The 144,179-nt window shown below is 42.0% G+C and overlaps 3 protein-coding genes across 4 annotated transcripts; all 3 read left to right on the top strand.

Moving 5' to 3' along the window:
- Positions 1-14,428: 14,428 nt before the first annotated feature.
- LPCAT2 (lysophosphatidylcholine acyltransferase 2) lies at positions 14,429-44,514 on the top strand. 2 transcript variants are annotated; one of them, XM_084294510.1, is made up of 15 exons: positions 14,487-14,625; positions 16,310-16,494; positions 19,456-19,595; positions 20,133-20,350; positions 21,590-21,702; positions 24,021-24,081; positions 25,059-25,117; positions 26,441-26,475; positions 28,615-28,669; positions 31,750-31,832; positions 32,375-32,500; positions 33,201-33,354; positions 40,543-40,641; positions 42,461-42,602; positions 42,861-44,514. In XM_084294510.1, the coding sequence occupies exons 4-15, from the start codon at positions 20,137-20,139 to the stop codon at positions 43,103-43,105; spliced, it is 1,386 nt and encodes a 461-aa protein (XP_084150636.1). In that variant the 5' UTR covers positions 14,487-14,625; positions 16,310-16,494; positions 19,456-19,595; positions 20,133-20,136; the 3' UTR covers positions 43,106-44,514. The 2 variants fall into 2 exon arrangements, with proteins under 2 accessions (XP_084150635.1, XP_084150636.1); XM_084294509.1 differs by lacking the exon at positions 16,310-16,494 and having other exon boundaries at positions 14,429-14,625.
- Positions 33,371-40,535, top strand: CAPNS2 (calpain small subunit 2). The gene is made up of 2 exons (XM_084294511.1): positions 33,371-35,814; positions 36,320-40,535. Exon 1 carries the CDS (start codon positions 34,759-34,761, stop codon positions 35,626-35,628), a length of 870 nt encoding a protein of 289 aa, XP_084150637.1. The 5' UTR covers positions 33,371-34,758; the 3' UTR covers positions 35,629-35,814; positions 36,320-40,535.
- Positions 44,515-66,734: 22,220 nt separating the features above from the next.
- On the top strand, positions 66,735-132,231 carry SLC6A2 (solute carrier family 6 member 2). The gene is made up of 14 exons (XM_084294792.1): positions 66,735-67,030; positions 87,043-87,174; positions 90,953-91,190; positions 103,260-103,398; positions 104,239-104,373; positions 108,494-108,597; positions 110,340-110,464; positions 111,189-111,301; positions 114,607-114,735; positions 116,884-116,983; positions 123,458-123,558; positions 126,944-127,111; positions 129,661-129,732; positions 131,375-132,231. The coding sequence occupies exons 1-14, from the start codon at positions 66,754-66,756 to the stop codon at positions 131,396-131,398; spliced, it is 1,857 nt and encodes a 618-aa protein (XP_084150918.1). The 5' UTR covers positions 66,735-66,753; the 3' UTR covers positions 131,399-132,231.
- The last annotated feature ends 11,948 nt before the right edge of the window (positions 132,232-144,179 follow it).

The raw sequence follows: 144,179 nt of genomic DNA, 5'->3' as shown, positions 1-144,179 counted from the left end.
TTTTTTCTTATTACTTGGGGAGTCAGTAGCATTTTATTTCCAGAGTCTCAACACCAGATTTACTCAAATAAATGAATAAAGGCTGTTTTCATTAAATGCATTATGGTTAAGCAACAGAGACAAACAATTTCCTGAAGAGCTGAGCACAAATACAAATACAGTCTACAGGCATGGGTTTCGTCAGTCTAAATATTTTCAGTCAAAGCAGCTCTGTATGCAATTAAAAATAAAAAAAATAAAATCCGAATAAATCCCAGCATTTTACCATCAAGTAATGTCCAGTCTAAAAAAAAAAAAAAAAAAAAAAAAGAGCACATGTACTTAAGAGTCAACTGGATGGCAACAGGAAGCAGAAGAAAAGCTCACAGGAATTCATGTAATTCAGTAATACTCATACATTTCTCAGCGTAAGTATTTTTTATAACTAAAACCTGTTTGTCTTGCATCTCTATACCAAGGAGTCATTCAAGAGCTCTAGGTAATAACAACACAACCTTCTTCAAGGCACATTATAAACATGAACTAATCAGTCTGCTGAGCATGTCTGGGGGTTTGCTGGGGAGATGAGTCTGAGAAATCCGTTAATCCCCCCCTTGTACAGCAAGTCATGGATAGGGCACGGTGGAAAGGGCCACAACCCTCATAAAAACGGAGCTTCTACATTTTGGTGCAATTAGGGGTGGCTGGTGCTAGACTACTAGTGCTAGCCCAGAAGCCAGCAGCTTTCTGATCCAGCAGCACCAACAAACTAGCTGGCATCATGACTCTGCCTTTGGAGAACATATAGGAGAAAGAAAACTGTCTCCTTTTCAGAAAGACACAGTCAGGGTACCCGGCACTGAGAGTTATTAACAGAAATTGGACTATTTTTTATTGGACTTCTCTCCAGAAAACATGATAGGAACTTCTGCACCTGTGGCAGCACGTTCTAGTTTATTAAACAACACGCTCCCATATGGATGACAATCAATTCAGCATGCAGGAGCACAGCCCAGAATAGCAGTTAGCTTCTTCGTTATGTCAGAGTTCCACCTGTGCTGCACCATGGATATGCTCAGTGGCATTCAATAGGACCACTGTGTCACAGGACATCAGCAATTCTTCACATTGCTTTTTTTAAAAAAATTAAATAAAAGAAGAAGCACAAGCTAGAATGCTGTTGTATGACTGCATGCCAAAATCCCTGATTCTTCATCTGAAAGTTCCTTAAATGTGATTATTCTTCCCACAACAGCATTTAAACTTGGCCAGAAGCTCTGTGCTCAGCCATGCTGTGGCAAAGGGACCTCCTTATGCTCAGGAGAACCTCTTCGTTCCAGGCTATGCAACCATTTTTAGAGGTCTTGACAGACAATCCCCTGTATATACACAAGGACAGAATGTTTCAGATAGAGAACAGAAAGCCAGAAATCAAGAATAATCTAAGATTTGTCCAGTGTTTCCTGTCCTCCTTCATCGAGCTACTTTCTTCTATGATTATCTCCAAGGGAGATGCCTTATGTCTGTGTAAAACAGTTTAAAATTCTATTTAAAACACGTGTGTAAAAAAAAAAAAAAGTGACTTGGCTTTCACAGATAAGTAGTGCCACTGTCAGTTTTAGCCCCAATAGATTTCCTAAACCAGCTTGGGAACTGATCCAACCTCACAGAAAAAAACACACCAGCAGATTTAACAACATGACAACTCCAGGTTTTTTTCTTTTTTTTTTTTTAGTCTCTGCATAACTACACAATCCACACAGCACTGAATATAGTACAGGTAGCAATACTAACATCATTATCCTACTCCCTTACAGCGTTCTCTCTGGAAAGAATAAGGAGGGAAAAAGAGAGCTCTGCATGATAGGTAACGGTTTCCTTACCTGAAAAACTCTACCAAGGCTCTCAGAAGCTATGCAGAGGAGGGTAGTACAAAAGCATAAACAGCATATAAAACCGAAGTGGAGGTTATGCCCTTCATTCCAAAAACATTATTCGAGTGATATTTCTTGTGATGGAGTTACAAATTGGCTCTGTTATACTGTTCTTTTTACTTGACCTGGCTACTAAACTGACCTTAAGAGATCTAAGTGAGGCATGTTGAAATGGCTACCAAGGAAAACCAGGCGTATTTGCAACATTTGTCAAACAGTTGCAGATATATTTTCAGAAGTTCCAAGGCTGTAAGCCTGATTTCTGGGGAAACTAAAAGCAGTGACTGCAAAAGTTCAGTTACCAAGGGAGATTTCAGACAAGGACAATGCTGGCCTTGCATTTAAGAAAGGAAGTCCTTTGACACCAGAGATAGCTAGCACTGAAACACAGCTGGCAGCAAAGCATTAACACCTCCAGCACCCAGCTTGGCTGCACTAATGGTTACACTTACCCTCGCCAACCTCTGAGCAGCGTTCTAAGTGATACTTCGCGTCCAGTAAGTGGATAAAAATGCTATCAAGGAGAAGGTGAACAGAAAGCATTCTGATGGAAAAACTTAAATGCCTTCTACTAAGGCGTGATAAGCACTCAGAAATAAATCTTGTGCCGTACCAGATCTGCTAAGAGTGAAGTAATAAAATCTGGAGTAAGACATAAAACAAGGAGGAGGCAAAATGAGCTTATTAGTGCCCTTTTGAAGGTTTTGGCTTCCTCCCTTCTCTCATTTTCAAAGCTTGAAGGTATGTAAAAACATCGCAAAGATCAATTCTCTATGGCATTTTTGCTCTACAGCTATGAATGACAATCCTACAAGCACAGAGAGGTTTTGGAGATTTTATTCCATATCTCACGGCCTCAACTGTGTTTTAGTCTGCTTGTAGGATTTACCACTGTGGTGAGAATACATTTTTTAAAGAAAAGGCAAACACTGCTATTTACATAGAAAACACATTTCCCTGCCTACTGAAACATAAGCTCTTAAGAAAAGTGTTTACTGAAATTTCAATATAATAAGGCAGCGGTTCAGTAGATTTCAGATATTCATGGCAGCACATTTTCCTTGAGAGGTTCTTTGTTTTGCTTTATCATTCTTGACATTTCATATAGCACGTTATGAGCTTTTGCAGAGGAACACCACTTCTACCAGAGCAGCACAAATTGCAGGGGTGGGGGAGGTCCATGCTAAACATTATTAAAAGATCTTCCTTTTCCAAAATCAGAAACGAATGCAAAGGCATAAAGCTGTCTGGAAGCACAAATCCTTTTAAAAACATCAGAAATGAGGGATACTCTCATTTTTATTAAGAAAGTCACCTGCACACCTGTCCTAGTTCTACTTATTATACAGGTCTTCAATGGTCAGATGGGCACTGCACCCTGATTTATAGAGGAAGTACACAGAGTTTAGTAAAACTTTCTAGATTTCTGTCATTTATATGTCAAAAGAATCCAGATGACATGGTTAGAGCACAGCTTTGCAAGGCCAATTCCAAGGAGTTCAGCCCCACACTGAAATCAAAATCAGATTTTATTTTTAAAATATACATTAATATTCACTTTTGTAGCAACACTGAGATTAACATTACTTTTAAATCATGATAATGGCAGCTTCTGGAAGTGATTTGTTGCTCTGCCTCTCCAGCCCATTTGGTGACTGCTTTGATATATAAATTGTTAGCAGATCTACATACTCTGAAATTCTTCAGAGCAAAAGCCATGCTTCTTGTTTAACTTAATAACTGTCAGAAACATCTCCCAAATATCAATACATATTAAACTACACTCATGTTGGGATAAATCTCCACAAGTTGTTTCCCCCCCACACTCCCCCTTTCTTTCTGTTGGGTTTCTCCCCACCTACCATCATTTTTCAATCAGTGGTGCACAATATTTGTAACTTCTTTCATGGATCATATGATACATTTTAATGGCACATCCTTTGTTCCATTAACTTACTTTATGTTCACTTACTGCCAAAATCCCTGGGCTGTTCAAGTGTTCTTCACTTTTTTTTTTTCCTCCTGTAGATAGCGCTAAGCTAGCGGTTTCCTTAAAATTTTGAGTTAATAAATCCCTAAGTAATTAACTGACGTATCAAGCTGTACTACACCATTGGACTACTGGAGTGAGGACTGGCACTGCGTAATTTAGCCTTACAGAAGTCCCAGATCGCTCGTTTTGGAAACTCTTTTATTTCCCTAAAGCTTCCTGACAAAATGGCATGATCCTCTTCAAAGCAAAAGCAGTGACAGAATTGCCACTGACCTCACTGAGGACAAGGTTCCACCACCAACCCAGGGCTTTATGATTTCAGATTGTTTCTGTACAAGTCACGGGCATTAAGAAATGTGTCTCCATCTCAGAACTAAATTACAGAATCACAGAATGCTTTGGTTTGGAAAGGACATTAAAAATCACCCAGTTCCAGCCCCCTTCCATGGGGGGGATACCTCCCACCACACCAGATTGCCCAAAGCCCCAACCAGTCTGGCCCTGAGCACTGCCAGGGATGAGGCAGCCACAGCTTCTCTGGGCAGCCTGTGCCAGTGCCTTGCCACCCTCAGAGTAAGCATTTCTTCCCACTATCTGATCTAAATCTACCCTATTTGAGTTTAAAACCACTACTCCTTGTCCTATCACCACACCCCTATCAAAGAGCTCCTCCTCAGCTTCCCCTTTCGGTAGTGACAGCCTTTGGGTGTGCAGCAGTAGATAAAACCACTTGGTACTGAGCTAGCACTTTTTATTTCAGTGCATTTTACAATTGATTATGCCTTTCAAGCCCTTCTGCAAGACAGCCACACCATACTACAGACTAGAAAACCAGCCCAGAGTTGCAGTCATTTACCCAGGGAAGCACTGGTGAAACTCCAGCACCCAGCCCCTGTGGGCCCATGCTCCTCCACTGCTGGGAAGAAGCTCAGAGGTCTCCGTAACTAATCACCGTTTCTCTTTATGACAACTGAGCTACAGCTCCATCATCCTTTGTTAACATCCACATTTGTCATCTGATTCTACTGGAGAAAAAGAGGTTGTTATACTGTTCAAGACACAATCCCAGTCTGTTGAACCTGCCTCAGTGCCCCCAGATCTCTTCCAAGCCATCTGGAGAGAGTTTAGGCAGTATTTCTAGTCCTAAAGCACATTTCCAGGCTGAAATCCTTGAGATGAGAAGCTCCAATACAAGGCACCTGCAGCCAGTAGCAGAAATTTCCCTGTCACATTCATGCTCTTCCTCAGAGCTTCCTCTGCCACCAACTTTGGCTACAAGAAACAACAACAAAAAAAGCCCAAGGTTTATTCTTAATGCCTGACTAGCAACAGGCCCCTACAAAATACCAAGTTTTCTACCAAGCCTTTTCCTTGCTCTTCACTCCTACTTTCTTGTAAGAATGTCATTATTTCCAACCTTCATGCTGTTTTCCTCAGAAAAAAAATAATAATAATAATTAAACCCAAAAACTTTTAACCTGTACCCAAATGTTAACAGTACCTCTCTGATATGTACCTGATAGCAAAATTCCATCCTGATCCCTACGTCATATCAGCCTTATCTGTGAGTACCTGTGTAGAAAAGATACTGCCATAGTCCTCAGAGCTCCTGGGATCCCAACTGCCAAACAGCACCTGCACCCGACCTTGCTTTAAATTACCCAGCTTTATCACCATCAGCACCACATTTGCAGCACTTGAGAAGTCAGGGTGTGCTTCAGGGCAGGTTACGTTACCGTTATTTGAGCTCACCCACCTGAATCTTGCTGCTGCCCTTGTAATCTTGCAGCCACACCTGTCTTACTGATGGCATTGTGATAGCCTCAGTGTTAGCACTTTAAAAGGTATCCAGCAAAAGTTCTCAATATTTTTTTCATCTGGCCCATTGTAAGAAGCCCCCAGACTTCAACAAAACTGCCTGAAGCTGGAGGACATCTTCCTAGAGTTGCTAGATAAAAAATACGTATTGCATATCTTCCTTTCCCCCTTAATCATAGTTTTAACATCTTACTTGCCTAGATGCCTCAAGCTGAGTTGCAGATAGTGAGTTGGTTGGAAATGCTTCTTCTTGATTTTTCCCTCTCAGCTGCTCTTGATGTATAAAAAGAGCTGACCCATCTGCATACTTGATCTCCTACTAGTGTGCTGTCCTTAGATCTTTAAATATGACACAAATAGAATTTAGGTATCTTTCTGATATACAGATGAAGTTCTAGAGGGCGTGCAGTCATGGTAAGAATCACAGTTTAAAAATAAAAATAAAAAATAAAAAATAAAAATAAAAATAATAATAAAAAAAAAAAACACGATCATATGGTTCTGGTATCTAATTTTGGTCTTAACTGAAATAGCCAAAATGCCTGACTGTACTGAGAGAACCTCTGTGAAGGAGATCATGTTTGGAGTTCCGAACCTGGGAACTCCTGACTGTGACCAGATAGCCAGCAAAACCCCTTTGGCTTTGGAGCTGAGAAAACGCAGTGAGTGAAGAGGTCATAGACCTTGTCTGATGATTAAAAAAGGAATGGAGGAGGCTAATTTAATTTAAGCAGACCGAGTGAGATAGGGGTTTCCACCCTAAAATTCCTCTCTGCTTCTCTTCCAAGCTCTGCTCGCTGCCCAGCCACATTGGTGCTTGCATTTTGGTAGCCAGCAGTGCAGACTTGGTGCTATGCTCAAGGACAGCTCTGCCTTTACCCTGCAGAAACCAGCGGTGAGGATGGGTGATGGTCAGCTGGGGAAGTTGCTCTGGGCAGGACAATACAAAAGAAATGAGCTGGGGATAGCCCTGCCTGCTAACAGCTGCTTCCTACCACAGGCCTGAGGTAGTGAGATGCTGGGCAAGGGGCCAGACAAGCCTCTAGATTCCTGCAACCCAAGGCTGCTTAAAGTTGGTGAAAGACAATATAAAGGTGGCTTTGTTTCAGCCATTTGAGACAGCCCCAGAACTCCATTCAGATCGTAGAAAGAGCCCCAAGAGCCTTGGATTTGTCTCCTTATTTAAAAGATATATTGGAAGTCACGTCATTTGAGACACTGAAACTCAGATGGACACTGTACTAACACCTCAAGCAAATGCCTCAGTGTGTTGCTAGAGACTTCAGAGATTTATTTATTTTTCATATTAAGACACAGACTGAGAATATTCTTCAGAGGCCATACTATAGCATAAATAATTAAGAATTTGTTCTAATACCGACAGCTTAAAAATTGCATGGGCTGGGTCATTGGAACTTGAGAGCTGGAAGGAATCCAGCCCCTCCAAATAAAGGAGCTGGAAGGAACTCAGGTAACATCAACAGAGACACAGTAATTTAGTATATTAAACCAGTTCTTTTTTCTTTCCTTTTTGTCTCTATTCTACATAAAACTCCTGAAACTATTCTACCATACAACATAAAACAGAAATTACTGCAGAGAGGCAATGGATGTGAAGGTGAATAAATATACATACTTAAAAGGATAATAAAGTGCTCATAAAATTGTTTACACAAATAGAGAAACCACAGTGCTAATGGCAGCTCCCCATACTGATATTATCAACACATACAGACTTCAAGTTGTGGTCTTTGCATTTAGATGAGATAACATTGCATTTGGTGGGGAGTTTTAACAGAAGAGATACTTTCATTGAGGCAAAATATTAAAGTTAAGAAATAGAAAATTCTGATTACCAAAGACACAGTTTCACCATGAGGAAGAAATATGCATACACAACAACATTTAGGCTATAGAAGACTCTCCTGAAGAATACACTGAAAATCACATTATTTGAGGCACTTGACATTAATCTGAATGTAATACGTGTAAGTATACCATGACAAAAACATTTACAGTAGGGGAATCCTTTCAATAACCTTTCCACATCCAGTTTCTACCGACAACAGGATCTATGGTGCCACGAAAGGAAGAGAGCCTAACCTAAACTTCCCATAAAATGAAAGAAAAGGAATCACAATATTTTATACAAGTCTCTCTATGTATCAGTTATCTAACACCAAGCTGCTTTTTGTGACATTTTACACTAGCCTACTGCTCACTTGATCGCTTTATAGAGGCTGAATAAAGATGACTAGGGATTTATCGCCCTCTTGTGAGTGGAAAAAGGTTGCAATCTCTCAGAAAAATGAACATGCACAGTTGTTACCACTAATGAATCCTGTGGTAAAAATATATCTGTATAAGTAATAAACATAAATTTGGATTGCTAAATGTAGACTCACTGGACTGCTATCTTTAGCAGTGCAAATTTCTGTTTATTAGCTCTACAGATATAACGGTAAACCAGGGGGTCAACCTTTAGTAACCAAAAGAATTTTATCAGAAAAGGATAGATTACAAAATTAAAAAACAAACTGAAATCAGACCAAACCAGGTATTTTTTCAATTAAGTAGGGAGATAGCAATCTAAATTCCCCAAAATCACTGCCTACAACACTGATCTCAAAAGGCATGGCTTGCTCAAAGGTGAGTTAACCTCTCCCGACTACAGATGCAAAATATCCTTCAATGTCAAAGCAAACAGGATGATGAAAAAAAAAACATCTATTTTGCCATGCCGGAGAAGAGGTGGCCTTTCAGTGACAATAAATGATCATGGGTCTGAGTCCACCTTTGTTGCAGTCCCTACCGAAGTCCCCAGAGAGAGGTGTAGGTACCTCTTGGCAGGCATAGGCCCTTGCTGGGTGCACACACAACACATCGACTGTATTAATACAAATTAATTCTACTTTTCTATCAGCACACCAACTAGCCAAATAGCTTTCTTCTGTAGTTATTCAACAAAGAAATCTTACCAAAACTCTCTCCTGAGATTATTAGCAGGCTGTAATATCAATAAGCCAAGTGCCATTTGATCATGAATAACAGAGGACTCTCATTATGAGAAGCAAAAATAACACTGTCTTACAGTAATCCGAGAGCATGTGTCTTGGTTCTACTGCCTTCCCTAATTTATAATAAACAAAGCATAAATCCTATCCAAATGAAGGCATCCACAAGTCCTACTAGCACAACATAATAACCATTTCCACAAAAAGCTATGTATTAATACCACTTAGCATAATAAATATTTAAAGTGTTACTGCAGTAAGGAATACAAATTCACCTATGTCTTTCCTGTTCTTAGTTGTGACACTTAAAAAACACAGCTTTATAGCTACTATATTTAAATGCAATTAGTTCTATATATTTCCAGCCTAATAAGAAATAATACATATTCATTTCTGCTCATTAACAGTCAGTATATAACTCTTAGCTAATGAACATTCAATTACGCTCCCTGAATATGTTGTGGGATAAATTCTCTTTTTGTTGCTCATATCAGTTCACTTCAATTCAGTTGCTTCTAATTAAAATTCTTTTGCTTCATGTAGACAAAACTAGTTTTTTCTGAGTCCCTTGAGACTTCTTTAAGAGTTGTTTTATCTTTATGTACAGTCAGCTCCCTAATTAATGCTTTAAATAGGGTAAACTTTACTGAGGCTCCTGGGTTCAGTTCAAAGGGAAAAAAAAAACACGTTAATTTTATATCTCATTCTCACGCAATTCACTGGAGTCTCTCTTTTTCTTGTAAATCTACTTTTTTCTTTTGTTTTCAAGTGAATTCAATAATCAGGGAAGGTACCAGCTTGAGAGCACTGGGAGTTGGAGATCCCCCTTCATCAGTCTAGAGTTTTCCCTACCCAGAGAAACAGAAGAGAAATTCTTGTCAAGTTGTCCAGTTTTGCAGCCACCGCAGGTGAGGAATATTTACAGGAGGATTCTCCAAGGGGACAGCCCCAGTAGATTCCCTGAGATAAATACTACCTTTATTTTCAGCCAGCATCAGCAAGGCCCGATGCTAATGTATGTTTTCCTAACTTGTTAACTGAGCTAGCTCAGCAATCTATCTGCCTGTCTAGGACCTAAAATCTAACGCAAGCCCTACTTACTCCACCAGAACCAACAACATGCACGTTAAGCATCTGCCTTTGCAGAGGTCATTATCAGGTATGACTTGCAATCTGAAGTGGCTAGGTTCTTGCCTCTGATTTTATCTGCCTTCTGTCAGTTAGCAATACAAAGAGAAAGGAATTCAGTAGAAGCAGATTCAGGGCACTCTTAGAGGTTCCTCTCTCTAGTGCAGCATGCCAGGACACATTCTTGACTATTTTACCTATACCAGAGAATGGGCTGGACTCCCATACTTAACAGACTGGGGATGGCAACTCCCCTCTGACAAAAACATCTAGAAATAACTCTCAAATGCAATGACTCATTTACAAAAACTTACCAGGCAAACATTGTGTGAACTCTATGTGCACCAACATAAGAAAGAGAATACTAGGACAGAAAGCCCAATGTTTACTGAACAAGGGAAAGTGGCAGAGAAAGGAATTCCTGTTAAAAGAAACATCTAGTAATAACCAGGAGAATCCCTAGCTTTAGAGCTGGTTCAGTTTTATTTAACATTTAATTAAAACTCCAAGATACGTGCACCTGTGCAACTGACTTGAAAACAGAAAAACTAAATGGGGTCAAGGAGGTGTTATGTATACATGCATGCATATGAATGCACACGTGTGTGTCTGCTTGGATGGACTATGTATGCCTGTCAGCACATCCTCTGGTCCACAACTACATGAGCACTGTGAAAGGAACAGGCCAAATCTGCTTCCCTTGTTTGAAGTAGGAATGAAACAAAAAATTCTATTGAAGGATGTGCAGATCTAGATCCTCAGCAGACTGAAACTGGTTGATGGAGCCCTAACAAATTACACCGTACATTATCCAGCCCATTGAATGTTCCCATGGACAGCATTTTTTATTGAGTAGGTATTAGGAATAGCAACTGTTCAGTAATGTTGGTTTCACTTACCTTCTATAATCAGATATATTTTTTTCCCCAAGGTCTGCAACTTAATTTGTCCTTTATGAGTATAGAACTTGAAACAGTAGAGGATGTTTCTGATCCTCTCTCACGTTAAGTATGCTGTCTACTATTGCAGCAGATACGGACTGCACAACAGGCCATGTTTACTGCTGTGGACATCATCAGGGAGATAAGTATGTCCAGAGTGCTTAACAGTAAGCCTGAGTCTGCTTGGAGCCTCATGCAATGCCCTTCTGACTCTGAGATACAATTATCAAAAATGTTTGTGTTGTGTGTTTGTTTTTTGGTTTTTGTTTGTTTTTTTTTTTTTTTTGTGGCAGCCTGCCACAGTACTATTAACATAGCATGTTACTGAGGTTGTGTGTTGCATGACTAAGGCATGAAGACTTTTAAGGATATATGGCTTACCAGGATAACACTGGAAGACTGTGCCAGGTGGAGAAAAACAAAGCTGATGTGACTCTCATTACACTATGTGGCTTCACTGGTCCCTGAAGAAAACATCCCATCAGCTGCACCCAGATTTTCTCTTGGAAGGAATTAGTCAGCATTCCTCCAGGAGGGAAGCGGAGACTGAACTTGCATTAGGGGACCATGGCCTGGAAAGAAAGAAAGGAGAAGTTAAACCAACAATGAAAACACACTAGGAATCTATTTCTGTTCTCATACCCATTTTGCACACGAAGTTCACATTTTATATCACAGAAAGCAAGCCAATAATCAGGATGCTACTTTGCACGAAGAAATTTTGTCACTTGTTCTTGAGGAAGGGTCGTGGTTTTTTCCTCACGAGCAGTTTACAGATACTGGGCTAAATTTTCTGTGCAGAAATATTACACGACCGTGGCCACAAGAGGGGGCATTTTGGTCAAAAGCAAAGGGAACAATTCAAACACGAAGGAGGTTTTCAGTTTCTGTATCAAAGAACGCCTTTGTGTGTTTTATAAAGTTAAGACAACAGGCCTAACTGAAGAATTGAAGATAGAAATGCTAAAAAGGGCAACTTCATTTAGCTTCTGGTTCAGTTGGAACTGCTAGTGGAAGATTTAGTTCACAAGAATTCCTTATTCTGCAATGGATGATTTAGTCTACCACACTTTACAGAACTGATAAATACTGAATATACTTATAAATTACTGTAGCTTTATTAAGATCATTACGATAAGAAGATATGTTGGAGTATATTTTTACAAATGCAGGGGAGAATAAGCTGTTCCAAAGGCAGTTCTGATGAGAGAAAGATCACAGTCCAATTTAAGCTGTATATATAATTTATACTAAAAACAATAAAGTTCCATAAACTTTTTTAAAAATGTGACAGTTTATATGAAAGAAGAATCTCTGCCTACGCTGTGGAAGTGTTTACTGGGTTGTCCTCTGTCACTGATATGATTCACTTGGATTGCATACAGAAGCTACACCTGCTCTGGAGCCACTATTTTTACAGTTTCTGAGTAGAATCAAGACAGTACTGGGTAAAGCTCTTTAGGTAAATCATATGCTTTCCTACTGACCTGCAAAACTAAAGGTGTGTGCTCAACCTACAAAAATAATTAGTAATAAGCTAATGTTATTGTTCCCACGTTGCCAGATACACATTCTGGTAAAATAAAGATATTGAAACAATTCCAAACATCAGTATCATAATAGCTTGGTGGTATTTTGTGTTAGTGGAACAAGGATCAAAGTTCATTCCACCACAGACTCGCAGACCAAAATGGATTTATTATTCAAAAGAGAAACTGATGTCAGTTTAGGCAAAGGATCACACCTTCTCACATTCTGAACGTTAACACATTTTTCTTGCACTGTTTGTATCTTGGTGCTTGCTTAAGCCTTTTTCATGATGTTACGGCTGACCAGCCTTAGATGATTAAATATTTATAATCAATATCACTGTTTCTTAACAAATGTACAAGTTACCAGAAACAGATTATTTTACATAATAAAAGCATCATGTCTTTAAAGCTAGATGCTTTATTATTTCATGGTTCTAGAGGTAAGATCATTACAACCATTTAATAAGGACAAATGCAGTGTTTTATTCTTAGAACTTTGTGTTGTAAATGACAAGTAATTACTCAGAAATGGATCTAAGAGTTATCATGACTTACAGTGTGAGTCACAAGGCCAGGCTACTGCAATAAAAGCAGGGATATATAAATGTGTTAGACAGAAATCAACCCTTCCTGCCCAATCAGTAGCACTGGTCAGTCCTCCTAGTGAGTAGCATTTCCAGTTTGGGTACTTCAAGACAGGTGTGGACCTATTGGAGAAATGCCAGAGAAAGGCATTAAGTATAATCAGATACCTAGAAACTATGACCTGGGAGAGAAAACCTGAAAGCACTGAACTGTTGAGTCTAGTGAAGGCTTGAGTAAATCACAAAAGCACTATACAAGAGTGCAAGAAGTAGCTGCAAAGAGGAAAGAAAACAGTTTTCATACCCACCAAGTGAATATAAATTGCAAAGAGACTCTGCTCAGATATAGAAAAAATGTTTCATAACATAACCAGAGAAGTGCTGGAACAAATCCGCGAATCATCTGTCAAGAATGACGGAGGCAGAACTGATCTTTCTGCTCTGGGGTTTCCCTCTAGCCTCACTTCCCATGATGATCGTGCCGCCCTGGTTCATGCTCTAGTTTTTCAGAGGCCGATTCCAAGGTCAGGCAGTCACAGGGTGACCCTGGAAGCCCGCCAAGGGAAATCCTACATTTGTCAAGCTTCCACTATACGCAGGCTTCAGTTAACCCAAATATATTATTTTGATTATTCCTTAAGCACCTGCACATCAAGCCACAACTGAAAAATAATTTTATAATAATTAATAATTACCATATTTGAGGAAGTAGTCGTGCCAAACTGGGAACTGAACTGTGAGGTTTCTATAACAATTTTTTAAAGGAAATGCAAGCAGTCCAGTGACAGACTAATGTTGTGTGAGGAAGTGTCCATGTTTTTGTGTGAAGAACAGGTGTGAGACAGGAGGGAGTGCCACAGTGAAGTGCCTGAACCAAGGTCATGGCCTGGAGGCCAGGAGCCACCCGTCCCTGAGCGCAGCGCTCTGGGGGCTCATCCTCACAGTCACAGCAGATCCAGTGCAAGAACCCACAGGCTCACCTCCTCAACACCATCAGGCTGAAGCTTCCTTCAGTGCTGAAAAAAGAAGCAGCCACATGAGCGTGGAGTAACGTGAGCGGCGGGCAGCACCTCCGCCTCAGCCACCCTGCCTCAGGAGCACAGCCTCCCACCCGCGGCCGTGCCCATGGATGCAGCTCACGGTGTGTCTCCACACCTCACCTCCTCCTGACCTCAGCGCGGAAACGCACCCTCCACGCGAAGAAAAAAAATAAAAATAAAAATAAAAAGCCTCCTGTTGTACACCCTGAGCGCATTTGCCTCCCTTATCTCTCAGATAACAGCCGTGGTGCTTGCCAGTGAGGCACACCAGCCGCCACTCAGCAGCCAGAGCTGGGCAGGGGAAGGAGGACACGGGGCTGGGGGCGGCAGGGGGGAGCCCGGCGCCTTCTTGCTGCCACCTAAGGAGACGGGCGGCAGGGGCGGGCGCGGCGGCTCCATCTTGCGGCCCCTGAGGGCTCCTTCCCCGCGGCGGGGCCGGGCCGGGCGGGGCCGGGCCGAGGGCTGGGACCGGGGCAGGGACAGTGCCGGGGACCTCGCGGCCCCCCCGGCGGCAGCTCCTGCGCAATCAGCCGCCCGGTGCTGGCGGCCGGAGCATGGCGCCGCGGGTGTTGCCGCTGCCCAGGCAGCACTCCTTCTGCTCGCCCGTCGTCCTCAACCCCTTCGTCCACCCGGGCCGCCTGAGCGCCGGGGACAAGCTGCGGGTAAGGCCGGCGGTGCGGCGTGCCGGGAGGGGAGAGCTGCCCTGCCCTGCCTGGCCGGGCTGGGGAAGGGCTCCCGGCGGGGGGCGGCTGCCCCTGCCCCAAGGCTGCGCCCCGCGGCCGCCATTTCGCGGCGGGGCTGCGCGGCCCTGAGGAGGCTCCCGGAGCCGGGGGGAGAAAGCCAGCGGCCGCCTGAGGGAAAGAGGGAAAAATGGAAGGGCTCCCGGCCGGCCCGGGCTCCCCCAGGGCTGTAGGGCAGCCGCTGTTGTCCCCTGTAGGGGGGGAAAGCCTCCGGGTTAGCAGGGCCTGGTGTGCTCAGCGCCAGGTTTGAGCTCCTGAGGCGAGGTGTGCAGCGAGCTCTTGGCAAGGGTGGTGCTGTCCCGACAGTAACACCTCGCTGCTGGAGGAAACGGGAATCCCCGCGTCCCCACTCGCAAAAGTGGGATGCTGTCCGTGGTGCCAGGCGCCTCTGGCGCTAGTGGGAGGATGCTGACAGCCGCTCTCTGAAGTGATGCACTAAAATAGAAAATAACGTGCTCTTTTTACAATAATCCCCTTCAGACACATAACTTGCTGTAAGCTGATTTTAAGCCTGCTTTGGGGGAGGAAGGAGGCCCCCCTTCTGAGTTCCATATCCCCCCAAAATGGGTATCCCCCCCTCCCTGCCCTACTGCTGCTGTCGCTGGGTGAATTGAACCAGGCTCCTGCAGTCCCGCTGCAGTGCCGGGCTGTGCTGAGGGTACTCGCACAACTCAGAAAGCAAACAGCGTTTCTGGGCGTTGATTTCCAAACATCTCCACTTTAAAAACTGAGGAGATGAACCAGCCATGGAGTGGCATCTCGGTGAGGACGGGGCGCATAGCAGTGTGTAGGCAAACTTTCAGCGCTTTCTGCTGATTGTTACACATACCTAAAGCTGATGTGCAGCTAAATATTTTATGTTCCATGTAGCTCTCCCTCAAGTAATAAATGGTGTTTACCCTGAAGGTAGCTAGTTAGAGGAAATTTGAGAGATGTGGAAAACAGTTTCAAATCTTCTTAACCTCTGTGTTTACCAGCAGCCTGCAGCACAGCTCAAGTGCACCTGAGTCAGAAGCTGTAGGCACGAACCCCGAGGTACCGGCAGCAGTTCCTTAATGAGGTTCCAGAAATGGACAGTTCTCTCTGCTGCCTGCTCTTTGTAAAGGATGCACAAACTACTTTTAAAAGCTTGCAATTTTAAGCTTCAATTACCATTTGATCTGTAATAAATATACCCTTTTTCCTTCAGGAGGAAGGGATGAAAAACATGGTATGTTTTAAAGCAAGATACCCTCTATGCATAACTCCACAATGTACCTGGAAGGAGAAGCAACCTAGCTGGGACAGGACCCAGCAGTAGTGAGCTTTGAAGCAAAATTGCAGTCATCGCTACTGACTGCAGTAGTGAAAGGTCACACAGTTGTTGTACACAACTTGAACAGAAAGTACCCAGGTGATTCCTAATTTGGGGAAAAGTTCTTCGGAAGACTCAGGATGGCTATATCTTTGTAATTACTGCATATTGAAATGAGTAGATCTGATCCGACTTAATAGTTACTGAACTTTAAGCCTGTCTTTTCTTCTGTACGTTTTTCTCCAGAACTTTTTATTTTCTAACCTACCTTGACCTTTCTCTTTTCTGTCCTTTTCTTACCCTACCCTGCAGCTGATGGAGCAGGAATCAACTCTGCCTCATTACACAGTGACCTAGAAAGCCAATAGCTTGCATCAGCACATCAGTACCACCTGTGCATCTGCCTAAAATAGATTAATGAATTTATTAAAGTTTTGAGGGAGGAATTGTTTTGCTTTTGCTACGGCATCCCTGCATCCTTTATTTTTTCATTGTAGGTCAGTGCATACATTTACTTTTTTTTTTTTTCTTTTTTTCTTTTTTTTTTTAAATAAAGTAAAAAGGTATTTTAAGTGAAAACATGCTGATTTATGCTTATGCTGCCCCTTCCACATTATTGAATGCAGCTGAAAGGTTGAACTGGGACTCAAGATCATGTTACAAGAGGACATGCATGGTGGAAAAAATAGGGATCTGATTTTGGGAGGCAAGCAGGGAGTCTTGGTTGGTTTAACTTGCTACCTGAATTTTTCAGATTCACTGTGACCTGTGCCAAAAGAGCAATAAATCCCCAGGGCCAAATTTCTTACAGCCAGCTACTGAATCCATTTCTGTGTATCCAGAGTACTGACCTTGAAGTTACTATTAAATTTCCATAACTACTTCTATATACAACTTCTAGGTAAAAAACATTGTATACTTCAAGAAGGATCAAATGATACCTGAATGTCCATCTGCCCTGGAAACGTTATGTGGCAATGCTTAAAGAACATAAGCTGCTGCACCTGCTGCCTCTACTTATCCTAATTTACACTGCATATCCACTGTCAAGTTTGGTATGTTGTTACCGTACCTTTTGTAACACAGAAGAGAGTCCCGAAGGCCCAAAATTCCTGTTAATCCCTGTCACTATCACAGGTTTAGAGCCTAAAGCCAGAGCCTCTCCTGAATATCGGCAAGAGGGCAGTAGGAGGATATGACAAAGGAAGAATGAAGAAGTTGGGCAGCCTGCAGGAGGATTGTGTCAATGAAAGAAAAATTAAAACCAAGCTACTGTATCTAGGAATTGGATTAATAATACTTGGATTAATTGGATTAATGTAAAGATGCTTATATTTCAAATGTCCTATAATCATTTGTTCCTTTGGAAAGGAGAGAGGTAATTTAAAATCCTCTGTATTGCTTAATAATCATCGTTCAAGTATTTAAGTACAAACAAATTTGGAAAACTCATTTATTATTCAAAGCCTTGCGATTCCTGTACAGTAAGTAGTCATTACTGAAAAGATGTCTAGAAAGGCTGAGTTTGCGAGAGGAGTGCTGCTGTGCAGCTGTAGGCTTCCTTTTAAAATAATAAAGCTCACAACTCGGCTAGTCCAAACTCATTATCGGATCTGGCATGACACAGAGAAACTTGTGTGTGCCTTCACATCAAAATCCACTTGACTTGCTGGCAGTTTGTGACTACAGACCATTCAGATTTAAATTCCAAAATGGGAACTTCGCAGCTCTCTCCTCTTGCAACTATTTATTTGATTAGAACTGGTATTAAACTTAGTGAATCAAATTATTTTTGTAGATTTATATAGGCTGATACCTCCCCAAAAGATGAGATGAATATCATGCAGGCTCTTTACCTAAATTCAAAGGTGTGTTATATATTATTAGAAGCTGCGCAGAACAACAGATGTTACTACAGAATTACAAGCTAAACGCTTATCAAAATGTGTATGCTAAAACTACCACACTTCTTGACTAACTTCTGCCGTGCTTCTGAACTGGGGCAGCTGTCAGTCTGTGAGCACCGCTGCAGCCATATACCAAGTTCTGAGGGACTTTTACAAACACAGCTCAAATAAAAACAATTATTCACGACAATAACTCTGCTTGGGCATGCGCTGCTGTGTGCGTACACGCGCAAAGCTGATACTCAGCATGCCCCGAGCCGGCCAGGTGCCAGAAGGCGTCGAGCTGCTCGCAGCCTGCCGGGAATGCTGCGCCAGGACTTCCGCAAGGTATCGCAGCGCATCTGCCTCCCAGCCTGGGCTTGCTCAATCCACGTAGGGCTGTTGTTGCGCCACAAAGGCCAACCTTCAGGATATAGTTTCTAAATTAATGTGCTGGGGTAAGACAGCTGAGAATTTCTTCCTGCCCTGCACCGCAGGCTGCTACCAACCTTGTGCCAATGCACGTCCTTCCCGGAGCTGTGCGCGGAAAAATGCAAGCTGAATATTCATTAGTAAGGGCTGAGGGTAATAATTGAGGATTATTTGCAAGCAGTGTTATGTTAGGTTTCTCCTTCCCCCCCACTTCCCTTACAAGTGTCTGTGAAGAACTGAGGAAGCGGTGAGGAGCAATGTCAGCTTGGGGCAGTTTCAGACCGGCTTTGCTACCCAGTGTGGTTGTCTGGCCGTAGCAGAACTCTCCCAAGAATTTCTTTGCTTTGAGTTAAAGCGAGTTAATAACAGCTTCCAGAATGTGGGGAGAAAAGGGAACTAAGATTTTTCAATTCATTCTGAAGTATTCAAGGAGATCGCGGCACAGAGTTAATAGCCAGGATGCTTCACACAGACAGGAGGCAAGAAATTAGTCCCCATCATCTGAAGGGCCCTGCTGGATGTGTACTGCAGGCGGTGAGCAGACGACTTCCAAAGGCTGTCAGCCTTGAGCTGCTACAACAGCACTGTAAAGTCCGAACCCATGCCTTAAACCACACGTATAATTTTACCAAAAAAAAAAAAAAAATTGCCGAAGTCCTAACTAGGGGCAATGAAGTTATGTGGCCTCTGCACTACTCCAGGCAGTGGTACTGAGGATCACTTGCAGCAGTCGTGTGACTCAGCACAAGGTCTGTCATTTTTAAAGGAGCAAAAGTACATTGTGATCATCTTAGCAATCCCGCTTGGCTTGTAGACAGGTGGCAGCTGGTGACAGAAGGCTCTGGAGTGGAGATGCACTTCAGCTGGTCAGATGAGTCTGACCTTGTTGTATGCTGCAGAACAAGCCGAAGTATAAACCAAGGCAGGCAAACTCTGTTTACCCTCTCTGTCTAACAGCATCCGGGCTAAAAACCCAAACAGTCAGATGTTGTAGTTCCAACTGAAATGGGAACCAAAAAATATTTTCTGAAACACTAAAAATGAGTAATGTAAATATTTCACAGTCCATACAATGTAATTGCATAGATATCAGTAACTCCTGTTGATGCTATTTCTTGAGATTTTCCCCTCTTTTTTCAGACCGTTCTTCTGGGGATTATTTTGCTACCTCTCCGTGTCATATTTATTACATTCATTTTATTGCTGTCATGGCTGGTTGCATCAATTGCAACTTACCGTCACCAGGGAGGAGGAGCCGTGCCATTAAAAGGATGGAGAAGGTAAAGCGTGACCAAGATTTATAAAAAGTCTCTACTTTTTTTTTTTATTTTATTTTTTTTAAATAACACAAGGCCAAAAGATTATGGGAAGTCCCACTGAGGGAACATGTGCCAGGAATGGGAAGATTGTCATTTAATTGTTTAAAACTGATTTCAAAACAAAACAACAGTATCAGAGTGATAAAAGTTCATAAAAAAAAAGACACTGCAACTGCTAAGTACTCTCCCTGCCCTCCCAGTAGCATCATGCTAAAATGCTATAAAATATGGCCAGAGAAATAGCAGAACTTGTTGGGGAGGGATGTTGTTAGGAGGTGCTGTACATTGCCTTATCTTTAAAATTGTATCTGTGAAATTGTAAGCTCTAACACAGAAGGTGATGGACCTTCCCTCACCCTGCTTCCTCCCCTTTAGCCCACGCTCTCCTTGTGAGTAGTGTTCCTACCCTGTGCCTGGCCACAATGCTGGTGAGATCTATGCATTTGTTTAGAAAATGAGCTGTAATTTGGATGATATTTTTGTGTTTCTGTTTACCAGGAGGATGATCCAGACAAGCCTTTCATGCCTAACTCGTACCTTGTTCTTCATAATGGGGTTCCAAGTTGAAGTAAAAGGGAAAGTGGCAAGTCTGCTGGAAGCCCCCATCATTGTTGCAGCTCCTCATTCAAGTTTTTTTGATGCCATTGTTTCTGCCTTAACTGGAATGCCATCGATAGTATCTAGAGCAGAGAACCTTTCAACTCCAGTATTTGGCAGTAAGTATTCATGAAAAAATAAAATGTTAAAAGTCTTATCTGTGAACCTGATTAAGGGACAGACTGTTTTAAATCCTTGAGTTCCAAAGATACTGTCAGATTTTCAGTAAAATCACTTGGGGCAGCTTATCTTTCAGAATTGGTCAAAACATTTGAGAGTATGCTGTTTCCTTTCAGGCGTGGAAGATAATACCACTTTAAATGTGCTTTACATCGAAAGCATGTTTCCTAGCTGCTCAGAGCACAAAATTTATCTGAAAATTCACTCAGTAGGTAGCTTGAACAATCTGTTCAACTGCTGTCTTTTAACAGTATGGCCCACAAACACAGAACGTGTTTTGATAAAGGTTATTTCAAAACAGCCCTGAACTACAGCAGTCTGGAAAATACCATATTCATAAACTTAAACTTGCAGGCACTGTTATGGATATTTTTTAATGGGAGTCAAACCAGGAAGGAATAAAAGAGAAGTTACTCAAAAAGGAAATGCAGAGAATGGGAAAGATAGATGAGTCATGCTTCTATTATTTTCTCCTCCTTTTGGCACAGAAAGAATCCCAGTTTGCATTATTCTTGGAATCAGCAGCAGCCTTTCTGCTGGCTGTATCTCTCTTCTGTCCATAGGACTCGTAAAAGAACAAGCCAACAGACAGAACTCAGTAGGCAACACAGACAAGTAGCTTGGTAGGAAATAAACTAACTGGTGATATAGCGATCTTGTCTTAAACACAGGAGTGGGATGCCAAAAATAGTTATTTCCCCAGTTTCTCATCACATTTCAGCATGTCCACACATTCTGATGTAGAGTTCTGATAAAATCAGTTTTGTTTTGTTTTTTAATTACTCACAAGCTGTGTCTGCTCCATAACTGAAAAGCACTCGCTTCTTCAGCCTGGGCTCAAGGTACTTCTTCAGCGCAGTCTGGATGCGTTGGGCCCCAGTGTAGCCTGTGAGCAGATACCTGAGCAGGTCTCTTTCTTAGAACTGTGTGGAAACGCTCGGTGAAGGATAACAGTAATATTAGTAGAATGGGTGCACGTGAATTTGATAAGTTCATATCTACTGTCAAGCTTCTCAGCTTGAGCACAATAATGATACTCTTATCTATTTAGTCTGAAAGCTGTTTGTGCAGTCTGTTTCCTAGTATGAGCATAACAAGTTTTTGTTACAGGAGAGCCCTGAACACGTGTTTTCTAGGCACTAGTGTAAAACAAATGAACATCTGGATCTCTTTCACAGCAATTTTAAGTTCCCTTCAGCCTGTAGCAGTTTCTCGTCAAGACCCTGATTCACGAAAGAATACAGTCGCTGAGATAACAAATCGGGCATTATCAGGAGGCAAGTGGCCACAGGTAATAAAGATACCACTACTCTTCTGTAATATATCCCAGATACACTGTGCATCATAATGTCAGGTAGTGCCCAGATGAATAGGATTCTGTTGGCATATAAGGTCAGCTCTCAGATCTGTAACAGGTTTGGGAAAGGAAGAAAAGAGGCTGGTGCCCAGAATGAGTTTTGTCAGGACAAACGAATCAGTTAAATCCAGACAATACCAATTGCTGTTCTAAAATGCAGATGCTCTTGGATTTCATGCCCTATTTTAATACTTAACTTGCTGTCCTCAGGGTAGCAGTTGACTTGTATTGTTATATGTGAATCACTTTTCTCAGCCAAGCTCATGTGTGAAAAGCTGTGGTGCAGAGCTGCACTCACAGTGGTTAATGAGTAACCCAAACTGTGTGAGCTCCATCATAAACAGTACGTAAGCTTAAAACATTCATTTCACAGGTGGAAAATAGCTGAGCTGAAGGTCAGTTCACTCCTCAGGGTAACAGTGCAGTAAGAACAAAGCTTTTAGATTGGTCTGGACACAATAGTTGGTGATTCTGCACATTGCTTCCCACGGTCATTCCTCAGCAGCAAGCTGCTGTTGTGCTTCTAGGCCTTGGGTGGCTTTCCATCCTGAAAACCTAATGGGGCAGGGGCTGCTCTGAAGGAGAAAACAGTTGAGGCAGCAACTCTGCTGCCTTTGGACAGGCAGAAAGCTGGGATAGAAATCTGCATCTACTGGCATCATACTTGGCATTGCCTCTCCACTCTCTTCTGATGTATTGGTTGTGGTTTCCTGTCACCTCTATCTTTATGCATTTATCAACTGTAGGGAAGATTTTAAATATGCACTTGTGAAAGCTAGCAAGGCTTTTCTTTTTTTTTTAATACTATGCTTAGACTCTGCATTGATGCTTATGACTTGTTAAACTGTTGTGGATAAAGTGATCCCAGCAAGGTCCAAATACCTAACCTCTGCTGAAAACAGCAAGGGGAGAAAAAGGAGAATTGGCTTTACACCAATTCTACAGCTATGTTATGGCACAAAGAGCCTATGAGTCAAGTAATCTGGGAATCTCCGAGACTGAATCAGCTACAGCTGGGGGTATCAGAGGGTGATTCCTAGTCCTGTGCAGCGGCCACACCTTCCTCCTTGACCACAAGATGATGTCTCTGATACCCTCAGCAGAGTGCCTGGACTGCATTCTTTTAGCACAACACAGAGGAGTAGCTGGATTCCCAATTCCTTCCTCCTGAAACCGAAACACGACAGGCTGCTCAACACTCGCACTTATTAATAGCATAAGCTCCTGATTATTGCTTCTCCCAACCCTGTACCAAAAGAAAAGGGGAAGAAGGGTATGATAGCTTACTGCTTGGGCAGTCACTAATATGTTTTCTGGGGCTTATGATGTATGCCGAGCAGAAACATGCCCATTTTTGTGCCCATAGCACCGGCATATCATATCTTAGAACGGCCTGTGTCTCCTGAGCAACAATCCCTCCTTCATCTAGCCTTGACCTGTTAATTCGGACTGAAGTGGGAGCACACCTTGAGCCCTCTCAATCCAGACCAGTTCTTGTACTGAGATTCTGTGGAATGCTGCTTATAATCCTATAGTGATAGGAGAAATACAAAGCTTCTTTGTATTCCATAGGGGGCTGAATTCAGTGTGTCACATTGCGGCTCGCTACACGTCTAATCTGGTATTTTTCAGAAGCTAACTCAGAGTCCTTCTGGGTATTTGCTGTGTCTGAATCATTCAGAGGCTGTGTAGTGGTGTGTAGTGCCATCAGAGCTCTGCATCAGAGATACACCTACACTCTCTGCCTTTTGCTGCTACCCCTTAAGCTGTGATCTTCTCATCATAGCTGGCATCTTGACTCATGTTGATAGCATCTGTGCCTGTAAATGCTCAAGTGCCTCACGCACTTCATGTCAGTCCAGACTCTTGGTGATAATACGCTCAGCAGTTCAGTAAGAAACTGCTGGCAGAGAAACAAAGAGAAGCAATTCTCCTATCATTACCAAAACTAAACATCTCAAGTCAAACACTGGAAACATTTTGTACTGTATTTCTGAACTGATAAAGGCCTGTCCCCAAAATTCCTCTCACACAAAGCATTTGTTTCCAAATCAAGATGAATCAGGTTGTTATTACTGTGGGCATCCTTTACTAATTCATTCTATTCTTGTTGAAATAGTAATGGTATTCTTGTGATGCAGTGTAACACGTTACAGACCTGGCATAAAAATTCAGCCTTCATATAAACTGATGCTGAATTATAATCCTTTTATGACACGTATATATTTGCTTTCTTTCTCTTTAAATCCAAGATACTGATTTTCCCAGAAGGCACCTGCACAAACCGATCTTGTCTGATCACATTTAAACAAGGTGAGAAATTTTGTCACATCTTTGTTGGAAAACAATGTATGAAATACTAGTCTGGTAGCTCTGGTATGGCTTTCTGCAGGTACATACCCACAGCAGCATTGTGGTGATGTGTTCTGTTGTTAAAGTTTCAGTGCTGCCTTACATCACTGATGTTTCCATCGCTCTAAACCCGCTAATGTATTCTATCGTTTGACTTTTCTCATTTTTGGTATTTTGTAGGTTGCAAAATATCTGTGCTGCATACTTGTTTGTAGTTTTTTGTTGTTGTTTCTTTAGTTACCCAGAAAAATGACTGACTACTATGACATAAACTACCAAAACGCATCCTACTTACGATGTTCCTTTAACTCAACCTACAGTTGTGTGAACTTAGTTTCCTGTAAATTTTGTCGTGCAAGACTTAGCAACTAAACTATGAAATCTGTTTGTGTGTGGCTTAGCAAGATAGGCCAATAGATTATTCTTAACACGGAAAGGGGCTTGATAGCATCACTGACCATTAGCCTGTTGTGCTGCACTTCAGTTAAAGCCACAGTGCTCTCCTTTCTTACTGTTGTACAGTGTCTTTGGTAGCAAAGTTGCAAAACCAGTACTAAATGCTCAGATTCCTATCACTTACCAAGATGATCAAAACAGAGGAGACTTCAGGAAACACTCAACAGCCTTGTGAGAATCTAATCCTTTGAAATAAATGGCAATCAAGTGGAGGAAATACACAGAAAATCAGTTTGAACAGTCCAGGGATCTGAGACAGCTTTCTCCTTGCTTTTTGTCTGTTCTGACATCTTACTAGTTGCACTGATGATTTTATGGGAAAGAAAAAAAAAAAAAAGAAAAAAAAAGAAAAAACCTTTTCCATTCCTCTGGCCTTGAAAAAAATCTTCTTCCAAATATCCTATCTTACTTGAATCTCTTAGAACTTCCAACTGCTGTATGAAGCTCAGTCTTAACAACCCATACAACTTTTTTGGTTGCAGGTGCATTCATTCCACGAGTTCCTGTGCAGCCTGTGCTGCTCCGATACCCCAACAAGCTGGTGAGCAGAACATTCTTGTATCACTAACTGGTAATCTGGAAGTCAAAATACTGACTTAGAGTGTACGTAGGCTAAATATTTTGCTTTGTAACTGAAGAATCTATTGCCCTGAGCTTATCATTGGAGAATTCCAGGCTTCCCAAGAATCAGCATGATGTAATTGCTATTCTGATTGCGAAAAACTTACTTCTGGGCATCTTAGCTGTACTTCAAGGAAGAGGAAATGTAAGAAAATATTGCAGCGGAAGTTAGAAACTTCCTGCAAAGTCACAGAGTCTGTGCTTGGAAGTCTAAAATGCACACAACTTCCCTACTAGTTATCCTTTTTTGGTCAAGTCCTCTTACTGCAGGCAGGCTTTCTGAACAAAAGCAAAGCTGAACCATGCACTACTTCCAACACCCCTTTCTTTCACGCAGCTCAAGAGGGCAGCTTTGCAGATGGTTCTTTTTGTGTAACTTTCATTTGTTTTGCTGGGTAACTGTTTACACTCCCTGCCAAGTATAGGGGTAGAGCCATATGGCTCCATTTCACTGACAGATGTAATACTGGGACACACGTCTAGCGACTGTTAACGTGTTTTTTTAATTCCCTGCTCAACACACAAATCCAGAAAAGACCAAACTTTTAATTTATTATTTACAATGATTCCTATGTAAAATCCTTTTGCAGATCAATTTGAAAACAGTGAACCACTTAACAGGGACTGGAACTGCATTTCACTGATAGGATGTAAGGATCTGCAGCACACGCTGTAAAAATTATATATAGGAAGTAATAAACATAGAATAAGAAAAAAATGCAAAGCCAAAAAAAAAAACAAAAAAAAAAACAAACAAACAAAAAACAAACAAACAAAAAAAAAACACAAAGAAAAAGCATGATAGATTACCTATGCAGAGATGTCCTTGAAAACACATTTAGGGACAATATAACATATATATTTATGTCTTTGTCTAGCGTATTTAGGAGGCTGCCTTTCTAAGTGGACTGGTGAAGTCCACTTCAGAAGACTTATCAGATACTTTTTTTCTACTTCTGTTGTTTAGATTAGAATGAATGAGAATGAATGATTTAAAACATCTAAATAACCACTGAAGTTTTATTCCTAATTGTTGATAGAACACAAGTCTGCCATGCTTATTTCCAATTTTTTACAGCAAGAAATCCTAGACATATGGTCACCTTTATTTATTTTCACTACAGCACTATAACACCATCATCTGCTTTTACTAAACTTGTGCCTGTTTTATGTTGTAACCTATCTGCTCTCTAACTTTGATCTCATTTTGTCATACATTTCTGTGTTTTATTTTTATCCTTAGGATACTGTGACCTGGACATGGCAAGGCTATTCACTGTAAGTTTCTTAATCCTACTAAAAATTACACACATTTTTTTCCCCATTCCTAAACAGTCTGCCAGACAGATTGGGCAAAGTTAAGACTCATGATCCTCTACGTGGCTTTTTTTATGAGGGGGAAGTTCTTGGAGATAATGCTGTCATGCAGTAGATTTCATATCTGAACGGGTAGAGGAGGAGTTTCCAAACAGGAAAACATTATTTCCATCTCTGCCACTGCTTTGTTTAATTTTCTCCTATGTTTTGCATATTACATTAGACCAAGGGAAAACTGGAAATTCTTTTTCTTTTGGGAACAATCAGTGGCCATCAAAGACCATTGATATTAACAGTTTCCTACATGGTATAGAAACAAGAGAAAATAAATGTTATTTTATCCCCTCCATCTATTTTTTCCACACCTTCCTTGAAGAATAACATGACAATAGGTGAAGAAGACAGGCAAAACAATTATGTTTCCCTGTCTTTCTATTCTGACATGTAGGATTATTTTTGCTTTTACCTGACTCGACAAAAGCAATTGCTTGAGATGCCAGTGATGAGGCTAAATATAGTTTCTGACAATTAAACAATGAAAAATGTTTTAACAGACCATTTTGGCTATGGGTCTTGTTTTTTTGTTGCTTTTTTTTTTGTTGTTGTTGTTTTGTTTTGTGGTTTTTGTTTTTTTTTTTTTTGGCAGTACAGGTGGTCTTCTGATATGATAAAATATTTTATTAAAAAACTTCCATAAACTGTACTGAAAATACCAAAACTACTGTCTGGGAAGCACTTTTCAGCTCATAAACACTCACTAGAACATTATGTGGATTTGCAGAATTCATAGACCATACTTTCATGTGGAATATGTAATGCATCTAAGTGCAGCACTACTGATTTACGATGTGACTAAAATTTTCAGACAACTGATTTGAGACATATCTGAACTAGTGAAGTGGAGCATTTTAAATGCTCTACTTAAAAGTGTCTTTTAAGCTATCGTTAGTTAATCCTACCACTCACAAACTTATAGAATGGACATTTTGAAAGCTGACTTAGATGAAAATACCCATCTTCTTTAGTTTAGATTTTTCTTGTTATTGCTGTCAGTTATCAGCACGCTGATAGTAATATATAGTACAGATTCAGTAGCATACTATAGATTACTCCAACGAAGCATTTATACTCAAAGATTTAAAATAATTGTCTTTAGTTGTGAGGGAAAATGCAGAACTTGCAGTCTTCATAAAACATCTTGGGTATTGCAGCCAGAATGGACAGTACCAGTCTCCTTCTCAGAAACCTCCTGACCCAGTTTCTGCTTTCACTTGTTACTTTTCTATTTTTGTGTTTTACTGAGTGTCATGCCTAAAATTACATATTAGGAAATCAAGCATTAAGGGTGGATTCCTGCAGAGAGCAAAAAGGATCACTTAGTTCTGCATTTTTTCTCGTTTTTATTTTTTCAAATTCAGGAACAGAAGAAAGATTGCTTTAAAGTTTCCTACTCTAATTTACATGATTTAAAGTGGAGAGCAAATGTACATTTCTGCTTAAAAATCTCAGTGAACAAGTTATAAATAGAAGTGGATATGCTTATTCTTTTTCCCAGCTTCTTCCTCTCCCTACCTGTTAAAACTTGTCCATTTCTTAAAGCACTGAAGGTCCTGGACACACTAATTAACATATTTGTGTAAACATGACTATAATTTGCAAAGTGGGTAGCAAATAGTTACAGATCCTTGCTTCAGTTCTGCAGAAGGAAGTTACTGGCTGTTTTGCAGATAAGAGAATAAAAGATAGGGAAGTAAAGCTGCTTCTCAGAATCAAAGCTCTTAAAGCTTCAAAATCCGTTATGTGTTCACCTCTTTAAAGATAAAATAACACATACACATTTTGCTAGCCAAAGAATTGTATAGTATTGTTAATAAGTATGACAACTGATAACAGGTTGCCTGCCCAGTGAGCAGGCAGCCAGTGTATGCAGAATCCCTATAGAAAAACATCAAACAACATTTCAGGAAACTTTACTGCAAGGTACTTAAAAACCTCGCCCAATATTGGCTGTGTTTTCATCAATGCTTCAGAATGTTTCATCTGCAAATACTTTTTTTTAAAATAACTGTCTTTTTTTTTCTCTCTCTTCTCCACCTGCAGAAAAGAGCTATTTGTAATGACGATGTGTCAGCTCTTCACAAGAGTAGAGGTTGAGGTAAGAATTAAAAATAATCTTATACTAAGATTCAGTAACTCCTACTGAGTTCGTACGTCAGCATAAATTCACGTTCTTAGTCACTGCTAGTGATCTATAAACAAATGTCTCAGCAACAAGAACAGTACCACGGTGAAAATATATTCAGATCTGTTGTCCGCATCTCTGTATCACTTAACCTGATGCGTTCCTAAATGAAAGCTGGCAGAAAAGCCTTTATTTTTAAAGCACTGTGAAATCATTGCTAACTTGCTATGTCCATTTAACAATTATAATACATACTAGTAAAGGTAACTTGTCTTTTTTTTCCCACCTTCTCATTTCCCTGCTGCCTTGAAAACCTCTTTGTCTTCCTCACCACCTTCCCAGGCTGAACTCTAAAAGGCTTCTGCAACTAAGAGCTCAAGGACTCCGGTGTTTGTACTGTGGAGAAAGCTGAGCCTTGATCAGTAAAATCAGTAGCAGAGCACACAGACAGACGAATGACAACTGACATAAAGTACACACTTCATAACAGCAGCACACTTACTCTAACAGCTTGCTTCCTGTCAGAGTCAACGTTCAGAATGCAGTCGTGAGGAGCCAGATAACAGCTGTGATCACTTTAAGGGTTGTACTTCACATTCCATGACAGACCCCAAAGATTGTCAGTATCAAGCAATTTGGTTTAGGGACCTGAGTAATGGGAGAAATTCAGACAGCTTTTGCTGCTTATTTGAAAAATACAGAACTCACAAAGTTGTGCAGAGCTCTCTGAACACAAGCAGTGTTGCTGCTACTAAAATCTAGCAATACAGTCTTCGTTGTCAGTTAAATTCATTTTAAGGGAGCATCTTGTATACTATAATACATGCAGTAAACAGTTATATTTATGGAATGTGTACTAAAGATAGAATTCTCCCCATGATTTTGCACAGAAGGACATACCTGTGTAATTCATATACGTGGGAACAAGAAGTAATTAATGTAGCCCTTCCAGTAGGAGGTTTATTTCCTCCTACTTCAGAATGGAACTCAAACTTGCCTGTTAAAAAATAAATTCTGTTCCCAAAGGTGAAACGAAAACATGAAGAAATACACAGCTTTCACAGCAGCACGTGTCCCCAGGGTGAAAATAATTGCAAATCATTGATGCAAAAGTCCTACCAAAAGACCAAAGAGAAGGGGCAGATTGACCTGCAGAGGGAGGAAATCAGACTACTCCTTTTAGCAGTGGACTGCCACATGCTGTGAACAAGCAGCCTCTCCATTCCCATCCGTACTGCTCTGCCTCTTCCTACAGTGCATCAACCATGATGCAGAATTGCAGTCCGAGGAAGTATCTAGCCAAATTGTGTATATTGACAATTAAACAGTGAACGTGGCCGTGAGTTTTATGGCTGCAAAAATTGCAGCATTTGGAAAATTCTGAAAGAAGATAGACCAGGTCAAAAGCAAATCAGAGAAGAATTTTTGATACTGAAAGTGCTGTGAAGAATTTTTCTTATAGGATTGCAATTTGACAGCAAAGGTATACTTAGTAGTCATCACCCGATAAGCAGCTGGGTATGTGTGAGATCATGCATGCCTCCTTGAGAGGCCAAGAAACCAAATTCTTTACCTCCTGTTCTGGTTTCTGGCAAACTGGTTTTATGAATAATTAGTGGTAGGCAGGTTTTTTGAAAAAGAGGTGGTGTTTCACCTACCAAAAATCTAAATTGCTGCCTGAGCAAGACCTCAGCCTCAAATGATATAATGACCACCTACAAGACCATAAACCATGTTTACACAGATAAACTTCTCAGATTTGTTTTCTCATCTTACCCAGTGATAACACCGTTCTCCATGTGTGTACAAAGTATCTGTGTTTCCTCAACCTAAGGGTTACATGACTTCTGCAGGGGAGTTGTAATAAGCAGGGACATGTGTCAGCCTTGAACAGAGCTGGAAGCTCCTTGTAGAAGGAATGAAATCTCAAAACTTCGTGTGAACTGCTGGGCCCCTGCTGTCCTTCCGGGAGAGAAAACTCCTGGCTATAAACAGAGAATTGTTATGGCTATTTGACAGATAACTTGTTCCATGAACTTACTGGTTTTGGTCATAAAGAGGCAGCGTACTTTAAAATCAAAGACAAAAAGGCTGGTCAGGATGGACTGTATCTATAGTTACCAGTTGGATGTAGTTACCATTATGGTAGTGTATCACCAACAACTAGATAAAAAACTGAAGAAACATGTTGACAGATATTTAGCAACTGTGTCTGCTAATGAAGTGTGCAACATCTTACACTTCTAGCATTGCTGTAGTCTAGGATTGAAGGGCAGGACTGCGGGATGAGAGGCAGCGTGAGTGAGATAACTGATAATCACAAATGAGAATTGGTACAGGAATCTGAGCTGCAGCTGACCACTCTGTAGACTGAAGGAGGAAGAACAGAATACATATCAGCACACACACCTGCTGTAATAGACATCTGCTTAGATATCTGCTCTGTTTTCCGAGCTTGGGAAAAGAGTGGGTTGTTTTGTTGGGCTTTTTTATTCTCTGCTTGGGGTTGCACAATTTTATAGCATCAGTATCCATTTAGCGCTCTGTTGGTAATTCAGAGCTAAGATCCCATTTTTACCACAGAGGAGAAACTTACAGGAAACTTATCGATCACATCCTGACAGATACAATTAACAGGTACTGGGTGCTACTGTGGCATGTATGGAAAAAAAACTTACAAATCCTACACATACTTTTCCACTAATAACATCATTTATAAGGAATCTTTAAAAATGATTGTACAGGATTTCAGATGTGCATTCTTATAGACACAGCATTTAATTTTCTAACTACATATGTATTTAATTCTCTTCTTTGGAGTTTTAATTTTTCTTTTTTAAAACTGCTTCTACCAACCTTTAAGCAGTTTGGACTAATCTTGTTTGTGAGCCCGAGTTGTTTCTAAAGCAGTTGAGACCTCTAGTGTCCAGTTCTTTCATTGCATGGCTGACCTTTTCTCCTGTTTTTCCCCTATTCCAGACAATAATAAGAAACTGTCCGTGTTGTTAATAAAGTGGTGACTCTAAATTGATCAGATAACTCCTTTCTTTCAGTTTTTGCCTGTTCATGTGCCTACTGAGGAAGAAAAGAAAGATCCCATTCTTTTTGCCAACAGAGTCCGACAAACCATGGCAACGTATGTAACGTCATAAATAAAATCTTAGAGAACTTTTCTTTCATATCTATCCATATATCCTTTGATATATGCTCATACACATCCTAGCCACGTACTCCAGGTACACTGTCACACAGTTAAGTCCTATGTGCTATACATAGGTGTCAAATTCCTATACCAAAACACCCTTGGATTGCTTTTATGTAGAGCATAAAGCAGATTATGTTGGAACATAATATGTTCAGAACATGTAAAGCTGAAGTAAAATCCTGCCTTACTTGCTTGATAAGAATATGTAAATGGTTCTCTAAGGTTACTGGAATGCATTTACAAGACTGTAAATCTTAAACCATCATGACACTGCCATAACATTTCAAAGTATGGCTTCACAAAATGTATTGCTCTATCCTACCTTCAGCAAAGCAAGAATGAATTATCGTTTTGTGTTTTGTGTATTAGCAAAGCCAAGCTGAGGTGGTGGGAACAGGAACAGTCAACTCAAGGTCATTTTTATATAATAAGTTGATTTTCTTTTTCCTTAATTTTCTTAATTTGTTTTTCAGTGCTTTGAACGTGCCAGTCACTGATCATACTTTTGAAGATTGCAGACTGATGATTTCAGCAGGACAGCTAACTTTGCCCATGGAAGCAGGGCTGGTGGAGTTCACCAAAATTAGCAAGAAACTCAAGTAAGGGAAGTTAAGCTGTTGGTGATAATAATTACTTCCACGTTGCAGTTCATTTGTCATCTATAAAAAGAAAAGTGACCTGACAACTGACCTGGCATGGCTGTGGTCAAATATAAAGTCTGTGCACTGTGAATCTAGACTTGTTACATATGTGCCACACACTTATTTATACAACTCCGTCTGGAAAAATCTTCAGTAGTTACATGGCAATCGTAATTATTCTTACCAAAGTGCAGAGCTGTAATTTTATAGAGAGATCAGATGCTTCCCAGGCTGCAGCAATATTAGTGTTTGGGTAGAGAGTTAGCTAACAGAGTTGCGATATATACCCTTCTGTTAAAGAAATATTCACAGTAACACCTAACGTAGCAAAATAATGTTATACCTGAATTTATGGCAATGAAAACAAAACATCTCCACTGGACTAGCCTGTTGATAATAGGTTTGGGAAGGTAATCTAAGGAATTCTGAAATACCCAAGGATAGAACTGGCTGCTTTTAATACTAGTGGCCATGGGGGGGCAGTCCTTAATTGCTGATTTCATACAAAATATCAGCCTGGAAGTACAGCATTTCCAGTGCTGTACACTCACACTCTTGGCTATTTTTTGTCTTTGAACACTATAATAACTCCTACTGAAATTCCATCTGTTCAAGATCTGCTGTATAGAAAAACCTCCTCTCCCTCTTGTTTGCATAGCCTAAAATGGAATCACGTCAGAGAGCAGTTGGATACCTTTGCTGCTATTGCAAGTGCTTCCAAAGGGGGAAGAATTGGAATTGAGGAGTTTTCAGAGTACTTGAAGCTGCCTATTTCAGATGTCCTCAGAGAGCTGTTTCACCTCTTCGATAGGGTGAGTAGTCTGTTACCTGGCTGGAGATTTGTTGGCAATGTTTTGTTAAGAACTACATCCCAAAGGATATTTAATTCATTACATCCAGCTTAGTAAATGCTTCTTGGTTAGCAATTCCACAAGCTAGACGGGTGACTCATACAGTTACCATTTTTTGTTTTGATGGAAAGAAATTGGTCAGTTTGGAGTTGTGAGTTAACAGCCATGTCTTGGAACAAGTTGCTGCACCACCATCACCAGATGATAATCTCCACGCTGGTAGTGGCTGAATATTTGCTTTTGCCTACTGAGATTTTGCTCTCATTTACATTCTGACAGCTTAATTAAGTGCTGTAGTTATAAGTAGATAATTTAAGGCAGATTGAAGCTAACTAGAGTGTGTTCCTGCTGTGTTTGTGAAAGGTGCTATTAGACACTGTAAAAACTCCTTTTGCCTGTCTCCAACCATAAAGAAGGCATGTGCCAGTGCTAATCTGATCATCTAGGCTTTTCTTCAGATTTTATACTTGTCCCTGAAGATAGGGAAAATTGCTGTGTGGATGTGCCCCTCTGACTGCACCAGAAACCTAAGTAACTTGAGGACAGTGTAGAATTCATCTTACTGTATGTGTCCCATATGTGCTACACTGGAAGCAGCGTGTTTTCCTGGAAGTGCTTATGAACCAGTTTGTTTCTCATCTTGGGAGCTTTCCTAATGCAGCATCACTCTTCCTAGTCAAGTTAGATCTAGCAGTACACCTGTCCTTGGGAGGGCAAGTTGTGTTGATTTGAACTTCTAGGATTTTCCCAAATACAAAGGATTTACAGACTTTAAAATAGATATGTCAAATGTATTTCTGTAGTTGCTGAATGCACAGAAGCTCTAGCAGATAAAGCACTCATCCTTTTTCCATTCCTGCCTCCTCGCCTTGGACTGTTGGCTCCTATGAGCACATAGCTGAGTTCTGAAGCACAGCACAAATGTAAGAGAAGTACAGTGTGGCAACCAAAATAATTAAAGGCAATCAAGACTCTTTTCACCTCCCCTTTCTGGCACAACTGCTTCAGTGACTGGAATTTGCAACATAATGCACAATTCACCAAAAAGTTGAAGGCATAAAATATTGCAAGAACAGTTGAGACTCTAGTAAGCTTTCCCTGTATTCATCTTTAGGAGAGAAGCTTTACAGAGAAATGGTCACACTAAGGTGGAGGGCTCTTTTCAAACTGCTTCAGTTATGAGCATATGTTTCTTGAGACTTGTCCTTTCTGGCTTTCAGTCTCTTCAGGTTTTTTGCTAAAAAGATTTATCAAATCTCATAAAGCTAAATATGCAGACAAGAAGAAAGAAGCAGAGGCATATCAACGACTGGCAGAAACTGCTGAGATCTGCGATAACTCTGGCAGCTGAAGACATGCACAGACATGGTAAAGTCTAAGCACGCAGATAAGCTGTGTTCTGCCCACACCCAGCTCAGACACAATACGGCTTCGGAGAGTTACAGAAGCACTGGATCTCTGAGTAACTCCCTTCAGAAAATCTTCGCAATGTTCCTGGCTAAAGCTTTGCTGAGTGGAGGAAGCAGTAGTGGCCGTGGAGGAAGCCTTGCACGTGGCCTTGGAGGTCTCCTCACAGGAGGCGGACATGGAGGGAATCTTGGAGGACTTGTTGGAGGTCTTGTCAATCTCATAAGTGAAGCAGCAGCTCAGTATAATCCAGAGCCACCTCCACCTCCTTACAACCATTTTACGAATGTTGAAGCTCATGAGAGCGAGGAGATTAGACGGTTCCGTCGCCTTTTTGTCCAGCTGGCTGGAGATGATATGGAAGTATCTGCTACCGAGCTAAGGGACATCCTGAACAAAGTGCTTTCCAGACATCAAGACCTGAAGACAGATGGCTTCAGCTTAGACACATGCCGTAGCATGGTAGCAGTCATGGACAACGATACAAATGGCAAACTGGGCTTTGAAGAGTTCAAATATCTGTGGAACAACATCAAGAAATGGCAGTGCGTATACAAGCAGTATGATACCAACCAGTCAGGCACTGTTGGGAGAGCTCAGCTGCCGGAGGCCTTGCGGGCTGCTGGGTTCCACCTGAACGAAGAGCTCTGCCAGGTAATCGTGCGCAGATATGCCAGCGAGGACGGTAGCATGGATTTTAACAACTTCATTAGCTGCTTGGTGCGCCTGGACAGCATGTTCCGGACCTTCAAGTCCCTGGACCAAAATGGAAGTGGGCAGATCAAAGTAACCATTGACGACTGGCTGCAGCTGACCATGTATTCGTGAAAGCATAGCAAAGAAGAATAAGCTTTGTCTGAAAGATCCACATGGAAGACTGCAATCCTGTATTATCAAGCTGTAGTCTTTTCCTTATTCTAGGGTAGATGTAGGTAGAGGTACTTAGCTTAGATTGAAGTGCTGTGATTCCTCTTGTGCATGTGTTAGTCTGCTATTCTGGAGGGTTTGTGCAAGGTTTTCCCCTCGCTACAAGAAGGACATCGAGGTGCTTGAGCGGGTGCAGAGAAGGGCGACGAAGCTGGTGAGGGGCCTGGAGAACAAGTCCTACGAGGAGCGGCTGAGGGAGCTGGGCTTGTTCAGCCTGGAGAAGAGGAGGCTCAGGGGTGACCTTATCGCTCTTTTTAGGTACCTCAAGGGAGGCTGTAGCGAGGTGGGGGTTGGCCTGTTCTCCCATGTGCCTGGTGACAGGACGAGGGGGAATGGGCTTAAGTTGAGCCAGGGGAGTTTTAGGTTAGATGTTAGGAAGAACTTCTTCACTGAAAGGGTTGTGAGGCACTGGAACAGGCTGCCCAGGGAAGTGGTGGAGTCACCATCCCTAGAAGTCTTCAAAAGACGTTTAGATGTAGAGCTTAGGGATATGGTTTAGTGGAGGGCTGTTAGCGTTAGGTTGGAGGTTGGACTCGATGACCTTGAGGTCTCTTCCAACCTAGAAATTCTGTGATTCTGTGATTCTGTGAAGTTATCAGTTGTGCAGATGCATAAGTCTGTCTCAGAAAACTATGTCTAGACTCTGAAATGAGGGAATATGTTGAAGGATCAAAGCTTAGTTATTTCCTCACATAAAGCAGGCTTGCATAGGAATATAACCATTATTTAAAAAGCTCTAAGTTTGGTGGGGTTTTGTGATGTTACTGTTCCAATTTGTCAGCATTCAGTAAGCTGAAATAAAGCTCTGCTTGCCTGAAGGCAGTCACCAGCAGAGTTGAATGAATTCATAAGTTGTGCAGTTATTTCTAACAAGGGAATAAACATTAAAGTTTCAATGACTATAATGATCAATGAATTTACATAATCATATTTTGCTTCCTTCGTATTTCTGCTTTTTCATGCTTGTCTGCTAAACAAAACCTGAGTAGAAGCGCCACTTCTACCTGCTAGCCAGGGCAAAATTGAAGGCATATAAGGCTACTTTTACAACCTTTTTCTCCTTCCTACAACTCTATTACCATATCTTTTCTCTCTCTCCTTGAAACCTTATTATAGTTATAATGAAAACAACTTAAAATATTACATTTATATTTAGAGAAGCTTGCCGTAGTAATGCAGTCACACAGCAGCCAGCCAGCCAAAATCAACCTCTGGCTATCAGACATAACTTTGCATCGGGGTGCAGCATCCCACTCAGGCTAATGGCAGAGTTTCAAGATGTTGATTTTTGAGTAATACAACAAGAAATAACACCAACTGCTAAAGGTGTATTTTTCTGAATTAAGGAATACATAGCTGAGGATAAACAGTTCTTGTTCTGCGAACTAACGAGGAAGATTTCTCAGCAGGGTTGCTTTAAAAGCAAGTTGGCTAGGGTGTGTGCTGCCCGATGGGAATGTGACACCAGGAGTGGAGCAGGCAGCAGCTGCACACAGCCTCCATGTGTAGGAGTCCAATGCCCCTGCTCCTCGCAATGTCTCCATCGGTGACTAACAGAAATACCACACAATACCTGCAAGGCAACTGGATGCTAATGCAGTACTGAGGTTTGGTTTGGTTTCTACATTCCCATAGTTTTGATTTTTAAATCTTAGAGTTGCACTCGGCCAAGTATTTTCCAAACTGATGAAATCTCCTCCCTGGTATGCTTGCAACAGCTTTTTACTTGCAACTTAGGAAGAAACTTACAACTTTTGCTCTTTTTTTTTTTTTTTCTTTTTCCTCCTGCACTGTGTTTAATACCAAGCCAGGTAACACAAAGAGTAAAAATACTTGTGTTGGCTCAAACTGTGATGAAAGAAGTCAGTCCCTTTCAAATGACATTCACCCTCACCCCAGGTATTCAATGGAAAAGTGCAGTTATCCACAGGGGCATTTGGGCTCTCTGAGTAACAGAAAAGTGGGTGTTGAGAGAAAACGTGATGCCTCCAGGGGAGCACCACCCTACCAGGTTTGCTTCAGAATTCCCTTTCTGACAAGATACAACTTGCATGTAGCAACAGGCAGTTGAAATTTTTGACTGAGAGCAAAAGCCTCTTATATAATGAGCCTGGGTGTGAACACGAGCCATGCAAGTGCAGTTCCTCTCCAGGTGGTCCAGTTGTGGCTTCTCTCTGGTAGCCCTGTAGCGAGCTCGAGGTTTACTTAGCTAATCAGAACAGGAATGACCACTGCACATGTGCACTTCATTTTTCCTGTCGCCTTTGTACAATACGAGTTTCAGGGCAGTAGTATTTTGAATTTTACTGACTGCATCTGTCTTGCAGAGAGCTTTGCCAGCTGCCTAAAGCTAACTGGTTATCTAGCTTTGATCTCCTTGTGCAGCCATAAATGGAGACTGTTTATGGCAGTGGAAACTTCCTTCTCCAAAGAGTAAGGTTCATTATATTATATAAAAACTACATCAAAACCCTAGTTACCCCACATGCTGTAGCACAGATAGTAGCAGAAAACTTGTTTGCTTTAAGAAAACCAGGGCTGTTGAGGCTACACTCTTTTGGTTATTTTAATAATATAATTAAAAACACATAAACATGTTCTACTTTGATATTTAGAGAATTGGAGCTTAGCTCACGATTCCTTAAAATATGCTTGGGTGTATCGGCTGCAAACACAGCTAGGTATGTGTACAACAACTGTTGTAGTTGCTCTTTTGTGCTGGTGCTACAGAAACATGGAAGGTTTTCCAGTGTTTTCAGTTTTACTTCCATCTCTCTTCCCAGGCAACAAACCCTATCATTTCTCCTTAACCAAAATGCCAGAGCATATGGAAGTTAGCCAGCATCCTAGGGCTTAGTAAACCTAGTCACAACATGATCTTACAAGTATAGTAATTTCATTTCATACTCAAGCTGCTGGCGTTCTCTGTATCAGATTGCTCTCAGTTTTGATTATTGGGTTTTAACACTTTGAGTAACGTGAGCCTTGTTAGCTCTTGTCATTTTTCCATGTGCAGCCAAAGCTGTGTTTACCAATTTCAAAAGTTGTTTTTGAATTAATTTTAAGTTTACTGTCCAATTCTTTTTCTGTGATAAATATTCTTAACTTTATGTATGTTTATATATTCTAATGCCATCAAACAATCCTTTGCTAAGAATGAAATCTATAAAACTGTCCAAAAATAATATTCCAAAGCCCTTTGGACAATTATTATCTACATTGTTGCTTCAGTTGTCTTAAGAGTTTAAGTTTATAATGTTACATTTCAAAGCTAGGGCTTTTATAATTAGGAGAACTGCGACACGGCCAAAATACTTAAAGTGAACCTCTGCTGCACAGTGACACAACTGATTATTAAATAAAACAGCATTTAGGAGAGAATACTGCCCTTTTCCAACGATTAAAAGCTGACAAAAGTTGTATCCCTTGACACGCACCAGACTTAGAACTATTAATATTTTTGCTAAACAACTATCTTAAGATCTAATCCCACTAACAGAAATCCCTGTTTTCTAGAGCCCAAGACTTCCAAAGCACTCTACAGAGCAGCCTTAGCATTTCTCCACTGGGGAGCTCCATATTCCACTAGTCAGCAGGAGAAAACCAGGAACAGAAAGGTTAAGCGTGGTATGCTGAAGTGGGCATTGGAAGCTGGTGGGAGAGCCAGGAATAGAAGCGAGTTCTGGCTGTTCACTACAGATTTACCCAGGAGACCACCCCTCTTTCACTTGGCTGAAATGTTTTGTGCTGTTCGTTCTCAGACTTAGGGAGTCCACTTAAGAAAAAAAAAAAAGTCTTGAAATGTACAGCACATTATCCATGAAAGGAACTCTGCTTTACATTTTTGTTTGCTTTTTAAATGTTTTTGACGAATGTCCTTAACTGTGAATGTTCCAAACTATGAGCTGCGAGTCATCACAGCTATGCTTTCATTAGCTGCTCTGGGTCTCATCACCAACGCTAACATATGGCTGCTTCCCTAGGCTGGATGTTTCCCAAAACCATCAAGAAAACTTTCAGTGTGGTCACAGGAACATTACTGACTTAAACATGTATTCCAGTGGGCGTCTACTGTTTTCCCTGTCTGGAAATACAATGCAGCTTACATGGAATTAATCACAAATCCCATCAACGAAAGCTCCAATTGAAAGAGCTGTGTAGTTACCGTGTGGAAATGTTCATCCAGGTCAAAACTGCAATTATCAAACAGGCTGCTACAATTAACTCATTGCATTTCTAGCTTACAATGTATTTACTTCAAAACAGCATGTAGGGCAATGCATTTGCTTCAAAGAAAAGCTTAAGATAGACCATGTTGATTTACTGCGTCGTCAGGCTGTACTTTTGCTGGCGTATATTTTATTGCTGAAGGTTCTTAGGAAGAATTAACTCAAGGCAACAGCCTCACTGCTGCCCTTTTTATTCTAGGATGTTGCATTAGTCTGAGATAGTGCTACATGAACGGTTCCATTTCCCTTAAGCACCTGTATTCCAGTTCTTGTTAGGGGTTTCTTGGAGGCCATACGCAAAAGAAAATCTCCTTGTTTTAAGTTGTTTTAAATCTTTTCACTTGTGTGTTTATAAGATAGAAATTGAGACCTATTGATGCCCCAAATTGGGGATCAATTTCTGTTTTGCTACTTCATCCCTATTATTACACAAAGTTTGAAAGCTGTTAGTATTTTATCCAGGAAGAAAAAAGGCCCTTAATGTTGTAGCTGTCTTAGTGCATGTTGCATAGTTGATTAGTACAACAGCTTTTAAAGTGATTTGCACTATTAGCCATAACTCCTGCCATATATATTTTGGTTTCAGAATGGAGATGGCACCATCGACTTCAGAGAGTATGTAATTGGTTTGTCTATTCTTTGTAACCCAGCCAACACAGAAGAGACTATTCAGATGGCATTTAAGGTAAGTTCAATTTAGTGTAAATCTACAAACCTGACAAATCAAGACTGACTGTGAATCTGTTAGTTTTCAAATCATAAGTTTATAGCTTCAATCTGTTATGCAAATGTGAGTAATTCTCTTAAACCAATTGACATTTAGAGTGTGAAGGGGAGGGCGAGATTTGCAGGCATCAACTTCATAGAAAAGGGTTTCAAAAGCCATGTGAAGGCACTAATGAATATGTAACTTGGCAGGCTAACTCCAAAAATGATTCAGCAGCACTTGCAGTTTTTTCCCCTGAGGTTTTTTTCTGCTGTGATTCTTCAGTGTCGCAAGTAGACAATAGTTGGAACACTATTGTAACAATATCCTCTTGAGTCAAGCACTCAGTAGAGTCCCTCTTGTTAACAGCCTAGGAGGTTGGGGTGAGAGGAATCAAGAAGGGCTATTCAGGACTGGCACATCCAAGATTGGGCTGCATCAGAGATCATATATTTGCTTGTCCTATGGTTTCCTGGTAGTTTGGGCAGTTGAGGAGTGGTAGCACCTTTCACATCCCAAGTACAAGCATGCAGCATGGCACCAGAGATGCCCATTTTTGAATCTTTGAACACAAAAATGCCTAAGTGCCTTTTTTTTAAAGTAGATATTTGACACAGATTCAGGTATTTTACCCACCACTGTCCTCTTATGAACAGCATTGAACATTGTATTAAGATATTGATCATATTCATCTTAAACTGTATACATTTTAATATTGATTCTTATTCAGGAAGTGCCCATATTTTTATGGCAATCCATTATTATGGTTGTTTTGCAGATAAGTGCCACAGCTGTTCAAAGTTGTTGATGCTTCTGGAGGATGGTTTATTACTATAGATTCCTCAGAAGAAGCAAGCCTTTGGTGCTTTATTCTTTTGTTTTCTAGACTACACTCTTCAGTACTGTAACAGTTGCATTGATTATAAAAATTGTAATTCGTTGTCATTCCCAATTTTAGTGTGAAATGACTGGTTCAGCTGGTAAAAAGTCCATTTTGTCCTGAAATGGCACTATGGGTTTTCTTTTGCTACTTGTTTTCTTTGCCACTAAATGTACTGTCCTTCATAATGGGACTCTTTGCCTGTAGCAAATGCTTAAGAATTACAGCCATCCATCCCTTGTATTTCTCAAGGGGGTGATTCATAGCAGATGCATATTGTCGCTGTGCTGGGAAGGATGGTATGATCAGTGTACATGCACTGCCTGCATTCCAGTCCCCAAAATTCCTCTTAATTATAATAATTACTTAGTGGGTGACAGGTCAGATATACTAGAAGTTAGGTATTTTACATCAGAGCGTAAACTATGGCAGGTTTATCAGATGCCAGATGTGCCATAACTGGAAGACTAAATTGGAAGGCTAAAACCTAAGATATGCTAGTACAGAGTGGTTGAATCCAACAGACCCTCAGTATAGCTCACAGTGACAATTATCATAAACCTTTGTTTTAAAGTGTTGTATAAGTTCTCTTACAAAGCTAATGCTGTGAGATTTCTTTACTCTCACAGGTTTGCTGCATACTTTTCCTAGTACAGAATATTCTAATCCCAACTACAGCATGTACATTGCTCTTCTAAATTTCTGCTTAGTATTATTCCAGAGAAAATACATAAAAGCTCTTGTAAGAGAAGGTAGCTGAGGTGGAACCAGTCAGCTGGTCAACTTTTCAAATCCCAGGCATTGTTCACAAATCATCTCTCGAATACTTGAATACTTGGGTATGGGTGGCTGGTTTGTACGCAGAAGGTTCACAGGCATACGAATGCTAAAGCATTTCTACACCTACATCTTTTCCAGCTCTTTGACTTGGATGAGGATGGCACTATAACGGAAAATGAGTTTGCTTGTATCATTCAGTCAGCTCTGGGGGTTCCTGAACTTGATGTTTCTAACCTCTTTAAAGAAATAGATGCAGATGAAACTGGGAAGCTGTCCTACGGTAAGTTACATCCTTTTATAATGAAGAGCACTCTGGTGGTCATACCAACAGTGACACCTCTTTTTCCCAAAAATATCTGCTGGTTTACATATAGTTTCTGGGGAAAACTGTTGCAGCACAGACCCAGATACTTTGCATATGTCTGAGATGCTTCAGAAAAACCTAACTGGAGATCACCTTCATTAAAAGGAGCAGGCTCTGAAATTTTCTTTGGTTCTGTTGCCACACTGTAGTATCTGTGTTTTTTGTATTTTTCAGATGAATTCAAAGACTTTGCACTCAAGCATCCAGAATATGCCAAGCTGTTTACTACATACTTAGACCTACAGAGATACCAGCTAGGTATGTTGGAGGAAGATGACATTCAGCCACCTGAAGCCAAATACACTCCAGTTGGAAATGCAGTCCCAGTCTCAGAAACAAGACCAGTGGCAAGAAATAAAGTCTGTCCTGCAGACAACGAAGAGGATAACTCAGGTACCTCAGACAAAAAGGATGACTGAGAACAGTTGAAGAATTCATCTCTTGAATTCTACAAGAATGTTTTCCCTACCTATTCATAAGCACAACTGAGAGAAAAAAGAGATGAAAGTTGCAATTCAAAAATATATATATATATAGTTTCATTATTATTTTTTTTTACTTTTCGTATCTCGAAGAGCTATTCCTGTTTGAGTGTAAGGGAAAAAACACTGTAATTATTTTGTCCTCTATGCCAGTATCACACCATTGGGAATGGTTGCTCACTGTCTTCCAAGTTCATGCTTCCACAAAAGCAACAGATGTACTAAGAGGGTTAAAAGGCTCCAGCACTGACAAGACCTTTCACAGTAGAGACTGAGGAGTCCCAATGTATAAAAACAGGTAGAATTTTTGGTGCTGCTCAATTCTTCTACATCTTTGACACGTCTTAAGGCAAAAAATAATTATACCAGAGTGTTTTAATTTGCAAATATCCCTTAGCCTTTCTTCAGAGAGACAGAAATTAGTTACAGGAAGCTGAGAGTTGAAGCTGGTGTTTTCTTTTAGTTGTCCTTAGATTTCCCTTAACTACTTGTGAACTGTAAAGCCTAACCTTCTGAACAGGACATGCTATTTCACTGAGATGTTAACAGTAACAGCTTTAGGCTTACAGGCTAGTTAGAGATGGAAGTGGCTGCATTTCTATACAACAGAAAACTAATCAGAATTCCAAGATAGCAGTTCACAGACCACAGGAAAATGTAGACAATAAGACCCAAGAATTAATGGACTATTTCAAAATAAATAGAATATTGCTTACAATAACAACTGTTCAGGACCACATTAGGAGGAACATTTCAAAACTCAGCATATTTTCATTCTAATAGTTATCAACAGAGGAATGTGACCTTGCTCTGCAAAACTTGAAAGGTAAATATGCTGTCAAACCATAGTTCCAGTAGTTTATACCTACTCTAAAATGGTCTCCTAGAAACCATATTTGCATTACTGTGCCATTACTCATTATGGTTGTAGGGTCTGATTCAAAACCAAGCTCTTTCTGGTCAATGATTTGAGTATGTTTTGCCTCAGTCCCGTCTAGTGCACTGGAAATGGAGCCTTTTCCTTTTTCTGTCCTTCACTTGAATGCACTTTATACAGCATTTTAAATATACAGGTATTTATGCAAATAGCTTCTAATAAAAAGTTGGAGTGGAATGACAGGATATTTTCAAACTAAAATTGAGGTGAGCGAAGTCTAGAATGTCTAGTACCAAAAAGAACCAATTTTCAGCTGGTTTTCATATTTGAAATGTCAAGCTTTGCCTCTAATTTATTGTTTGCATTTTCTGGCTCCAAGTGTATTGCCACATTTAATCTTTTCTGTATTTATAACTGTGCCTATCCTGATGTTTCACGTGCTTAAAATAAATCTATATTTTTACTTGAAGACTTTACTTGAACAATGCATGTCTTCTTAGTACAGTCGGAAGGGCACTCCATCGTGAGGTGCTGGGGGGATTTCCAGGAAATCATCCTTATGATGTCTTACTTTGCTAAGCACAATGCAATTCCAAGTGGGTATTTTCAGTTCGGAGTATGAAGGCACTTTTCCTTATGCTATGGCTAAAAACGTAGGACAAGACTGATGCTCTTCCAAAGAGTTACTTCTGCTGACTGCCTCAGCAAGAAGGGATATGATACAAAGTAGACTTGCAGGTATCTGGAAAGATCTCCCCCTCTTCTGGCAGAAAATAAGGCATCACCATTGGTATGTAAAATGAGCGACTCCAACCACAGTTACTGAGAAGTAACTAACATGGCTTTGTGTGATTTGAACATCAGGAGAGAATGAGAGGCAGGGGATACCCTAACCTGGCTGTACAGTTAAGTGAAATGCACGTTAATTCCTTGGCAAGGATGCTTTTGCCTATCACTTCAAGTGAATTCCTCAGCTTCTCAACCAGCTGTAACCTTTTCAAATAAGGCTTCTGTTCCTGCCAGTAAGAAAAAGATGGGTGGGCAAAGATAACAACTACTCTTTCTTACTGGCAGCATGACTGCTGATGCTGCCTTACACGTGTTGCTGTTGAATCCAGCCACGTTAAACAACTGGAGCACTGTGCTGACCACTAGTGCAGCACATTGAGGACTGGTGATTTTATAAATACATGCAAGTCACACAAACGCCTGGCAATTAAAGCTAAAAATACCGTATATATAAATCTACATCTCGCTATAGTTAAAGGAGGAGAGGCCACAAATGGGTTTGGTACGTAGCAGTGATTCAACTATCCTCTGGAAAGAACTCAGCTAAACGTTAGAGACACTAACTCAATATACACACATCTGCTTGATGTGCGGGAAGGGAATACATTAATTTCTAGGCATCATTGTGCCTCAGGAAGCTTTTAAAAGGACCAAACTAAAAGCAGGCTGCAACAAACAGGCATTGCATTAAGTGGCAGAGCAGGAACTGAACAGAAAGAGAAGGCTAAAAATACTAAACAGAAGATGGTTCTTCATCAGGCGCTGAGGAGTGACACCTTTCTGCTCCTGCACAGAGCGTTGCCTCGCTGCCTGAGACTTCCTGACATGTGAGATCCCGTCTAAGCAGCCCTGCTTAAGGATCATTTTGAGTCCCGTACAGTAGAGTTAGAAAGGTGTCTTTGGTCTCTTGCCACCATAGGAAACATCATGGATTTAAATCAGTACTGCTCTGTCCTGCTGTAACATGGATTTGATGACAATACCTTCTCTAAGTATGACACTGTGAACCTTACACAAACTCCATCAGTCTCAGCAAGGGTGAGAATCAGACGAGGACAACTGTCCACTGCAAGATGAAAGAACAACTAATTCCCAAGAACAGATGCCCATGGGCTGCTGTTTTTCATGTTTTCTGATAACGATGTGCATGCAGTACATACAATCAGTCTGAAGAGATCTTATTTACATTTTTAAAGTTAGATTCCTGCTCCTGAACACACGACAGGCAATGGATGCTCACCCAGAAAATCAGACCTTCCTTGTTCACCTGGAAAGAGAGAAGATACTAATACCATAAATCCTGACTAACTTGTTTAAGGAGGGTGAATTAATAGGGTCTCTACTGGCCACTCCAGAGGCTGATTTCTTAGGGAAAGGTCTGATCTGAGAAAATTAAAAGTGAAGGGTTCTGTTATCTGCCCTAACAATTCTCATCTAAAACAAAGCATTTCCTGGGTATCAGAAGTCTCAAAAACATTTGTTGAGATCTTTTTTATGGTGGTCAACAGACCAGGGCCCTACTCCTGGGTAATCCCTCAGGCACTATGCCAATGCAAATACATTTACCATTCTCCTGCTCCTGGTGGTGGTTGCATAGATGCCAAGGGCTACTCCAGATACATGGATGTGGCAGATCAGGGCCTGAAGCTTAGAAACTAAACACGACAAACACACAGACTCACACTGCTCTGTGGACAGCCTGAAACATTTGAGCACAGCCTTCAACAAGCAAAGCAGCCCTAAGTTGCACGCTGAGGCTTACAGACTTCTCACTTTGAGCATGCCACAAGAAAAAAAATTACATCATTTTATTTTGTGAAAGGCTTGGGAGCTTTGTGGTTACGTTCAGTACAGTTTGCTAGGACAGCTGGACCATGCTCACAGCAGCCTTGGGCTTACCTTTTGCCTCTGTTTTGCCTTACTTGGAACAGCCCACCTTTCCCTCTACTGTCTCCCTCCACATTTTCCCCCAAAATACGGGCACCACCAACAAAAGCTGTATTCCACAATGATTAAAGTTAAGAAACTGTGAGATGAAAACATGAACCATTACTGAACGGCGTGAGATCCTGGCTGCACTGACACAGCACTCAGGTAGCTACCTTTACTGGTCTGCAGTGAGATCAAACTTGTCAAAGGTTGTAAGGGATTGTAATGACATTTAATTAATTAATTTTAAATCTTTACTCAATGAAATAACATTTATTAGACCGACTAGCAGCAGGGAGACGTTTGTCAGCAGTGCTTAAGTTGGCAGACTCTCTGTTACTATACATAGCCAGAGAGGCAGAAAGTAAACATTTTATAGGATTAGCAGCTATGTTGATAGCTGAGATGAAATTTGGACATTTCATTAGTATAAGATTGATTCTGACATTTCCTAAAGCCAAAATGCAAACAAAAAGTGTGTCTGATATAAATACAGTATGCAGCACTCATTCAGATAAAGTTCAAGAAGCACAGCAGGTTTAGTGCCGTGACAAAGGAAACAGAGAAGGGTCATGTAAGGACCCAACTTCTGTAAGCACTAAGTTTATGCTTATCCTGTGGCCATCGCTGAGACCCTCTGAGCTTATTAAAAGCACACGATACTACTAATAATTAGAAAACATGAAAAAAATCGATGTAAGCCATTGCTAATGGTGGTAAGAATTAGATCCCCCTCACCAAGGAAAACAGTATCACCATTAATTAAACTTTATGAAAGTTTTCATTTTTTGTGCCATCCTCCTAGTTTAAGATATTCACAGCCTGACTGGTGGGACTGTAGAGACACGGGACATGTTATAACAGGAAATCGTTCATTACCTTAGCTAGACACTACCTAGTGTTGTCTTTGTTCACACACACGAACCCCAGTGCAACAGGTTGAAAGAAATACATGTCCCTCCTCTGTTCTCACATTACAGTTACTTTGCATTTTAGTATTAATAAATCCTGAAACGAAATGCTGCACCCTTCAAGCCAGGCATGATTTTTATACAGGAGGTAAGGGAATCTGTGTTTTCTAGGAATTGCTAGCAAAACTGAGGCATTTTGGAAACGTTACACAGCTTATTTTTCACTTACTATTGGCAAGAATACCCAGTAAACATGTGCAGAAAATCATTCCCTTCCTATAACCCAGCAAACACAATTTTTCTGCCAAAGTGAAAATTCATTAGGTGAAAGCTGTCACTAAAGACCTGCAGAGAGGACGACTGCACAGCCTTGCCAGCAACCTAGTGCCTTGCATAACCACTTGGGCTGCTAGAACAGTGCTTCTCAAGCTCAGGCCCGAACTCTTCTGTGCTGAAGGCATGACGTCTTGTTCACACCCTGCTCAAAGAGAATCCATTTTCTACTTCATTGCAGAGCATCTTCCTTTATATCTCCGTACATCCACATATTCAGAGATTAGCATCACGCCTGTTCCACTTTTGTATCTCCCAGCCTTCCTTTGCTAAGCCAAGAAGAAGTTCCTTCATTCTTCCCTCACAGCTGGCACTTTCCAGACCAGTGTTATTTGCATTTAGGTTTTCTGGAGATAGCACTTGAGCTCTGGCCCTACCATTCCTAGGTAGAGGAGACAGATTTCTTTACACTCCGTACAGTTTGCAGACAACATCTCTGCTTCTGCATGCCCTGTGTAAGGCTTGGCTTTGCTGAAGCAACATGGCACTGCCCGCTGACGTACAACTACCATCAATCTGTGAGCCCCAGATCCTCCTTGAAGGAGCTGCTACTCAACCAGAGTCCCCTTTCTCTCTTCTTACAACCGCTTGTTCCTGCTTAACTGCAGTGTCTTAGCATTGTCCTTACTGAATGTAAAAGATCGGCTTATTGAGAACGTTTTGATCATCTCAGATTATCATTAAAGAGAGCTCTCTTCTAAATATGTATTTTTTTTCCTTTTGTTAAGGACATTATCTTCCTAAACCTTCACCAAGCATCTGACAGGGCACTAGAAGCAAAGCGCAACAAATTGGAAAGCCATGATGAAAGCTTAGAGTCCAGAATTGTTCAAAAAGAATAATTTCCTTTCCAAAGGTAAACATCAGCCTTGCAGACAAAGATAAGGCCAAGTGCACAATTAGATACACAAGTCTGTGTTTCTGCTCGTATCTCCCGATATCAAAGATTGCAGGAAAATTCGGAATGTTTTCTTAAAACGTAAAAAAAGAAACGAACAGGAAAAAGTGCAGGAGACTAGAAGGAGTCAGAGCAGCTCTGCCAGCAGCTTTTAGGAGAGCTGTTTTCCTCCCCGACGGAAGTCTTTTTGAAACTGGAGATAACCAGCCAGGACGGACAGCAGCTATTCAAAGCAGAAATCAGTTCAGTGTTTAGATTTGGGATGCTGCTGTTTTGAATGAAAGCATGCCAATCTCCATCATGTTATTTAATTACATTTCTTTGACAGCCTGTCTCTTGTAAGCAGAAGAGTGCATTGTCAATAGGCGCTGCGGAGAGCGACGCTGCAGCATTTTCACCCCTCCCAGTGCAAGTTTGGACTGCCACTAACCCCAAACTAATCCTAAGCCAGCCCTTGAAATAAATACAAGCAGGAGCTCTTGTCTCTGCCTTTCCTACTGCCAATTTTGAAGGCCAAATCCTAGGCTTTCTATAGTGGAAACTTCTCTTTTAGTAGAAATATTGTGCTGTGGAGCAAATCAAGCCAGTTTCTTCAGAAAACGCCTAGTAATGGGAAAGACACCTCTGACAAAACTCTTGTATTGTTTGTTGTATTTCAGTGGGCCTCAGCATCTCTAAAAGATGAAACAGCCACTGAACTAAGTACTGTATAAAACACATAAGAAGAGTTTCTATCCCTCCTGAACGTTTACCAGTTTACAAATAGGCAAGGAAAAGGAAAGAGACAACCCTGCCTAATGCTACTCGGGAGGGTATGTGGGAGTGGAGATGGAAATCCAGGTGCTCTGACTCCTCATCAGGAGAAGTACCCACAAGTGCTCACCGTGCCCCAAACCCAATAAGATTTGCTATTCTTTGCTTTAACACTCCCACTGATGGCTCTTTTCAGAGGCAGGAAGGCGAGCTCAGCATCCAACCATGAAAAGAAATGCCGAAATAGATGTGATGGGTTATTCAGGCCATGCCTTTAGCATCTCTCCCCATGGCAATGCTCGTACTGCTCTCCTGCAGCTCTCTCGGACCTGCTTGCTATCACCGAGCCTTTTCCCTGATACCAAGCCTGATTCTTGCTCGCATGACTGTGGTGCACACCCAGATGCAAAAGCACGCCCTGCAGTCTCCATATGGCCATCTCAGAGGGCACACGGGCAAGCCCTGCTCTCGCAGACACGGCCCTGCCAGCACCGTCAGTGTCTGACCTTCTGCTGGAGTCGGTCAGTCTCGATTTACTCTTCTTCCAGCCTAATGTGAATAATTTCACAGCAGACAAAAGACCCTCCCCTCCACCTAATCGCTTATTATTCTCCCAAGTGGAGTCCATCTAGCTCACATCAAAGAACTGCTCTCGTTAAACCATTGTTTTATAAGTCTGCTAATATTTTCCTGTCCATAAGACAGAAGACACCGCTGATAGAAATATGTCAACAGGAAAACAAACAGGCAGCATTTGACATGCTATTAGTCCGAGTCTGGGCAGATAAATAAATCATAGATCAAATATTCATGAGGGGGAGAAACGGTGTTTATTTCCATGGGGTTCATTACGCACACATCTCCCGTACAGCGTGGTGGCAAACACATTTCTCAAAAAGGATGTCACGACGCACCCAAGGAAGGAGTGTTGATGCTGAGAGGACAATGTATTCCCTCCTTAGAAAGCGTTTCAGTCTCTTGGGGAAATACCAGGGTGGTCATACAACACCAAGCCAGCTAGAAGTGTCTTTAGCTCAAGCAGGGTGCAAGGCAAGGCCTTGGGATGAGAAGCCCTCCCTGCTCCCATCGCCATCCCTGCACAGCCCCTCTCAGCTCACCCACACCGGCTCTGGGGCTCTCTCCTCCTCTTTCTGGCAATCCGTGTCCAGGCTCTGGGTCTGCTCTATCCTTAAGTACTACTTGCCCTGCACTGAGAAGTCCAGCTCAAAGATAAAGCCCTCATCATGCCCTGCAGTGCAGAAACCCCAAACAAAATTACAGCCTGGCCCAATTCAAACAAATAAAGAGCACAAACTCAATCTGTTGAGACAGTCAGAGTTCAAAGTAACAGCAAAAGGCATATGGGGGTAAGCGCTGCCAGAGATGCATCTGTTCTGTTGCACAACATGACAAATTACACTTTCTAAAGTAAAATGCAGATATGGAGGAGAAAAGGAGGTGGAACCAGCAGGCTGCTGGGAACCAGGAGCCTGGGAGCACCTCCTGCTTACTGAGAAAAGAGCCAGCCTTGTCTGCTTGTTGCCAGAGCTCCCCACCTGGCTCCTTACCTGTCAAACTGACTGGTCTGCTGGAAACTGCATCTTTCGCCCCCAGCCCTTGCACAGAGACACGGAACTGCTGGGGGAACAGAAGGGACCTCTGGAGGTGACCCAGCCCCTGCTCCAGCAGGGCCACCTCTGCCTGGCTGCCCAGGACTGTGTCCAGACGGCTCCTGAACACCTCCCAGGAGACAGCGAAACACCCCCACTGTTCGAGATGAACAATGTATTCTAATCCTACCCTGGTCCTACATCTGGATAGTCCATCAAGGTATCCAACCTTCTTCCAAACTGAGAAAATATAAAAGAACAGAGAAATAAAATAACAAAGAAAGAACAATGACATTAAGGTGTTAGGTGTCTACATATATTTTGGCTCACAATGCTCTCCATGTTATATTATACTTGACATAGCAAAACTGAACCCAATTTCTTCTGGTGATGCTACCTAATTAAAAAAAAATCATTAAAGAAACCACCTTGACAATCAAGTGTGTTCTAGCTGCAACCTCAACTGTAATAAAGACAGGATGATCAGGTTAGCATCTCTTCTCTCCCAGAAATGCAGTACAAATGCAGGTCACTCAAACAAACTAAGGAATAAAACAGATACAGATGTCTCCCCAGTTACTGGAGCTCAGTACAGCTCATGTCTTTGGTGGTGAAGCAAAGCATCAAATGAGAGTGTTCACTGGGTCAGAAGTTTGCAGTTCTTTCAGAGGAAGCATCTCAGGTAGGTAAAGACTTACCCAGATCTCTAGATAAATACCATACGGAAAGCGCCCAGAGACAGAAGGTCATTTTGTTTAAAGCTCAAAGGTATTTCTCTGCCTAAAGCACCATTTTCCAAAAGCCACCAAAAGCCACAGTTCAGAAGACCAGGTGTCATTAAAAAGTTTTTTTGCTCTGATTTTTCAGCACGCACAGCCCAACAAACTGCAGAGCACGAAGAGGTGGAAGCACCAGGCTCTGGTTCTGGTAAGCAGGCCCAGCAGCAGCGTGACACAGCCCTTCCGACTTACAGGTGCCTCCTCCTGCCAAATGCCAAGGGATTTCTAATCAGCACTGACACGAGGAAAATGGCAGGTGCCTGGCACCCAGCACAACAAAGCCGGTGTGTGTTCTGCTCTGAGAGCCTCCTTTGAGCCCGACAAAGCTCTTCTCACTTCCAGCACAGCGGCACGCCACCTTAGTGAGTGCTACTGCAGGCTGCTGCCTGCGAGGAAGGCAGCACTGTGTACGTAGGCTTTTTTCCAATGATGGTGATTTCTGTTCCATTATTTTATTATTCAGGGCTGGGTGAGAGAGCACGGCCACGGTGCCACATTTTATTAGGAGCTTCTACTACCACTGGTGAGTGTTCATCATCATACTCACTACAACCTTGGTCTCTCAGCAATTGATAAATAGTCCAAAAGCCAGTGATTATTTTTTTATAAACTAGCCATTATTAGAGAGCATCTAACGACTAGTTTTAATCGAATGCATTCAGCCACTGGTTAACCTGCAGACCTTCTTGCACAAGCTCAGCCCTATTTACCACTCCTACCACAGGGTCCTGACCCCATGGTGTGCTCCCTCCTCTTTGACTGGATTAAGCTGTTTAAGAAAACATGGACAACCCCAAAAGAGGAGGGAATACAAACCACCAACCTGAACAGCAGCTTTCCAGGAAATATAAATGCTCTTCCAGAGAGTATTAATGCTAAAATCAAGGTAACTTTAGTTGCGTAACTGTTTCAATGAATGTCTGGCAACTAGCAATATGAATCTTGTTTGTATCTACAGAGTATAATAAAGTGGATTCAGTTCTTTTAATTGCAAACCACCCTTTATTTCTCCCAGATTTACTCCTCCCAGATCTAGTCAGCTCTCAGTCTGAAGCCACAAAACCATTTAGGTCGTGCCTCTTCCCCTTTACCTTTACTCTCTCTGTTTCCGCATCTTCTCTGCACAGAACATTAAACACTGGAAGTCACCCAGACATGTTTGCATTTCAAATAACTACACTTGAGAACTGGAGGCAAAGAGTATCTAGTCTCAATAAAAGAATGGCACTGAGGTCAAATCTGTAATTCATAACATCACATGAAAAATGAAAAACCAGTGAATCAAAAAATGCAGCAAAGGCTCCGCTTAATGTGAATGTTCAGTGTGCCCTAATACCCCCTCTTTGCACCTTACTAAATAAGTTTCTGGAAGAAGTGAATGGGCTGGGGGTTTCTCAGACAGATGAAATCAGATGTGCTCCCTCCAGGAACAGGTCTCCCTCATCTGCTGGTTTAAGAATCATTATGCAGTCCTAAAACTCAACTGCATCCTTCACTTCCAGGGTGATTTTTTCTCTTATTTTACATAGTACAGGCAAATGCTCACCATTAATAACAAATGCATGGGGATTTTTCCTAAGAAGCCCCAAATAAAGTCTTACATCAAGTATGTTATCAAGGTTGCAGGTCAGAGAAGGATGCATTCCCAACAGCTGATAATGCAGCAGATTTTAACAAATTCAGCAAATTTCAGGGGAGATTCAGAGAATGGCCACTTAATTCCTACAAGAGGAACCAATTAAAAGCGTGGTGCCAAAAGGAATTTTGAATGTATTGCTGTTGAATTAAACAATGTTTGAAGAAGGAAATGAATTTGTTTATGAGAGGCATTGTTGGCTTTGCTGAGTTTTACCACCGCAGTTTTCCTCCAACAGGAAATACATTATTAAACAAGAGGAAAGCCTCTATCAATCCCAGTAAGGCAGCCTGAAGTTAATGTCAGCAGTGACATGATAAGGCTCTTCTACCAGAGTTTTATTTGGCATTTTTATCTATAAACCCTCCAGAACTGCCAAGTTCCAATTTACATCCAAATTCCTTCAAAAAGGTTGGGATTTTGACTTCAGCCTATTACATACTCTTATCTGTGTGGGATTTCATTTAAAAAGGAAAAAAAGGCTTGAGTTCTTCAAGGCTTGGGCTGGCTTTACATTAGCCATTTTACAGAGCCTGTCATAACAGAGCACCAAACCCCACCAAACCAGAAACAATAATTTATTCAGCAGAGCGGTCTGACTCTTTAATGTACATTTTTTGAAGCTGCTATCAGATATATCTGCCAAGAAACAGGCCCCAGAATCTAGGTCCAAGACTACAAACCTTACCAGAATCAGATAATTACATTGCATGATAATGAACTAGCACAGTTAAGGAAGCATCAGTGCTGCCTTCGTGGTTGCTAACAGTGAAAGCAATGAATCAGTGTGCCCTCAGAGCTGTTACTGTACCAGAGCACTGCAGTGCTGAGCTCCCAGCGCCACTCTGCTGCTGTCCTCGAGCTCGTTCCAGGAAGGCGGCCGTGCCCGGCTCTGTCCTGATTTCTCCTTCTCCCCCCAGGGGATGCAGAGACCTGTGCCACAGCGGGGACCGGAACGAAGTTTTGCTGATACTGACTTGGAAGAGGGGAAAAAAGAACGAGGGTAAGAGAAAATAGGGAAAAACATAAGATAAATAACATGGGAGTGAGTGGTCGGCGTTTCTGATCGTTTTTTTGAGAACACTGAAGTGCTACAGCTGCATTAAATCCTGCTCACACCTTACAGACACACTGACCTAGAGTTGCAGGGGCTGAAGGACCCTCAGATGGAGTTGGTGAAGACAACTGCAGCGATTCTGGGGCTGAAGAAAGCAGATGAATCAGCAACTGACCTGGACCTAGTGAAAGACCCAGTGAAGATGTTTTGCCTTCAGTAGCTTTCTCCCTGATGAGGCTACTACCAGCCAGAATAATTTAATTCAGCTCATTCTCCTTATTTTCTCTCTTCCAGTCTTGTTAAGTCAGCATGTGCAGACCTAACTAAATGCACAATATTCCTCCAAAGTAGAATTTGCCTTTCTGATTTTATCTAGGATCACCTAGAGTATAGCCCTGATCAAAAAATGATGCACGAAGCTTCAGAGAAGCCCAAAATGAAAACAATCCATGCTCCAGTCCTCAAACTCCCCCGTGATTTCCTCTGTAGTTGTCAATCTGTTGAACTAGCTCCCGTGCTAACCAGAAATCACAGTCCAACAGATGCTCCAGCCAGTTCTTGTATCCTGCACAGACCAGCTCTCAGCAGCCAGCACATCCTTGCCCTGACCCAGCAGCACCTACCTCTTTTTCTCTCTCTCTCATAATGAAAAAATAAGAAGAAAGGAAAACCAATTTCCTAACTTCCTCTGAAAGTTTTGAGTCTCACTCAATTCACTTGCCTCCCTGGAAGGGCTCTGAACTCCTGGCCAGAGCTTTGCTCCAGGCAAACCACGCGACTGGGTGGCCCAGCAGGACTCTGAGCTGCTGGTAAAGAGGCACTGAATACATTCTGCACTCCCTGCACCGAAAATCTGCAAACTGCTAACGAGATGCAGACTTCATGGATGAGGCTGACCCCTTGATTTCCTTCTGCAGCTTCTATGGAAGCTCAGGCAGATCCTTGTCCAAACCTCAGAAATAAAATTATTAAAAAAAAAAAAAAAAAAAAAAAGGCAAATCCAGAAAACCCTAGGATCACCAGAATGTGTTAAGAACTAGAACTGCCTATGTTAATAACATGCAGACCAATAATTAACAGCAGCCTGCCACTAACAGCAAAAAATTTGAGGGGAATTAGGAGTGAGCAAAGAACAATGAATTATTCTGCTCTGTCGATAGCACGTGCTGCTCTGTTCAAGGCATGCATCACTTTGCTTTTGCCCTGACATCCTTTCACACACACCCAGCTCACTCTCCCCACCCTCCATTTTTTGGCTTTTTAAAACTTCCACGTGCTCTTCTGTGCAGGAAATGTCTGCACTGCTCAGCTGCAGGAGAGCACCACCGAGCAGGGCACTGTGTAGTTAGGGCCCGATCCCATTTGCTTCCTCACATCTACCTCCCTCCCACGGCAGAGCTACAGAAAGTGAAGGATCTCAGAAAGCTGCAGGGATGTCTCCCTGAATGCCCGGAGAAAGATGCTTAAGAAGTTTCTCTCTCTAAAAAATACTGAAAAACACACACACAAAAAAAGAAAAAACTCTTAAAATTATGTTTGTTTTTCTCCCAAAAGATAGCAAAGCATTTATTCTTGTTCTCCTTCTGTTTCTGTGACTGTACGATGCACATTTTCAAGCCTACGGGCTAGGAACGTCTCTTTCCTGAACAGAAGCTGGGTTTCTCATCAAAATGAGTGCTTTATGAGAACACCCCAATACCGTGAGGTGCGGGCAATCCCAGCCTCGGAGGAGGAGCTGCAGCAGAGCAGCCCCGCTGCACCACCACCACCAGCAGCCCTCCTTCCCCAGCTCAGCTCCGACCCAGCCCCACTGCCAGCACGCACTGGGGCTGCCAGGCTCTCATTTTCTCTTTAGAAAGAGACACCCTTCAGCAGAAATCCCTTCTCAGAGCATGCAGGACTGTTCTGCCCTGCACTCGTTCCTCTGGGCTCCTCTGTATGGCCAGAAGAGCAGCTACAGCTGTCTCATCCCCGTTCCTCCCTGCACGCTGGGAAGGCAAGCCCAGGTCCCGTCGATTCTCACTGCACTGCCCTTCCTGCGTGACCAGTGTCACTTGTGTCACTTAACCAGGGGAGAACAGTGTCACTCGGGATCCCAAATGTGCCCGAATCCTAACACAACGGTGGCTGCAGCTCCCCAGAGGCAAGGCACAGCTGAAGGGTGGGCGGGCGCACAGCACCATGTTCTGCCTGCAGATCAGCCGTGCAGCGAGCAGCTCAGCCTTCCCAGGGCACAGGCACATTCCCTCTGCCTGAATTTGCAAAATCCAAATTGCAGACGTGGGGAAGGCAGGCAGGAAACTTTTCAGCTGAGATTACATGGATTAATCCCAGCTAATAGTGATCTGTGAAGGGCTATCAAAGGCCACCGGTGGGAGAGAGAAAGAGGAGACTGGAAATGCAGGTGTTCAGTACGGCAAGGGGCAGAGCTGCCCACTCTTCTTAGCAGGGCGACTTCTCCTCGTGCCTCACAAAGTGAAAAGGGGCTCTGGTTATGGGGGGTCCCAGTGTTACCCTACTTGCCACCGTGAAGCCTCCTGGGAATGACAAAAATTTGGTACCTTAATGTGTAGAGGAAGAGTTACCCTGGTGTTGTGCCACCCAGGAGACGGATTTCAGGTAGAACAGACAGCACGGGCTGCAGACACCCTCTGTCTAAAGAGAGGGCAGTAATTACCATTCAGGGATCTGATTCTGGTCATGGACTTGCAGCTGACCTCACCCAGAGCACAGTCTGAGCCAATTCTCCTCTCCTTCTGTTTCCATCGTGATCCTCGGTCCCTGTCTCTAACCACACGTGGGCACAGGACCAAGTCCCCTGTGGACCTGTCATTACAGTGGGGCTCTCAGCTCTACCTTCAAACAAACCATGACTGGCTCCCAGAAACAGCACAGCAATTGTTAACAAACATACAGAGCTGAGAATACTCGACCTCCCCATCTTATTTCCCCAGTGGGAGGTCCTTTCGGACCCTGACCACGAGGAATTATACCCTCTCTCGTTGTGACCTGGACACAAACAGAATGCAAGGTGCAAAGCTTCAGAAAGCAAGAGAAATGTTTCTAACGTTGAAGATGCATCTGAATACCCCATCTCTCCTTCAGAGCATACCAGCTCACAAAGAATCTTTCATGCTTATTAATCTTCTGGTGTCACTGCTCTCTGAGTACATTAAAGCTGAACCTTTTGCTGGTCAAAGTATCATATTTTTCATTTTAAAAAATTATGTTCATCCACTACTATGCTTATGTTTTATTGAGATGCAAGTAATACCAAGTAGAACCATTTGAAAACTAAACAATCGCAGCAAGAAGGGGTGACTGCGTGCTTACCTGCTGGTTGCACCTCAGCTCATTCATTTGAAACGAACAAAGAAACCAGTTCTCCAAACCCACATCTATGGATATGGTTTAGTGGAGGGCTGTTAGCGTTAGGTTGGAGGTTGGACTCGATGACCTTGAGGTCTCTTCCAACCTAGAAATTCTGTGTGTGATTCTGTGTGATCTACCTTCAAAATCTGAGTTCTCATTCCCCTTCCCTTTACCTCAAAGGTTCTTGTCTGCTCAGGGCAAAGAATGATCAGACAACGTGTGATACTGGGTTTAGGAGATCTGTGGCAAAGCCGTAGGTCCCAAAAACTTGGTTCCCTGGAAAAGGCAGAGAGCCAGAAGAGGGCAGGGGCTGGCGGCAGGGCGGGCAGCACGGGCACCTTCTGAGATCTAGCACCAGCTCTGCCACCCACTTGTTCCAGAGCAAAATCTTAGCTAAAACACAATCTTGATAGCATTTCTTACACTTTGGTTGCTTGACTTTGCAACAGGGACAAGCTTTTAACCTTGCCATTCATAGCTCTCAGACACATGCCCTACATCAGCATATTTGCTGCATCACTAAGGAAACTTGTGTTGTCCTTACCTTCCAAGCAGGTGGCTTGAAATTCTCTAGAAAACCACTGAGCTCTGGTTGTTTCTAGAGGTCTACAGGACTTCACAGGAGCAGCAGAACAGGCACACCAGCCAGGATCCCACTGCTCTTAAACGAGGTTTCTGAAACGCAGCTGCTGAGCGGGACGGGATGGGACAGGATGGGACGCCTGTACCCCGCACGCTGGCAGGGAACGGCGCATCCAGCAGGAGGAGCGTCAGGGCAACCCGAGCCAGACCTCTGCTCAGAAAGCAGAAGCCCAAGTACAGTAATTAGGATCTCTCTGAGCACTTGATCAATAACCCCGATCTAGACGAATGCGACTCATCCTGGCTCCTGTTTTTGCCCATTTGCTGCCTGTCTCCTTTTCTCAGAGCCATGCAGCCGTACGGTCCCTTTACTGTATGTACCCCCGAAGCAATAATGTAAGTGCTTTCTCCATGTCTTTTCATTTTTTCTTTGTAAAACAAGGTTAATGTTGATGACTCCATATGTGCTTAGTCTGAAAACATAGAAAAGGGATCAGAAGTTGAAGTAACGGTGGAGAAAGCCTGTCTTCTGCTACCTTTCAGTATTGCCATCTATATTACCACGTACACGCGAGTCTGTCTGACGTTGCTCTCACTGTGTAGTTTGCCTCTGACTTTTCAAAGAACAGAAATAGCTACAAAAGTATGTTTGCCTTCTCTCTGCTCTGTAGCCTCCCACCCCTGTACAGCTCCACCTCTTGGTGCCCAGACACCGCACATCTCCAGGTGTCATTTGCTGTAGCCTGTGTTACCAGCCAACATTTGGGCTTTAATCCTCTCAGATACATTTTACTCTTAAAACATCTACTGCTCGGTGCAGCGGTGGTGTCACACTGCTGCCTCCCCTTTCAGGCCTCCAGCTGAAACACACTGACACACAGAGACATAAATGTGTGAGCAAGCACCCTGTGTTCCCCATAGTTTTCAACATCTGATGATTTGAGATGCACAAAGTAACAGAGAAGGGTTTGTTTGTTCGTTTTTTTTTTTTTTTTTTTTTTTTTTTTTTTTTTTTTTGTTGATTTCCTCTCCTCTTTCCCCCACTTAGAAAATATGTCCCTTTTGCAGGGCTGGGCCATTTGGTGCCCTGTCCTGTGCTCTCCCCAGCATCCCACTGCTTTGGAAACTCACAGCCAGTGCAGGTACAGAGCCCAGGTGGGACTCACAGTCCCTGCCACATTTAGGACCTAAAAGTTAACTTGTTTCACCTAGACTTGCTTTTTCCCAGGTCCACCTTCCTTCAATTCAGCTTCTTGCTTCTAACCTTTCAGCTTATCAGCATTGATTTATTTAATACAAAGTAGTGAGGTTACCTTAGATCAATTATACCTTTTTTCTGTGCAATTTCCAATGCTTAATACATCTGTTACTGCTCAGCCGCAGGGACAACTTGTCCAGCTGGATCCTAAATTATTTCGATCCTTAATTCAATTGTATTTTTGCCACAGCCCAGCCAATGAGCATAATTCTTTTATGGCTAAGAAGCCTCTTTAGAAATAATCCAATAGCCCATATTAAAATATAGGTCATTGTGAAAACTGCCAAGTGCCTGACTTGTCATAACTTCGAAGAGAGGCTCCGAGTCTCCTTCGGCATTGTTGATTCTTTCGGTGCTCGGAGGCTTAATTTTAAAACAATCAGCTCAACAAAAACAATTTACTTATAACTGTCCAAACTAGTCAATGTTAGCTGGGGAGCTAATCTGCTACTTGGTGCTGCGCCTGGATAAATGCTACAACTGAGGGCAACCGGAGGTTTCCGAGTACTCAATCAGTTCACAGCTCAAAGGATTTACAGAGACCTGTTGCTGTAGAACTGCAAAGGCTTTGAACAGTAAAAATAAGTAAAATCCACTCAAACCTACACAAGATGGCCACGTGAAATCACCTGCAAAACCAATGTGTAAACTCACATAAGGCCAAATATATAAACATTGTTTATATACAAACATTCTTAAACATTGAGAAGAAATTGGTTTTGGCTCTTCAACTAATACCCATGATGAGATTTGGGTCCTTTTCAGCATGTATATTTATACAGATTGACTTTGCTTTCAAAAGAAATAAAGAACTGGTCTCATTCGGGGTTTAGGAGGAGACTACCTTCAATTATCTATTGTTTTTTTCTCCTGCCTCACAGACAGGGAACCAGAACATACCAAGGAAAGCTTAAGGAAATCAGTGGCTTGTCTATGAGTACCCTTAGGAAAAAAATAAAAATAATTAAAAAAAAATGACAAAATGACAAGTGGAATTTGGATAAGTGAGGCTTTCATTTTCCAAAATCGCCGCTCCAAATCCGTGCACACATTCCATTATCACCGGCCACAAAGGGAGTACTGGTTCTATACCAAAGAAAATAATTTTGTCCCAAATGTTAATATTAGGGCTAAGAGAAAGCTCCACCATTGAATAACTGAAATGTCCTCGCTGTTTGGTTGGGCTTTAGTGCAATCAGTGCAATCAGATGTTATGCGTTTGGAAAAAGAATGACCTGTCTGTCCTATTGTGCCTTCAGATACAGCTGCACGAGGACTTAAAACGAGTGAGGTTATGTAAAGACTGGCTTAGAATGCCTCCAATAATCACTGCGGTACACAATAAACTTAAGATCAGAAACCAACATTAAGGTGCCTATTTCTAATTAAGCGAGATATCAGTGCTCATTCTCAGCCTTTTTTGCAGCCCGCACGAATGGGCACATTTTACGAGCTGTACAAGCAGAGATAGCAGCGAGAGACTGGCACCAGGAGAAGGGACAGGTTCTCCCAGCACGCAAGGACAGATTGCTTCTGGGTTTTTGTTTAGTCTTCTCCACAGGAGAAAAATAATATCCAGCACCTTGTCATTACCAGTACAGTAAAAAAAACTCTAGCCTGAGGGTCAGCTGAAATTCAAGGAGTTTTCATTAGCAGAATATATTTTGGGCCACCTCTCAGTATGGCTTTGGACATTGAGCGAGGTGTCTCATCCAGGCACTGCAAGAAACTGACCTTATGATGTATTTTTATGAAAGCCTTGATTTAGGGAGATGCAATAATCTCCCAAAAATTAGGAAGGTGCACGTGGAGTTCCCGCTATTCCTACAATTAAGCGGTTAAAACCTTCTTCACATCCGCAGGCATATAAAACCAGAAGAGTTGGACAAGCAAAATGAGCTTCCCAAGGGAAGGCAGATTAATCTGGTATCTTATTCTGATAATTGCCTTTATAAAGGCAGGGAAAAGGGGGTAGATATTAATCTCTCATCAACTCAGAAAAGCAGATGCTACGGTGACACTTGTAATTGTAAACCTCAGCAGAGGAGATAGGATAAATAAAAGAATTGTTAAGACAGGAAAGGAAGTAACTAAAGAGGAAATAATAGTGTTGTACTGTAAGTATAATTATCAGCTTGGAATGAGGTTACACAGCCCGAAATATTTGCATTTATAATACGCACACATAAAAGTTAGTGTTTGCTAATGAAATGTGGAGATGATGAAGTTGGCAGGCAATATTAAAACACAGAATGGGACTCACTCAGGAAAAAAGGATGTTCTTAAATCCTTGAGATACAGAAATGGGATGGAAGTGAACAGGATAAAATGTTAAACTTGGAATGAAGCTGGGAGCACTCCCACTTTCACCCAGCTTTGCGAGTTGCTCTGACACAACCATCTCCAAGACAGAGTAAAGCAGAGGTTAAAGCAGCAGCAAGAGCTAGCCTAGAGATTCAAAACAGGTAACGACAAAGAACATCCTTGAAGCTGAGACAACTAATTCTGGTTTGAAAAGCCCTAAAGCAGATTTATAATATGAAAAAGAAAGTAAGTGCTAGTAAACTGGAAAGGGAGTGAAGTCAGGTGAAGATGGTGTGCCCACACAGTGTTGAATTGTGAGGGCTAAACCCAAAACTCTTCACCATCATCCTCTACACACGCACGTACTTTATGTGGAGGCTCCGACCACCTGATTTTGGACCCCTGCCATGGGTTTTCTCCACAGAGTCCCCGCCTGGACCCAGCCAATACTTCTAAAATGAAAAAGATGCCCCAGGGTACCTTGCTTGGGTCACCCTGGTGCTCCCTTGAAGAAGGCAACCTGACGCCATGGGTAGCAGATGCCAGGTAAGCAGCTTGGGAGGCGCGTGGTGGTGCCAATCTCAAGCAGCTTGGTCAGGAGGAAACAAATACTGCCATTGTAAGAAAGGGAGGAGAGGCCTTGTCTTCCCACAAAGCTTGGCTTTCTTGTGTGAATGGAATACCAACACATCATGGAGAGCTTTAGTAGTACCTGGTTGCAGTGTGCAGGCGGTTTGTAGCACGGCAGGCTGTCAGACTGCTGGCTTGGACCAACCTGAACGGGCCCTCTCATGGAGATGTGTTTCTTCGGCTCTAGGGAAGAGATACTGTGAGAACAGCCTCCTAAACACAACTCAAAGCTTTAAATACTAAGTAAATGCTACATTTGGAATAGCGACGTGATTTTAGAGATACCATAAAGCAAAACTGCCCAACTCACTCCTAACAACCCAAGAAGCTGGAGCTGACACATCTGCTGTCATCAGATGTCATCAGTCTGGTACAACACGGTGTCCTTTCCCTGCTAACTGAGAAAGATGGGCACCCCTGCCACTGCCATGTTCCTAGCACCAGGAAATTGCTTTAACATTGATTGGGTAAGAAGGCTGTCATCTACTTTGCTCCCAGTTCCTACAGCAACTGCCTGGTGCCCGAGTTTCTTTTGTCACAGACTGACCAAAGCTAACTGCCTTCAGCTTCTGCAGTCCGTGTCAAAAACACGGAGTCTTTCACTGCTGGTCAGCCCCACGGCTAAACGAGCTTAGAGCTTCTGTGGATATACCAGGATGTGAAATTACGGAGGTGGTTTATATATCCCCTGCCTCTTTTTAATCTTCTTATATGTGTTGGATTACAAGGAAGTGTTGTCCTGGGCCTTGGAGCCCAAAGCCCAGTTCTCACAGGCAACTTTACCATACAACCTCGTTTGTAAAGCAACATCCTAAAGCAGCAACATCCCTCTTTAGTTCCAACCATACTCCCTGCTCTGATAGTTAGCACTCTTCTCTTTTTCCAGCTAAATTTATCATTTTTTGTTTGCACTTTGGTTGAATGCTGCTGTTCTGCTGTTTGTTTTCTGGTGACATTTGCCTCCATTTATCACGCAGCCATATCCCTTCAGTCACTGTTTTGCTTGGCTCACGTGCCGAGCTCTCCCACCAGGAGCTCAGAATCAGCACTAAGCAAGACCCTTTCCAAAAGCACCACGTTCTGCACCCTTGGACACGGTTCCCTAGGGCCCTCCTCCGCAGGTGCTTTGTAGGACGCCGGGCAGCCAGCGCCTGCAGTTCTGTCGGCCGGGTGGCAGAGGGCTGTGCTGTGCTGCTGAAGGCTGCGAACACGAGCCCTACTGCCAGCGAGCACAGCCAGCCTTCGCACCAGCAGCTAGTGCAGGGCTGAGCTGGTGGTCTTTGGGGTTTTTTCCTTCGTAGACACTAAGGTGACAATCCCAGCGTGCTACTATAGCATAGAGGGGATTCTCCCGTACCTTGCAAAGAGAGCGATAGATGTGAATTTGAGTGGTTGGTGACTAACCCAGCAACACCGGACGAGTTTCTGAAGATACTGCCTGTCTCCCAGCCAACTGTGGGACAGCGCTGACGGCCTGCCATCTTGCCTGGCTCCACTGAGGTTTTGAAACACAATATTCCCTTCCCCGCCTGCCACTCTACCCGCTGTCAGGCTCCATTAGGCGTAACGAGATCCAGACAGATTCAAGATTAAGCAACTTTTTTATAAAATCCAATTGAGGACTTTCTTACCTTGAGGGTGCAGCAGATATTACATTAACCAGATTGTGCACACTTTCCATGCAAGAACTAAAGGCAAATATATATATATATATGCACAGTGATTTAATTCTCTTCGGAAATAAGCTGAGGCTTCCTAGATTCCTCCCACCACCGACATGATCAAGCTCGGCTAATTGAGACCGTTGTGGGGAAAGGGTGTTCCTTAGCGAGGCCTTATTTTCCAGAAGCAATCTGTGAGCACTGCTGTCTAGCATAGGAAGTCCGTGCAGATTAAGACAGTGATAGTCACGTGGAGAGAGGGGAGCCAGGTTTAAAAAGCTCCTTAGTGCATAGGCTACAGCTTCAGCTCCCAGCGAGGCTGCAGTCCCGGAGCGGTGGAAGAAGGAATCCCCCTCCAGTCACCTGCCCCTGCCCGTAGGTGCCAGGGAATGGGACAGAAACACCCCCAGTGCTACCTGGTGAGTCCCCCGGGAAGGTGGCTTTGGGGCTCGGGGCAGGGAGAGGGGCTCTCCCGGGACCAGGCACAGTGCCCATCCTTGGTTTGCCATGCGAGCTCACTGAAAGGCAGGGGAGCGCAGGCACGCTCAAGGACACCACGTGCACCTGGAAATGGTGTGTTTGTGTGTGCATTTAGGGGAGGTGACTGAGGGGTGCTGCGAGGAGCAGGCAGCAGTGCATGGGGGTAGAAACATGGGCACAGGCAAACCCCGGGTGTTCACAGAGCACCGTGCAATGACAGTGCGCAGAAGTATTTGCAGCATGCACGGCCTGAAGTGTCAAAGGGATACAGAAAATGGCTTTCCGTGGTGTATTTGGAGACGCATGAAACCGTGGAATGACGGAAGGAGAGCAGAAGCCACGTGTTCTGAGCATGCAATTGCTCTGAAACAGTCTAGACGCTGCTCAGATGGTTTTTCCAGACAAGGGCTTTGGGAACCAAGTTGCAGCTGAGGAGCATGAGAAACCCAGTAACGCCAAGAGTTTGTTGTGAAGGCAGAAAATCCCCAAATTATCAATAGCTGTCTCAGTAGCACCTTCACAGTCTGTGCTCTGGAGAGGAGGGGAAGGTGCTGATTTAGGAGCTTAAGTCTCAGCTGAGACTCTTCTTCACACTGCAAATCTGCAGGGGAACAGGGGATTCCTTGCAAACTCTGACTAGCACCTTTGCACCCGTTAGGGTTATAACAGCAGAGTTTCAGTCCCAGCAGAGCGAGATCATCAGGCTGTTAAGGGACTTTTCTGCAAGCTGACCTGTTCTCCCTGATGCCGGGCAGAAGAGAAGCTATTTGGCACCGCTGGTGGGGAGCTGCCTGGTTCTGCCTTCTGTGCTCAAACTGCATTGCTTAGCGAGCAGCCAAGGGACAGTTTCTGCTCACAGCTGTAACAGGAGGGGCCCCGAAAGCCTCCTTCTGCAGCTGTATTTAGCCAGCTTTTGGCACCAGGCACTGTTGATCTGCTAGCTAATTATTTGCTCATTTTACACCTAAAAGACCCGGGTCCCATTTGGAACAGCAGTAAATACTTAACGCCCTGCAGATACCACAACCTGACAGCTGAACGCTACCAGCCCGCTGCTTTCCAGGAAAGAAAGAAAAGAAAAAGAAAGCAAGCGCCGGGCATCCACCAGCTCTGGCGCGGGACGCCCAGCAGCGTCCGGCCCCTCCAGCCCCTCCGGGTTGCGACCCCCAAAGCCAAATTGTAGCGTTTAACCCGAGGCAGGCAGGGGAGCGCAGGCTCCCTCCCGGAGCGGAGCAGGAAGGGGAGGATGAGGCAGAGCCGGGCGGCACCTGCCGGGGCTGCGCCTTGCACGGCACGGGCAGGCAGCGCTCCGAGCGCCCCGAGGGCTCCGGCAGGATGAGTGCCGGCGGGGACAGGGACAGGGATAGGGATGGGGACGGGGCCAGCAGCAGGACACGGCCAGAGGCAGGACAGGAGCGCAGTGAGCCCGGGCAGAGCCGCCCCAGGTGCGCCGCTCCCCGCGGCGGAAGGGCGCGGGCACCGCCGCTCCCCGGGGGCTCCCCGGTTCCCCCCCTTCTCCCCCGCCCCGGTCCCCCCCTTCTCCCCCGCCCCATTTGCACGGCCCCTTATTATTCCGGCTCTGCCGCCGGCCGGGCCTCGCTCCTGCCTCTCTGCAAGCGCGGAGCCGCCTCCAGCGGGCTGAGCTCTCCCCCCCCTCCTTCCTTTTTTTTTTTTTTTTTTTTTTTTCCCCCCCCGATCCTCCTCTCCGTGCCCGTTCCAGGCGAGGATGAACAAACAGAGCCAGCCCGAGCGCAAAGTGTCGGTGGTGGCCCCCTTGGCGGAGCGGCCGGGGCCGCGGAAGGACGTGGAGCTGCTGCTGGTGAAGGAGCACAACGGGGTGCAGTACACGGCCAGCACCATCCTGCCCGCCGCCCCCCGCTACGGCGGCCCCGAGCGGGAGACGTGGGGCAAGAAGATCGATTTCCTCCTCTCCGTCATCGGCTTCGCCGTGGACCTGGCCAACGTCTGGAGGTTCCCCTACCTCTGCTACAAAAATGGAGGGGGTAAGCCGCCCGCCGCGCCCCGACCCCAAAAGCCGCAGCCCCCCTGCCCCAGCCCCAGCCCCAGCCCAGCGCCGGGCGGGTCGGGGGCTTCGCCTTCCCCTCCCTGTCCGCTCCACGGGGCTTTTCGGTGGCAAAGTGCGGTGTAGGAAAGAAAAAAAAAAAAAAAAAAAAGAAAAGAAAAAGACAAAAAAAACTTGAGCGGTGTAAACCAGCATCTAGAAAAGTTAGCGCCGGGCTAGGGAAAGGTGGCTCTGCGGTGATTGCAATGGGGGATTGGGATGAGCGCACTTCGGGGGCTCTTTCCCCTCCTTTGGGTAGGCAGGGGACTTGTTGCCGACAAAGCCTCACCCCCTGCACGCCTGGGCACCGCCGGCCACAAAAAAAAGCTGGCCCCGGGTACCCAGAATTAGCCCAGCTCGGGGCCCTGCGCTCCTGCAGCCCCTCAGCCCCTGCAGGCAGGGCCCCGGGGAAGGGCAGGTGCCAGGAGCAGGGGTGGGCAGGAGCCCCCCAGAGCCCCCCAAAACGGAGAGCCCCCGGTGAGCCCTGCGTGGTGCGGATAGAAGCTGCCGGGGGTCGAGCGGGTGCTGTAGGGTGGCCGGGTAGGGCTTGAGAGCGTGGTTGCCTGGTGATAAAGGCTGAGGGTTCATGCTTGTAGCATGGGAGACTTGCTGCCCAGGGAGAGAGGAGGGTGGGATGGGAAAATCCCTGGCAAGCAGGGTTACGCCGGTCCTCAACTTAACGGGGTGCGAGACGGGGCTGGTGCTGCAGCACTCGGGCTGAGCTGGGACCTCCAAACTTCTGAGGAGGGGCAGAAAATCTCTGCTCACCACCCAGAGAGGCTGCAGGCGGTCAGTACCGACACACAAACCCTCTCCTTAGTTCATTATGTCCAAAAATAATTCCGGCAGCTCACGGTGCAGCAGCACAACGCAGCATGAAGCCGGCAGGCTTCCCTGTCAAGCACAGGTGGAGCAGGAGCATCCCTCACACAGCTCCATGCACACACACCCCTCTGAGCTCCCTCTTGCAAAGTTTAGGGACACGGATATGGTGCCTATATAGAAGTGACGCTCACGGTGCTCAGACTTTATATCATTCTGGGTCACTTTTAATCACAGTCCTAGCCTGCTTCCTTTGTAATCTGCTGCTAGCTCAGGCACAGGAGGTGACAGTCTGCATTTTGTCCATGCATTATACCAGTTCAGCTACAGAAACTGGGATATCCATATCCACTCGCCTCTTTAATCTCAACACTTCCGAAGGGAGGTGGATAGCAAGCCACCTACTTCACACCTGCAAGAGGCACCTTTCACCTTTGCACCCATTCTTCCATACTGTCAAAGGGAAATCAGGCCCTTTACTAGCAAAGGTAGAGGGGCCCTGTGCTATCAAAGTCTACACAATGACCGAGAACTGGTTATTGGTGCAGATTATAAACGCTTTCATTTAATCTGTTCGTCAACAGAGAACAAACAGCAGCAGGAAGCATCACAATCAGTACCTAGGATGTCATTCTTGAGCACACAGATAACGTAACAACACCCTTTGCTAGCACTTAAGAAGACTTTTTTCAGTATAAAATAAAAGGTGGGATAACCCTGATGGTCACAAGTCAGCAGCAACAAATGAGGTCAGGAAGACAGAATGAAGACACATTAGCTATGGCTATTTAAGGACAAACTAACTTTTACAGTTAGCTTGTGTTTGGCTTAATGAAGTTTAATCATATTGAGATTGTTTTTTCCTTTTCCTATCTGTTTGATAGACCATGGCCACCACCACCTCAGTATTTAATTAGGACAATTTCCAGGCCAGACCGTGAGCTGAGAAGTAGGGAATGCAGATACAGGCAGGGTCACTGACTCCCTTCTCTCTTTACAAGACTTGTCTCTATGCTACCTTGAACGTCTCCCATCCACTGCCTCCATGCTGTAGGTATATATCAATTTCATTTAGCAGAAACTCCTGTAGGAGATTCAGCCTTTAAAAGTGCTTTACTACATGCCATAAAAACAAAGGCACTACCAGACATGGAGAAAATTTAGTTACATCGTCTTAGTACTTTTGTTAGTAAACTTTGCCAACTCAAGCTAGTCGAGGATGGGGTACGAACTTGTGTGTCTTCGACAGATTGACACAAAAAAGGCAGTGAAAAGGAAGCATCTTGTGATGCCACAAGTTCTAAACCACAAAGATATTTTAACACTTTTGTTTTCAGCATAGCTGGTGCTATCTAGTAAAAAAAAAAAAAAAAAAAAAAAAAAAAAAAGAAAGTGTTATCCTTCCAAAATCTACACCCACCGAGGTTCTACAACTGCTTTTAAATATTAAATACGAGTGTTTAAGGACACTGAAGTGGTAGAAAAGGGCATCTCCCTCTACATCTGAAAAAAGTGACATGTGGACTGCTATGTTCCTAAGACCAGCTATGATTAATTAGGGATGCCAGCAGACACACACACACTAAGGGCCTTTCTATGCTTGTAAAAATAGGTGGTTCTCAATCAAGCGTGAGAACTTGCAGGACCTCAGAAGGAAGGTATAAATACACACTGCATTCCCTCAAAGTTGAATTTTACAAGGAGATAGACGCATATACACACCCACGTCTTACTAGCCAAATCCTCGAGTTTCTTTCTTTGGTAAACTCCAGGGAAGTTTCCTTACTAAAAACTAGAGACAGAGGCTTTTGTGTTAGATCCTGAAGTCCCACACAAACAAAACTCCCATTAGTTCACTGAGTTTTACTGACACAAGGCATACACTGCCCAGTGATACCTTTATAGACATTTTTATGGTATATAACTTCAGAGACAACGCTGGTTATGGTTAAAAATATATAAATATGTATTTGTATTTTAACAAAAACAACTGTTTGTGGCTCCCAGTAACAAAAAGCTAGAGAGTAGGAAGCATCCAGCAGCAGTAATCGCTGAATGAATAGCCAGAAACATCTGTGTTTTGGGAGTTGCCTGCTGGGACACCCCAATGGGACTTGTGCACAAAGATAGATGGCAGAATGTAACCCTTCTGTGAATGACTGGGATTTTTGGAAACAGTCTGCAGCTATTAAGAAAAATAATCCCAAATCTTAAGTAAGATTTAAGAAGCTAGAGTGTTTATCCTTTGTATCAGCTACCTCCTTCCATAGGAGTTGCCTGCCTTACCGGGGCAGGCACAGATCCAGTGGCTGTACTGTAACATGAAGCCACAGGAAACTTCCAGGACAGTTTTGTATGAACCAACTGGACGAGACCTTGCCCTCACGGACTACTTGGAAGCAGGATATGTCCACTGTGTATCCTGAGAGACCTTATAAAATGACAGGGAGGCTCCGTACAGGAGGTGAATTTCTGCAAGCTCTCATTAAGCAGATAAGGGGATACTCCAGAAAGGGGGGAGAGTCTCAAACATTGCCTTGTCAGTTTGGCAGATGACCAAACACCACATCTGACACATATTCCGGCACCCCTCACAAGACAAAGGAAAAGCACCCTTTGTGGCAGATCAAGGACTTGTTGTGCAGTCCAGTCCTGAGAGTTCAGAGCAGCAGGGCATGTCGCTGGAGAAATCAGCAGCCACGGCTGTTTCTGCTGCCTGTTCTCACAAGTGCTCTTCCCTCATTATAAGTCATTTCTGGCAACAGCCCCTTTGCGGTTTGTGTGGTTTTTGTTGGTTTCAGTAACAACAACAAAAAAAAGATTCCCTAGCTCTATGAATCTGTTTGTAAGTGGACAACATAAATGCACTCAAGACAACTCCTTTATAGCATGTCCAACCTCATGAGTGTTCCCCTGATCAGTATGAGGCGATGCTGAAGCACAGAAGAAGAGCATTAAAATTAGACTCGCGGCAGTTTAGGGAAAGATTTATCTCGGTAATTTGGATTACATCTAAAACGGTACTGATGCCAAGTGAAGTTGAGTAATGCCTGGTATGATTAACTGATGTGCTCCCTGTGGGGGAGGATGATGCTCAGCCTTAGGTAACCACGCTATTGTCGATTCCGTACCAGATACTCTTAGCATTAACATTCTTCATTTTCCTTCATGGTCATAACAAAAAATAATATTTCCCACTGAAATTTAGGGAAAAAGAATTTACCAACATAAAATAGTCCTTTTTGTGAGCCAAAGTATTTGCAGTCATGTTCAGACTACTCATTAGGAAGCATGTAATTGTCGGATTAGTCACCAGAGACTTATTGTATCATAAGAATCAGATTAAGCTTTTCATGAATTTACAAACAGCTGCAGATAAATATTTTAACAGTTCTCTAGCTGTCATAATATACACTTTTAATCTCCTCTGAGATGTTATTTTCTTAAACGTTTTTAGACCACATTATTTCTAGGAGAAATCGTTTGCTTCAAAGAACAGCTCACCAGCAATCAATGCACTTCAGAAGAGAGGTATCTTACAACTTATCCTAACGCTCTGTTGCTTATCCATACTTCCACAAGCTCTAGTGCGGGACTTAGCAATCCACAAGCACAGGTAGCACAGACAGCATACAACCAAATCCAAATATCCCCTACTGTACAGATTTTATATGTATATATAAATAAGTATGGCTAGTGCACCATTTGACCAAAAGCAAGATCTGATGCTGACCTGCAGCACCTTGCTTTTCAACCAGGCTCTGCTCCCTGCCTTACACCAAGTGTCTGCCAGTAAATTTAATCACTAATTTGAGAAAGAATGCAATCTGGCACTTTACCTTTCAAAGGTGGTTGACCTTTGCCTTGTAATACCACTGTTTACATTACAAAATAGCATTGATGATGGTAATAAGTGAACTTTGAAGCAATCTCACAGCAAGGACTATGCCAAGAGTATGAGTCATTAATCAATCAAAGCATCGATGCAAATTGAGCGATTCTGGTTTCCTAATTCGGGTTTTCAATTCCCATTATCGCATCGAACCAGGGACCTCAGACAGGTCTTGAACTATTACACTGACCCCCATGCCATGGCTAAGAGCTTTGTGCTGCAGGGCTTCGTGTGACATTTGGGACAAACTCTGCTGTGCCATGTGACAGTCCCTTCCTCCCACATTCAGTGGCCAGCTCACAGTTGCTCTCTCCTTTTCGCACAACTTCATCACTCCTCTTTCTTCCCCATGACAATCATTTCTCAGCTGGTACATACAGAGCATGGCTTCAGTGAGGCTCACCAGCGCCATAGCTCACATGCCAGCAGCTTCTCTGAAATTCCCTCTTCTCCCTCACTTGTCCATCAGGCTTGCTGGCTCTACAAAATAATTCTTCAAAACTGTAATTTCCCCAGGGCTACAAGCTACTGTATTTTACACCTACTGCATATGAAGCATCATGAACACTTGACAAGGAAAAACTGAGTATTTCTTACCCACATCTTTTATCAATTCTAAAATTGTGGTTTCTGGCTCTGGGGTAAGATACCGTGAACCAGCGTACAATTGGTGCACTGTATGCACCCCCAGCTAAATACCTGGCTTAACAGGAGTTCTCTGTCCCTGAGCAATTCTAACAACCCTTAGCTTGACAATTTTACAAAGGTTCTAGAGCAGGTTGCTTGTATTTAGCTTGAGGTCAGACCACATGAGGACCATCCTGTGGTTAGTGCAGGGCAAGCGTTCAGAACTGACCTAAGAGATGCTCTGATCAAACTGGTGTTCCAGCTTCGCTCCTCCTTCTGACCAAGCCGATACAAGAAGCTGGTGTGACCCAAATGAGCTGGTTTTCTGACAAAAGCAAAGCCTTTTTCTCACCACGAGGAATGAACACACTTTGATTACCCCTCAGAACTATTTTACTCTGAACTAAGAGGAAGAAAAGGCATCAAGTAGCAAACTGCTATCTTAGTCCAGTTGTTTGGGAATCTAAAATCTGCTTAGGGTTTTTTCTTCCCCTCCATTTCTGGTGCCCTTCTCAATTATGCTAAGCAGCTGAAGTTGTGAAATACCCCTGGAAAGCCATTCTGCCAGGACAGGTATCCTTCCAAAACAAGTTCTCTAAGTCACGTTAGCAAGCTTTCAATGTTCCTATTAACAGATCCACGAGTTTCTTATAGTTTGCCCAGGGATACTCAATCAAGCTGAGACAGCAGGCATCCAAGCTTCATCTGTTCCTAGGCTGTTTCTCACTGACATCTTTTTAAGCTCCTTACTGACTTCACTAGAAGCAAAGGAAAACAGCAAGGCCATATCAGGAGAGCAGCAGCCAACAGCCCGTCTTTACCAAAGAACCCAAAATGTCACCTGTTCGGTGAAAATGTGAATGCAGCTACAGCAGCCTAAAGAGAGTTATTTCAAGGCAGATTACTTTCCTTTCCAGACTTAAGTATGAAATATGCAACAGGATGCTAACAGAACTACTTACACGTAAGATGAGAGGGAACATACAGTTTTAGCAAGTGTTTAGATATGCTACGAGGGAAATTATGATTAAAATCAGTCCACAAATTACTGAACCTCTTGCTGTGAATTGAAATGGAAACAAATAGTTTAGGGAAATCGGAGCAGTTCTGAGCACCAACATCAAATAGCCCATGCCTGCAGTTCTGCTGTGTGTAGGGGGAGTCTCTTCAGCTGTGCTCAGCTCTGAAGCCTTTGTCCCAGGTTCACCAACCGATTAAAGTTAACTGTAGGGTGCGTCTCTATTACATTTGTACTGTGAGCTCCATAGCATTTAAATATTACAATTACTAGATGACATTGTACCTAATTGCTCTCAGCGATGTTATAAAATAATAAAGCACCACTCTATACTTAGAGATATATTTATATTAACATACTGTAATTCAGGAGGCAGGAGACAAGTTTAAATGGAGTCTTGTTGTAAGGCAGCTCCAGATCTTTTAGTCCTACCTCACTCTTTGTATTTCCCAGCTTCACTGTACGTATCCATCATACAGAATATACAGAACCGTGGTACTGGGCTTCAGGGAATCTCACACTGACAAACAGCTGTTGTGATTAATTTGCAGCTAACTCTTGTCTTCTCAACTTGAAATGTGACAAGAAATTTTTATTATTATTATTGAAGTTGAAATAAGTTCATTCACAACAACTCCCCCGCCTCAATCCAGTTTCAGTGAAGATGATGTAAAGTTTCTGGGATAATCACACATACTGTAAACCTTCGGTTTCCCTTTCCCAGGACGTTTGGAGGCAAAGCATCCATGTCAGCAGCTTTACGCATATCTTGACAACCAATTATTCCCTCCTCCAACTCCTTAATCTTCCCCTTTGCTGCCTCTGAGTTGTCTTGGACATGGCACGGCAGGAGTTCATCCTAATTGCGTACATCTTGTGCACTGGTGCCCAGCTGAGAATAGTTTCCTATGAAAGGCTCTCCTGCCACTCAAAACTCTACTTCCTAAAGATGGACATCTGGGTCTGTTGGGAAACTAGCACCAAAAGTGCCCAGCCCAGCCCAGTTTTCGTGGAAGTCCTAGAGAGAGAACTGTTGTATAATTCAGCATCTCAGCTTCTGTAGGGATTCACCATACTTTGTTTAAGCCTTGCTGATTTTGAAACTTTTATTTCATAAAGGTGGGGAAAGGGGATAGTTGGAAAGGAAAGGAAACAGTTAAGGTCCTTGCACTGTGACATGTTCTTCATGATGACCATAGGAAAAACAAAACTCTAAATTACTTCTCAAGGGTATCCTTTGTTTTACTCTCACTCCTCCTTCTCCTTTCCCCTATTCTGTATTTAAACAAGTTTTGCAATCTCCCTCTAAAGCATGACAAAGGTGACAGCACTGACTCCGAGTTGGGAACTAGGATCTCCCATTCAAAACCAGAAACTGTCAGCAGGGACTCCTGGCTACACCAGCCACACATTTCTTTGCACCCATATTCATCCACAGCACACTCCCAAGTTTCCAGCACAGAACTCCGTGATAACCCGTTAATAAACACAACTCAGACAGGAGCGGGCAGGCAGTTGTCTCTTGCCAGTCCATAAATGCTTTCTGTGACTAGTGTCCTGACTGCTGGTACGCAGTAAAACAAGCTGCCCTTATTATACAGGAACACTTTTTATAGAAGATTGTAATTTTTCCAGTGCTCCTGCCCTTTAAGGCTTTATGAGCACCATCACTCACTTCCAAAGGCACAATTAAGTGCAGAAGCTGGGCTATTAATGTAGACATTAACTGGCTGCTATTATCTGACTATCTCTATTGTTTAAGAATACATGCTAATTTAAGCATCCAAAACAGGATCCAGTGCTATCAGACTGGTGCTGCCAGACTACGCAAATATGGAGCCTTTCTTGGTTTGTTTGGCTATGAAGTGCTTCCCTAGAACACGCGCCTCACACTGGCCTGGCAAACAGCAGCAGAGGAGCAGGGCTTGGTCCCACCCCACCGAAGTACACAGGAGTTGTGATTCCAGCAGCAGCATATTGCTCTTTCACAGTTTTATTTCAGAGCTGGAGAAAAAAACGTGTGATTTCCAAGCACTGCAGTTAGTGACAGAGCGAGCAAAAAGCCACGTCTTGCTACAGCACTCATGCTAGTTGGAGAACCAGCTTTTGTGGAAGGATCAGGGCCGGGCTGTTGCATGGCATCTGCCTCTGCTGAAGGCTGCAGAAGGGTGGGAAGCGAGCAGCGGGTTTCTGGCCGCGGGCAGCAGGCAGGAGGACAGGCTGCCTGCCTGCCTCGCTGACCGTACAAACAAGCTGTTACCAAGGGCCCAGCATATGCACTGAAATACGCAGCCGAGTGCTGGGTATCTTATTTTGGGCTATTTATAATTTATTCTGCACCTTCTGAACTATGCATACTAAGTAGCACTCCTCACCGATTTAACTTTTGTTTCTCCTTCTCCCTTTCTCTCCTCTGTAATCCAACTCCTCTTGCAATGCCTGTCCTTAAGTACACCAGAGATGTCAGCCCGTTAAGATCTGCATTTCTTGAGGGAACTACCATACTGATGTCAAATTCCAGTTTAATTTTAAAAAGAGAGAGAGAGAAAGAGAGAGAAGCTGGACTTTTTCTGGCTGGACTTTTTCACTTTGCGTAGCACAATGACACAAACTTTCTTCAGACCACAAGGTGGAGCAGTAGACCCTTACAGACCTTAGTAGATCCAAACCTGCCAATTCACCTGAAGGCAACCTACTGCATTTGTAGGAAGGAAAATGACCGGAGGACCTAACACGGTGCTTTGTGACTTTCAGATACAGAGCTGCCCAGTACCAGCAACGATCACTCCAAGCAGATCCTTCTTGGATGTCCTGATCCATTTCATTTAGCACGCAGTTAATAGGAGTGGCTTTTAGTGATGCCTGATGCACACCCAGGGGTTGCCCTGTCAGCACAGCCACGGAGATGGCAAGGAGAGTCCAAGGAGCAAGGAGAGAAATGAATGCAACATTAAAACAGAGATACTATCCATTCCCTCCCAGGAATGCTACAGGAGAAAACAATCTCTCCAAGTTTAGGGGGCTGTTTGTTCTTTGCAGTACCCCCACACGATTTAGCTTTGTAAAACCACCAGGCTCCACACAGGCTGTCACTGCAGTAAGAGCTGGTTTGGGTTTTCTGTTCTAGTATTAATGTAACACGCCTGCCAGCAGGTCTCAGTGCCTTGCCTTCTTGGTAGAAGTATTTCAATAGCAGTAACAGAAAGCACAGAAAAGTGTATTGGAATAACTATGATATTACAAAGTTTAAGGCCAAGCGTTAAAAAACACTTATCAAAACATCAAGATCACAGGTCAGGACTACTCAAACAGCTGCTATCAGGATGCAGGACTGTCTGTCCACTGATAACCAACGAGGCTGATGCTAGAGAAAGCTCAGAAGTTTGTGCCCCCGGCCAAGGAGCCATTCTATACACACATGGGCATCCTATTTACTGGGTTTATCACAACACTGAGGACTAGCTCATGCTGGGGAGTGCTTTTGTCTCCTCTCTAAAGAGAAATGCAGATGTGTCAATGAGATCATGAGGCAGGTGTTGGCGAGACCAGAGACACTCCAGGATTTTGTTTTGGGGAAGAGTTTGATCATTTGCTCCTTTTCTGCAGTTTGTTTCTCATTTACGTATAGTTCCCCAGCCTTAGTTAAAATCAATAGATTTGTAAACCACAAGGGAGAAATCCTGACCCAGCTGAAGTCAATGGGTGGTTTTTTTCCATTGACGTCACCAGAGCCAGGATTTCAACCCAAATAACAGACGTCTCTCTCTTAAGGACTCCTAAGTAGACAGAATTTCCAGACTAAGAATTATGTGAGAAGAAAAACAGCGGAAAGCAATAAAAAACTATTCCAACTAAACTGATACAGGAGACTTCCACTGACCAGTAGCCGATCTGCGCTCAGTGCAGCAGTACAGCACTTCAGCAGGCATGCAGAACGTCAGGGCTTCCATAGATGATGGTCATTAACACACACAGCAAATTTACTCTGAGACTGAGACTGTGACCTCGGCATTCTCCTGCACAGTGCTCCAGCAGTAAAAATGCACTATTTTAAGAAGTGCTTTTTACTCACAGTTTCATAGAGACAAATGATTAGGCAGGAATCTTTTTCTAGCTCTTGCAGCTGAGAAGAAGAGCTGGGAAAACACAAAGCAAGCATGAGACTCTGATAGACAGAAGGCAAACAAAAGGACTGGACTAGAAGATCTTACATTTTAAGATACTTTGACCTGTTCTGTAGCCTAATGCATGGTTTGGGAATTTTTTGATTACCAGCTGTAGGAATAGAACTGGCATTGGTTACTCTCTCCCTCTGCTCTTCCCTAAAACAAAGTGACAGAAAAGTGTCCAGGCTATCTTTAAATTGCAGCGTGACCCTTCACTGGTGCATATAGAAGCTGCTGACAAAATCCCTGTCTCTAACTCAAAATTAAGATATTTGGACATCTTCAAGATCACCAAGTTTCCCTCCTAAATTCTGTTTTACAATCGTGGGGTATTACGTGCTCAAAAGCTGTTTAGAAACATGAAAAAAAATAGAGCTGTGATCCATCCAAACCACCAAACTCTGCCACACTGATCTCTCATGAGGTCTGTGTAACCGGTGAACAAGATTGTCCCCCAGCCTGCAGTGACAAAACAAGAAGGATTTTGCTTCAAACTGTTCCTAAGCCTCTGCTTCACCTGGGCAGCGAGCTGTGATGGGTCTCAAGGTCAGGCTCGCCCTCTCCCCCAGCATTTCAGCCAGGCCCACACAGGACGGTAGTGTTGGAGTGCCCACTGCACTGCTTGGCCTGAGGGGGAAACTTACTTTGCTGCTTGGTCCTATGTCAGGAATATAGGCCCTTAAATGAGAACCACCCTAAAGCTTACATTTCCAACTTAAATAAAAACTTTAGGATGATTGACGGCCACAGAAGAGGGAGAGTTCTGGGACAGAAAACGAAGGATGTGGCTAGCCAGTACAGCAGGACTGATGTAGCAGTGTTGTGGTTTGGTAGTGGTTCCCTTTCAGAGCAAGGGAACATCTAGGGAAGCAGTTCCTACCATCCTCCTGTTGCAGTGATGTTACTGAAAAGCTTTGCTTTGTGCCCGCAGTGCCCAGATTCTCAGAGAGGCCGCTTGCTGGCCATGCCTTGCATCTGCAGTATTACCAGCACTGCCTGAGACCAAATGCAGTGTGCTTTTTGGTTTTTCCCCCAGATGGAGAGGTTTCCCATAAAGAATGTTGTGACACAGCTTGTGTTTGTCACTGCTTACAGCAGGTACCAAGTAACGAAACCACAGCCACTAGGGAGCCACCCTCATCTAGGCCTCCCGAAATGTTAGCGCAATCTGATAGCAACCAAAATTTTGGTAAGAGGGCAGGGGTCTTGCATTGCTCGTGGCAATTATGCAGTAGCATCCATCACTGTAATGGTAAATATACCCAAATATTCAAAGCATCACACCCCCATAAAGGTTTACAAATGGTGATGCAGCACAGAGCTTACAAACAAAGAAATATTATTTATGGCTAGACAGCACACTGCGTCATTTCAAGGCTGGCTGTGTGAAATACACAGTTTTACACTGCATACAGCATGCCTAGTAACTACGTACCAGCAAACTGTAGGTAAAATAAACACCTCCCAGTAGTGCTGACAGAAAACATAGGTGGGTTTAAATACAACACAGAGAACGACTTTGTACTGTATGGAACTGCGTTCGCCTTCTACTTTCAAGCCCTGTGTCAATATGCATTATAAATAGTTTACAGTAAGTTATTCCGCTTCCTCTAGAGGCATGAGGAAGAGCATTGATCCTGAAGGCTTTGTTTGTAATGGCTGAGAGTAAAGCTTGGATTGATTAGATTTCTTAGAGACAGGAACGCACAGCGCTGCTATACCTCTGCTTTATTGACAAGGAGAATTTAGCAGATTCTGTTATGCAAGAGTTCATAAAAGGTGAGATAGCACAGAAAGTATTAACAATAATAAAAAGTATTCTAAATAAATCTCTAATGAAGCCGAGAAGGAAAAGAGCACTTTGCTTTGGTCATTGTGCCCCAACGAATTGGATTTACAACCTCAGATTGGATTAATCACTAAGCGGTACAGCAAGTTTTAAGCGTACCTCAAGATGTTTATATTTGATTCTTCTCTAGCAGAATTTTGAAGCATTTACCTCCTGTTGATTCACACATTAATCCTCTCGAAAGCTGCCTGGCACTTGTCTAGAGCTGATTTAAGATGTCTTAAGCATTTTGTTTCACCTTGGCACAATTAGGAGTCTCATGGTGCCTAAAACAGGTACTGCATCCCCTCCAGAGGGTGCTTAACCTGGGGCTGGTTTTTATTTTGATGACTAAAGGCAACCTGCAAAAGAGAAGCAGCCTGAGAGGAACACCCCACATTTGAGGTTGTGCTATGAACCACACACTGTACTGCTACCCATGTAGAGCAAAGTACACTGAAGATACCCCATCCCACGGTGTACATCAACTACTGCTATGGCTCTAATCACCGTGGCTCTAACTAGCACACTGGAGAAGTCCTGTCACCTCCCAGCAGGCACCCAGTGCAGGTGCCATAGGCAGGAGATGAGTCTCCGTTTATACACCCCATAAAATGTACCCCAAAGCAAGCAGCTCCCACAAGGGCATTTGTTGGCTGGGTCTTGACTCCAGACTGGAAAGACCAAAGCAAGGACTAACAGCGCCTAACCGAGGGGCTGGAATCCAGCGGCTTCATCCCAGGCTCTAGAAGCAGGAGGCACATCTCAGGGATGTAATTTGGCACATGTGCAGCTCAGAAAGTGGGGAGGTAACATGGGTACAGGTGCCCACCTAACTCTTCACCCTGTCAATATGCGAACCTGCTACACCAAGAAACACCTCTAAGTAAGGAGGGAATTTTAGACAGAAAAGCAAAACAAAAAAATCCATGACATTAATTCATCAGCTTAGTTTACTCGGTCTGTTCAGACAATGAGAAGGCTGCAATGCTTGGATGCAGCACTTGCACACCTTCACAGGATGAAAACAAAGTAATGCAGGGCGTTTTAATTTCTCAGGGAAAGCACAGGTAGAATCAAATGTCATATATAAAATAGAAATATTATTTTATTTTTTTTTAACCACCAAAGGTGAAGCAATAAAAGGATCTGCCTGGTGTCTTCCAGTCAAAACTGTACGTTTCTCTGCATGAAGGTGGCTTATGTTTTTCAGGAAGTTGGATCAAAGTACCTAACAATCCCTTCCAGAACCAAAATCGGATCCGTGGATACTGAAAACATTCATTTCAGTATACAGCACACTGAAACAAAACAAACAAAAATGAACATAGAAGTTCATCAAGGAGGGAGAAAAAACCATGACTAAGCCCGTATCTGAACCAAAGTAAAACAGTAGTTGCCAAAACCTCCCTGGCACCAAGCAAGGCCTTCCCTACACTTAAAAGAGACAGCTAAAGCTGAGGAAGTATTTCCTCTCCTGCACATGACTGTATTCTGCACATTACAGAAAATTCAGCACGTTTCAAGGACAACTTGTCACATGGGGTTATGTTATTAGGGATTTTCCAGTGCAGGAATCAAGCAAAACCTGCTGATCTTGACCTATAAACTCACAGCAAATAGCTTCTGATGTCTTCAGTCAAAAATACTCTTAGCCAAGGATGTTCTGCTACTGATAAATCAGAGTACATTTTGACAAACACTTTGATTTTCTACATCTCGAGTACAGCCTACACCTTACAAGGGTGGTTTTGTTGATATGATTCAGTTGCAGGTGAATATATCCTTGTGTCACACCTAATAACTGCAAAGTTAGGAAAAACTGCCAGCAGTGGAAAGCCAGTAAAATGACAGATAATTTGTCTCTTGATTTAGCACCTCTTAAGCTTCTAGTCATGTCTGTTACGAAGTAGTGTCCCTCTCCAGCTGGGCATCTGCAGGCTGACCCAGCAGCTCCCCTGACCGGCACCATCTGCCCAGCCTGGGAACAAAACCCCCATGTTTGCACCTCCTGCAGTCACACTCCTGGCAGATGGCAATGGCCAAATCCTCTTCCCAAGCCAGCAGCAGTGAAGGTCAGCAGCAGAAATCCCCTCCCAGAGCCACCCTGGACCAGCCTGACTTGCACTGTCCCAGCCCCATCTTGTTTCTTTATTGATTCTTTCGCTCCCCATCCAAGAGCACAGGCCAGGGGTGTGTTCTTATACATCCCTGTGATTATCTTTGAACTACACCCTGTTGTAAATGTGATCATTTCATTAATTTATGTAAATAGGACCTTAGCCAAGGTCTTGGGTGTAATTTATGAATGAATCATGCTGCTCTGAGTGGCTGGGTATATTTAACTCTCATTAATTTGTTCAAAATAGCTACTAATGGGTTTCTTGAGCTCATTACTCTTGTAACAGAAGCCAAAGAGATGACTGGGTTTGCATGGAATAGTGCGGGTAACCCTTTCTGTTACATCCCAGTGACCAGCTTATAAATAGACTGCACTTCAAGTTGCTTCAAGTGTTTTCAAGGCAGCAGCAGGTTAACAGCTCAAGACAAAAATAAATAAATAAATAAAAGAAGGCTTCAGTTGACATCAGCCCGTGAACAGCATTGAACCATTTCTGGAAACTATTTGTTTTCGTTTTCTTTGAGTGAAAGGAACACTATTAAAATTGGAATTATGGAAAAACTGAAGGGTCTGAGCCCAAACAGAGCAGGAATATAAATAAGATCAGATCTAGCAATGGTTTTTGTTAGAGGGAGTAGCTAAATATAAGGGCTTCAACAGAAACATGCCACTCACCATGGTATAGCTCCACTGGTTTTATGGTGCAGAAATACTTCCCATAAAAATGTTGCATACTTGAAGATTTTATATGTGCAAAGTGCTGCTGAAGTTTTTATAGCATGCCATGCGATCTGTTTTGCAGAAAATTGTTATTTTTGACTACTATCATCTACCACTGGCAGGGCTCAACATCATCATACAGCTGCTGTTAAAATCATATTCTTGGCTTTGACACAGGGGTTACGTCATGCTCCTCCGCATCTCTGGCTTCTCTCTGTTGTGCTGTGCAAACCCTTTTTGCTTTTACTCCGGTCAGTAAACACTTGGGTCTGCCTGCCCACCCCCGGGAAGAAAGGGGCAGGCAGCAGCAGCCCCCGCCAGGGCTCAGACTTCAGCTGCGACAAATCCCAGCCTGCTGCACGCTGACCTCCCCCGGGGTGCTCTCTGCGGCTGTGCTAGCCAGCTGGCAACTGGTCCCAAGACCCAGAAGTAATGTTTGTGTGCTCAGAAATGCCTACAGTTACCTTGTTTTTCCATCTCTGGTGGTCTTGTACAACCTAGATTTCGAGATCTCTGCACTGGGGACTTCCTATTTTATTCACAAGAGGCTGCACGGATTAGCTGCCACCCACCTTGATGTTGTCCAAGCAAGCTTACTGCACTGTCAGCTGTTGGCTGATGTTGTTCCAGTTCTGTTTACTTACAGGTTGAAAAAAGCAAGCGGGGTTGATACAGAGATTAGCTTGTATTTGAATTCACCAACTGGAAGATCTTTGTTTTTAGACTCTATTCTTGCAGAAATGCTGGCAACTCTCCTATCTGAAAATATACTGCGATACTTGCCCAAAGTTTGTTGTTTTAGCAGACATCCCTGCCAGTTAACGTTTTGACTCAAATATCCATGGTAACAAAGGCAGAAGGCTAATAACAGCCTGGCATGAATAGTTCAAGATTGTTTCAGCTAACCCTGGCCCAGCCTCCTTCTTGTATGGGCATCGGCAAGTCCTTTTAGGACAACAGCAGCTGTTTGAGTTACTAATGATTTAAAAAAATCATTTTGTGCTGCTTCCTTTCTGGTATTCGGGAGTGAGATGAGTCCTTGTAGGACAGAGGAGCGTTTAGGGCTGTCTTCCTCTCTGCTCCCTCCTTAAGGAGGTTGCAAAGAACAGAGGGAGGAGACAAACTCTTCAGGTGGGTTCTGTTCTATCCAAATGAAGAAGTCCATTTGGCACTGAACTCAAGAATGCAAAGCCTGTCTTGTAATTTGTTAATGAAATATAATAGATTTTAAAAAAAAAAAAAAAAAAAAAAGCAAACTTGTGCAGCTTTCCACACGAAGTTTCACACTGATGGTTTTGTAGAAGTGGAGAGTTTCATCTCATCTAGTTTTGCCTGAGACATATGGTTTTCTAACTCCATATATACACTGGTACCTTATGGGAACGAAGCACATGGATCTCGTGACATCTGCTAACAGAGACGTAGCGATGTGCAGCACTCAGAGGCCCATGTGTGGCTTTTGGGCTGCACGTGACTCAGTAGCAAGTCAAATACAGCTCTCATGCCAGAGCTGTACCACAGATGTCACTTACTCCAGATTTTTAGCTGGGAGGGGAAACCAGGACCCTTTAGGGATTGCTGAGAGCAGTATTGCTTCCTGGGGTGCAGCTGTGTGCTCAGCCCCGTGCCATCACACCGTGGAGGAGTGCAATCCCCTCGAGCGCTATCAGCACCTTGCTGCCAGTGCAGCAGCCCCACAGCTCTGTTCCCCCAGCTCAGAGGTAGGTAGGCAGCTCTTGGCAAGCTACTCAGCTTGTCTGAAGTGTCAGCCAAGCCGTGCACCCTGCAGGAGCTCGGTCTTCTGGGCTATGCGAACCTGCCCGGCCTTGGACTCACGGAGATCAGAGCGCAGCGGTTCCCGTGGCCAGGGGCACAGGCAGGGGTTGGCATCACATCACCCTAACGTGCTTTGGCTTCACAGCCCAGGCAGGCGTTAACTCCTTTGGAGAAGTCTGGTTTGATGCCCCAATTCACAGCCGTGTACCTACAGCAGGAGACCCACCAGGACATTGGTCTGCCTCTGCAACGCCTGCGGGATGCCAGAAACAAGCATGCAGGGTGGTACAAAGCCTCCTTTCAGAACAGTAGATGAAGTCAAATGAGAAGAGCAAATGTCAAGATATTGACAAAATATCTGACTTCTGGTATTTGTTACCTAGTGAGAAGCAGCTAAACAAAAAAGATCCAGAAATCTCTGAAACGTTTTTGAGTCAACTTATGTCAATAAGAACCCTTACTTGGGGTGCTTTTTATCTCTAATCTTTTTATCTCTAATCTATCTCAATTTCAAAATACTTCACTCACCATCCTAGTCCCCTGAAGGACAACCCCAGCTACCAACCTGTGCAACTGCTCCATGCTGAAAACTGCACCACACCTTGGTAATCCCTTCTGGGGGAGGGAAGGAAAGGCAAAAAGAAAAACCTCCTTTAACTAAAGCCCGGGATGATTTGGAGCCAAATATACGATGTTTAAGCAAGCATGTGTAAGTACAGTACACTTCACAGTTCATCACGCTATTAGTCATACTGGAGAACACATATTTTAAACTACCATTTCATATGCGTGTCCGCTACACATCTCCACAATTATCTCATACGCAAATTTCCCTATTCAATTGGTGGCATCATTTTTTCCACGGCCTCTCGATATTAAAGCTGCTCTCTGCACCAACTCTGATACATCCCAAATGCAACATGCTAGGTTTGTGAGTCAGCTCTGCACGCTGTAATATTATTGAAGCAAGACAAGGGAGGCACTTAAAAGGCTGTCACTTACAAGACCTACAAAGTAAGCCCACCTAAAATCGTTTTTCTGGATATTGCATTTAACAAAAACAGTACGGGCTCTCCCAGCTTGAATTAGCTGAGTGTTTCAACACTGACCATAGCTCAGAACAACGGAGTATCAAGTACGTTGAAAAACAAATACTTTTTCCTCTACAGTATTTAAACAGTTCAAGCAGTGCAATAATAGAAGAAGGCGTATGTGTTACACTGAAATGTTATTGAAGCACGCATCGTTTGTACTGTAGCAGCTCCTGTGGGTGCAGGTTGCAGTCACACTACGCTCCTTATAAACAGCACAAAAAATGAAGGTTCCTGCCCCCCTCAAATGATACAACCAATCTATTTCAGCTTTTTGACTACATTTGCCAAGTTCTATGCTACTCTTTATTTCTGGTGATACATCGCGTCACTGTTTCATGGCAAGATTTCAGCTTTCAAATACCCGAACTTCACTGAATGGTGAACTCGTTGTCTTTACCATTAGGTTACAGGACGTTACTTTTAGAACGTGGATTTGTGGTATGAAGGGAACAGAGCTCGGTTTTGCATTCTTATTCTCCAGCGTGTACTCCACATCCCCTCTCTGAACAGTCACGCTGGGCAGCTCACACTAGGAACATCTGTGAAAAGCAGAGCTGACAGGTAGAGGAGCACCAACTGTTTGGACAGCATGGCAGTAAGTTCAGAAGTAATTTTATAATGCCATTCATTCTGCTTACTGGCCTCGTGTAGATAGCTACAGTCAAACTTAGCTTTTATAGACTACGCATACCTTCTCTAAGTTTAGAAGCAGGGCAACTTAATTTCCTTTTGCAAGGAAAGTTTTCAAATTACTAAACCACTACAGCACACTTTAAAGGTTTGCGCAGGCTCCTACTACTTGCTGCTAGGAGAAAGGGAAAGACAGCTGCTGCTGTTTCGTTTCTCTTTTTTTGATTTGTTTCTTTTGCTGAACAACTTTAACTAGGATTTACACCTAGTTTCTTCTCAATAACTAACCCCAAGGAGACCAACCAGTCATTTACAATAACTATTCTTTCAGCTCCTCATTCATCACAACAATCCAGTCATTTTAAACAGACATGATACATGAACTTAACTCTTCAGAACCAAGTAAACTGTAATAAAGCATAAAACTACAGTTTTGAAGAACCTTAAGACAAAGGACTGACCAAGTAACCAGTTAATCAGCACAACACCAACTGTGATAATTTCTATCATCATATACAGTCCTGCGTTTTGGGGGAGTCCTCTATCTGTGACTTGGATTGTATAAAACAGCTAAGACATTCTCAGATAATTTCTGCATTAGGTGATCCTTCTGCATTTCACTTGGCACAAGTGTTCACTAGGTTGGAGAACAGGTGTGTTGTCTAATGCATTTCATAAAAAGAAGGGAATTTATTGTACCAACAACCCAAATATGCCACAGAAGCTCCATATGGTGGACCAGCAGAGATTTATTTTCGAGCCAGAGGTGCCAGCAGACAGCTTACACAGCATGATTTAAACTGCACTTAGTGGAGCTTGCATGGCATTTTCTTCTCCATTGCTGGCCTCCATATTCTGTCCCTTTTCAACATACTGTACTAAAAGAAACTTAACAGATTTTTTCCTTGTCCCTTTCCCTTGTAGCTCTGCAGGTGTGTTCTGCATCACTTCTTCAGTTAAGGACTCATTTTCAGGGGCAGTTTTTTTCTCTTTGTAGTCAAAATGAAGAGGGAAAATTGGGGGGAAATAGGAGGCACACTGTACAGCTTTGTTCAGGGACGCTACCTCTGCGACTTTAAAAAACGTACAGAAGGACAAGAGAACAGGGGTTCTGCTTTCCTGATATTTCCCTTCTAGCTCCCAAAAGCAGTGGCTTTGTCTTTAGCCAGTTAGAAGCAAGCAATGGATAAAACTTTACTTAGAGAAAGTAAAATATACCCAAAATCCAGCCTACAACGTCTAATCACTCTGTTTCCAGGTGCTTTCCTTATTCCCTACATCCTCTTCCTAATCATTGCTGGGATGCCCCTCTTCTATATGGAATTAGCCCTGGGACAGTACAACCGAGAAGGAGCTGCCACCGTGTGGAAAATCTGCCCGGTGTTCAAAGGTAGGTGTCACTCTGCTCAGGGGAAAGGCACCCAAAGGTAAGTGTCCCTCTGCCCAGGGGAAAGGCACCCAATACGTGCTCCTCTGCTCAGGGGAAAGGCAGAGCCAGGGTGCCGCACGCCTGCACCAGCAACGGAAAGGTCTCTCTCATCTCGCCCCAGACAGCCTGATATTTGCTGACCTTTCCCCAACCCTTGGAGTCAAGAGCCTTTTTGTTATCACAGGTGGAGCAGAAAATGAGAAAAAGCCAGAGAAATCATTGTCAAGGTTATTGCTGAGGAGCACAGTGAGCAGGAGGAGCAGCTCAGCCCTGTGCCCCTTTCCCCTGCCTAACAGGGATGGGGGCAAATGGCTTTACCTAGGGGGAGGGAAGGGCTGGCAGTGCAAAGATTAGAAATATCAAATCCCACCCAGGTCAGTCCTGTGCTGTCTCCCTACGACGCACGGCCATTGACCCTGTTCAGCTCATTTTGTGGAGCTTTCTCTGCCAGAGCACGAGTCGAGGCAGGCTGAAACACTGAAACGGAGCTGTGAAGGCTTCAGTTCGGCCACTAGATCTGTGGCACTGAAGCTTGGCTTTCCTGGCTATGAAATGAGGGCAATGATTATGATAGCTTATTTAAACTGGTTTTCAAATCCAGCAACGAGAAGCATTTATTAAAGCCTGAGCATTATCGCTACCAAGTGCTTTCCTCTAGCATTAACTCCCCAGCATCACTGAAGTGAAGGCTGCGCAGTGCTGCCTTGTGCGCCGAGCTGCAGTTGTTGTGCAAGGAATAGCTGGGGCTAGGTGTCCGGGGGCACCGAGCTGGGGTAAAGGGATGTCTCTGGGTGAAGGAAACCGTATATGCTTTCTGTACATGAAACGTATCCTTTAAAGAGCCTCAAGATTTTTCTTAAGCATTGCTTACCAGCAGAACTCGTGAGCTACCCCTCTACCAGATCATATGTAAAATCATAAGCAAAATCTTTGACACGGAGCTCTCTGAAATAGCTGGAATGAAACCACTCAAGCTTGCCTGATCCTAGAAGCTTAAAATTCAGATCATGTTCATCCCGTGACTGACAAAAGCTGAAGAGCTTAACAATGGCAATCCAAACTTGGCCGATCCGGTGCATGGATATAGGTTACACTGAGTAAATGTTAGACTTCTTCCTCAAAATAAAGCTTTTCTCTTCCAGGAGGCTAGCTCTGCACAACAGGAGAACTGCATTTTTTTTTCATATCAGTCAAACCCCAAAACATTAAATTAGAGATATAATAAAAGATAGATAGGCAAGCTAAAAAAAATATGTGCCCGTAAATTTACAAATGAATTCACCTAGGTTTACCTAACCCTTCTGTAATGCCTTCATGGGAGCCAAAATTCATCCCAGCTCCCAGGAACATGCAGCCCCTTGCTCAAAGCTCCTGGGGGTGTTGGTTAATACTTTTGGATAGCAACAAGGATTTTGAAAACCTAACTACAAAAATTAGACCACAAGAATCTCAAAGTGTTTGAAAAAAAAAAAAGCACTGTGCTCAGAAGTAGTCAGTCTGTTGACTTCAGGACTGAAAAGATGAAGAGAAAGGGGAATAAAGTGCATTGCACGTGTAGCCTTGTTGACATTCCGGCTGTGTTTTTAAGCGGACGTATTCAAGGTAGACTAAACATACCTCACTGAGAGCTTTCAATGGTCTTCAGAGGATATAGAATAGCATCAGGTATTTGACTCCTTAAGTGCTGAATCCTATCTGCATCTCAGCACTAGTATAAACTCAGTACTGTTAAAAGCTCTGGTCAAATCTGATAAATTGCAAATATGTTCTACTGCTAAATTCTACTGCTTTTGTATTTTTTCTGGTTTAATTCAAAAAGCAAGCACAGTCTACGCAAATTTGTAACACCTTCTCTAAAAGAACAGCACTGTAGTGCTAATTTTAAATATGAATATTATTGCTGTGAACTCTAAGGACTCAACTACTGCTCTCCTAATGCATGCAATTAAAAATATACCCTGTAACCTTTGCAGCAGTGTTTTCATCTCTGCATTTTTCCAAGGCCTATTTTAGAGTGTGGGTGGTGCAGCACTACTTTAAAATAAAAGTTCATTCCTGAATATTCTTATGATTTCAAAGAAGCGACATTTAAGATACAGTTGATCCCGTATTTTTGAATCTTGATATCAAATATCCATCATTGTCCTCCTGAACAGGAAGAATTTCAGCAATACTTTCTTACAGAGATCATCCAATTTCAGTGCAACATACAATATTCACACTTCATATTTTACCATTTGTGTTAAAATTTAAGAATTACCCTCCTGGCTGATTTTTTCCCTATTGTTATCTATCCCTAGAGTTTGAGTGTTACCCCACTGGCTTCATTTAACCACCAAAGATTTTAAGATACAGTTTCATCTTTATTTACGCCATCTTTTCCCAATATTAGGGATGAGCAAGCTGGTTTATCTATTAAAAAACTCACAAAGAGTTGGTGTATAGAAGTCTCTGAACTCTTTCAGGGTCAGCATCTGTTTCTTACACAAATTGCAGCCCGAGGACTAATAGACAGTGTGTGCTGTTTATTTGTTCTATTAGGGAACACAAAAGCCTAATAACACCCAACTGTTAGGCCCCCAGTGCAGTATTTCTGCATATCTAAAATGGAGAAAAACAAAAATAAAGGTTTACACTAAGGTGCCGTGACAGTGCAGGGGTGATAGCCATAAAGCAGATGTAGTCTCCACCTGTAACACCAAATACAAATAACTTTGGGACAGGATTCAGGGATCAATGCTGCTCACACATTAATAATAGAACGCATTCAGCCAGGGTAAAACAAGCTTCCCCAAAAAATCTGGCAATAAACTTTTATTCTGTTCTAGCATTAGTATCAAAACTTCCTCCCAAACTATTTTAAAATGCACATTTTATGAGGAGAACGTGCACTCTCTGGGATTCTTTCACTTAAGAGGCGCTCTGAGCACACCTCACAGCATGCAAAAACACAAAGCAGATGCTCAAAGCCAATGGAGAATGCTTACGGGGGATTCACCAAGTGTGCCACCCAGCATTTACTAACCCTAAACCCAGGTTTAGGGTTACATTTTGCGATTATTTCAACTCTGTAATCCTGGGGAGGCAATGAATTGATCTGAGGGTCCATGCACAGCTTAGCCCCAAGCCTGATATTCACTAGGATTTACTGGCAAGCTCCTAACCCATTGGAGCCCCTCAGTGGAACAGCAGAGGCTGTTCTGGGCATGTTTTGAACGTAGTCACAAGCTGACGGACGCCAATCTGGACACTAACACTGGGAACGAGGCGGGAGAAGGATTGGTGCCTGTTCCAGACTAGCTCGGGGTAGGAGCATGAGGCACAGGGAAACCTCTCGTGCCTTCAGCTTTACTTTCCAAGGCAAGTTGCCAAGGACTCTGACATTATGAAGATGAAGCAAGTTTCACTCCTAACATGGGCTTGCAGTTCTGTGCATTGGAAGAAAAACAGCAACGGAGTTGTACAAGAGCAAATTTTGACATTGAGCTGCTTCATTTCTTTCTCTGGCAAACACAATTGGATTTCCTAACGGCTGCTCATTTTCCAGCCTCGTTCATGTAATTATTTGGTTTAAGGTCAATGACTCGTGTATGTAAATGACAAAAAAAAAAATGTTTTATTTGTCTGAAAACTTGCAATGAATTTGCAACTATGTGTGTGTGAGTACTCCACTAGTTGTGTTTGCATGTGCTGTTGCATGTAAAATGCAATGTATAATCTACTTCTCCTTTGTCTTTAGGTGTAGGCTACGCAGTGATACTCATAGCTCTTTACGTGGGTTTCTACTACAACGTTATCATAGCTTGGTCTCTGTATTATCTATTTTCATCATTCACATTTGAGCTCCCCTGGACGAACTGCAACAACAGCTGGAACAGCCTAAACTGTACAGATCCCAAACTCTTCAACGCATCAGTGCTTGGCAATGGCACCAAATACTCAAAGTACAAGCTCACTCCTGCTGCTGAATTTTATGAGTAAGTGTTGACTTGACTTTACTATTTATTTAAAATTCTGTGTCTCAGTGTGTTTCCTCTGGAAGGTAAAATAGGACAGCGTCCAGCCTCTAAAACAAGCATCAGAACTAATCCACTAAGGTTAAAATGCAGCTGTAATGTTCATTTGTATTCCTGTGTGATTAAGCCCCCTGCCTCTGCAAGCTTTAGTTTCCCTGGTACAAATGCAGTACTGACCACTGAGCAGTGTGGGGTTCCTACAGGAACCACAAATCAAGTTTGCCAGGGCAAGGAAACAGCAATATTGTGAAGACCACTGAGTGCCAAATGGAGCTGGCTCTCAGGCTTTAAAATAATGATTCATTCAATAGACTTTGCCTGGTTCTCCACTTGCAAAACACCTCAGAGCAGACCTGTTTGCTCAGCTGCCTCGGCAGTTCAATGAAGTGAGATGCAGCACTGAGCAGGCAGGAGAGCACCACAGTTAGAAAAAGCCAGGCTTCTTCTAAATCCTGAGTGAAAGAGCATTGTGCAATATGGGCCAAGACAGGCAAAGACACGCTCAAATCAAACATTCGAAATCAAAAGCAAAAAGGTATACGAATAAGTATAAAACAGTAATATTCTGTGTATAAATAACTGCACTGTGGGTCCCCAGAGAAAGGCAGCATTTGGTTAGGAGAAAGAAATGAGGGTGGGCATCAGGCTAACTGAATCAGCTGTTGAATAAATCCCAATAATCACTATTTCAGTGTGGGGAATGGAAGGCTATCAGGGCACACATCTGCTGAGCAATGAGCCCTGCCTTGCAGGAACAAAGGGACACCGCTGTTACCATAAACGTGGGATTCAGCAGGGAACTTAAGGTCTGAGTTCAGAACTGTGAAACGCTTGTGGCTGCTTGCTCTTTGCTGGACACAGCACAGTCCTCAGGAGCGGGACACAACCTGTTGGCCAGGCCTTGGGTAAACTAAATTACGTGCTTTGAAAACAGTTAATAAGGGGATTTGAGTTTAAAGGAACTCCCCAGAAGGACAAATAATGACTGCTAAAAAAAGTCTACTGCCCTTACAAAGACAATGTATGTGCTCATAAACCAAATGTAAAGAGAGCACTTAGAGCAAGAGGCGGTGTTGTGTATGGACAAAGAACATGACTTTGAAGTGAATTATAAAAAATTCTTCAAAAAAGTAACTATTATTAGAGAACTTTCATGTGAATGGCTTTTTTTTTTTAAAAAAAAAAGGTTTTCTTTACAGTTTTCTTGTGATTAAGCTTTTTTTAAAGCAAAATGCAATCCTCATTGTCTTGCTTTGCTCGTTTACTCTTTAAAGTGGTTCTCTGCATTTTCAGTTATCACATCATGCTTGGGGGACAATATTGTGTTTGTACTGGGTGGGGTGGTGGTGGAAACTATGCCCAGCATTTTAAGTTCCACTGATCTGGGAACAGCCCAGTCTGGGATTCTGCCTCCGCATCAACACTTGAAATATCAGGGTTCTTTCCTGACCATGAAATATTCAAGGTGCAGTTTTTAGAAGGTTAAAATAAAAAGGGAGTCTGATGTTTCATTATGATTTGATCCCTGAATTTTGGGGCAGTTCTTAATTCCCTAGGCCCCATACTCATAAGCAACTAGATTACATAGCAAAAATGAGAATAAACACCCAAGTAATGCAATCTATGACATCTGCTTCCCCATCTGTAAAAACAGGGAATCACAAGGGGCATTATGCTCACTTTTCCAATATTTGGATTAGCTCATCAAGTCCAGCTGTAAAGCTCAGGTGTGGACCCAAACACGCAAAGTTTGTGTGTTCAGATCGACCCTGAGAAAGCCAGCCCAATTCAGAAAACAGTGTTTCATCTCTTCTATCAAATAACTGCACTCACTCCCGTCATCTTTTTACAAAAGGGAGAGCTGAATCTTCCCATTGCAAAGCTTCATATTACACACAACAGGGTCAGGAAGTAGGAGCGATGATGTACATGTTAAATTTGCATCAATACAGCAGGCTTACAGAACGCTGCACCATTTCTAGATGCAGTAGATAAATAACTGATCCTTCCTCAGTAATACTCTGGACGTGTAAGAGGTTTTGTTTGTTTGTGTTTTAAATAACAGCATCATGAAGACACTGCTTTCTAAATCATAGAATTGTGTTTACTTTCTTAATGTCCATCCTGCTATCCAGTCTTGTAGGATGTAAGCAAGAGCAGAAACAATTACTTTGGGGGCAATAGATTTAACAAGGCAGATTTCAGAATTTGAGTTTTTAGTAGCTACATAGAGAAACAAGGAAACAGAACAGCTACTTTTATACCAGAGGGAAATCATGACAAACTGTGCCCCGTGAAACATCAGTGGGATACCTGTGGAAGCCTGGCCTCTGCCCCCACACAACACAGCACGATAGCCAGAAATACCAAAACAGGGCTCAAAACCAGCAATAGCACTGGTGCCCAGAGTGAAAATGGCAGAGAAAAGGAGTGATTTTGTCCATGGGTGTGAAAATACTGGTCTGTTACTTTTCTCGGTATTACCCAGGTATATGGGAGACCCCCCAGCTGGGAGCATTCAGGGGTATGTTTTCAGCTGTAGCAAGCAGCAGAATAAGAGCACGCTGCTCTGTGTTAGAGGGATGCACCACAGCCTGTGGGAATCGATATGGAAAAATTGTTAAGGATGCTAGATGCTCAGGCACTTAAACCTTCAGCCTCAAGACTTCATGGGAAGGGGCACAGCTTGAACCTGTTTCTTTAGGTTGTGTGCTTACATCAGGAATATATGCAGAGTGATGTAAACAGGGCGATCTGAAACACTAGCCATCTATTTTGCAGTGGGAGGTCCTTCCAAAACAAGCCCCACGCAGACAGCTGGTGTGGTTTCACTTACAGGGAAACAGAGACTTGTTCTCTCTTTGGGACGTGAGTCCGTCACAACACAAAGCTGTTCTGACCGCAGAAACAGAGTAGATGACTTCCTAAAACCACGCAGCTGCCAGGGCTGTCTCTCCTTCTCTACCTCCACTGGCGCAGGAAAAAACTGTAGGAAGAGGTGGGAGTGCTGTGATACAGCGTTTCATCCAGTGCTTCAAGAAAAGCACCTCTAAGTTCAACAGGCACACACTGATTCTCACCGCTTGTATTGAGAGAGAGAAGGGAAAACTTGCTAAGGAGCGAGGCCAGACCTCTCAGCTGTCCCGTGTTTGGCAGGGAGGGAGAGCAGGGAGAAGCCTCTAAGCCTCAGACTTGGAAGAAACCACTTCAAATTGTAATTTCCGTGTCAAGGCATGACAGAAGCACTCTGGAAAATGCGTCTGGATTTTGTTTTCAAGCCGTACGAGTTGGGCAATAATTCGGGTCGAAGCGGTTCTACCCATATGCTTTCTAGAGAGCATTTGGTTCCCCTGTCTGGTTTCAGTCACTCGGGCTCTCTCCAGGCCAAGATGCCATTGACGTCAGTGGACAGTTGCTTCAAGCAGGAGCACAGGATGCAAGAGGACCTCTCCGATACCTCATCAGGGACCGTTAAAATCAATTACAAAGTATTTGCACACTGCAAACTTAGCAAAGCAAAAACTCCAAAATCTGATAAAACCTGGTGCCCTTCTGCTCATAACACTCAGTCATAACAGAGACCCAGCTAGGACCGAAATGCCAATTCCACGTTTCTTTGAGATGCACGTTAATTACTCCCCCCTTTCGTGGTTTGGAACTAAACACACACAACGCTAAAGACATCCTATCCATTCAGTACATGTTAAAGTAATTCATAAAAAAACATTTTTGGGAAAACCGAAAGCCCATCACTCAAAAAACCATTCCTCTATCTGTTCCTTATCTCTCCTGTGTAAGTATTTGATCTGAATATTGGCATACTTTATATTTGTTCTCCATTCTTGTGCCAAGGAAGATTTTGTTACCATCTTGCTTTCATGTATGCAATCAAACAACGCCAGTCTGGAGGAACAAAAGCACTATTCTGCTCACGAGGCACTGTGCCTGTTAAAAACCCGTCATCTGTTGCAGGAATGAATCCGGACAGTTTCTTAAACAAAATATTAAAGTAATCACCAAATGCATTGAGCTACAGCTATTTTCCTCTGACAGGACTTTTTCTCAGCGCTGTAATCCATTCCTCCTGCGTAAGAAATAAAACATTTTTATAGGGAAATTTTCCTGCCAGACTCAGTAAAGGAAATTAGCAGAACTCACAAATGTTTCCAGATGTGAGTAATTGCAAAAAGGCTATCTAAGAACAAGGAACAGACAACATTTAGTCACAGCAGTCGTATCATTTATAAACATTAATTTCTGGGGAGCGTGTGAACCAAGAATCCCTGCAAAGATCCGCACTGTGTCCAGCAAAGGTTACTTTTAGAGACCTTGAGCTTTGTGCTTTGGGGCACCAGTCTTTCCAGGGACCACCACCACCGGCCAGCCGTCGCTCAGTGCTCCAGTGGCAGACGCAGACATCTCCCTGTATTAACTGGGGGGCAACTGCTCCAAATGAGAGAAAACACCAGTTCAAGAGCAAACATAAACAATTCTGCTTAAAATAAGAACTGAATCAAGGAAGACCTAATGACAGTGGGTAGCCCTGTATCCTACTAATGATGTCTGGTAAAGAAAGACAAGCTTGTGCTAAACCTGACCAGCAATTCTCAGTGATGTACTGCTTCCCAGGACACCAAACCTCCTCTGAATACATCTGTCAGCTCCTTTAGGAGGTTTTTCAGGCAGCACCCACACCCTATAGACATGTCTGAGAGCTTTGGTAAGCAATGAGAAAGTAAGAACCTCTGCAGCCATCTAGGCTTACTCATCTTTTGAACCTTAATTGCAAGAAAAGAGTCATCAGATGTTTCTAATCTCTGGGTAGCAGTCATTTGTTTACTTTTTCTCTGAGATCACGCAATCCAAGGCTAATGATAATTCTAGCCAGGCTCTGGGCATTCACCCTCAAAAATCCCCTGAACGTAACTGAAGAGCTCCTCTGATTTCACCAGGCTTAGAATCAGTTACACGTAGGCAATATATGAGCCCATCACTAAAATAGCAATGGACAAACTACTTCAGATATTAGTGTATTAGTACTACGTTAATTTCACAGGTATACTTAGGAGGTGTTTGAGTGCCTCGTTTATATGTCCATAGTCTGAGACTAACACCCGTGCATCCCTGCACATCATGTATTTGCTTTTTGGCTGTAGATGTTTTTGGACTCAGCTAAGTAACTCAGCAATCTTTCTCTTTTTGACTCAGTATACAGAAATTTCTGGTGCAAGTATTTATGCAAAAAAAGGCTTATGAAAAAAAGGCTATTCCAAAAATATTTACATGCGCAGCTTTGAAATTTGCTTTTCATGTACGCTCACATCTTCTCCATTTGTTGACCATTTACTTACACAAAGAGAAAAGAAATGAAATGTGAGAACAATGGGAGTCAATCCGTGTAAGTGTGTACACATGTTCTTAGGCTTTGGACAGCTTTATGGAAATGATTCCTAAACCACAACAAGCCTTTTTACAACAAGTCCGGAAGACTGGAGGAATAACAACTTTGCCAACTTACATTTCCAGAGAGTTTTCTTGAGATATTGCAAACGTCAGGAGCAGCACTTTGTGCTGCATGCAACCGGCTTGCTTTGTGCTAGCTTGTAGGGGGATTTCTAACAGCTCATCTGCACACAGAGAACCCGATACAGCTTGGTGGGGGTACCAGACTCTGAGCAATGGCAGCTGAGGACACTGCTGCAGCACCTCTCCCCTAGATTACCTTGCATTTGACATCCTGGCAAGCAGAGGCAGAGCCTGTGGAATATTTCCATCCCCGTGTGTGTTGCTCAAGGCAAAGGCAGCAGAGGTGTCTCCTCCAGCATCCTACATTTTGCTGTCTGTAGGGGAACAGAAATGCTGAACCTGCCAGTTAGGGACTCTGGCAGCTGGGGGAGCATGAGTGCTCTGCTTTGCCTATAACCTCAAACAACAAACATTTTTTTCAGGAGTTTTGTACTTGCTGGAGCTAGTAAGGGGTAAAATTCAAGCCTTTCCATTCTTTCTGCAAATCTTAATATAATGGGTGGGTTTTGGAAACACCTTCTTCAGAGCACTGTGCGGACTTGAATGTGCTGAGCTGTGGCACAAACAGCAGGGGAGGTCGCTATCATTAGGTTAATGGGAGAATTAGGCAGAGTAAAGGCTTCAATGAGTGGAGATAAACATTCTCAGGGAACGAGGAGTTTAGTCCTGGTGGCCATTTATAATTTCAGAAGTATGGTGATTCAAGAAGAATCACAGTTCCATTCAGTTCGAATCACAATGGGCCAACGAGGGTACCACTGGCAAATCATTTGTTGTAAGTGATTCCCCAAACCTAGCTTGAAGTCCACCATAAAGCTCCATTCTCCAACACAAGAGGGAGCTGAAATATCTTGAGGCTAACCCTGTTGGGCTTTGCTGACTTCACGTGGAGCCATTCACCTCTCCCTGCACCGCACTGTAGAAGTGCAGCCCACAAACACCCCGTGTTCAACCTGGATGAAGCCAGCTGAGGCCAGCTGAGGTTGTAGCAGAAGCTCAGCCCCACACAGCTGCAGATGTCTGCCTTGTGGATGCAAACTGCAGCAGAAACTGTACAGCTGAACTTAAGCAGTGCTGTACTTGAAGTTGTAACACCAAGAGCCTGGCTAACTTTGTGCAAAAAGAATGCCATCCAAGGCTGCTTCCGATAGCCTTCCACAGACAGAAGGAAAACCTGTATTTTATACTCTGAAGGAAACTGGCAGCAATGATGATTGAACCATGGTTGCACAAATATATAAAATGCAAGAGATGTATGTAGGAGAGCCTTCTAAATGAGCCAATTACCATGCCTCAAATTGCTTTCTAAATCGAGTATGTATTTTAATTTCTATAGATTGCACACCGTATACACTGTCAGTCCTTCTGGAATCTTCAGTCTATAAATTTGCATTAAGTTTTAAATCATTAAAACTAGCCTACCTACTGGAATAGAGAACAGAGCTCACGAGATCAGGACTGTATGTATTTATAGCTCAGCCAATTTTCTGCTATTTATTCTATGCAAGCCATTTGGGTTTGATCCCTCAAAAGTGACTGCTAGCTTGTAAAAGTACTTGGCCAACTCCCTGCGTTTTATTTTTGAAAGCTATAGCCCATTCATTTTGCATTCACAGGTGTTCATGTCCAAAATGTTCTCATCTAAAATTGTGGGCTAGCAGTCATTTCTGAGACAACCCTGCACTCAGAAACGATGTCTACAAACACTAAAACCAAAAGATTTCGTTTCTAATCAAAGTTTTCTGTTGGAAGAATCTCAGTTTGCCAGACTGTAAAGTAAATCTGTAACTTAACTTACTGATTTACTGATAAATCAATGAAGTTTTTCCAGCTAAAATCTGATACAACACATTTAGAACTTGTTTGGATGAATGACACTTCTATTGATCCCATCCAATTTATGCAAATAATTTTTACATTAACTTTAAAAAGAAAGAATGACCCTATAGAATTGTGCAATCATATTTGTATTGAAACCTAAAATTATATTTGATTTGGGATCAGAAGAAGGCTTACTCCAAGACCTTTAACTTGACCTGTTTGTATAAAACCTTTTAAATTTCCACAACAGTCATGGAAGTCTCCCCAGGGATGAATTACATAAAAGGCTCCTTAGAAAATCCTTAGAAAGAATCAATCTGACAAAGTAATGTAGGAAAATGCAACATCTAAAGCTCTTACCCTGTTTTCTGGCTATGGATTGCATGTTTTGGAGTGAACAACACAGAGGAGTTTTCAGATCAAGACCCTTAGCATTTCTTTTTCCTTTGTGTGGTTCCTTGTCGATACTTAACATTCACCATTTCCATATGGAATAAATTCTAAATTGCTGAGAGTGGAGACAAAATGAAGGATTGTTATAATCCTCACTCTATAGAAGGGAACACCAAGACATGGGGAAGAAGTGGTTTGCTCCTAGTCAGACATTATTGTAGCTATGATTCCATCAGTTACCGAGTCCCTCTGAGCAGCTGCCCGCTGCCTCCTTGATGATTTGCCTTTTGTAGGGTTTATATGTGAATACCCCACAGCTGTTGGCTCTCTGGCATCTGACACCAGACTAAAGAGGAACCAAGCTCTGCACAAAGACAAAACAGAAGACAGGGATCCAGCAAACAACCTGCCATTTGCTGATTTCAGCAGAGGTGAACTGCTTCCCTTTGGCTGAACGTGGTGTGAAAGGAACGCAAGAACTGGTGCCAGAGCTGTGAGCTGGCTTGGGGAGCCTTCCCAGCAGGGAGCACTGGGCAAGAGAGGACCAGAATAAATCTCCCAAAGAGAGAAGCCAGAATGCAGCTTCAATCTGAAATGCCTTCACATTCACGCTCCTCTTGCAGATAGGCAGACAGACTCTTGGGACCTATATTTACAGTGATGTACAGTCTCAAAGTCATTGCAAATGTAATTTACACTGCCTTACAAGGAAAGTGGTCTTAGCATAAATCAGGCTCCTATGCACAAATGCCTGATTAAAATTTTTTTTAAAAAGTTCGTTTCTTACTAGCTCCTCTTTTCTTTTGCTCAGCACTGTACGTCCCTGTTCTGTTTTCATCAGTTCATCTGTTAGTGGCTGTTCTCCATCCTTCCCCCTTGTAATATTTTTTGTCCTTTTTTGCATGTCTCATCTACTTTCATTCTTCTTCTCAACAATGAAAATCTGCAGGCAAAATACTAATTCTAGGTACCTTACTGCCTCTGTTTTTGCTTTTTCTCTGATTCAGAATTATTCTAAATTCACAGATTCTGTGAATTACGAGTTTATTTTGTTAGCAGATGTGGACAAACTCTCTATGAAACAAGAATCTTTACAGCACTGGGCAATGGCACAATCCTGCAGTAAGACAAGCTCAGTTCAGGAATGGACGCTGGCCGCCTTGCACCATTCTGCTGTAATACCAAAAGGCTGAAATCTCGGGTGTTTTGAGCTCAGAGCTTCAGGAATGGAGAACCTTGCAGTATCCCTCACTGCCACTGTCCTCTTTGGGGCCAGTACAGGGGAAGTGCCTGAGTACAATCCGAAGGAGCCTGCCAGGGATCTATCACTCCACCTGCCCTAGCAGAGACAGGGCAAAAGCAGCTTCAGCTGCTCCTGAGATAAAGTACTACTTGACGTGAAACAAGAATAACTGTAGCATATCTGAGCTGCTGACTGGATTTTCTCTAACATCACTGATATCCAGTAACTGATGAACATGATGAATGCTAAGCTCTTTTCCAATTTGTCCTCCTCAAAAACAAACAAACAAAAAACCCCACTGTTTTTCAAAGAACATTACAGAGCTATCCTTCAAGCCAAGAAGGTTTAGTCTAGTAGTTTGCTGCTTCTCTCCTCAGTCTCTTCAGATGTCAGCACACCTTAACCCAAATCACAGTCCAGCACCAGACTTCTTTGCTTTATGGAGCAACTGGAACACAAATGTAGCCTCTAATGGGTAAGCACTCATGAACTACTTCCCAGCAATTCTCAAAAAAGGCAGCTTTCAGAGGTCACAAGGGAAAAAAAAAAAAAAAAAAAAAAAAGGAAGAGGAAGCAAAACCTGCCAGGATTAGAGCTCAGACACAGCAGTTGTTTATGAAGATTCCCTTGCTTAGCTGCTCAGTTACACAGCTGTTTTGACTGGTTACGAAAGTATTTTTCTCTTCTTTTTTTATGATCCCTTACCCTGATTACGGGAGCAGACCTCTTATTTTGGAGATTCTCCTGAAAATCCTGGGAATCCCACACTGGAAATGGCAGTTCTGGCAAGTGTTCCGAACAGCAAGACAGAGCGCTAGCTGCTTCTTGGAAAGCAAACAGAAGGAAGCAGGCTTCTTTACGAATCCAGAAAAATATTTGGGCAAGAAGAATAAAAAGCTAAATGGGCACAAAGTATGCAAGTGCAGATTCAGTTTTTCTGAGGGTACATCTACAAAGTGTAAGCCAAAGGACTTTCTTTACAACCTCCAACTGTAATAGTGATAACGGTGTGGCTGTGGTAGCAGATTGCCAAATCCCTCCCAAGACTCTGGACAAATGATCTTATGTGAGGTCTGTGAAGCTTTTCCCAGCTTCACATATTGTTGCCAGCCTGGTTAAATGTAAAATGGAATCAGGCATCTGTGCCCAGAACCCATTTACACCTCTGCATCCCCCATGAAAATACACCCTGCTAGTAGAACCACAGGTAGCTTCTGTTCATACTAAGGAAAAGCTGAGCAACGTCCACCTACTTATTTACATGTAAAGATACAGGTTTCTGGGTGAGATACCAAAAAGCCTGGCTCTCTCACTGTTTTACTGTTTCCACAGGTACCAGTTGGTGACAGCTGCAGTGTTGTACGAGTTAAACTGCTCTCATACCTTCTAACCAGGAAGGTTCTTTGACTGGATGCCGCAGACACATGGTCATTACCCTTTTAAAGCCTCACGTGTTATTAGCCTTACAATGCAACAGAAACATATCAGCTGCCTAATTTAGGAGGATGCTTTCTAAAAGCATCTCTTATTCAACTGGGGATAAATAATAGAAACAGACCAAGAATACAGCATTCCTTATTAAATGTCAAAAACTACAGAAGCAGAACTCTTACAGTTCTTAGCTGATCGTACCTTGATACCTTAGGGATGAAACAGGAATCACACACAACTACTTCATATTACTAGATGGATGGCACCAATAGGCCTTTATTTTCCTAGTGTGTTTCTACAGTTTCAGTAGTACAGAAACATTTTTACGTTTTTCCCACTTAAGTTGACACAGGTTTGGCTCTATCTTAGAGCTTATTCAGCTCTATTTGACTCATCTCTGGCTTGGTAAGACAATTGCTTAAGTTAACTCTGAAGTACGTGGACAGCTAGTGGGGTGGGAACTCCTCAGGCTTTACTCTCTACGTGTCTGCAGTAATGCAGGGTAAGTGACTCCGTACTTCAGTTTCTCCAAACTGTAATTATCTTCATAAAATACACCGGAGTCCACTACTGAGCAGGGAATCTTTGACTTGTGTCGTCATAGTGCTAAGAGAAGCCAACAGAGTACAACTGTCTATTTTACCCAAGCAGTGCATGGCAAGTAAAGGTAACAGAGACAGGAGAAGAGCCAAGGTCACAATGATTTGTTCTGAATGGGCACTGAAACACTAGGGATTGCACCCCCCAAGCCAACCTCAACTAGATGCCTATCAGAATTAGATTTGAATAAGCAGCAAGAAACCCTTCAAGTGCATAGAAGGGAGTTGAAGGGAGACCCACTCTAACATCCCACTCACACCCCTCAGCCTGTTGCATTCAATGTGTTTTGACATCTCTTGTAGATGTCACCAGCCCTCTGGAGAAATACTCCTTTCTACACTTCATTTCACACTTCATAGATCCCCAAAGAATTAGCCTGCCCTGGTAAGCAACAGAATTTCTTCTACTGTTGTTCCATTACCTCAGCAAACAGCACAGAGCACTAATACCAATTTTAGATTTACCAACTGTTGCTTTTCCTATCTGACCACTTCTCCCACTTGCAGCCTTACAACAGCCTATCCAAGACACTGAAAGTAACTTCAGAACTGCCCAAGGTGCAGAAAGCCAGCTGCTGCTTATCTAGAACCACAGAATATTTAGGTTGAAAGGGATCCGTAAGAGATTTCTAATACAACTCCTTACCCAAAGCAAGGTTAACTTCAAAACTGAAATTACTCTGCTCAGGGCCTTTACTGGCCAATTTCCAAGGGTGGAGATTCTGCAGCCCCTCTGGGCATCTGTTTGGTGCTCAAGGAAAAAAAAAATAAAAAACAGAACAAAAAAGAGAGTGACACTTCCAAAACGATGGTGCTAAGCAGACACTGATGTGCCAGTGATAACATAAAGGCAGCACAACACCTGGCTTCATAAAAGAGATTTCTCTAACTGTTAGCAGTGCCAGTAGGGCAGCTACTAACGCAGTGCAGCAGCTATTTGCACTGCTCACAGGATGCGAGAGATAAAAGCTTTTTCCCCCAGTGACTTCGCTTTGTTTCTGTGTATCTGGTATGTAGGCGAGGAGTTCTGCACCTGCATGAAAGCCGTGGAATCCATGACCTTGGCTTGCCTCGCTGGCAACTTTCCCTCTGCCTCTTGGTGGTGGTAATCATTCTTTTCTTTAGTCTGTGGAAAGGCGTGAAGACTTCAGGAAAGGTAGAGATAACATTGTTCTTCTATCTCAACTACATTCTTTGTCTCCTTTAAGAAGTCTCCTTATTTTAGGAAGCAAGACACTAAATCACTGCATCTGAGGGATCCTCAGGAACTAAACCATGTGAGAGGCCTTGGTATATGTACAGTGTGAATACACAGTCCAGATTCAGCCTTTATTTTATCTACAAATTCTGGTTGCATGATGTTCTGACTGGGAATGTTATTAGCATGTTATTCTCAATTCAGCATTGGTGGTCTCATCTAGAAAATACTTGGGCAGACAAAGATGTTTTGCATCGTTTCTAACGTGCCTCCAATTCCTAGCCAACGTGTTCTGTTATTCATAGCTAATGGGATGTTTTGTTTGTTTAAGATGCTTTATTACATAAAATGCCATGACCAGAAAAAAAAATATTACCTAAAGAAAGGAATTTGAAATTACTCTTTGACATCCCTCAGAAACCTCACCTCACCAGAAATTCTAGGGTTAGATAGCTGAGAGCTCTGTGTACAGTTTCATGAAAGTAGCACCTAACATCAGGCAATGACTGCATTATTTGGTAAACTAATAGATGGCTGAACAGCTAATGAGCAGTCTAACACACACTGGTAACATATAAGCACTCCAAGTCTTCTGCTAGTCAAAACCATCTCCTGCTGTAAACACAGATACGTAGACTCTTTGTTATACTTTTTGTTATATTTCCCCCAAGGCATCCTAAAAAGAGCTACTGCATAGAACTGAATGGACAAAACCAAGGAAGTCCCTGCTGTATTTTTCACTCATTCCTAAATCTTCTGTAACAGCTCATTAACCTCTGGGATCTCTGTTGTCTGCAGGTTGTGTGGATAACAGCCACTCTGCCTTATGTTGTACTATTTGTCTTGCTAATACATGGAATAACCCTGCCCGGTGCATACAACGGAATAAATGCATACCTGCACATAGACTTCAGAAGATTAAAAGAAGCCACAGTAAGTGTACTCTTCTGCTTTCGTTCCATGTTATTGTTAAACCTGTTACCCTTGTTATTAAAACTGAAATTATTAGAGCTAAGTTCTGAAGATATATAGCCACACTTACAGTTTTGCATAAGCACTAGCCTGCTGTCTCTGATAGCACAGCTTTCCAACGCTCTCCATAACAGGAGTATCTCAGCCTGAACCCAGATTATCCTGATTGCTAAAAAAACTGTACGAGGGCAATGTCAGGTGTGCCAGTCCCTTAAAAAGTCCATGCTTTGACTGTGCCCCCTGTAAGTTACAGTATTGTTTGCACATGGAAATTGAGTCACATAAAAATTCAGCTCTCCAAAGGCTCAGAGTTACCTCAAGCAAAAAAAAATCCTTTTTAAATCACTAGGCTAAACATTTACTTGGTAAACAAAATTCCAGGCCTATGAACACGGTAGTAAACATACTAAGCCAGGACCATCTCCGTTCATCATTGTCCTTCATATGAACAACAATCTCAACACTATGGTGCTCTTACCTTCCTATCAAAGGCAGTGTACATTTCACCATGTCATGTAACATTGCAAGATATTCTCATGAAATCCATCCAAACCAACCCAATTTGTGGAGTACTCTGGAACTAAGGATTGAGTTATTTCATCCTTTGTAAAGCAAGACCTATGAGTATAGGCATTACTCACAAAATCAGCGGCATTTCAGATCTACAAAGAACAGTGATGTGGTTAGTAGAGATAGATCGTACCATGGTTCTACTACAAAAACATCTCTGTCTTATAAACAACTCGTAGTATCTTTGTGGATAAGTCTCCAGACCATTCAAATAGATGCAAAACTGAAAAGCAAGGACACAGTTTTACAAGTATGACATGCATTCGTGAAAATTCGCAGCTTTCAGATATGCCTCTTTAGTCTGTACATCCTTGCACTACACGTTTCATATGCACATTCTAACTGGATCTTTCTAATTGTTCAGCAAAACCCACTTCAAACACTGGGCTGTGATCCCCCTTTGCCATCAAAGCAGCAGCCACCTCAGTTGCTCACATTTACGCACGTACATAAACAAATACAAAGACGTGAGGATGAACAAAGGAGCTGCTTAACTTTTTCTTATATGTTTTAAGTGCTGCTCAGAAAAAAACATCACATGTTCTGGACGTCCATGGAGCAGCGCCAGCTTGCATCAGCTCGGAGTCTAGGCCTCCATGCTCAGAGCTGCCTCTGGAAGGATACTTCTGTGCACTGCTGGTTCTTGGCTTAATGTTTCTGCAGCTGCTACTTGGCTGACCCTGAAGCTATTTGTTGCTAAGGCTACATTTTTCAGATTACTTTAATTTTTATTTTGTTTCTCTAGAATAATAAAAGTCAGAAGATCAATTATAAGAAGTTTCTCAACCTGCTTATCATGTCAGCCTTCCTCCTGCTCAGTACCTGGGCCACCTGCTGCTGCAATGGCTGCGTGTTTAATCTTTGTCTTCAGCCCCTACAGTTCCACGTCAGTGTCCCTGAATCTGATTTATTTCTTTCTCCCAAATGATTAATCTAACCAAAAAATGCCATAAGTCACAGTGATGACCTGCAGTGGGCTCTGCTAATGCTCTCATAAAACGCATTAGAGCATCCTGATCAATGTGAAAGGTCCCCCATATTTTCTAAGGGCACGTACTGCACAGCTCTGAACAAGCCCTAAGGCACCTCAGTTTTCAGAGATACTGTTCCACAAAGGGTCCCTCTTCCAAAGAAGGGAGAAGGAAGGCGCTGGCTCCTTCACACGCCTTAACAAGTCTTCTGAAGATTATGTAACATCTAGGGGTGCACACGTTTCCTCTCCACGCAGCACAGAAATTCTTTAAATCTACATATGTGAGAAAGAATAGACACAGAAGATATAATGGTATAAACAGCCACTCAAAAAACTAGAAGGATTGCTGACAACAAACTGTAAAATGTTTGTTTCTTCATTTTAATGCATATAAAAACCAGTATCTAACAATATATTAGATTGTGTATTAATCAGAAGATGTTCAGCTGAAGAGAACAGAGAATATGGACGTAAACGGCAGAAGAGCCAGCCCCACTGACCATTTCCCATCATGTTTTGTTACATCAAAGGGAATGCTTTGCATTTAATCTTAGTTCTAATGGAACTTCTGGTTTCTGCTCTTTTTTTCTTTATCTTCAACTTCCTAGGAGCTGATAAGGAAACAAATTATGAGCCAAGGCTCTTACTGAGCAGACACAGTCCAGGATCTTAGACTTAACAGATAGTTTAACATCCATGTAGCTCACTTGCTAGGCAGCAGGTGCTAAACCCTTACTTGAATCAACAGAATTTAGGCAGATACTTAACAGTGCTTGAATAGTAAGAGAGGGGAAGTATGAGTACAACTCCATTGGCAAGACACAGAAGAGCTAGAGAGCCACTAAAAACAAATGCCCTGTGATGGAAACGCACATTTATTTATAGTTCAGGCAATTTTATTTTTTTTTTAAATCGTGTACTTTAGCAACACAACATAAGTTTTGTGGGTTTTGGTGGTGGTGGTCGTGGGTTTCGTTTTTTAAAGAAAAAATATAGGAGGTTTTACATTCCTCTTGAACTCTTATACATATAAAACACACTTCAGAGAGTAAAGCCCTATTTGATCTCCACTTTTGTATGGAAACAAGGATGTAGCTGGGTATAAGAGGAATGAACAAGGAACACAGTTTACAGAATTGCACTGCTATTTAGTAAAAAAAAATCTGTGATCCTAAAATCTATTTGAACAGAAGCTTGAGAAAAAACATATCCACCTATCCAGTGGTTTACAGTAGATTCTCTACAACTTGTTGTTCAGTTCATCTTTCAAATCATTGTCAACTCTAATAGTTCTCTCCAAATCCTGAGTTCAATAAAGAGTTCAATCTTCAGCAAGCATGAGTCGAAAGCATCTACATTGAGGAAAAATAGATCACCAGTATAAATGCTTTCATACATCATGTTAAAATGGGTTAAATCTCCCTTTCTTTGGAGTAGACCAAACACGAAAAGCTTAGCATTACCATTCCAAGGCAGGTGGAGCTTGCACCTTAGATCCCTTAGATCTAAGATCCCTTAGAGCCTCTGCTGATGCATTGGGGTCTGATTTTACAGAGATGGATGGCAATAAAATCCAATGCTTATTGTAGCCTCAAGCACTTGGGAGATTTTGCCAAAGCTGAAGATACCATTTTAAGAAAAGTTGAGGATTATTCACACCATTGACTGTTACCCTTGTGGAATTTAGAATGAAGATGTTTATTTAAATAAATACTTCTGTGTAACAACTGAATAAATGAAACCCTCATTAACCAGGGAGGACTATTTTCAGGCTTCTGATTCAGCAGACCAGCACCGTGGCATCGTTCCTGACTGCTGTCTGCACATTGTGAGTGGATGTTGGGCTGGAGAGTCACTTTAGAAAATGTTACAGCATTGAAGAAGTTTTCCCTAGTGGCCAATTCTTAAAATGACTGAGCTGCGTCTAAACTGAAATTTAACAAAGTTTATCACAGGAATAACTCCTTCTCCAACTAAGGGGGAAAGAAGGTGACAAAGCTCGAATGGTTCTGTTCACAGCATGCAAGTCCTGCTTCAGCTTCTGAAGCAAGAAAGAATCGTATAAAGTGTAATTACAGTCCCATGAAGAAAGCTCTCTTATGGGAAAGAAAATGTCCTGTAACTCCTGACCTGCAAACTATTTTTAGGTTTTTGGTTGTGCATTCCAAACTAACTTGGAAAAAGAGCAAGTGGAAGTGTATTTCTGTCAGCCAGAAGAAAACTCGTGTAATCATTTCAGCACTCAACAGTTGCTCAGGAGTCCAGATCCAATCGGTATACCCCCCAGACGCAGCAGCACACATGCACTGCAGGCCTGTCCACCACTTTGGCCTTTCCCAGTTCCTGTTGAGTGATTTCAGCCCAGAAGCGTGCTCCATGCGACACTTCATGGGGGCTGCACAGCACTTACACTCCCACAACCACAAGTACTGATCATTTATTTTCAAAAGCCAGTTTTGCCTTGTGCCATTCTCTCATTTCCCTGCTGTATCTTTTGGACTGAACTGACCCTCTGACAATGTTGGTGTCATTATGCAGGTATGGATCGATGCAGCCACTCAGATATTTTACTCCTTAGGAGCCGGGTTCGGTGTTTTAATTGCATTTGCCAGTTACAATAAGTTTGACAACAACTGCTACAGGTAAGACAGCCTAAGCTTTCATTACTGCTTCAGAATGATGCTATTTTACTCGATAAATGCAGCTGGAATAAGCAATATCTTTTTATCTTCGGTCGTTTATTAATGATGGCCAGTCTTGCGTAGACATAGCAACCAACCAAAACTTGAAACAGTCTTACTGAAATTTTGGCAACAGGAACCTGCCAAGATATCTGCTGCGCTGCAAAACAGAATGGGATTAGGCTTAGACTTTAGACAGCTGTGTAAACTCTGCTTGTGTTTGCCTTTCAAAAGTACCGTTAAGAGCAACAGTGAACATGGGATGAAAGCTTATTGGTCCAGGAACTAAAAGCAGAAGGATTCCAGTTTTTAGAACTGTTTTTGTGCTTTGGGCTTACGTTTCTGATATTTTATGTTGAGCTCCAATTTAGGAATGTATTTTAAATCAAGTTGGTTTATAACTGTTTTGCTGAATCACCGCCATGGAAATTCAACCACAGCCGCTCTGCACCTTCTGAGAACTTCCAACTTCCAGAAGGTTTGTTAACATAACGCTTTGGAATGAAAACACTTTTTTTTTTTTTTTTTAATTTCCCATGAAATATAAATTCAGAAAGTAAATGTAGTATAAATACATTGTGAACTGATGGATAGCAAAAATGTTCCAGTGAAAAGATGCAAGAAAACATTTAGATTTGAGCAGCTTTAAATGGATCAAAAGCCAAAATCCTTGAATACTTCCTTCCACTGACTTGAGAGAACTTTGTACTCAACACAGAATGACTGCAGAGCCTCTGATTATTCACAGTAGGTGATGTTACTGGGTTTGAGAACTTAGAATGCTAACCCCAGCAATCTTCCAAAATAACATTTATTGTCTTCTGCAGATTTTGCATTAACCTGATATAGCAGCTTCCTGTATAAATGTTTCCTCAGTCTATATCCTCAGTAATTTTGCTCCAAAATGAAAAAAATACACTTGAAATCAAGAAAACGCCACAGACTATATGTGAAATGGTATTATTTAGTTCTTAGTTTACTGTATTTGTGCAGTGTTGCTTCACAAGACTTGCCCTCCCTGTAAGGCAAACTCTTCAGGGTTTTCAGATTGTGGCAGTATCCAGAGGAGGGTAAAGTTTGGCGTATGGCACCTGTGGTTTTGGGTAGTAGAAACGATGAAAGGAAACATGCTTACTCTCTTTAAGCCAATTTGGCTTAAAAGGTTGTATTATGTAAAACGTGCATTTACAGTAACATTTGTAGAGACTGATAAAGTAGTATTTTTTTTTTTTTCTGAAAAGCTGAGCCAGCTTCATAGATGAAGGAACCTCAGTACTGATTAATGTGTCATCCACTGCCATTACTGTGAATGGCTGCGCAGCTTGCTAAAACCACTCCTGGACCTATCTGAAAATATTCCTGAACACCTACTCATGTGAATTGCTCCTGACTAGTGTAAATACTCCTTAGTGAGGCTCTTTCTCTACAAGCCACTTCTTTGCTATGTTATGGGTACCAGGTTGATGACATCATTCCTTGATACCTTCATATAATTTTGTTCATCTTCTTTTTGAGCAGAATTTAGTTTTAAAGCAAATCAGTGAACAGAAGTAGGTCCTTTCCTAACGCAGTACGCTGATACGAGCTTTTGATCATCAGGATAACTGCAGAAATAGCATTTTCACAAGAATCTTCCTATCACTATAACAATCCCCACCCTAATGCTCTTGTTTTAACCGGGCTGTTCTTCTTTCCATCACTAGGGATGCTTTGCTGACTAGTACTATTAACTGTGTCACAAGCTTCATCTCAGGATTTGCAATTTTCTCCATATTGGGCTACATGGCTCATGAGCACAAAGTTAAAATTGAGGATGTAGCCACTGAAGGTAAGAAGCAAGTTTTACACTACTTTTACTCCTTTTCATTCATCATTTCCTTGCAAATATGCTTATATTTGTTTCAAACAACTGTTAAAAATTTCATGGAAGTGACACGAATAAAATTCCTTGGAACTCAAACTACGTAAGAGGGCCACGCTAAAATGTGAACTGTAAATTATATTGATTCATCTCAGCTCTTCTGACTCGAGATTCCCCAGCATCGTGCCCTGCACAAGTTCAGCCTCTGCAGCAAACAGGCGTTTACCACTGCCTAGTATCCTGGGGACGTGTTGCTTTTCAGTGCCATAGTTAACTGTTTTGAATGCTCCTGGGGAGCCCAGCTGTAGTCCTTTCACTGGTAACAGGTGACCTGTGCTTTCAGTTCCTGTATCTCCCTTATCACATCCAAGAATTCTACTGCCAAACAGCAGAGTCCCTATCCACAGGGATCTTTCTTTACTACATAGCTGAAAAACAGCTAGAAAGATCATGAATACCATAAAAGATTATTTAAAGTGCAAAAGGATGTTATAGATTTTATATGCAAAACTTTCATGAGTACATTATTAAAGTATTTTGGGTGTATTTTTGGTATAATGCAATTTTCGTTCTAACAGCTACTCAGTGTGATGTGGACTGATGTAGGAGTCAACTTAGTCATAATCTATCTTATTAAAATACACACTTCTGTGAAACACCTTTCAGTATTACTTCTACTTTTCTATTTTAGGAGCTGGTTTAGTCTTCATCCTCTATCCAGAGGCAATTTCAACTCTTTCAGGATCTACGTTTTGGGCTGTGGTATTCTTCATCATGCTTCTTACCCTTGGCATCGACAGTTCTGTGAGTAGTTTTTCTTTCTAACTTTGACACTTTTCCTCGAGTGTTGCAAAATATAACTGGAGAAGTGTCAGCCTTAAATAAGGGTTTTGTTGCACTTCAAATAAACATTCTGTACACTCCCTGAATCTGTTTTCAGTCACAGCCAACATACCAACAGCGTTACTCCTTGCAGTGTATTTAATTAAAGACTCACAATATTTAAGAGGTTTAGGAAGAGATCAAATAATTTACAAGCCAGCAAACAATTACTCACCTCTTCTTTTTTATGACCTTAGGGAGGGGCTGTTCATCAACTTTTATTATTATTCCAAGGTATGACCCAACACCACTGCTATGAACAATTACTACTAGGAACCTGTGATAAGATTTCGGACCCAGCTTGCAAAACACAAGCCGCAGTACAGCACTCAGTAGAGGGGTTTTTAGAAGAGATTTTCACATGTGCTGAAATTCATTAATCTGTTCAAGATAATGTCTGATGATAGCCTGGCTTTTTTTCTTTTTTCCTACAGATAGTGAGAGTGAATTTCCTGTAAATTTAATTTAATAATTGCATCAGAATATTTCCATAGTAGTTTGATATTATATTACAATATAATTCCTAACTATACAAAATGAAGACTGGGAAATACTGAAACACCTCTGTTTTCACAATAAGGACGTAACAATTAAGAATGAGCAGTGCTGTGCTTCTCTCTGCAGCTAAACTCAGTATTAAGCTTGGCTTTCTGGCTGTTATTCAACACTAAAGGAGTGCATCTGGTATTTCTAGTGTGATGACTTGGTTTGTACCATGACATTCAGGATCACAGAAACTTCAGCCCTACAGAAAATATCCCAATGTCCCATAACAACACTTGCACTGCTTTGTTCTTGCCAAAGAGGTGAAGACATCCCATTATATTTAGCTTAAAAGTTTATTAATTTGGGGGAAAAACAAACAGGATCTTTGAAGAATAGTCAACAATGAACACTCATCATTTTTGATAGCGTGGGGGGTTCTGTCTAAGGCACAAAGCACTGCAGTTCTGAACATGCAGAGCTGATCTAGGAATTTACTGCTGGAAGTGACAAGTTCATTTTCAAGGACAAGAAAGGCAAAGAATGAACTCGCATAGAAAAGAGCAAAACTATGATGAGATTACAGAAGAAATCCATGATAATCATTGGCAAATAGCTGAATGAGATCTTATAAAGTGAGATCTGAGTTGTAAATGTCAGATTCCGGTCTAAATGTTTCTCAAGTGTGTGGATTTGAGAATTCCAGCTCAGGCTCAATGAAGTTTATCTTAACCTACACACTAAAATCTCCTTTCCTCTTTAAAAGTTTAAGGCAAGATTGCAACTGGTTTTGTAGCTTGGACATTTTTCAACTATAAGCAAGCATGAAAGAAAGGAAAGCTTCAGCACAGTGGAAGGACATGAATGACCAGTAGAAACAGGGCAGTATTGAGAAAAATGCACATAAGAGTTTAGAGTCAAGACTATTACCTGCACAACAGTAGTAAATTCAAGCAATGTTTAGAAACATTTGGGTGACAAAGACAAGGATTTAGATTGCAGAACACACTCTTCCTACAAGTGGAGAAAACTGTTTCTTGGGGAGATAATTAAAATACTAGATGCTGAAAACCTGTGGCCAAGTTAGCTGTGTCTTCCTAACAAACAGGTTGAGTAGAGAAGGAAGAGGAGGGATTTGCTTGTTCATACTTTGCTCTTTTTTTTTAATCATTTACCTAAGATAACTGGAGTCACGCAGTATCTGTTATGGGTGGTCTTCTCAACTCTCCCCCCACTTGACTGATCAAGCCCCTGAAGGGAAAATTAATTTTTTTAAACCTAAAAATCAAATAAGCCCAAGAGTAAAGACGAAGAATTACATACGACCACTTGTATTCATGTGCATAAACCTGCACAGGCACAGAAATGCAGACATCTATACAAAAATGTAGCTGTCCAAATGTTTAAGGAAAGAGAAATCCAATCACGTAAGCTTCAGCAAGCAACAATGAAAAGGACAGGAAATGGAAGAAATGTTTGCAAACACTTTTTGGAGTATATATCTAGCTTGATACGGGGAATTAACCAGTGGAATAAACAGTGGCACATTAAGAATTGGTTCTCAGCCAAAATCATCCAGACCATCTCTTTCCACTTCAACTTCTCCACTCTCATTAAAGTGTCAACACAGTAACAACATCTGAGCCCAGCAAGCAGTGGCTGGGCTTAACAGCACAGCGCTCCATTGTGCCCCCCATTCCCTCCCCGCGAACAGTAAGCACAAGCCCACGCTACGATTTGTGACCTTAGTTGTGAGCATTAGTTACCTTTAATAAAAAGTGCTCCACCGTCCCCAGCAACTTGGCTTTGAGTGGAATCATTCATATTCCATAGAGAAAACTCTGCTGCTGTTTGAACCAGAAATGCTCATTTCATCAGATTGTTATAGGAAAGAGACACAATATGTCAGCACAGACTAACTCTCACATGGCACCAAGCACTCCAGGTTTTGCTATGATCTTTCAGCATCATGAAAAGCATTACCAAGTTTATTTACAAACAAACTTATCATGACAGGACACTGGGATTCATTCCCCCATGACTTTTTGGTTGAGAAGAATGCTTTCATTAGTAGAAAGAAATTAAAATTCATAGTAACCTATATATATATATAATTCAGCAATTTCCATGGAAATTTGGAAAGTGCATTTCCTACATTAAAATACAACAAAACCAAATCAAAGCTAATATTCAGAATTTAATTCTACACAGGAATAAATTCTACAAAGAAACAAAAATTCTTTCATGCTGTCAACAGAAAAACGACATGAAGCTTGCTATGCAGTGAGGCTTCCAGGTCTGTAAAGATTTCTATCAAACTGGAGGTGGTTAACCCATGGCTAACCTGAATCTTTGTTCAGTAGATCTTCCCTGGGTGTGTGTGAAGTACGGTGTCTCTCTTTATACCTAAAGTCTCTTAGAGAGTTAAATTACTTCTGATAAGACTTCTTCCCGGATTTTATATGAATGAATGTTATCTTTCCCAACATACTGCCTTACTATCTCTCTGTCCTGGTGAGGCAGCAGAGGATACAGCAGTCAAACCACCATGGCTCTAGATGGCCAAATCCCTGCCTCAGTTCTGTACCAGGGGACAATCAGTTGTACCTCTGAACACGTACAGCTGAAATGTCAGCAGCCATGCAGTGGTTGGGAATGAATTACACAAGCTGCCTATATCCTTTGCTCTGTATGTAGAATATGTCAGCACGGTTTAATGAGAACTCCTGCCTTCCCTTCCTCAGATGGGCGGAATGGAGGCTGTCATCACTGGCTTGGCGGACGACTTCCAAATTCTGAAGCAGCACAGAAAGCTCTTCACCTTTGGTGTGTCATTTGGCACTTTCCTACTTGCCCTTTTTTGCATTACCAATGTAAGTACAACAAAAATTTCCATCACAAATACCTTTAAAATGCAGTTAACCTCATCAGCTGGAAATATCAAGGGGCTCAGGTGGCTCTTTTGGTTATAGAGAAATTTTAATTCTTAAACAACCTTATGGTCAGAATGTTACTTTCAGTCTTACCTACACGATGCTTCTCTGCTCTTTTTGGACAAGTTTATTAGCTACCATCTGAACCTACAAGCCTCTGTTTCAAAGAACTGTTTGTGTTCTTAGTGTTGGGGAAAGGTCATATTAAACAGAATTATGTTGAATACTTATTCCTCTGTGAGGAACTAAGGATTTTGCATGACCAGTCCATCAGACATCTGGCTATTTTCTTTGTGAAGAAAATAAAAAGCCTTTGCTTCAAGCGAAGGGACTTTAGAAAAATGATCTCCTCCCCTCATGTGTTTCTTAATGTTCCTAGATCTGATTTCTTATTCTGAACATCATAAAATGACACATAACTTACCCTGAACATCTAGTAAGCTGTTTTTTCACACCACCACTACCCTGAGATTTCTTCATCCTGAATGATTTGCCTCACCAGGCTTTTGACAACTAACTGAAGGATGAGAACCACAGTCTACTAGGTTGGATGTCCTGCAGTAAGAGAACCTTCTGATTTTTGCCAAAAAGCAAGAATTTCTGTAAGCAAAGATATCAAAACTGCCAGAAAACAAGGAAAACATGAGGTAGCCGCAATGAAAATAGATGTGCTAAATCTCTCTCCCTCCCTAGAAATGGTTTCCAGACATATTGAGGTTACTGAAATGGCATTAATTTAAGATAACAAAGCTCTACGTACACCAGAAGACTACCCCAATAATTTTACCCTCATTTTCTCAAACTGGAAAATATTGGAGACACTAAAAATACGTGCATTTCAAGTTTGTCCTTTTAAAGCCACGCCATCTCCATTGTTACCTAAAGACCTCAACATGCCCCTTCTTCATCCTCAGTTTTGATTGGAAAAAAAAATTTTTAAGTGCAATATCAGAACAACCTCAGTGGGTAAGAACCGAGGTGCCGATGGGTGCGATCCCAGTGCCTTCAGGCAGGCTGACGCGGTTCCAGCCAGCAGCCTGGCTGCAGCTTTCACATAACGGCACCTGTTTGGAATGAAGTCCCCCCAGCAGCTGGAATGCACTGAACTGCCCGTGCTCAACCAGATGTCCGGGTTCACGTGGCCGGAGAACATTTCTAATGTGCGCAAGTTACGAAGAAAGCCCCTTGTGATACCATCACATTAAATTGATTGATTTTGTGCTCTGAAAACTTGAGGCTGTATTTTCAAAACAAGTCTCTTACAAAAGCATACTTGTTGTTCGCTTCGCTAAGTTTTGATAGTGAAGGCATCCATTTAGAGCAGGTGTAGAACAAAAACAAGAGGTCAGGCCGAAATGCCATTGGATAAACAACATTTTCTTTCTCACACAACAACCCAAGTTCATTCAGTTTCCAGACAAGTCCCCACAGAATTAAAAACCTAGACAAAGCCTAAGCAGTGGTCTCTCCCATCTTGCAAATATGCACAGCTGTTTTGGAAAACCATGGTTTTAAACCAGGGAAAAAAGAAAACTGCAGAGCTTAAAACCACCTAAACAGCACACATGCTATTTATCCCATTGGGAATAGCATAGAAAAAATTCCTTTGTTCCCTCCCCTTCTGAACAGGCCTAGGCAAATTGAGTGTGGTTGTGAAAAAAAAGGATTTTAACTGAAATGCGCTGCAAATGCAAACATTTTTGTTGTTTACATGTGAAAAGCGTGGCTTGAAACACTTAATTCAGTTTCATTTTGAAACAAGTAAACAAACCATGCTTCTCCATTCCTCTGTAGCCTTCCATTGCCACAGAAAATACGGAGTGCTGAGAGCGCTCCTTAATCACACGGAGGTTTCTGTTTCCTCTTTCAGTTAGGGCAGGTGAAAAAGATTTGCCACCCTTCTGAAGAGCCTGGTTCCACTGTTTTGTGTGTACGTACAAACGTGTGTCTGCAGCACCAGTTCCGTATTAAAAGACTTGGGTAAAGCGATTTCAAGCGAAGCAGATTTCTGGTAACCTGATGCTGAACTGCTGACATGACTCCACTTCTAACTTGTTTCTGTTGCATCTCTCAACTCCCCCACGCTAGGGTGGAATTTACGTGCTCACACTGCTGGACACATTTGCAGCTGGGACGTCCATACTGTTTGCTGTTTTAATGGAGGCAATTGGAGTTTCCTGGTTTTATGGTAAGCAATTCCCTTCACACCTGCAGAGACTTTGATACTCAGAGTGAGCTTGTGGCAGGCTCCCACATTGTCTTAAGGGGATTTAGTGCGGCACTGTATACACGAAGGCATGACAGGATGGGTTTTATGCAACAATTTTCACCTGATTTACAAATAGGGACGGGAATGCAGATGTTCAGTGCGCTAAATTTTGAAACTCCACCTAAATCCAAAGGAAATCACCTTGTGAAGGCTACTACAACAAAGTGAGAATGCAACCTCTCCTGGCAGTATTCTGTATCTGTTAAGGCAGACCATGGCTTGCAGTAGCATGCTTATATCTCATGCTTTCAAAGCAGATTAGATTAAATACAGATTCCCCCTGTTCCTGCTATCCACAATTTCCCCAGGGCCAACCCCAAGCCCCCAGGGCAATACTAACAAAGGTCGTTTGTCTTAAACTTGTAATAATTCCCACATTAGCCACTTCAGTCTGAGGCAACATTCTACTTAATTATAAAAACACCAGCAGTTTAGAAATTGTTTCTTTCACAGCATGGCATGGAATATCCAACATCCTAGAAATGGTTAAAAAAAAAAAAATCAATGATTTATGCCACAGAAAGGGTGCGATAACTGGCTTTAACCTCAGTATGGCTGGCTCTAGGATAATTCACTTCATCTCCTGCACTAGGCTGGAATCTGTGTGTGCCAACGCTATCCGTTATCTCTTTCCAGACAAGATTTGTGAAATTATAAGGACTTCAAAAAGAATAGCTTTTTTTTTTTTTTTTTCCAAATAACAAAAAGGAACCTTCTAACTTGAAAAGACAAACTGTCAGCACAGCTGTCTTTGCAGCCTCACTGACCATGTTTCCAGCCACCTTCACAGATAATGTAAGTTGTGAATACATGCTTCCAAATTATTTTCCCAAATTCAGTACTTATCTCTGACCACCAGTTACCATTAACAGCTAAGCTTATCCACTTTCAAAGCCAAATACACATTCAGGCTCCCTTTTGCAAGGCTTGCTTTTAAATTTGTTCCCTTGGTTCTACAAACTACTTTTCAGAAGACTGTTTGCTGTCAGCTCTGTCAGAGGCACTGTAAATGTTTTGGCAGTGTGATGCAGAAAAACCCCTCATCTTTTGGATGGGTAAGAGATAATCAGTTCAGCAATGCAGTATTAATCACAAACCCGTGATTAGCTCAATCACCCATCTAGGGCTGAAAATCTTAGATCTTACACAAGTCACCTCACTGCAGCAGTCCAAGTTATCTTTGATATGTGAAATTGCTGGCTGCTGGATTAATCAACTTTCTTGAGCTGTTATTTTTCCTCCTGATCTCCTCTTAGTTCTCATGTCATACTTCCTGGTTTGCCACAACTCTTCATTGTTATTAGGGTTCAAAAGTCAAAGTAGCCAGCATTATTTATTTTTACCCACTGAAGTCTGTATGGAAATAGCTGCCCTGATTCCCAATAAGGTTGTCTTACCCCTAAAGGACATTATCTTTCCTATTTAGAAATTATGCTTACAGCTGACATGATTCAGAAGGTTTCAGCCATCATCATCCTTACTGCCATTTACCTCCCTCAGTCAGTAATTTACCCACCCGTACTACGCCACCACATTCTTCTAGTCATTCTCTCAATTAAAAGCTAGTGATGAGCACATGAGGTGAAAGAATGGCATTCACGTGTAAAGCTGTTCAGCCTACTAAAGAAAAGGCTTTTAGCTTTAAACATCTCCATGCTGATGTTGGATGACAGAATTAGTAAGCAGCTCATATGCTGCTCTCAAAATATGTAGACGCACTAGATTTCAGAGGTTTTTAATCCCTGTAAAAGCTGAATGCAAAAGAGTTAGCTCAGCTTAGCAGCAGAGGCATGAAAGTATTCTTTGGTTAGTGAAGGCAAGTTATTATTTGCCCCTGTTAAAACAGGATTTACTGTGCTTTACAACAGCTAGGCTTTGGATGCAGTTCAGTCTAAACCAAGCTTAGCCAGACCTGAAGTGCTCCAACTACTGCCCTTCATCATCCTTTCCCTTCTCCCTCCTGCCTGCCCATAATCAAGAAACCATCTATTCATTGTCTTCAGCAGCTGACAGATGCTTCTACTGACACAGTATGACCTGCTGCTTTATAAAGAAGAACTTATTACAGCCCCAGGTGCTATTTATACTGCTTTGACTGATTCAATCTGGCATGGTCTTGCCTACCTTTTTCCTGATAGACCCCAGCTGCCTTAATGACCCAGCAGAACATTAAGCCAGCCTGAAGGCAAGCATTGACATTTTGGCACAGACCAAAAATGTGGCAGTTTTAGATTTAGTTCAAATTATGCTTATGCCCACTTACTGGGAAGTTTCTTCTTGCAAAGAAGAAACCTGAACATGCAAGGGAGGAGGGGAAGCAAGTTTGTTTTAACATATGGATCCATTTGGGTTGTGACTCACCATTTTGTCTTTATGCTACACTGACACCATTCCTCTGATGCATATTTTAAGAGAAGCCAGACACCTCTCCCTCTGACCCAAATCCAGAGGCTATCAAAGAAAGAGCCAGGCTTTTCACTGAGGTACACAGTAGGAGAAGAGAAGACAGTGATCAAGTTGAGATTTTTTTTTCTATGTAAAGATAATTGCACACTGCAACAGATTGGTCAGAACCAGACAAAGCCATGAGAAAGCCGTTCTACACTGTGCTAGCCTTGCTTTGTGCAGGAGGTTGAACTGGAGACCTCTCAGGAACTACTCGAGCACGAACAATTCAACGATTCTGTGACTTACTGTAATTCCCATGGGCCAAAATATAGGATGGTTCAATGAAGCAATGTTACACCAACCCTTCATTTGCATGCAAACTGTGTTATCCCTTATAGTTCTGTAACTGGACAGTTACTAATATGAGGAGACAAAAGCACCATTTACACGGAAAGCGAATTTAGTTTAGAATAGGCTAAGTTGATTCAAAAGCCCTTTTTCTTACTGCTTTTTTTATTTCAGCATAGTTCACTTGATTTCTTGGATTCATTTAAATCAAATATATGGCATTCAGGGCATTATTATTAATCTTTACTTTCCAAAGTAAAAAATAATAATGCAAGCTTATGAAAGAATACTACACATCACATAGGCATACAGAGTTAAACAAGACAGGAGCGGAAAACACCAAATACAGGAAATGCCTCTAAGGCTCCAAATGGTTGTTGTAGCTATAACACTACTTTCTGGAAACATGCCCCTAAAATATTCCAGCTATGGCCAGTGAAGAGTTTCACCTCTGCAAATATGCACAGTTCTTAAGCCTGTATAGCCAAATGACTTCGAGGTCTAGCACTCAGGGAGTGCAGGAGGTACTGTCTACATGTTCTCCAATTCTGTCTGAACTCAGATCTCTGCATTGCCAGGATGAAAGAAAACATCCTGTCCTAATGTTAGGAGGATAACTTGCTTTTATAGTGAAATCTACTTTACAACTTCCACCTAATCTGAATTTTCACATTAATTCCCTTGACACCCCGATACTATGTACATGGAGAACGGGCCAAGTTTTCTACGCTGATTAGCAGGCAACTGCAGTGGAGACATTCCCAGGCAGCTACATAGTTTATTAGCTCAGAAACTACACTTAAATTCTCTTTAGTGTATTTAAGTATGGGGCCTGGTCACAAATTGTACATACATCCATCTTGTGTTTCAGTGAAAAGGCAAGGAAGTTATTTCTCTATTTGACCTCAGGTCTCCAGCAAGTAATCAGGAGTTTGGTTTGTGGTACCAGTTCTGTCCTGTGACTGAAGGAATCACACCGTTTAGGTTTATTCTACTGAGTTGCCTATGTTATCCTACAGAATCACAAAAGAACATTGTTAATGCTTTCAAAAACTGCAAAAGAAAAAAAAAAAAAAAAGCCCTACAAGTACTGTCATAGATAGCTGTAGCTACATTCTACTTCACACGTTGATTCTTTGAATAGTTATTTGAAGATGTATAGTACCCAAAAAGCATGCTGTTGAAAAAGCAGTCTGAGAACATGGACTATTTATCCCTTATTTTCAGTAGATATTGAACACAAAGTACTGTTTGAGCTGTGTCTGCCATCTACAAAACTTTTATTCAAAGGTTATCTAGTCCTTTGACCTTCTGCACAATGATAAATTTCACTCTCCGTATTCACAGCAGTTGAAATTCAGTCACTTTAAAGTTCACAGAAGGCACTGCAAATAGAATCAGATTAAATTCAAAGAGCATTTACAGATCCTTTCTTAAATTTGGCTACTTTGCTTCACCTGTATGTAATACTGGGGGAAGAGGGAGCAGAATCAAAGTTCACATTCAAGTGTCCAGACCTTGTAAATACATTTCCTTGGCTCCATGCAAAGGGCAAACTTGAGCTGTCCTAATTATTTAAATTAAATAAACTCTACTGAATGGATCCACATGAAGAGGAACAATTCCGACAGACTATACAGCATCTCTAACAAACGTGCTGCAAAAGAGCTGCCTTTTTTGCAGTTTACCTATTGGGTTCAGGAATAAAATCAACCTTCTTGAAAACATTAAATAGAATTATCAACTACAAACCAGCAGTCTGCCCAGACAGATGGAGCTAGAGAGAAGTACTTATCTCTGAGCCGGTATCCTTAAGGCATGCAGTTAGAGACTGTTTCCTTCTTAAAAGACCACTCTGAAAAGATATTTTTCCCACTTTTTGATATCAGCAATAATCACCCCATTATAAAATCCATTGCTGCAAAGCATGGAAATGCCTTTGTAAATTACTCAAAATCTGTAGCCAGTTGAGGCTAATGCCACTCACAGAAAGCCCGTTGTACTCATGCAGTGCTAAGGTGTTCAGACATAGAGTGCAGAACACTTATGTAAACCTGTAAAACCCATACGGAGTTAGGAGGGGCTGAGTGAAATATCATTTCTTCCTTCCTCAGGACATACCCATTCTGTAACAGTGAGTAACCTAGGGTGGCAAATTTGTGGTTTTTGCTTTGGCCTGTGTTGAATGAGCTATTCCAGTTCTGAAGTCACTCTCTAGAGAGCATTTCTGAATGGGAGTCTGCAAAGTCAGGAGCTCATCTTTCTGTGTTGCCTGCAGGAAGAGATTTCTACCACAGCTATTTGCATTGTATTTGTCCAAAGTAAGATTTCTATTTACCATTTCAATTTATAGCTGTTAGTGCTTAGACTGTCAGAGGTACTAAGTGCCAACACACACGTGAAAAGTCTCAGACCATACAGATGCAAGAAACACTAAAGACTGAGAACCAGATACTTACAGCTCTTCTTCCCTCTGCTCAAGTTGCCGAGACTTTTTGTCTGGTACCTCCATTTCTCTACACTGTGGTGCAGTGAATCCCACTAGAGGTAGCTAACTTTAGTGATTTGAATGGAGTAGCATTATATAGTGTTGCTGGCAAGGAAAGCCTCATACACTATTTCTTGCATGCTTAATATACAAATGGGAATGGAAAATACAATGGAAATATTGTAGATTACTAATATCAAGGTCTTGATACTAAGCAAGCAAACAAGTCACCCCTTTTTCTAAATCCATATTATACATTTCTGGCATAATGAGCAAGACTAATTTTTGATCTCTCTTCATTTAATGATTTTCTTGGTATCCTCTGCTGCCTTCACTACTGGAATAGGTAGAAGTTCTGACTACTCATGGTTTGTACTCACATGAATAGATCATTTATCTTCTAGGGTATCCACAAAAGCTGTATGAAATTACTGAATATTTACATGCATAGAGGTAACAATTTCAGAAAATTCTAGATCATAGAGTTACTCACAAACTCACAGAGGATACTCTAAAACAGGCCAGCAGCACCTTGCTAGTTTATTTTGTACATGTTTACAGTGAGCAGAAGCAGCACCTACCCCATTCCTTATATAAGTGATGAAAGATGAAATGACACTTGTCATAAATACAATGAATGTTCTGTGGTAATTAATGAAACGTGGAAAGACAAGTGAAGCATGCCAAGCAAAACAAATACAGCCGCCTTTGTAAACTTAGGAATCATATGAATCTATCTCATTATCAGAAGGAGTTTGTGTGAGTAAGGGTTTGGGTCTTCCTTTAATATACTCATAATGCTGCTGAGTAGTTAGGTTACAGTAGTCAAATATTAGAAGAACTGTACATCCAGTTTACAAATTAATTGCTAGGTATTTCTTCAGTGCCCCTACAAATTAATTGCTAGGTATGTGATTCTGTGATTCTGTATTTGTTAAGTGCCCCTTTCCAATGGTAAAGCTATTTGCAATAGATATCATGTGCTCACAGGTATTTAATTCTTGGATATAGCAATATCAAAGATGCACCTACTCATTGAAAGGAGTTCAATTTTATCTTGTATTTTTTCTGATTCGGAAGTCTTTCTGAAAGAAGACCACATATTTTGGGATATGCCAGCATCTCATCAGTTTAGATTTATGCCGGTCTGATGTCCACATCCCTTCTAGGTGTGGACAGATTCAGCGAAGATATCCAACAAATGATGGGCTTCAAGCCAGGCCTCTATTGGAGATTGTGCTGGAAATTTGTTAGCCCTGCTTTTCTATTGGTAAGTGCTGATAATTATTTCATCATCAAAAGAATTCTAGCATGCCTTTCCTAGAATATGCCATCAAGTAACAAGGTATCAAGCAAGGTAGTCTTTGTTATGCCCAGTGTTGCCAGGATGACTAGAAGGCGCTCCTATTTAATTCTTTTTCTCCTTCAATATCATAGGGGGGATTTTGTATAAAATATTTTGGTTGTGAAGGAGCAGCTAATTGTGGCAGATATCATCTTCTGTTCCTTCACTTCTTCAAGATGTAAAGGAAAGCTTTTGTTAGGGAACACAAAGCATGGTTTCAGGCAGCGTCTTCCCAGCATCCTCCCAAGCATCAAACAAAAATCTTTCTGTTGGGAAAATAATCTAGCCAGGGATAAGAGTGTGCTGGAGAGAAAGGCCGAGTCTGTCTATGATTTAGCTGAACTCATCAATGGTGAAATTCCCTTACTACTAAAGCTTTGCTATCAATAGGAAATCAAATTACGTAAAGTGTATCAGAATGCATCAGGTTCACCATCCCTCACCATTCTCATTTTAACTGATATGGATTTCAGTTTAAAAACTGCCATATACTGTGGCTAACCTCATCTTTGAAACAGGAATAATACAGTAATTCAAATAAAGTTTAATTTAGAAGGCCTTAAAACTGTACAAATAGGTTAATGAAAGTGAAAAACAAAGAAAGACTTATGAACTAAAGGTCACCATTTTATATCAAGTCAGATCAGACACGTTATTTGGAATGCAACTCCTCACAGAACTCAAAATTACTTAATGAAATCATCATTATATACCTGCCTTATACAAGCACACATCTTTGTTACCTAGACCTGACAACAGAAAAAAAAATAAATTACACACAGACTACATGTACCCATGTACCTGTGTAAACAGCAGACCGATCTAAAGACTTCGATCTTTACCTTGGAGCCATAAAATTATTCATTTAGAATAAATCGTTAAAAGAAAAATTCACACTTAATTACAGCAACCAAATCCCAGGTCAACCTTTCCTAATTCCAGTAATTAGATGTTTTGCAGACTCCTGCTGGGGTTCCGTGGTTACAGAGAAACCACGTTCAATCCACTGCTCTACAGTCTGGATCTGCTGCTTGTTACTGTGCATTTGATCTGCAGCTCCAAGGCTTACTCACCCTGATCTTACTAGTTGCCAAATCAAACTGTAAATAATAGCTCTCTGCCTTTCCACAAAGACGTGCACTGGGCAGTGTTTCCAGATGCTCAGGTTGTTGAGGATTGCAGATATTTTTCTTGAAGACAACTAATACAGACTTTGCCTTCATGCACTGAATTAGCAGCATACTAGGATGGCTGACTGATCCACATCCAACAGCATCCAGCAGATGTTTCTGCCAAGACTTGGAAGCATTTATGCAATGATTTACCCAGGAAGGATTTTTTTCCCCTTTAGTACAAAATGTGAAAAGCAATTGAAAAGAATCAGTATGCATTACATATTGTACTGTTTTTGTTTGTTTGTTTTTTTAAATCAGTCAAAAAAAAAAAAAAAAGGCCAGAATTTCAATGTGAAAGTGAAGTGTTGGTTCCATCAGTGCAATAGTACCACAGACACAACCGTATACACTTTTTTCTTCCCAACCTGATCTCTGGCTGCTGCAGGTCTTTCACTCTTCCAGTATCATACCAACAGCTCAACGCCATGTGCTGCTAATTATATCAAGCAGTTCATGAAGGCATTTTAGAAGTTACTACTTAGAACTTTAGAACTTACTACTAGATTTACCTTGTCCCTTTCTCTCAAAGCATATACTATGTATGCCACCTCTTGAGACATAACCTTTTACCTGTGTGCTTTGTCTCTGAACCCAGAAATTGCAACAACATCCTCAAGAGCATTACTTGATTAAAAATCATTGCATTTGTAACACATTTATTAGAACACACCTCCCACTAGTAATTCATTTTTTATTGGAGGACCCCAAGATGCCCAAATGGTAGAATGACAGCTTAGAGTAAGTAGCATGCAATTATACCCAGTAATTATGTGAAACACCAAACATGTATTAAATGTACCTTGTAAGCTGCCTGATCTGTAGTGAAGCACTTGTGTTTTTCATTTGGGAAAAAATCCCAAAGAGTGAGCACTGCTTTGTGTAAAGGTTAGATCCAGAACAAGACTACAGTTTTATATTGGGATCTTCTCCTATGCTTATTTGTAAATCAAAAGGTCAGGATGAATAATATGGAAATTGGACCTTGCTATGATTTTAGAAGACTTAATAGCATAAAAGCTGTGCATTCTTAAAGCAATACTTTTATACAAATAAAAATCTGATATCATTTTGTGATGTATGTAGTTTAGGATAATACAGAAAAGGCTATGCAATTGTCAGACTTCAGTATGACTATTCCTTTAACAATCCCGTATTCACCTAGCAGAGGTAGTCCTCATTTATGATGGGTGTTGTATTACAGCAGGTCCTAGCAGTAAACACAACTCTCCACAAGAAAGGCAAGTTGGGGTCATCCAGATATCTGGTGTTGGGAAACATCCCCATGCAGCTTTTCCTCTATGCTAACTGCTGCTGGGTACATCATGGCAAGATAACCTCTGAAGGAAAACAGTATTTGTCTGATGATTTCACACTGTCAATTTCCTTTAACCCACACCATTACTCTCCTTGCACACGTAGCCTTTGAAATCCTAAACTCAAAATACTACAATTTGGCATTGCTACGTGGAACAGAACATACAGGTCCAGAGAATCAAATATGGAATTCTGCAATCCATATGGAAATAGCAAGAAGCAAATAAGGTGGTACCTTACTCTTTCCTTCCTACCTCCAGTTCTAGATAGGGTAGCACCAGGAGGTAAAAAAAAAAAAAAAAAAAAAAAAAAAAAAACAACTTTATTTTTCAGGCCTCAAGGCAGCACAACCTTTACTCAGTAGCTCTATTGTGCTGGAGTTTACAACATGCTTCTCATGGGGAAATGGGTACAGAACTCCTAAGGAAAGGAGGCCTAATGCCCCTGGGAAACAAAGATCCTGAATAAGTCTTTCTCAACTGCAGAATCTTTTTTTTTTTTTTTTTTTTTTTTTTTTTTTAAATATCTCTAACACTAGTTTGAGTGAGACAGTGGCAGACAACCACCTGAACTTCCCACCAAAATATCAAGTCCTCCATGGCCAGAGTAGCTGAAAGGAGACGGCTGTTAATACTGGTAAATGCATCAAGAAAATCAACAGTTTAAGCAGTATAAGGCACACTATAAATAGGATGAAGGTAAATGGTAAAGCTGGGTTGAAATATTCCTTAGGGTGGCTGCCTAAGCAAACACACGAGATCTGTTTTCCAGCCAAGCTTCATGTCTCAAAACAATGATGCGTGTTATTTTCTCTTCCCTAGTTTGTTGTGATAGTCAGCATTATAAATTTCAAACCTCTGACCTACGATGACTACACCTTCCCTCTCTGGGCAAATCGCATTGGCTGGGGAATAGCGTTATCCTCCATGATACTCGTGCCTGCCTATATTATCTATAAATTTATGAATGTGCGTGGGACCTTTAAAGAAGTAAGTGAAATGCTAATAAAATGTCATGAAATGTTGCTATGAAATGAAACGGCTGGATCGAAGTTGGCAGTTTGCTTCTCTTGCTCCCCAAACTTATTACTTGTGAGTGACCTTTTGGATCCAACTGGCTGATGGGTTGGGGTTTTGAGGCAGAATTACTGCATCCTGTTCTACTTTCTAGAGAGAAATTAGCTTTCCAGAGAGCACCATAATCATTTTATAAACTGTTTTTTGATGCATGCAACTGATCTGATTTCTAAGATCTTGTCCTCCTTAACAAAAAACATACAAACCATGGTATCTTCATGTTCAGCTTTAACTGACAGTCTTCATGGTGCACTACCTAAACAAAGCCCCAAGTATGCTTCATCACTCTACAGGAGAGCGTTACAGACTTATGTACAAAGTTAATTCAGATCTGCTTTTGTAGCACTGCACCCATCTCTAAAAGCTACATCCAGGTGCTGGGAGGCAGGATGTGCCCCCAGCATAGCCCTGGGTTCAGGAGTGCCTTTGTTCATTTAATGAGTATCCAGCAAGGACAGAAGGAATGCTTCACTGGGTCAGAGCAATAGGTTCCATTTAGCCCAGCATTTTATCTTTAACAGCAGCCACTCAGTGTTTGAATTCCTCTGTCAAACACGTCCTTATCTATTATGGAACTACTCCAACCTTTTGCTGAGGACAGAATCAGTGCAGATCCTTCTACTGTATTCATCACTAAGACCAGAATGCTTGAAACTTTATATTCAAGAGAGACCAAAGTGCCGAAATAGATCTGGAAATCAAGAAGCACTCCTAATTCCTATAGTATGGGCACTGCCTATGGTCTCATCATCTGGACTCTTGCTTCTGTACTGCTTTAAGTGAGCCAGGGTACTAAGTAGCAGCATCCTTCGCCACATAAACCCATTTTACCCATAATATACATGCTCTATGCACCGCATAAAGCAAAATTCCAAGGAGCAATAATTTGTGACCATCTTATTAAAAGCAGTAGTATAATAAGAAGGCAATGAATTTAAAAAAAAAAAAAAAAAAATTAATTCAAATGATTTTCATGACAGTAAAGAATTTGACAATGAAAGCTTAATATTTTTTTTTTAACTTCAGTTATGTTTACGTGCATTATACATTTAAAAGAAACCCTATTTCCATGTGAAAAATGCATTTATTTTTTTTACAATTCATTCCCCCATACTTTTCTTAATTTATCAGTTCAGCATGGCATAGGACCCAGGTTCACTGATCATATCAATTTTACCATTGCTGTCATTTTAAAATCCTTATCTATGGCCTTAAACCCTCTAGGCTAGAAAGTAGAACTCTTCACTGCAATACAGCATCAGTTTTTGTCTTTGTCCCCTCACAGGGCCATCATTTTATGACCCAGTCAAAGCTCAGACTTACAGCTAGCTCTAAGGCTTTCCTTTCCTATAGCTAGAGTTATGCAGTGCTGCAGCAGGACATCGAGGCTCTTAAACACCAAAACACCACTACACAGAGAATTCAGCAGAAAATAGCATCTCACCCTTTATCTGGGTAGGGCACATCCCCCTTGCATGGCCCTGACAGTCCCAAAGGGATAAGGCTTATTTCTGAAACACTACAGTCACCTCTTAATGTTCCCATCAGAAAGGCACCCCAAAGTGGGAACCCCTCTTGCCCTGCATCTCACTTACATCACACATAATGTCTAGGTTTCATTACTGGCTATTTTATTAGCCCTTCAGTTCTTTCCATTTCTGTGTGTTTACAATTCTATTTTCTAATCATTTCTATAATATATATATAATATAAATATTTCTAATTATTCCACTGCTTAATTCATACTAGCCCAACAGGCTTTTGCCAGCTTGCACAAGCTTACTGACAGCGGGATGCAGAAGCCAAAAACAGTGAAAAAAGAGCCTTCATTCATTTGGTAGTGTTCATAAATTTTTATTTTTACAGCTCTTGTAGATAGCAATTCTTCAGGCTCCTCATGAGAAATACGGCCAAAAGCTATTATATTACACCCAAGTGACTACCATAATACCATAAGGTATACCCTAAATCATGGCTCAGAGCATGCACTTAGTCTAACGTGAAGTCCTTAGGTTAGTTGAAAGTTCCTGGTAAACCAAAATCTGCGTGTGATCCAAATGGCACAGTGGTGGGCAGATGAGGGAAATGAGCAGGGATAATACAGTCAGCACCTCCTGCCTCTCCCATGGGGCCTAGCCAACCCCATTTCAGCACTAACATCAGAAGTGTGACTTTCAGGGGATATAAGTCCTGTTTGTGGTGTTCTTTTCCATATGCTTTTGCTAAATATTTGGACTCAGTATTTGCATAAACTTTCTACTGTCGCTTCTTATATTAAATGCTAATATCAAGGGGCTTAAAAGGAGCTTGCTCTCTGTGACCGAGGTAAAGGCACGTAACAGTGATATTAAAGATTTAAGTTACTGTTTTAAAGTTCACACTTCCCCATTGTAGACTGGGGACTGCAGACATAATCCCGCTTCATACGTCTGATGTTTTCCTCTTCTTCCTCTCTGGTTTAGAGACTAGCTTACTGCATCACACCTGAAAACGAACACCAACTCGTGGCCCAAGGAAATGTCAGGCAGTTTAAGGTTTGTACTCCTTTCACCACGCTTTGTCTACTCATACCAACCCTTCCCTGCCTTCAGCAATAACTGCAGGTTTGCACTGATCTCAGAGAGGATCCCCCCAGGGCTGTGGTTCTTTATTCCTGCCAGCACGGCACCACGCAGGAGGCTCAGTACTACATGCAGCAGGCTCAGGACGATGTGCACTAACTGTGATGGAAGGCTTTGGCACCTTCCTTCCACTTCTGTAAGGGAATGACTAAGCAAAACAGACAATGCTGCACATTGGTTAAGTCCGGTATCCTAGGTCATAATGTCTAATCACAGTGAGATCTCACCAAGAGATAAATGTATTTCCAGGCTATCGTGTGCATTTAAACAAGTCACATCCTCTCCCTCAGTTGTTAGCAGCAATCCGAAGTCACATTTTCTACATTTCAAGTATGACAGGGTAAACAGCAACCAAAAATGTGGTGTCGGAGCTTAGACATAACAGCCATAAGGAAATCCTGTGCTAGGCTGTGTGGAATAGGCTCTCCCCACAGGCCTACAGTTGACTGAAACACAGCTGGAGACTTCTTAAGCAGCCATGAAATATAAGCTACAGTTTTCCAAATGCTGCTTTCCTTTTAGCAAATAAAATGAGCTCATTGAAATAAAGTCCTTTCTGTAGAAGATAAAAAGGATGCAAATATGAAACTTGTTACTCTTATCAGCGTCCGTGCTGGACCACTTTCTGCCTTCAAAGTTGAAAGCAACTAGAATTATGCACACCACCTCAAAACATGACCCAGATTTTATAGTGCTGCTTTGTACATTGGTATTGAAAACAGAAGTTTCCCTTTTGCTTACTCTGAAAAATACTAAGAAAAAAAAAAAACTGTTTGAAGTATATATATTTTTTAATTTTAGATAAAATAATCCCAGTGCAGATTTATGGGGTGCAGAATGGAAGCAGGAAACAAGCTTCCTGTTCCATGACCACAGTTTATGTGATGTGGCCAAGATTCTGTAGTAACAAAGCACCTCTTTCTGCCTTCTCATTCCCCTATTCCTGCCCTTGGTTATCCAAAGATTTGTAATGCTGCAGCTGTAAGAAATAGTTTAATTTTTTCCAGAGTCAGATGTTCCTGTGTGACTGGGATATGCACAGCAATTCCTACATAGCACTGGTCTTCTGAACTCAAATCCATAATGGCAAAAAAGAAGCAAAACAGACACCACTTAAATTAGAAATAAGGGTGTATGTTGAAGCAAAACCCTAATGACCCCTCAAAATGTGTTAAACACAGGGCACATTATATTAATTTGTTGGTGCCTTCAGCAAGCAGCAAGGAATAGGTCTTATCACTAAAGTGTGGTTAGTGCTTTGTTATTCTTTAAGGTTGTAAGCAAAACGCTGACCAAAATAACCAAGCAGGTACAAAAGTTTTCTTCACGTGTGTTTCCACAGCTCTGGGTATTAAAACTAAGCTGAGGGCTGAATCAATAGCCTCTATATTCAGCGTGTTTCTCACTGCTAACTGGAATCCAATGAAATTTAGTTGTGATCTATCGGTTGTTCTGAGACCTCTTTGTAACTGAATTTGTCAAGCAATCTACTTAAAATCTCTCTAACCACCACCATCTGATTCAATGTTATTAAACTACTTCTGTTCCCTTACAGCTTCAACACTGGCTAACAATATGACAACCGACAGGTTGAGGAAAAAGCCAATAAATTAAGCTAAACTGGGAATACAGAAAAGTCAAGTTCAAAGCTCCCTCAATGACGCTTGGACCAGGCTGGCTCAGAGCTTACCTCCTGACTCTTTGAGGGAAGACATCTGCTCTCTGTTCTCAATGCCTCCCTTCTATCACTTGGCTTCAAATGATCTTTAAAGACTCCGTTTAATTTTTCTTATCTCCTTTGGTGCCATGAGATCCCTACATGACCAAAACTTGTGAGTTTTGCTATTAGCAGAAGTGGAGGAGGGGGGGAGCAGAGAAAAAAAAAAAAAAAAAAAGCAATCAACATATGTTAAATGCTCTTTTACCATGAAGAAGCGAATTAAACTTTTCAGACAGTAATAATTACTTCTGATACTCATGCCACGACCTGCTTTAAACCAACGCCACCTGAACATTCTTAGATCTAAGGAAAAAGTACATCTCAGTTATGAGGAAAGAGCAACTTTAACTATGTATTAATGTCACTAGCTTTCTTGCCATACTATCCTTTGGGATATGAGTTTGCATCCTTCTGAAATGAAGACACAGTGCTTCATTTTCAGTGGTTTGTTATTAGTTTCTTCTCTTGGTGAAGAAGGTTGTCTTTACTGTACATGTCTGCACCATTTTCTGTCCATTTAATTCTACAAGCTGACAAGCAACAGGAACATAATTCCTGGTGTGGCTACTAAATACAGAATACGGATTATACCACACTGTGCTTACTCAAAAACATATTCCCTTCTGCCAACAACTAAAATAGCTTTATCACATGATCCATACTCTACAGACTTGTCCAGTTAATTGTAAAGAGTCACGTACCAATAGTCAGACTTTCATCTTTTTGTTATATGCCAAATAAAGAATGTACAATATATAAAATATATAGAAAATTATTTTTAGAATTATTTAATTTTCCCAGAGGCAACAAAATACCAAACTTTGGTTTTATTCTGCTATCATAAGCGTGCTATTATACTCTCACCTGGATTCACCTACCAAAACATAGTAAGATTGTGTTGAATGAATTAGACGGATGTTTTAGGCATACTCAGTTTCCTAACCCTGTTCCTGCTCTCCTCTTGGGTAGCATTATGCAAGCTACAAGATACAGAACAAACTCTGCATTTGGGTGCTGTTCTTACTCTCTGTGGTCACACACCACTCTAGTATCTTCCCAGTGATCACTAGATCTGGTAGCTTTGAGTTTTTTCCTGTAGGTATTTATCACTAGATCAATAAGAAGTAATTCTCAGAAGCAGTAGCTTCTGAGCTAAGAATCCAGCCTCGAGTTTACCTCTGGACCTTACCTCTGATTTTTTTTTTCTGTTTTCTTCTTTTTTACCTCTATATATTCAATTCAGCTCATTTTTTAAGTTTATGTAGAGCTTCTTTTTAAAGAGACCACTTACAAGGATGGGGCTTTTTATTCATAAAACAACTATATTGTTTCCTTTTCCCTGTGTTCTCCCCCACCCACCCGCATTTTACATAATCCAATTCAAAAGTCCCAAGTGACGTTGGCCATTTTTGCTGAGCACTGCCAGAAAATTTCTTTCCTTTTTCTTCCTTTTCCTCCAGTGGAATCAATACTTCAGAACAAACCAAGTATTGTCCCATTTTCTTTAAAAGACGCTGTGACAAAGCAGTAGTTTTTATTTAAATAGGGCTTTAAACCCAAAGGACAGTCTTCTGATTATAAAAGCGGTCATATCTTCTGGTCCAGCTGATGGCCAATAGCCATTTAAACCCTGTTATTAAATATATTTCAATAGTAAAGGAGTTTCAAAGGTTACTGTTTTAGTTCTGTAATTACAGAAAAGTCCAAATGGTGACAATATGGTGAGTGTTTCAAAAAAATCCCACCAACTTTATAGCTAATCCCATTTTTATTGTTTCCATAACTACAGGGGAATCTTTTCATTGTTATAAAGCTTTTTTTTTTCAATAATACAGCTGCTTCAGTCACAGGTTTGGCACTGCTCAAAAGCTTCTTAGCATAGATATAATTACCAAGTTTTGAAACTCCTAGGGGCTTTTTGCTGGGGAGTTTTAACTGCTTGTCACGTTATATATTGCTTGGTTTGCTCATGTTTGTAAATGTTAGCAGCCTGCATCCACGTTCACTTATGAAACACCCCACCACCACCCGGGTAGCAAAACCCATGCAGGAAAAGGTGTTTCATCACCACTCCGCTCTGAAATAAGGACAAAGCTATCTTAACATGGGAGTGGAAACAGCTTTACCCAGCACATAAGGGTTTGATTGTATTTTAAATACCAACTCCCGAGGCAAAGACCCACAACATTATTTTTGTTACTGTTTAGCTTCTTAGATTTAGTGTAATATTTATAGCTCAGGACTCCGCTGCACTTTTACCATCTTGTTCTGAGGTTTTACAGACAAAACGTGCAATCTACACAGAAGACAATTGGCAAATCAGAGATAGCAGGAATCTTATTACCAGGAATAGCCCTAATGAAAGAGATGATGCATGATTGCACAGCTGGGCTTTAAGTTCAAGACGTCGCCCAGAGGAAGTCTCCACAAAATAATATGACTTACTTCTGTCCCAGAAATGGAGAACGTGTCCTCAGTTCTCCACAGAATAAGATGCTCAACTACCTCATACCTCCTGGACGATAAATGATGCCATTAGACTCAAATTAATGCCCTTTCAAGTAATAAAAACCCTTGTGAAGACAAGATTTTATTTCCAGTGTTATGGCATAGACAGTAATAAAAAAGCCACAGCTCTGGCACCCAGCTCCTTTTAGGCTCCCACTTTAAGCTCCCTAATGCATTTTCAGTATGGAAAATAGCAAATGCCACCAGGATCCTCATCCCCCTTCTGTTTGACCACTGCAGATAAACAGATTACCCAGTCAGGATCTTATCACCCAGGGGGTTTCTAACCTGCAAGTCTTCCTCTGTCTTGAATTTTCAGCCAAGAAGCAGCTCCCCCTTTCCCTCACCCACATCTACATTGGGGAGCAGAGCCACTCAGGGGACTGGTGCTCCCCCAGATCCCCCCTGCGATGACAACTATATGCTGACGGAGTAGACAGCCCGCTTCCAAAACCAAAAAAAATTTGGTTGCAAACTTATTCAAGATGCAACATCGTTAGCCTGCTAATTAAGTTGGCTGTTTCAGTAGCAAGCCAGTGGGGAAAATTAGGTGAAGTGATTAGGTTGCTTATTTCACAGTTCTAGAAAAACATGGTCTTGAAAGCCTTTTTTTAATCTGATAAAGGAAGCAGCTGTTGTACGTTAGCATCTCCCTTTGGCCACCCCTACCTTCTTCTCTGTCACTGAAGACCACCTGCCTGTGACCCACGTTGTTTCATCAAGCCACAGAAAGATAACTAACACCAAAGAGAGGCTCTCCATTTTCCTTTGTACTCCCTCCGTACGCACTGCAGGAACATTGTTCATCAGTTATTGTTCTATGGCTACATTACTAAAACTCCAGAGACCTATATTTCTACTGGAAAGACTAAGGGTCCTCCATGGGCAGCTGCCCAAAAAGCACTTGATGCATTTAGTGTTTGGCCTCTGTTTGAGCCAAACCTTTTCTGTTGGTCTTTCTTGTGCTCTGTCATGTCCCAAGGCACACACCCTGGCAACACTTGAAACGTATCTTACCCTAGTGAAGGAAATCCAGGATCAAACATGGTATTTTAAATAGAGAACGTAGGAGGAAAATTACGTGGCTGTTACTGTTGTACACGTCCCCTAACTGCACGTGCAATGTATGTTGTATGTAATTTTCCCAGAGGAAGTTCCCTATAATTGGCCATTTTTTCTCAGCAAAATGCCTTTTAAATGCTATTACTAAAACGTCAAGCCCAAACATCTTATGTATACATCCACTCTCTACTCTATTGTTTTGACATGAATCAAGTTTATTTTGTACTGCTAGGTTGTAGGAGGAGGGCACGTAGAAAGTTATTTTTCTTTCCATGTCTATTTTACAGTTCTTGTGATTCATACAGCAATCATTAACAGTTATTTGCTTTTGTGGGGGCAGGTAGCTGTCATTCACGTCCTGGACTGATTTCACTGAGCTTTACAAGGCATTGGCAAGCCTTAATCTCTTTCCTAAGACCCAGATTTAAACCTTCGATCAAGGATCTTGAAAGAGGCAAGACTTAAAAATAGCTTCTTTGCTTCACCCAGTTAAAACTTTTTAAAACGGGCCTGAGGTCCTCAGACATAGCACAGTTATCATAGCTCAATAAGTGACAGCATGTATTAGTCTACCTGCAGGAATTGTGTGCGTGTTCTGAGCCTCTCAGAGCAGTAAAATGTTTATTCCAACAGTTTTTTCAGGGCTGACATGGGTCAGCTAATGTGCAAGAGCTAGATCTCCCTACAGTAAAGGCCAACATGATGCTTCAGACTGGAACTTCAACAAACAAGCTTGGCTATAGCAGTGGTAGACAGATCTTCTACAAAAACTTTTGGAAGCTTTCCTCAGAAAGAAAATGCTTTTTCAGCCTACCTTCCTCAGACTCACACCCATGTTCCTGTTGGGGACTGTGGCCTGACCTAGCAAAGCAGTGGCAAGCTAAGTTCTTAGATGAAGCTAAACAATGGGGAGTACACTGCAGAAGTCCAACAGGATCTTGATGTAACCTTACTAGGTTCATATCTATATACAAGCTGAGAGCTCACATACAAGCACATGAACTAGTTTAAGCAAAGCTGGCCAGAACTCACCATACAGGACTGAATTAGTGAGCTGCTTGGATGCAGGAATTGTTACAGACCTTCCTTTACCAAACTGATAGTGGTTGGTACATGAGAACAGTGTGAAATTGTTTGTATTTGCTCTGTGTCAGAAGACTAGCCAGCACATGCTAGCTTCCTTTAGGAAAAGGTTACACCCGTACAGGACATTGCAAAGCAGTCAAGAATTATTTTTTTTCAAAGTACTTGACATAAGTTAAGCCCTGTTACTTCGGTGACCTTGCATCACTGAGTTTCAGAGAGGATCAGATAAAGGAAATTGTTGTAGCTCAAGGGTCCATTTTGAGTATTTCTGTGCTATGGAAAATAGCTTTTTTGTTAAGCCATTTCAGTCCTTTTAACGCAGACTTCAACAGGAACAATTCTCCAAGCACCTGCTCCCCTCTAATTCATACTCCTGAAGGACAGTTTTTGCTGGCTGTCACCCAAGAGCACTCAATGACCAAGTAAGCACACACGCGTTCTTTAGCTGTGATTAGAAGTACAATTGCTCGTTTTTGCCTGCTTAAGCTTACCTGGGGAATGAGAAACCCTGCACACCATGCCATGCATAGAGAAGCTTTTCCTAAGAGACAGTATTTCAGATATCTTGCACATTGTTCTAAATAAAAGTTCTATCTACCTAGGCCCAAGATCCTTAGCAGGTAATTGGTAGAGCAGTACTGTTCACTGCCTGACAACTAATTGAGATGCATCTACATGCATTGGATATTGACTGCTGCAGAGAACTAGACGGCAGGTGAGGACATGTCAGCCAGCAGAAGAATGTAACCAGCTGCATTTAGTGTCAGAATTTTATCAGTTTTCCTTTGCCATCTAACACAGTACGTTTAGACAGCTTTTAACCACTGTATGATTGATCTAGTGGAAGCACATAGAGATTGAACTCTGAGTAACAGAAGTCCCAAGTACTGGGTGAAGCTGCCCTCCTTAGAGGGACGTGGAGATACCTGGATGGTAGCTTTTGGGGAGGAATGGGGTCAGGGAAAAGGAGAAACGGGCAGGGCAGGCCCACATAAAAGTTCAGCCTTCAAGTCAAGGCCCCATTACCACCAGCGGGCCTCCCCGTGCCTCAGCACCAACAGCAAGCCCAGGTGCTTTGCTCTCCTTCTTTCTAAAGGTGTTTCTTTTACTGCCATGCTGACCAAAAGTTGCTTAGTTTCCTTAACGAGGGTACAGAATAATTTCAGTGAACTAAGAAAATCACTAAGCCTTAAGCCAGCTCTCTTAAAGGTGTCATGGTTTCGTGGTCACCAAGAACCCTCTGACTTGCAGGTGACCTGCATTTGCAATGACTTACGGTGCACTCAGTGAGCCCATCTGCAAGACGTAGCCTTCGTGCGCTATGTATGGATAGTGTCACTTGTAAAGGGAGAGTCTCCAACTAGTACATTTTGAAACTATCTCCTAATAGGCCTGATCAAGATTTGCCTTACAGATAAAAGCTTTATAGTGAGTGTTTACTTGGTTTACACCAATGTTTTCCTTAATTTGTAATGCCTTTTTATAGCAGTGACTAGACGTTACCTTAGATAAGGTTATCTCTGTATAAGAAATATTTTAATATTTTTACCAGTTCTTTTTAATTTTCATAGAATATAAGTGTATATTGTAAGGCGAGAAACTCAACTTTGCTGTAACAAGGTTATCACACAGGACCTATTTCTCCATTATAGGATTTTGTAGTCAGCCAGTTTAGTTCCATAGCACATTGGCCTTTGAGTATAAATATAAACACGCAATCAAGGAGAATAAAACATTATCTACAGCTAATGCACATTGTAGCACAATATTCTCCATTGCTGCCTTAATATCATATGAACAAGTCGAATGGTTTTTTAATTTATATTGTAAAAGAAACAGAGCATCCTTTGGCTGCAATTTTGTGTTGTTAGACAACTTGACATTAAACCAAATTAGTGTCCAACAGGTCTACTTCCAAAGCAAGAGATCATATTGCAGTTTTCAGGAATAAGTTTACATAGGAGTTCAGAACTTGCCACTAGTAAAAATACTCTCCAAAGTGCCCCAGTGACCAAAAGTGTCCAAACACAGCCATGAAATTTCCACGCTCAATTCCATTAACTGTGCAATCTGCAGGTCTGTTCACCTCTTTTTTTTTTCCCTGTATGTCTTTGGTTATCTGGGGAAATGGCATTTCAGTATTTTTTTTATTATTATTATTTTTGAAAGGGAGACACCTACATGCCCGTGTGTAATTAGAAACAACTACAATTCTTATAAATATGGATATGGATGTGTGTGACGTGTGCCGGTTAGCTATACTTAAAATGCTGATGAAGATGGTGAATGTAAAGTATTTGTCCTCATTCTTCTGTCTGTGATCAGTGTAAATAAGAACTGTTTTAAGCTGTGCATTAATGTAACAGATTATTCCAATATTGTGTATAAAATTATTTAAATAAAATCTGAGAAATATGCACATAAAAAAGAGTATAAAGGAAAACCTTATGTACCAAGAATTTACTTCTGGCAATCGATTAAAAGCTGAACTGAGAACTTTGCTCGTTGTCAGTCCTCCTCCCAGCTGTGATGGGCAAGATGCCCTTTGCACAACTCTAGCCCAAGCTTCCCAGCAGCTGCGGGGCACCGGTTCTGCAGCACGCTCTGTGAAGGCAGAAGGTTGGCCTCAGAGGCCAGCAGGGCTGGAGCAGGAGAGTTCGCAGCCCTGCACCAAAGGCCTCCACAAGTAAGGCTGCGCCTGGCTGTACAGCCTGGCAGCCACCTACAACCCAAAGCAGGAACTCGGTGCAGCTCTCAACCTTCAGGAGGTGGGTCACAGCCTGGTAGTGCCCTGTGGGTAGTTTCACTTCCACAGGTGAATTCCCTTCAGGAACATAAGTACAGCAAGGCAAATCAAAGTCTCACAACCAGACACTGGAAAGTAAAGGAAAAAAAAAAGCCTTCAAAAAACACAAGTCAGTCTAAATGCAGAGCACAACAGCTATAATTTCCCTGAGGCTACATAGTTTCCCTTTTTCCTTCTGTTCATCCATTAACTTGCCATCACTAGCAATAGCCATAAGAGCATTATTCTTAATTTATGGATCAGCCAGGAAGAAAAAGCTACTCATCTGGCATGGAAAAAATGGATAATGATGATCTGTTGCTACAACTTAAACAATTTGCTTATTTTCCTGCATGGAACATCACAAATTGATGCGACTCTTGCAGTCAAATGGAACCTTCTCTTAAATAATCTGAATTACCTACACACAGATTTCCTAACTGTCAGGTACAGAGACTCATCTATTCCCCTCAGCTACTTTAAATACATCAGTGTTGTTAAGGTACAGCCTTCAATTGTCTATATTCCTCTATCTTTAAGCAAAAAAAAATAAATTTAACACAGCTGAGAACTTGGAATAACAGAATTTGTACCAATTGTTAATGATGCAAAATATTTAAAACCAAAAATTAGTATTAAAATAATTCCAAGTTGCTTCATTAATATACAAGTACTTCACAATTTTTTCTTTAAACCAATTCTGCTGCTCAGCAAGTCTGTGTATGGTATTTCCACTTTTGGCTACCCTGCGCCCTCACATTTACCACATTGCCATCTTGACCTCATTTCAGTCCTTTTGCAAGTCTGACTCAGCATTAGCACACTTTGGAAAATAAAATTAGGCAGGGCTCACTTAAAATAACAGAAACTTTGTCCCCTCTTCAAAGTACCATAGAAAACAAGTTTCTTGTCTGCATTTGGATAACATTAATATGAATTTTTCTAGTTATTTCTCTATTTTGCTCAAAAAAGAACCTAAATTATAGCCTTTTCCACCACACAGGAAAGCAACAGCACATCAGGTACCAATGACACTAATGGTAAAAACCACCAGGAACAGCAATACTACGCTTTCCTATCTCTGATTCTTCAACATCTGCTTTTCTTACAGCTAAACACAAGATTTCAGTTTGCCCTCTTACCTGAATATTTACAACCTAAATTAACTTAAAATTCTTCTTAAAGCTTCTGCGCTTTATCTTTGGAGTGAATATTGGAGGCTGGGGAAAAGTCAGAATGCACCTAATTTTTCCTTTCAAAAGTAATAGCTACAACTAATAATCTTTTGTTTAAGGACTTTGAAGAGGAAACAATTCAGCTTTATTTTTCTTAAACCACAAATATACTGCTATATTTGGGGAAGAACTAGAAACACTCACTTGCATAATCCAGTGGATAATTAGAGCAATAAATCAGAAGTAATTCTTTGAGAATGGAAAGTCCCACTGCTTCCTCAGCAACAAAAACAGTGATAGTACAGCACAGCTATGGAAAGTTTTGCAAGACCTCAGAGCAGAGCAACGGCACACGCTTTGCATTAGAACTCTTCACTCAGTTATTAAAGCTTACTAAAACACCCAAAAAAGTGACTTAAAATTGCATTTAGGGAATGAGTGGCATTAAGCACAACTACCAGTTCTCTTCTTATATCAAGATGATCTTTCATTATTTTATCATAATTTATTGCCTAACCATTTCCTCTAAAATCATCTTTAATGATTTTATTATATAAAGATAAAATGCTCTTGCTACTAAATTAACTCTTTGGTGTGGCAGAGCAGGTCAGTGCCCAAGATGTTCCTTCAGAACACATGACTAACAGCACGCTGTACGTGTATGGAGATGTATGCCAGAGCAGCAGATCAATTCCAATTTTGATTACTGAAATTATTCTAGCTATATAAAATTATGTTTAACATGAGCGTTCTGAAGCATGGTTCTCCCAAAGTTCAGCTCCAAGTTCACAGTAAGCAGACAAGGAACCAACCTCCTGGTCTTATGAACAGCTCAGATTTAGCCAGCCAGCAGTGAAAGCTCTGATCCAGCACAGACCCAACAAAAGCAGCAACACCTATTCTGCTTTAGAATAAATCAAATTGTAAAGTTCACTATCATTTCAGGCAAAAATCTATGGTCAAACCATTGATTTCATTTTCAGTAAAGAGACTACATGGACAAAAATCAATTTTAACCCAAGTACATAATACCACATACATTTTCAGAAGATATCGATGCTGGTGGTTTATTACTTGTAGTCACTAAGCCTGAGAAAAATGAAACACAGTTTAAGACACCTACATTAATAGTACAATAAATTGATTTCAGTTTAAGTGTTTTGTGATTTCCCTCCTTTCTGCCATAGCCATAAAATAATCAAGCAGGGTACAGTCAGACAAGACTTTTTTCCTCCTAAACTCCCGATCACAAACTGTTCACAGACTGGCCTGGAGTTCCAGTTGTCTCAGCTAATTGACACAGAATTCCAGTTCTTATGAATTTGTGAGATTAATGCTCAGAATTTGGTTTTCAGCTTTATCCCCCCCCCCCCGCAAAAAGTATTTGCTTCCAAAAATTCTAACATGAAAATTATTGCTTCTATTATTGCTTCTAGAGACATTCCTGCAAGCAACTATTTGCTACAATATTACCAAACGTGAACATAAAGGTTTGCAAACAGAGCAAAACTACAACTGACATTTTTGGTCCAAGCAGTTATTCATGAACAGTTCTGAGAAATATTTGCTCAGCTGTGCCCTGGCAGTTCACACAGCTTGGAGCATGACACCAGCCTGCTCAAAGCTTGAGTTTTGGTCCTTGTGATTGCATGCACAGTTGGGGTTGCGTTGCCAGTACCACAGAGGAGTGTTGCAGTCCCTTGAGATCTTCCACACTGCGTATGTCTGCACTTAAACGCTCCTTCACGCATTTTGTAATGAAGTTGACTTTCATTACATGCTCCTTTTTTCCTCTAACACATACACTACCTTTTATTATTAAATGATTTGATGATGACTTGGTGTCCTACTCCTATCAAACCAAATACTCAGAGTTAAACCACTTCTGTAAAGTCACTTCTGCAATTCACTGATTCTGGGCAACTGAACAGCAGGGAAGGATTCAGAGTACCTTCACGTGGGGCCTTCATTCCGTGAACTCAGACGGAGACCAGGATTTTCCCAGCATCCAGCATTACTGACACGACCATCACTGTGTTCTCCAGGCCTGTTTGTAAAGAATGGAGAAGCCCAGTTGCTGCAACAATTCCTGTACACCACTCAAGAGTCTTCGAAACTGCTTACACCTCCTCTGTCTCTACATTGGTGAGCCTCAGAGAACATAAGGCAGGTAGAATTCAGGCCCCATTTGGCCTACTAGCTCCCAATTTTTCTGCTTCAAAGATTAAGAGTGGAGCGGTAACATGTTTAAACAGGTTTCCTTTTTAGCTCAGTGTAATTATTTCAGGAGAGAGAAGAGATCTATGACTGAGTTGAAGTCAGACGGAAGGAACAGTCACAACATCAATGCTTCAATTCAGTAATTCCAACCCAGTTTGTGTAAGTGTCTTGGTAATATTTGGACATTAAAAAAGATGGATTTGCATAGAGAAGCTTGCATAAGAACCTGGCTTGCTACTTGACTCTAAAGAATAAATCCAGTTCACATCACTGCTTTGTATATTGTTTGAACAGCACAAAGGGAAAGGAGCATGTCTAAAGACGGGTTCGTAACAGCTTGCTTGTGTTACTTCCAGAAGATGATTACGCAGACGTTCATGACCCACACAAATCATTCTCTTACTGAAAGACGCACACCATCTACACGTTCACTACAATGACCTACTCGATCATTGTTCAACAAGTAAGTCATACACTTTTCCTGGCCATGAATAATAGTTCATCATATAGATGCCAGCAACGAGTGGCTTTTCATCAAGCCGTTCTCTGAAGCTGCAACAACCAATTCTGAGGTCCCAGGGGATATATAAACCTTGTGCAATGATCTGATGGCAAGACTGCTTACAAAGCTAATAGCTCTATTATGCTGCAACAGATGTTTTAACAAAAACAATCAGAATCTAAAAAGCAACAATCCTATTTGCCAAATGATCAATTAAGTTTCAGACCAGCAGTTTCATTTCCTTGCAAATACATAAGAATACCCAACACTAACATATGGTTTTTTATCCAAAAACTATTTTCTGTTAAGTATACAAATCCCTTGAAAAGCAAAATCTTTAAGCACAGAGTTGAGAACACACGTGCCGTATGTCAGATGAATACTGAATCATCATGTACTGTTGTACAAGCAGTACCTCTCAATTATTTTTGATATTTAAAGTCTTACTTACCTGTTGGAAAGAGACCATGGCTTTGATACCCACAATGGACCACAACATGTGTTTGGAGCTCCAAGTTTGAGGAGTTACAGCTCTGGACACATGCCTGTGCCAAGCATTTCCACCTGGATGACAGCATTTTTGGAACCCACAAGTCCCCTACTCTTCCTCATGGATGAAATGCAGAATCCTCACTTCTGAGCAACAGAAATGAAACAGGCATCTCAAGTCTGTGCTTTGCAAAGCCTGACTTATAGGTTCTTCATTACACCCTGTCCTTAATAATCACAGACATACCCAATACCAATACTGCACTGAACAATTATATTCCTTGGGAAGGACATGAAATATGAAACAAATTTTAAAGGTAAGTAATATACTTCCAATCCTCAAGATTTCCCCCCCCCCCAGATTTGTCTGAGCACAATCAAAAAGTATGCTTTAAAGGCAGCACCAAGCTATAAAGTGACCACCTTCTGAAAAAAATGTGACTATTCATCTTACTGACACCTCAGCTTGGCTCAAAGGAGACAGGGTAGAGGAAATTAGCTTCTGCTGTTTCTGAGTGTGTGAGATGGGAAAAAAAGTCTGAACTCTGCGCACAGAATTCAGTGATGCTGTTGAGTTAGAAGCTCAACAGTAACTCCACATTTCTAGGTGCCAGATATTTAATCCAACAAGGTTGAGATCCCTGCAGTTCCATAAATTTAATTTCCAAAGGGATAGCTTGCTTGAGGTAGGTTTGATAAGCAGCGACAGTTGTGAACATGTGTCCAGAGTTGTCCACATTTTGTTTTCTGGATGGCATCTGGCAATCAACTAAAAGCAGATCTGACACGCACGCAAGGCACTGTTATAATGCA

The sequence above is a fragment of the Netta rufina genome, assembly GCF_964035555.1.
Source record: "Netta rufina genome assembly, chromosome: 13".
In the NCBI taxonomy this organism is placed as follows: Eukaryota; Metazoa; Chordata; class Aves; order Anseriformes; family Anatidae; genus Netta; species Netta rufina.
The sequence above is the reverse complement of the archived record's forward strand: the minus strand, read 5'-3'. Positions and strand labels throughout refer to the sequence as shown.

Bases quoted from the DNA above. Each gene is read 5' to 3' on its own strand.
- LPCAT2 (XM_084294509.1), top strand. From the start codon at position 14,518: ATGGCGCCGCGGGTGTTGCCGCTGCCCAGGCAGCACTCCTTCTGCTCG. The intron at 19,596-20,132 runs GTAAAGCGTGAC...TCTGTTTACCAG, and splicing joins CCATTAAAAGGATGGAGAAG to GAGGATGATCCAGACAAGCC. The intron at 20,351-21,589 runs GTAAGTATTCAT...TCTCTTTCACAG, and splicing joins TTCAACTCCAGTATTTGGCA to CAATTTTAAGTTCCCTTCAG.
- CAPNS2 (XM_084294511.1), top strand. From the start codon at position 34,759: ATGGTAAAGTCTAAGCACGCAGATAAGCTGTGTTCTGCCCACACCCAG.
- SLC6A2 (XM_084294792.1), top strand. From the start codon at position 66,754: ATGAACAAACAGAGCCAGCCCGAGCGCAAAGTGTCGGTGGTGGCCCCC. The intron at 104,374-108,493 runs GTAAGTGTACTC...GTCATTATGCAG, and splicing joins GAAGATTAAAAGAAGCCACA to GTATGGATCGATGCAGCCAC. The intron at 108,598-110,339 runs GTAAGACAGCCT...TTCCATCACTAG, and splicing joins TTTGACAACAACTGCTACAG to GGATGCTTTGCTGACTAGTA.